This window comes from Emydura macquarii, unplaced genomic scaffold (genome assembly GCF_026122565.2).
Source record: "Emydura macquarii macquarii isolate MOO-44397 ecotype Brisbane River unplaced genomic scaffold, CSIRO-AGI_Emac_v2 contig_383, whole genome shotgun sequence".
In the NCBI taxonomy this organism is placed as follows: domain Eukaryota; kingdom Metazoa; phylum Chordata; order Testudines; family Chelidae; genus Emydura; species Emydura macquarii.
Genome location: NW_027130520.1, coordinates 15437782 through 15581960, shown reverse-complemented (window position 1 = coordinate 15581960; position 144179 = coordinate 15437782).

The window sequence follows — 144179 nt, the reverse complement described above, 5'->3', positions numbered from 1 at the left end:
CAACTATCCCCATTGTCTCCAGAATCAGCTTGCTTTTTGTCTGAATGACATCTATACATAAAAATTAAAAATAAGAACTACTGGAACTAAATAATGCTGTCAAGTGATCAGTCATACATTCATCAGTGTTTAGACCAAAGGCAAAATTTCACAGTTCAAATAATTAAATTTGTCAATGAGTAAAATATTTATTATTATTATTTATTTGTATTATCATAATGCCTCAGAGCCCCAATCATGGACCTGGACCCCACTGAGATAAACACTGTACAAACTCAGAACAAAACAACAATCACTGCTCCAAAGATCTTACAATCTCAGGCCTGGTGTACACTGCCAGCAAAATTCAGCGGCAGTCGATGGGAGTTACACAAGCTATTCACAGCAGTTTGCATAATTCCTATTGATTTTGTAACTTCCATTTAGTGCGCCATCGCCACTGCACTGACAGGAAATGCGTACCCATTGACGCAGTGCTACGCTTTTTCTGGAGGTGGTTTAAATAGATTGACTTCCGGATCAATTGAGCAGGTCTTCACTTCCACTCAATCAATCCAGATAGAGCGATCTGACGATGGCTAATTTGCTGCCATCAGTTTAGACATACCCTAAACATAAGACAACAGGTTGATATAGAGAGACCAATGGGAAAGTATAAGGAAAAAATGAGACAATATTAGTCAGCATGATAGGGTGGGGTTTTGAAGGAGGATAATGAGTTTTATGGATGTTTACGGGGAGCACCTCTTAAGTGTGAGGAGGGTAGCCTGGGAGGGAGCACAAAATTGTTTGAAAATGTAAGGATTTGGTGTTGGAGGTTGATATCATGAGCCAATCTGGGGCAACTGACCTTTCAGTATTGAATGAGGGATGATAGGGAGGGTACAGATTTAGATGATTTAGATGAGAGAGACAGTGAAGGTATGACGCTGGCAGACCAGGTGCCAGCTCTTGCTAAAGTCCCAGGACTCCCTGAACACTGACAAATGCATAGCAAGAAACCAGTCTTGTTTACCTGTGTGTTAGCATTATCAAAATAGATTTAGGGGTTAAGTTGATAAGAATGTGTTTAGACTTTATAAAATGCTTGTAGGATGCTGTGTGTATTGATCTCACAATCTCTTTAGCCATGGTATAAAGTTATAGAGTGTTTGCACTGTAAACCTCTGTAATTGTGTAACTCACCAAATAGGAAAAGGAGCACTGATTCAGATAAAATGCTTGTCCATGGCCCATTGAAGGCAAATGAAGTATTGTGTACAATGGAAGGACAGAGATTTTGTTGATCATATTCCTAACTCCCTCCAGGAAGGAGAAATCTATGCATAAACACATCCCATCACTTTGGACTCTGGTGTGGTGGGGATAAAAACCTCTCACAAGAGAAACTGAATCAATTTTATGCTGTGTGGATTCTGAGGGGCAAGGACTCCTATTCATCAGCACAGATATCCTCATGTTGCTTGGTATGGGTTAGCTCTGAAAAGACATTCGATTCTGATAGATTACTACATTGTCACCTTTTGAAACCATAAACTGAACTCACTTGTGTGCATAGGTTGCCTTCTTTAACCTGTAAATAACTCTCATTTGTTTTTCCTAATTAATAAACTTTTAGTTAATTACAGGTCTGTCTGCCAGCGTTGTCTTTGTTGTGAGGTATAAGGTACAAATTGATCTGGGGCAAATGACTGGTCTCTTGGGACTGGAAGTAACCTGAATATTTTATGATTTTTATCAATAACCCAGCTTGCCTGAGTGCAAGATAGACAGGAGTGTCTAAGGGGATGGTATGTGACCACATTGCAAGAGCATTGTGGTATTTTGGGAGTTCACATTTGTTCCTTGGTTGGTGGAAACTAATTATAGAACATACCACAATTTTGGGATCTCTGCTCTGATTTTTGACAGTCTGCCCTGAGGTTGGCACTGTGTTGTGGGCTACTCCAGAGAGTGTATCAGAAAGGATGCAGAAAAGAGGGGTGACATGGCCAAATTGACAGGCTAGGAAAAAGATCTTCGCTGTAGTATTCTGAATGGATAAAATTTATATTGCACCAAAAAGTGCCCTATGTGCTTTATAGAACAGGTAAAATGACATGATCCATGAACTGAACAGCTTGCAATCTAATTTTAAATGTGATATAGTGAGTAACAAAACTGGGATGGAGTTAGTGAAAGGTGTTCCAGGCATAGGGATAGCATAGAACGAAGCACAGAAATGAAGTAGAATAAGGAACCCAATACGGCATTGAGGCTGTTACCTGTCAAAGTAGACTGTGTGGGAGAAAGTAATTTAAGACAAAGACAGAGATGTAGGCTAGTCAGAGGGACAGAACAACCAAATTCTCCTTGCAATCCAAAAGATATGCTTATTAGTGCTGGCCAGGAACAGAGAATTAATATTACCTGATTTCAGCACTGAAGCCAGTAAAATTGACTCTGCATCTGAATAGCATCCATAAAAATAGGATTAGCAGGCTATTCATTGTATCACTGCGTCTTGGTTCATGTCCACATTTAATAATGAAAAATAACAGTTTTATTTTACCAAAGAACATGCATTGAGTCCAAGACCGCATTTCAAACAAATCCATCTGAGAAAGCATAAAACTCATACTTTATTGGCTTTCGCTAAGCACATATATAATACCAGGTTTTCCATATTTCATGTTAAATAGTTTTGGCTGCTTCTCTTAGCAACTATTATCAGTGAAAAGATTGTTTTAAAAAAAATTGGCAGACAGTGTGAAAAGTAAAACAAATCATAATTCTGTGATATGGGAATTATTGCAATGCTGACAGAATTAAATTTGTTTCATTAGTAAGGAATCATTGTAAAGGGCAAACTATACAAGGAATGTTTATTGAAATAAACTAATCAAACTACAAATTAGCTTTAGCAACAACTTTCAGTAAATTTTTGCATTTTATAGGTGGTCTGTATAAAAGGATATGAAATGGTTTAAATTAAGATGGCAAGATTTCTGCTTCATGTCCCAATACCTCAGTCAGATCCATACAGGCATATCCCTGCAGTGTTCTTAGGCCATTAAATTCAGTGGGGCTGTACGCAAGCATAAATGCCTGCACAGACTAAAAGCTCTCTTTCTGCAAAAAAATTCTCTAATTCTGCAACAACCTATGCACCTGCTTAACATGAGGTACTGAGAACAGTCCCATTGACTTTGATGGGAGCAGTCTTTGTGTGTAAAGCTTTTGCAAGATCAGAGCCCAAGTTTGTAATAAAGCAGTACAAACAGGGAAAATATGCATAGAATGACAGAATCACAGCTATGAGAGATGGGAAAGACCTATCTGATCATCCAGTTCATCACTCTGTCAGTGTGGAATTGTCCCTTTATACATTTTCTGGGTCTGTCTCCCATCTCGTTTTAATCAGCTCACACAATAAGACTTCCACCATTTCTTTTGGAAGGCTATTCCCCAGTTTATTAAATCTCATTGTCCAAGAATTTCTTCCTATAATTCAGCCTTAATTTCCCCTATTTTAATTTAATCATGTTACTCCTAATTATATTCCAGTTTGGTACCCAAAATACTCTCTTCTTCATCTTTGGGGGCAAATCCTTTTCACCATTGCTAACTCTCAGTATGCTAGCTTGTACATGGCATTAATCATAGAAATATAGAATCATAGAGTTGGAAGGGACCTCAGGAGGTCATCCAGTCCAACCCCCTGCTCAAAGCAGGACTAACCTCAGCTAAATAATCCCAGCAAGGATTTTGTCAAGCCGCAGCTGAAAAACCTCTGAAGATGGAGATTCCACTACCTCTCTAGGTAACCCATTCCAGTCCTTCACCACCCTCCTAGTGAAAAACTTTTTCCTAATGTCCAACCTAGATCTCCCCCACTGCAATTTGAGACCATTGCTTCTTGTTCTGTCATCTGCCACCACTGAGAACAGCCTAGCTCCATCCTCCCTCAGGTAGTTAAAGGCTGCTATCAAATCTCCCCTCATTCTTTTCTTCTGCAGACTAAACAAGCCTAGTTCCCTCAGTCTCTCCTCATAAGTCTTGTGTTCCAGCCCCTAATAATTTTTCTTCCCCTCCGCTGGACTCTCTCCAACTTGTCTACATCCTTTTTGTAATGGGGGGCCCAAAACTGGACACAATACTAAAAATGCGGCCTCACCAATGCCGAACAGAGGGGAATAATCACTTCCCGCGATCTGCTGGCCATGCTCCTATAAATGCAACCCAATATGCTATTAGTCTTCTTGGCAACCAGGGCACACTGCTGACTCATATCCAGCTTCCTGTCCACTGTAACCCCCAGGTCCTTTTCTGCAGAACTGCTGCCTAGCTCATCGGTCCCCAATCTGTAGCTGTGCATGGGATTCTTCCGTCCAAAGTGCAGTACTCTGCACTTGTCCTTGTTGAACCTCATCAGATTTCTTTTGGCCCAATCCTCCACTTTGTTTAGGTCCTTCTGTATCCTATCCCTACCTTCCAGGGTATCTACCACTCCCACTAGCTTAGTGTCATCTGCAAACTTGCAGAGGGTGCAATCTACCGCATCCTCTAGATCATTAATGAAGTTGTTGAACAAAACCGGCCGCAGCACCGACCCCTGGTTCTTCCCCTGTTGCTAGTTTGTTAAGTGGTAAATAACAAACAGGGGCGGGTATAATTATATGCCTCCCCTATCCATTAATATTCATTTTATAACCATTTATATAACCAAATAGGGGTTTTATGGGGCGTTGTAGATATGTGTGTATTTACATATTATTGTAGATAAAAAGTTAGAGTAATAAATTCAGGACTCACTTTGTTGGTCGCAACACAAAGGGGAACAGGCAGATTAGAAGCTGTAACTGACTAAATGCTCCTTATCACTCCACCCGGCTCAATCTCTCTCATCAACTGACCCTGCAACACTGTGATGCAAGTGTGCAGGGCCATTAATAGACTTCTGCTATGAAGGGTAGTGACTTTAGGAAACATGCAGGACATAGTGGAAGGGTTCCCAAACTGTGGGGGAGCAATTGATAGCATGCATATCCCTATCCTAGCACCTGACCACCTTCCAACAGAGTACATAAATCAGAAGGGATACTTCTCAATGGTGTTGCAGGCCTTTGTGGATCACAAGGGATATTTCACCAACATTAATGTGGGATGGTCAGGAAAGGTGCATGACGCACGCATCTTAAGGAACTCTGGTCTGTTCAGTAAAATGCAGGCAGGCATTTTCTTCCCTGACAAAAAAATAAATATTGGGGATATTGAAATGCCAATAGTGATCCTTGGGGATCCTGTGTACCCCTTTCTCCCTTGGCTAATGGAGCCCTAAAACGGGCACCTGGACAACGAGAAGGAGCATTTCAATAACATGCTTAACAAGTGAAGAACGGTGGTGGAATGTGCATTTGGGTGTTTAAAGGCCAGATGGAGCTGTCTACTCATTAGGCTTGACATCAGTAAAAAGAACATCCCATCAGTTATATCTGCATACTGTGTGCTCCATAATTTGTGTGAAACGAAGGGTGAAAATTTCCCCCAGGGTTGGTCCATGGAGGCTGATAGGGTGGCCACAAATTTTGAGCAGCCAGATTCTAGCACTACGCTCAGAGCCAACTGTGGAGCGCTTTGTCGACGGGAAGCATTGAAAAACCGGTTTTGTAATGAACTGCAGTAATGTATGTTTCTGCTGTGCCTTTCTCTTTCCAATCCCACACCTTCACACCAGTGGCCCCCTCCCCTTCTTTCCCCACCCAAGCTATGAATGAATATAGACAGATGTTTTTTAAAGCTGCAAAGTTTTCTCTGTGACCCATTTCAATCGGGGGAAAGGAGGATAAGTAAACATTGTGAAGTGTTACTGTGCAAGCAACTGTGGTTGTGTGCAGTTCTTAAAGGGACCATTGTGTCTTTCTGCTCGCCTCCACTGGTGTGGTGTGCAGCACATATTGCACCCTACTCAGCCTCCTCCTAGAGCACTTGGGGTTGGAGGCTGATAACAAAGTGGTAGGTGGTGGAGCTTTTTGGGTAGACTTCAGAGGGAGTCTTTCCTGCTGCTGCTCTTCCTGGAGCTCTACCAGATGCCTCAGCATGTTGGACTGATCCCTTATAATATACAACATCTCCTGTTGGGTATCACGCTCCTGCCCTTTGCTGATCTTCTGTGTTCCATGTGGAAGAAATAAGGCTTCCCTCCCCAGAAACCTTCTGCGAAGGACTACAGATTATCTACATGAAAAAGTTTCCTTGAGATATCCACAGAGGATTCTCAGAGCATACCTCTGCATATAAATAGTCTGTTCCGGGACTAACCCTCCACTGAAATCTGGCAATATCCAGGAAGCTCATCCCCTCAAAAACACAAACTCTTTTTCACAAGCTGGACTGGGGACATAACCGCAAAAATTAGATTTGCCACACACACTCACCAGATGTACCTTCCCTGGCATGTCGCTGAGTCATACTGTCCTGTGCGTGGCAGGGCTGCTCTGGGGTAACAAACAGGTCCTGCTCTCAGAGAGAATGGATACCCTGCTCGCCTGCACCCTTCTCTCCTCATCCACAGAATCCTCCTCATTCTTTCTGGACTGGGATTCTGCGGCGGTATCGACACTGAGTGAGGGCACAGTGGTGGGGTCACCACCGAGAATTGCATGCAGCTTCTCGTAAAAGTGGCATGTTTTGGGCGGAGAGCCAGAATGACTATTATCTTCCCTAGTTTTCTGATAAGCCTGCCTCAGCTCTTTGGTCTTAATGCAGCACTGCTATGCGTCCCTGTTGTGCCCCTTCTCCAACATGCCGTGAGATATCTTCCCGTAGACATCTACATTTATTTTGCTAGCTGGGAGCTGAGCCAGAACAGACTCTTCGCTGCACAGACCGATGAGATCCAAGACCTCTATTCGACTCCATGCTGGAGCGCATTTGGGCTGTGCAGTTGCCATGACCGGTTCAGCTATAAAGCTCTCTCCACTCTGTCCAAACCAGAAAAGGAAATTCAAAATTTCCTGGGGCTTGAGGGGAGGAGCAATTTCCTGTTTCCACATTACAGCAGAGCACAAATGTCCATAGTGGTCACAACAGTGCATTATGGGATACCTCCCAGAGGCCAATGGTGTCAATTTAAGTTGTGCTCTGCCTACACTGACACAAATGTGACCCATGGAATTCGACTTCAGAACTATGCCACTTGTGCAGGTGGTTTTATTAAGTCAACTTTTACCATGATTTAGATCGGCTGAACTTACGTGCCAGTGGAGACGCATAGTCGACATAAGTGGTGTTGCTTTGATCTCCATTGCCAGTGTAGACCAGGCCAGAGAGATACAAATGCAAAAGGTTGCAATGACCAGAATCAAGAGATTTCTTGGAGAAGGTACTTCAATAACATATGGCCATTCTACTGAGTATTTCTTAGTAATGGAAAAAATCAGTTTCAGAAAGGGTCTGGGGATATTCTTTCGTTCTCTCCACATGGAAGCTTCTTTCTCTTTTTTTCCTCACTTCTCTTGTGCCCAAACACAATTCCACCCAGTTTCTCTCTTTCTTACAGCTGTCATATGGATCGGAGTTCTTGTTTCGGAGTACTGTCTTTATTACATAGTTTTTCCATTCCTAGCACAATGGGGTCCTGATTCTGGATTAGAGTTTCTAAACCTATTATACTAGAAATGAATGATTATAAAAATCCTTAATTGGCAATGAGGTGAGTGATAGAGGCATAAGCAGATACCCTTAACTCTGTGATAATACTAATTATTTTCAATTAATAAACTTGAACCTTGTAATTTCAGCCATTTTATGATCTGAACTATTTTAGTGCTTAATTAAAATGGCAAATATTGCTGCTTTCACCACGTCCATGAGTGACACTGTAGACCATGAAGTTTTGTTGCATATGATAAAACTCAAACATGTCCACCCAAAAGAATCACTGATTGTCTTTGTGAGAAGGAAAAAGTGTCTATGAACCTTGAGTAAAATGGCTTTGTTTAAAATAAAGGAATGTGGGTATTTACCTGAAATTTTGAGTTATTCTTCTATTAAACTTGGATAAAACTGGTGAGAACTTGGCAGCTATTTAGGAAATTTCTGAAATGATCTTTTCGTTAATAAACAATAAAAATGAAAATGGCCACAAAAACTCTTTTTCCTGTGTTGCATTTTAGTTATGTGAAGGAGATGGGAAAACTGATTTTCTAAAGCCTACATTTCTTGATTTAAACAAAAGTAGTATAGTTGGTAAATTACACAATTCACTTACTGGGCAGCAGGTAGCTTTTGTCTGCTGTTATTTGAATTGTTTTGAGGTTGTTTGTCACATGGTCATTTTGGGGACAAAAATAAGATTTGCACTTGTACTGTCATCTGAGAGAAAGAACAACTTACTCCCTGATATTACAGATGTAACTGGGAAACAGGCTCAGGAAAAATATATTTCAACCCAACCTTTTATAGTTAAAGGATATTTACATTATTTTGATATCATATTCAATATAATTTCTTTAACAAAAATCCTTGCTATTGTTGTATAATCTCACATTCAATAATGTGTTATTTCTCTCTTTTTTTCTTTAATCTGTGTTCTAAAGGCCATTGATCCATATGTAAATTGCAGTGAAAGCTTATAAATAATTTTCTTATTGTCAGAGTACAATACGGCTGCTGGAAAAGAGATGGAGTCCATCTATCAAGGATTAACACTTAATAACAGTTTATAAAAAATAAAAGACAGATGTTTCGATTTTTTTAACTACCTAAAAGCAGAACTGGGTAAAAATAAATACATGCATATGGATGTACTCTGTTTAAAGGAGAAATACAAGGGATATTTTATTATCCTTTCACTTTGTGAATTAGTACACAAAATATATAAACTCGTATAGAGAATGTAGCATAACTATTAAAATATGGGAATTGTTTTCTATTTCCTCATAAAAATATTTTGTATTGAAATAAAAGAAGAATGTTGCAAAATACAACTAAGTCCAGTTTACTGAAAAATAAATCAACATATTTTTAATACAGGGATTCTCAAACTGGTGGTCATGACCCATCAGGCGGTCATGAGGCTATTATGGGGCAGGGGTCACGAGCTGTCAATCCCCAAGAATGCCAGTGATGGTGGCATGGCATGGGGAGGTCATCAGTTTTTTTTTGCGGGGAGGGGTCATCACAGCCTGGAATATTTTCAAAGAGGGTCCCAGCAAAAAAAGTTTGAGAACCCCTGTTTTAATACAAGTAAATATGTGGAATAGTGAATACAGCTTTGTCCTCTCTCATCTGTAATGATCATTGGGAGATGCTCAAAAAGTGTAATACTGCAGCCACATGAATCCCACTAAAGACAGTGGAAATTGTGCAGTTAAATTAGTGCTTAATATTATGACTATAGCATATTGTGCCAGACCTTGATCCCCCATGCTACCTGCTTTGCATTGCTATGGCATCACAAAGCCAGCCTAAGTAGACATCTGGGAATTCTCTAACAGTGAAGAATCCCAAAGTAGAATAAAATCATCATAGTCAGTTTCTGCCACCCTCCCCTTCTAACCCGGGCATATTATTATTAATCATTATTAATTATGTTTATTATGGTAGTGTCCAGATACCAGCCAAGAACAGGGTCCCATTTTACTAGCCACTGTGCAAACACAATATTTGAAAGTCCCTGCCATAAAGAGTTTGCAATCTAAAGAATAAAACTGATAAAGGGAAAGGTATGTAAGATACAAACAGAGTGATCGACTTGATGGCATCAATTGTCACATTAGTTCTATGACTTCTCTTTTTTGGGGGGAGTGGGCTTACTTGGGCAGGGATGAGCAAAATAGAAAAACAAAGGAAAGAGGGTATGTTGAAGGGAAGTCCAAGATTGGTATAGGGCAGGGAGAGGAGGAAAGAGGATTGGCAGGTGTGGAGTGAAGCTGAGATGAAGACATTGTCAGAAATGGGGTTAGAGGCAGTTAGAAGAAAGCCATCAGCACAGGAGAGAATGCCCAGTCAAAACTATAGGAAGTAAGGAGTATGTAAGTGGGGAAGAAGGAGTTACCAGCCAGCACAACGCTGCTATGAGGCTTATGTAAGTTGAGGCTGGGGCCAAAACGGCTCCTCATCATCCTTAGGATTTTAGGTAGGTGAGGATGGACAGCAGGGAAGAGTACCATAAAATGTCATGTAAAAGTTCATACTGATTAATCTGGCCCAAAATATTAGGAGCTTATTTTTTAATGCTAAAATAATGACACTACTCATGAAATATATTTACCTAATTGAGTTTTGGACTCTGGAGAAGAAGAGTAAGAGGAGGAATTGTTCAGTCTTCAAAACTGAAAATTGAGAGACTGTAGAGAGGTGAGTAATTTCAGTGCAGGTAAGAAACTGAAATTATTTGCCTTCCCTTTAATAGGTTTGAGGTTTAAATAGAGATTCATATAAATGTATGAGGTACAGGCTGTTTTATTGTTTTGAAATATAACACTGATGAGGCCCGCTGATTGGGGGTGGGAGGCAAGAAGGACAATTCCCAGGGACCCAGTGATTTAAAAGGGACTGGGCAGATGGGAGGGTAGATACGTATCCTCCTCTCCATCACATTGCGGAAGTAAATGCGTGGTTACGCAGGTGGTGTCGAAGAGAGGGCTTTGGATTCTTCGATCATGGGATGTTGTTCCAGGAAGAAGGATTACTAGGAAGAGATGGGATTCACCTAAGAGTATCTTTACAGACAGGCTGGCTAACCTAGTGAGGAGGGCTTTAAACTAGGTTCGATGGGGGACAGGGACCTAAGCCCAGAGGTAAGTGGGGAATTGGGACACCAGGAGGAAGCACAAGGAGGAGAGTGCAACAGAGGAGGCCTCCTGAATTACACTGAGAAAGTAGGGCAGTCGGCCAGTTACTTTAAGTGCCTATAAACAAATGTACGAAGCCTGGGAAACAAGCAGGAGGAATTGGAAGTCCTGGCACAATCAAGAAACTATGATATGTTTGGAATAACTGAAACTTGGTGGGGTAACTCACATGAATGGAGCACTGTCATGGATTGGTATAAACTGTTCAGGAAGGACAGGCAGGGGCAAAAGGGTGGAGGAGTTGCACAGTAAGTAAGAGAGCACTATGATTGCTCTGAGGTTCAGTATGAAACTGCAGATAAGCCAGCTGAGAGTCTCTGGGTTAAGCATAGAAGCAAGAACAATAAAGGTGATGTCGTGGTGGGTGTCTGTTATAGACCACCAGGCCAGGAGGACAAGGTAGATGAGGCTTTCTTCAGTCAACTAGGGAAAGTTTCCAGTTCACAGGCCCTGGTTCTCATGGGGGACTTCAATCACCCTGACATCTGCTGGAAGAGCAATACAGCACAGCACAGATAATCCAGGAAGTTTTTGGAGAGTGTTGTGGACAACTTCCTGGTGCAAGTGCTGGAGCAGCCAACTAGGGGCCATGCTCCTCTTGACCTGCTGCTCACAAACAGGGAATATTTGGTAGGGGAAGTAGAAGTGGGTGGCACCCTAGGCAGCAGTGACCATGAGATGGTCGAGTTCAGGATCCTGACAAAAGGAAGAAAGGAGATATGGACCATGGATATGGACCATGGACTTCAGAAAAGCAGACTTTGACTCCCTCAGGAATCTGATGGGCAGGATCCCCTGGGAGGCTAATATGAGGGGAACAGGAATCCAAGAGAGCTGGCTGTATTTTAAAGAAACCTTATTGAGGGCACAGGTACAAATCATCCCGATGTGCAGAAAGAATAGCAAATATGGTAGGCGTCCAGCTTGGCTTAACAAAGAAGTCTTTGGTGAACTTAAACACAAAAAAGAAGCTTACAAGAATTGGAAACTTGGTCAGATGAGGATTATAAAAATAATGCTCGAACATGCAGGAATGAAATCAGGAAGGCCAAAGTGCAATTGGAGTTGCAGATAGCAAGGGACGTGAAAGGGAACAGGAATGGTTTCTACAGGTATGTTACCAACAAGAAGATTAGGGAAAGTGTGGACCCCTTACAGAATGGGAGAGGATGTGGAGAAAGCTGAGGTACTCAATGCCTTTTTTGCCTCTGTCTTCACAGACAAGGTGAGGTCCCAGACTACTGCACTGGGCAGTACAGAATGGGAAGGAGGTGAACATCCCTCAGTTCTGAAGGAACAGGTTCAGGGCTATTTAGAAAGATTGGACATACACAAGTCCATGGGGTCAGATGCAATGCATTCGAGGCTGCTGAGGGAGTTGGCTGATGTGATTTCAGAGCCATTGGCTATCTTTAAAAACTCGTGGCAATTGGGGGAGGTCCCTGATGATTGGAAAGAGACAAACATAGTGCCAATCTTCAAGAAAGGGAAGACAGAAGAGCCAGGGAACTTCAGACTGGTCAACCTCACCTCAATCCCTGGAAAAATCATTGAGCAGGTCCTCAAGGAATCCATTTTAAGGCACTTGGAAGAGAGGAAGGCGATCAGGAACAGGCAGCATGGATTCACCAAGGGCAAATAATGCCTGGCCAACCTGATTGCCTCCTATGAAGAGGTGACTGGCTCTGTGGATGTGGGGAAAGCAGTGGACGTTATATACCTTGACTTTAGCAAAGCTTTTCATACGGTCTCTCACAGTATTCTTATCAGCAAATTAAAGAAGTATGGGTTGGATGAATGGACTATAAAATGGATAGAGAACTGGCTAGAGCATAGGACTCAACGGGTAGTGATCAATGGCTCCATGTCGAGCTGGCAGCTGGTCACAAGCAGAGTGCCCCAGGGGTCAGTGCTGGGGCCGGTTTTGTTCAACATCTTCATTAATGATCTGGAGGATGGGGTAGATTGTAAGTCTCAGCAAGTTTGCAGATAACACTAAGCTGGAGGGAGTGGTAGATACCCTGGAAGGTAGGGATAGGACACAGAGTGACCTAGACAAATTGGAGGATTGGGCCCAAATAAATCTGATGAGGTTCAACAAGGACAAGTGCAGAGTCCTGCACTTAGGACGGAAGAATCCCATGCACCGCTACAGACAGGGGACCTATGGGCTAGGCAGCAGTTCTGCAGAAAAGGACCTGGGGGTTACAGTGGATAAGAAGCTGGATATGAGTCAGCAGTGTGCCCTGGTTGCCAAGAAGGCTAATAGCATATTGGGTTGCATTTATAGGAGCATTGCCAGCAGATCGCGGGAAGTGATTATTCCCCTCTATTTGGCATTGGTGAGGCCGCATTTGGAGTATTGCGTCCAGTTTTGGCCCCCGCCCCCCTCCGCCCCCCCACCACTACAAAAAGGATGTGGAGAAGTTGGAGAGAGTCCAGTGGAGGGCAACAAAAATAATTAGGGGGCTGGAACACAAGACTTATGAGGAGAGGCTGAGGGAATGAGGCTTGTTTAGTCTGAAGAAGAGAAGAATGAGGGAGGATTTGACAGTAACCTTTAACTACCTGAAAGCGGGTTCCAGGGAGGATGGAGCTAGGCTGTTCTCAGTTTTAGTAGATAACAGAACAAAGAACAACGGTCTCAAGTTGCAATGGGGGAGGTCTAGGTTGGACATTAGGAAAACGTTTTTTCACTAGGAGGGTGGTGAAGGACTGGAATGGGTTACCTAGGGAGGTGGTGGAATCTCCATCTTTAGAGGTTTTTAAGCTGTGGCTTGACAAAGCCCTGGCTGGGATGATTTAGTTGTTGTTAGTCCTTCTTTGAGTAGTGGATTGGACTAGATGACCTCCTGAGGTCCCTTCCAACTCTAATATTCTATGATTCTGTGATTCTCCTCTATACCCCACACCCTGAGGTTTGCACTCTCCACCAATTCCCTGAGCTGAGCTTATTTATTATGTGCCATGCAGGTTCCTGGGCAGTCAGAGGAGGTGGTATCTGATACTCAGCTTCCCGGGTTCATCAGTAATCTCCCTGGGGAGTCAAAGGGACCTGAAACCTCCTCAGCCACCCAGGACCCTGCATGGCACATAATAAATAAGTGAAATCTTCCATTGGAAGCCTACTTGGACCTCATCCATCCCTTTCTAGAGGGGCCATTAACTGTTCTGCCTGGAATGTTGTCGGTGGGCCTAACACTGAATGTAAAATAATAGAAAACCTCTTAACAGTAGCTTGTGCTGCTCAATAAAAAACGGAGTTAAAAAAAGGTATCTGATGCCATTGCACCTTGCTAATAATCTATTCAGACTCCTAGTGTTACTGTAAGTATCGAACCCAAGTTCTTTGCCTGAATCTTAAACACTTGTTAAACAGACATTTACAGACAAAGGAAATTCACTGTGTGCTTCTGAATTACCAAGCATGATATTAATATTAAATTGGTGAGTTGCTGTATAAAAAGAAAGACATGCTAGAGGATTAAAATGCTAAATGTATGTATTCATGTACAGTAACTGCATACTAAAAGCGTTGCTCTGTCATACATTAGAAAGAAAAATTCAAGAGCCATTATAATGTAGGAGAAGTCCAAATGTCAGGTACTCAGGTTGAGTTCCTAGAATTAATTAGAATCTTAACAGAATTGGGGTGTGGGGGAAGGAAACATGTCTCTGCCCACATATATTTACAGTACTTTGCTTCATAAAATATAAAATGAATGCTCTCTCTGTCTTTCAGACTAATCAGAGTTTGAAAGGTTTTCTATTAGAGATGGGAGCTCTAGTCTGGTTAAATTAAGAGCTGATTCAAACCTTCTGCCATCTCTCATACTGATTGAACCAAATTTATTCATGTTCAAAAAGGTTCAGTTAGGAATCCCTGACCACTGTATCCAGGAAAATAGATGAAAAATGAAGGAGAACCTTACTCCATCCCACTAGCCTAATTGTGACTAATGTCTGTTTGTCTGTCTTATCTGTATTATCCATCTAATCAGCCATGTTTATCTCTCACTGTAACTACCATACATATCTATCTGGCATTTACACCACACTCAGTACTGCAGTAGTGAAATGGATTCAAATGTTACAACAGGAAAGCTTAACTCCTGGTTCTGTATCTGATGCCATCTACACCAGAAGAAGATTGTTTTTTCTATCTCTGTTGAGCAAGATTGTTCCTTTATATATAGCAGGCATGGCCAAACCGTGGCTCTTGAGCCACATGTGACTCTTTTACAGTTAAAGGGCAGCTCGTGGAGCCCCCCCAGACTTTCCCGATTCTTCAACTACCAGAAAGGGGTGGGGGGAGCTCAGGATTTGTAGGGAAGAAGGTCTTGGGGCTTTAACCTTGCAGGGGGGGTGCCAGTGCCCCTCCCCTCCACAGGGCTGAATCCCCAAGCCCCAGCGTGTCCCCCCATGGGGCTAAAGTCCCAGGACACCCCTTACCACAGGACAGAAGCTCCTAGCCCCACCACCCCACTGCAGGGCAGAAGCCCTGAGCTCCCCTCTTCCCTCTGTCTGCTAAGTGGAGAATGGGGGGTAAGGGAACTCTGGGAAATACTTGAAGGTTGTGCATGTCTTGCCTATCTCAAACTTCTGAAGATTATTATACGTGGCTTGGAGGGTCAGTAAGTTTGGCCACCCTGATATACAGCCTTGTTTATGGGGAGGCACATAGCTGCACTGCATCAGGAAAGAAATTGTCCTATCAAAGAGGCTTAATTTCTTCCCCATTATCTCGCTGCCCCAAGTGTGTAGTACTCTGCTATTGGCTCTCACCAGTGTCAGTTTATAAACTTCCAACCTCATGCTGTTTTAGTTACACTGACCCACGCACTGGGGGAAGGGGCAAAACCAAGGCTCCAACATTTCCTTATTCCTATCCATTGATTGTCTTCCCACATGCAAGAGGAAAGGAGATGTGCCAGGCATGCAGCCCCTATTTTCCCCCTTCCACCTGCAGCAGACATAAGGAGAGGCCAGGTAGAGGAGTTATTTCTCAACATGAGTAAGGGCCCTACATCAGTATGTATTTATACAGACTCAGTACAGAATGATTACGTCTGTGGCAAGCAGGCCACCGCAGATGCATGCAGTCCTTCATTTCAGATCCTCTGATTACAAATATTGGGTGTCATTTCTGCCTGCACTGATGTGCAGTGCCTTGGAGTCCATGTTTACTTGTCTTCAGCATTAATTAATTTTCTTTTTTCTCTTCTACCTTCACACTAGGTATACAAATGTTCAAAGGCTAAATAATTTCTTGAGTTAACATTGCAAAGAGTTATAAAACCTTGTTTATAACAACATGTATTTTGATTTAATGTGTGAATATGTCTTATGTTGTAGTTATTTGTAGTAAGAACTAGTAATCAGCAAGTATGAGAGGTTAAGAATTTCAAGCCAATTTTTAAAATAAACAAAAATGTTAGAAAATGTTTTATGTGACAGGACTCTTCAATGCATTCCCTTTGAAAAAGTGATGAATGGGTGAATATTTTTAGCTTATTGACATGCTGTTAGAAAAGATGACTGAATTAGAGTTGGATGGGAATTTTTTAACAACTTGTTTTTTGGGTTTTTTTATATATGGAAAATGCTGATTTCTCAAAAACAAAACATTTTGGTGAAATGTTCCAGTTTTGACAAAACTTTCATAGGGAAAGGTTCCTCACATCTAGGATGGAATTTCTGATCAAAACAAAAGAGACACCCCAGAAAAGCCTGATTGTTAGAGCATTTACCTGTGATATGTAAGGTTTAAGTCTCTGATTTGTTAGTCTCCCACATCATCCCACCTTAGTCACTCACCTTAGCTCTCAGATATTCTGGGATGGGTCTCTCTCAATCTCTGTCGCTGGAGATGTTTCACTTTACCTAAAAATTAAATATTCATTATTGCAGGGACTTCAATCTGGGTCTCTCACATGCCAATTAAGGAGTTGCTTCAGGGACTAGTTTGCCCATTATATCTAAATCACTTTAAACTTAGCATGGACCTACTCTGAAAAGTGAGTAGCCCCACCATAAATGACATTGTGGGTTTCAGTGTTTATTGTCTCATAATGATTTCCAGACCATGTCTGCTCAATTCAAAATAAGCATAGGCACAATTTCTGAGTTCTGACCGAACTGCACTCAGCATCAGTGCAACAGAGAGAGGGTGGATGAAAAGGTGGCTTTAAATCTCTTTTGCACCTCCCCAGTTCTGGGGCCAGACAGCCATTAGACCAGTCCATGGTATAAAACCCAAAGGCTGATCTATGTTATTCAGGATGCCTTTTGCCAAGCTAAAAAAAGCATGTGCACTAGGAGCCACAACAGTTGCTCTACAACACATGGGGAACGCCTACAGTGGGGAATCCTCCACTGATCAGATCCAATGGCGTTAGGCTGCTTTGTGCCAGCTAGACTACACCAGTGGATCTATCCCATGTTTTTTCTGATTCTGAGGCTTGTAAATTTATCTTGGTATAAAAAATCAAGCTGGGTTCTGTCAGGCTCATTTACTACCAACAATGAAATTAACCCAATCAGAACTTGACACTTCTGTTCATGATTATTGGGCCAGTATGGACTGCTGCTCTCTTTCCCAGGTGTATTGGATCTGCAATACCAACAGGAAAAATGTATAGTGGTACATATTTGTCACTAAGAGAAGCAGATACAACACTGAATAACAAAGAGTACCAGTTTTTTTTAATAAGATATTGCCATTTTTACTTTCCAGAGTAAACCTACATGGTTCAGTTTTTACTATATCTAAAATGAAGTTTGAAAACAAATAATTTAAAGGGTCTACATTGTATTAAATAGTTTTTAAAAAAAGTAAAGTTTTTAAGTACATTAAACTAAAGTTTCTATAGAATCATAGACGATTAGGGTTGGAAGGGACCTCAGGAGGTCGTCTAGTCCAACCCCCAACTCAAAGCATGACCAACCCCAACTAAATCATCCCAGTCAGAACTTTGTCAAGCTGTACCTTAAAAACTCTAAGGATGGAGATTTGACCACCTCTCTAGATAACCCATTCCAGTGTTTCACCATCCTCCTAGTGAAAATGTTTTTCCTAATATCCAACTTAGATCTTTCCCACTGCAATTTGAGACCATTTATTCTAGTTCTGTTATCTACTACCACAGAGAATAGCCTAGCTTCATCCTCCCTGGAACCACTTTCCAGGTAGTTAAAGGCAGCTATGAAATCCCCCCTCATACTTCTTTTCTGCAGACTAAATAGGCCTAGTTCCATCAGCCTCTCCTCATAAGTCCAGTCTCCTAATCATTCTTGTTGCCTTCCTCTGGGCTCTCTACAATTTATCCACATCCTTTCTGCAGTGAGGGGTCCAAAACTGGACATAATACTCCATATGTGTCCTCAACAGTGCCGAATAGAGGGGAATACTCACTTCCCTTGATCTGAGACCTCAGGCAGGGCGGGGCAGGCAAGCAGTTTATAGTCCCTGGCCTGCAAGCCAGGCAGGGCTGTTGAGGCAGTCAATAGCCCCCATCCCTCCAGCAGGCAGGACTGGCAAAATAGTCTGGAGTCCCCGGCCTTGCAGGCAGGTGGGGCCAGTAGAGCTCGGTATCCTCTGCTAGCCAAGCTCAGAGGATGTCAAGCCCTCCCGGGGTGGTTAGGGAAGGGGGGAGGTGGAAGAAGGCCCACCCAACTCCACTGCATCCCAGCCCAGGCCCTATCAGTGGCAAAGCAGTTTGCCATTGTGTCAGCGGGGATCCAGCCACAACACACTGATGGGTTTAGTACCTGACTCAGCCACTTGCTAGTTGGCTGTCCCTGGGCCACTTCCTCCCACTCTGTCCCCAGGTACCTGTAGGTAGTAGTCTCCCTCCAGGTTGCTGGGGTAGATGGCGAGGGGCAGTCCCACAAGTCCCTCACCGTTGACCAGTGGCAGGTCCGGGAACTCCTCCGGGTCATCAGCGGAGGGCAGCTCCTCTAGCTCCCAGGGTCCCAGGGGTTCCTCCAGTACCCCCCCGGCACAGGCAGCTCCATCGGGTCCCCAACGTCAGGCAGCTCTTCCAGGTCAGGGTTGGCCTCAGGGGGTTTTTCCCAGTCTCAGGTGGCTCTTCCCAGCTACTAGGGCTCGGTGGCCCTACCCACTCGCTAGGGCCTGGTGGCCTTCTCCAGTCACTTGGGACCGGCGGCCCTCTCCAGTCACCAGGGCCCAGCGGCCCTCTCCAGTCACCAGGGCCCAGCGGCCCGAGCAGTCCTTGGAGGCTCAGGTTGGCGGGGCAGTTGCTCCAAACAGCCACAGGGCCTGGGTCAGGCCTAGACCACAGCCTCTGAGAAGACACATCTGCCTACTAAGCTGCTAGGCTGCCTTTTTATAGTTCCCTTTCCTGCCTTGGCTCCACCCCTCTCCTTCCGGGGGGTAATACTTGTAGGGCCTTTTTCTGCCCAGCAGGGGCATCACAACCCTTCTTTGGGCCCAGGCTCCGATGAAGGCCACAGCGCCTTGCTACACATCCTAAATGCAGGACTTTGTCCTTGTTGAACCTCATCAAATTTATTTTGGCCCAGTCCTCCAATTTGTTTAGGTCACTTTATATCCTATCCTTACCCTCCAGTTTATCTACCACTCGCCCCAGATTAGTGTAATCTGCAAATTTGCTGAGGGTGCAATCCATACCATCCTGCAGATCATTAATGAAGATGCTGAACACAACTAGCCCCAGCACTGACCCATGAGGCACTCCACTTGTTACTGGCTGCCAACTAGACATTGAGTCATTGATTACTACCTGTTGAGCCCAATGATCTAGCCAGCTCTCTATCCATTTTATAGTCCATTCTTCCAACAAATACTTCTTTAACTTGCTGATAAGAATACTGATAGAATGCTGATAAAAAGCTTTGCTAAAGTCAAGGTATATCATGCTCACTGCTTTCCCCACATCCATAGAGCTAGTCATTTCATCATAGAAGGCAATCATATTTGTCAGGCATGACTTGTCCTTGGTGAATACATACTGTCTGTTTCTGAGCATCTTCCTCTCTTTCAAGTGTCTTAAAATCGATTCCTTGAGGCCCTTTTCTATGATTTTTCTGGGGATTGAGGTGAGTTTGACCGGTTCCCCAGATCCTCTTTTTTCCCTCATTCAAAAAGATTTATGAAAAAGCTTTTAAAAAGTTTGAGACAGTTGTATGGATTGGGGATGGGAGTTGTGCTTTATAGTTCAAAATAATTTGAATGGATGAAAACTGACAATTTATAACTCAGATTTAGCACCACGGAATTGTATGTCTAATCCATGACACACATCCTAAACTAGTACTGTATGGAAACATCCAACTCTATAATACAGTGAATTATATCCAGTAAGGAGTCCAGTGCAGTTGCATGCACTAATAATGCTATTATTATTGTAATACAGTAAAGAATACAGGCTGTGACTGAACAGTGGCTTTGACTTAGAGAAATTCAGCACACAGGAAGTAGGATATAGCTACTAGAGAAAAGTCTTTTATACAAACAGAATGGATGAAGTGTGTTGGTGGTGTGGAGATTTTCCCTGATCCATACTAAACACAGTTCTGATCTTTGCAATATGGCATTCAGAACTTCTGTGGGCCAGAAGCTATGGAGGCAAATTTCAAATTAATCCAGATTATTTATTTGCATGGCAGGTGTGAGGCATGTAAAATAGTTTATCATCTTATAAACTTTGCAAATGCTACAAATGGTGTGAAATTGGTGCAAAGACAATAATTAAGGAAAATTTGGATATTCTATTTTTGTCTAATTGATGTTCCGAAGCAGCACCTGTCACTAGGGTATCTGAGCAATTCATAAAACTTCAGTTTCAAAACAGATTTAGTGCTAAAAATAGAGGATTGTCTAATAGGTTTTTTTTTTTTTAAGCCTTCTGCTGTGAGTCAGAGTGCTTCAATATACTGCTCTCATTAGTTCTTAAAGGCATACTAAGGGTTAAAGTCACGCCCATGAAAAGGGTCAGGACAAGATCTGTGAAACAATTACATTCTTATTTAAACCCTCAAATTATTGCTTAACTGAGAATTTCATGGTGTATAGGCATTGTGTTGGTCTTCTGCACGACGTCTTTTGAATTTCACCCTGAGCTATCAGTGTCTGATATTACAGTAGAATCCTTTGTATCTGATCTAACTGGGACCGCAGCCAGATCAGATATTCAAATATTCAGATAATCAGGAGAAGGGCAAAGAACTTTCTATCTGTTATTTTAAGATGTGGAGTTGCTTTTAAACTAGCTGACCCTTCCTGGAAAAACATTAAAACATTCCCCCTTCTTATCTTGGGCTATTTTTCCCAGTGACTCTCCTTTTTTATTTTATTAATAATCTCTATTATAGGATCCAATGACAGTACTACATATTTTCACTTAGTAGTCGCACCCATTTTACAAAGCTTAAAAGATGTGACAGTTACAGTAGTGTTGCCATGGAGGTAACATCAATTTCCCATATTCCTGTGTGTGCACTGGTTGTCCAGTTAATATGGAAAGCGGAATAATGGAGCCTCGATAAACAGGGTTTACTTTTTTGCTAAAAGGCTAAGGGAAAAAATATCACCTTAGTTTATCTTAGGTACTTAGATGGCCTCCATTAATATTGTGTCTGATAGCATCACATTATTTAATGTATGTATTTCACAACACCCCTGTGTGATAGGGAAGTGCTATGACCCTCATTTTACAATAAGCCATCTGAGGAACAGAACAGCCAACGACCAGCTTTTTAAAGGCATTTGGGATCTAGATAGTCACCTAGCAGAATTTTCCAAACCACCTGAACAAGCTGGTACCTAACTCCAATTGATTTCAATGGGACTTCAGTGCATAACTCGTTTAGGTGCTTTAGAAAATCCCTCTAAGTACTTATCTGCATCTTTAGGCATCGAAATACTTCTGAAAATCTGGCCCTGCATGACTTGTCGAAGGTCACATAGGAAGTCTATGGAAGAGTAGGGAATTGTACCGAGGGTTCAGTTTAGCACCTGAAACATTGGACTACATTTGTTATGCTAATTAAAAACATTCTGGTAATTTAGTAGACTTGTCACTAATGAAAATAATTTCACTGGACAATGATATTTTGTCTAATGTGTTTACCTATAGGTATTTGGAATCCAGAATACTGTACAAAAATAATTCCAAGGATTTACTTATTTCCTTTAATTTTTTACTTTTGCACTGATATTTACCAAAGGAAGAGACTACAGACTAAGTAAAACTTCACTATAAATGTCTGGAATCTTTAAAAAGGTGAGTTCCAGAGGGGTAGTCTGTTTTTAGCAAAACAGTGAGAGTTCTGTGGCACTTTAAAGACTAACAAATATATTTGGGCATAAGCTTTCATGGGCAGAAACCCATTTCCTTGGATGTCCTGTGAGAGATTCCAAGATTTTGAAATTTCATTACATCTCAAATAGGAATAAAAGTCAATCTCCAAACTCTTTGCAAAATGAAATATGGTGAAAATATTTAATTTTGACCTTTTCAGAATATTTCATACATTTGTTTCAATAAGGTAAAAAGATTTCATTTCATTTTTACTGTTGTGACTATTGTATTATAAAAATATTTTATATTATAAAATTTAAAAGAATAGTTTAAATGAAATGTTGTTTAGGCTTTATCTAATGTAACATTTTGAGAATTTCCCATGGAAAATTTCATCGCACCAGAACATTTTGATTTCAGCGAATAACCATTTTCTGAGGAAAAAGTGTTCCATCAAAAAACTTACAATCAGCTCTAGTAGGTAGCTGATGGCTGACTTTGTGGGGTAGAAAATCAGTTCTTAGATTTGGACAAGACCAATGCAGCAATGCTAGTATCCACACCTATTATTTTCCCCAGATCTAGTAAGTGATCTTACAAAGAATATGAATGTACAGTTAATTCAGTAAGAAGCAAGGTTTTAAAGTGGGAATATCTGTCAAAATGCAATAGTAGAGAGTGAAGGAAAGCCATCACCTGGTAGAAGAGTATCAACTAACGAAATATACATCAGTATGATTACTGAAAAATGTGTTAGTTTTAAAATCTTAGGAATCACTTTTGCTAAGCTACTTATTCTCCATCAGCCCTGGTAGTATCTGTGTTTGTATTAAGAGGATTTGGGGGAACTGAAGCATGAAGGGGGTCACACGGTATTTATAACATTGAACTAGGGCATTCAGACATAAGTTCTCTCTTGATGTATTGATCCAGGCAATGGAACATTCTAACAAGCCCCTAAAAAAGTAGCTAAGTTTTAGGTCATATTTGTACTGTCAGCAACTGTTACCCGTACCAGTTTTTTTAAAATGGTGCAAACCCTTTTTTAAATATTCACTTGATTCAGGAGGCATGGGTGAGGAGAGAACAAAACCTAGGACTAGAATACAGAATCTATACTCACTTTAAACAAATCTTGGCTTAACCATACTTGGTCAGTCAAACCAGGCATGAAAATGAAGATTGTTGAAAAACAATTCCATCTGAGTTTAAAACTGGATTGGGTAACAGTTCTCAGACTACTTTTTATTATTCAGAATACTTATATAGCATCATAGATGTACAAGGCACTTAAAAATATAAATTCAAAGAATACAGTTACTTCCCTGAGGAAAGCATTTGCCACTGTACATTATCCACAATTCAAAAGAAGATATTGCTCCTGGATTTACACCACTGACATCTTCTGATCATAGGCAAAACGTGTTGCATTCTAATATTCTTATTCCCAGACACTCCCACAGAGAGGTTAATAGCCTGATACTGAGAGATCATGAGTACCCACAGCTTCCCTTTCCTTCAGCAGGAGCTGTGGTTGCTCTCACTATATCTAAAACCCAAACATAACAGGCAGCAGAGAAAATTAAACAAAATTTAGACAAGTTCCTACGAGAGCAGAAGTACCTCTGCAATATATTTTTGGAGAATGACAGAACATATATGCAATTTGTAGCTTCTATAAATAATCTTTACTCATGAAGATAAAGAAAATACTTCCACAAGAGTGTAGGTCATAAGGCAATAGTGTTAATCAAATGGAAGATGAGAAGCTTACTTTTGTCAGCACTGGCAAAAATTGCTGATCTCCCTTCACAACTCTTTATTTTTTGTGTGATTTTGGAACACACACTCAGAGCTGCTGGGCGCACTGTGTTGTATGTACGTTTTGTATGTATCTTTATAAAAATGCAAATGAGAAACATTCAAGTTTATACATCACCCACTTTGACTTACATCTTGGCTGAGAAAAAAAGGAACAAACAGGCAATTAAAAGATGAATTAAAAGAACTTGTTTAATATCACCATATCATGTAATTTATGAAATATAAGGGGGATTGTCACATGACCACCAAGAAATTAGTAAATTCTTGGAATGTGTTAACAGAAAAAATCTGGGTAAACTGCAGCTAAAAGGAATAAAAAATAATCACAGTCTCAAACTTGTTGCACTGAGGAGGAGTACTTTAAATAAACTCAATAAATAAAGAAAATAAAGAAAAACTTTAAATAGGTTAGATATAAAATTTATTGTTTTAATAGTATTACAAAGTTACTGGCTAAAAAAAACACAATAGGTGATGTAAATTTGTATTTAAGTAAAGTACTTGGTACAGTGTTTTACAAAATTGAAATGTGATTGGATATAAATATTTTCATATGGCTAGATAGGAAAACATAACAAATTAATAAAGTATCTGGTTGGGCGACCTTCTATGGGTCATAACATAGATTCTGTTCTTATCTTCATTAATTTTATACAAGAGAGTAAAGAAATTGTTAATGAATTCCATTAAATATGCTGAGTTTGGAAGAGTAGCAAACATCAGTGAGGACAAATAAATAATACAGAGGGACTTGGAGAGGTAACATTTTACTAACAGATACCAAACAGCTGGTATCTGAGAGACCACAGTTTTCCCTTTATGTACAATAGCAACAATCTGGCAATTTAAAGGCATATGTAGGCAAATGTTGACTTATTAATGAAAACTACTGTAGAGATATTAGAAATATGGGCAGATAAAATGAAATTCAGCTTAGCAAAATGCAAGCTAATGTGACTGGGGAAAAATAATCTGAAACACAAAGCAATTCATCTACACTGCAATCAAGAGTGCTCAAAGAGATATTGTGCCTTAGAAATTCCTCCTAAAACACCCTGGTGGGCATGCAGGAGTGTACCCCTCCAGCTTTCTTGGGTAATGTGTGTTTGGTGGGGAATTGGTTCTGCTATTTCCTTGCCCTTTTAGGGCATACTGCACCTCAGCAGTTGTTAGAAGGAAATAGTTTTTGCCCAACTATTATGCAGGAGTGAAAGAAGGAAGGAAGCTTTTTTTCACCCTCCTTTTCACACATTTGGAACAGCTGGACATGATCAAGGTCACATTTTCAACTGGAGAGAAAATCCAGGAAATCAATAAAGCTGAAAAGACCAGAAAGGGTGAAGGTGAACAGCAAATTCCACATGACTTCGCAAGGTAATATGGCAGAAAAAAGTCCAATCAATTTTGGACTGCAAATGCAGAGACAACATTTGTCAGAAGAAGGAGGTAATCATCTTTCTTTATTTGGCTTTTGAATATTGGGCCGAATTTCCACTTTCTGGTACTTTTTGTATTAATTTACAATTGTACAAAGTATATGTAAAATATGATAAGATCAACAGGACAATATTTTATTCAGATTTTGCTTAGGTACAAATAACTAACAAAGGTGCATTGTGGTGGGAGAAAAGGCTGTGTGTATCTTTGGACCACTGTTGCTTATTTCATTGACAAAATAATTGTTTAGTTTTCTAGAGAGAGTGATCTGTGAAATGCTTTGCATTCCATATAATCAAAATTATCACCTAAGTTACTACTGCTGTTTGCTTTAGAGAGGATGAGGCTGAGTTTGCAAGACTGATACTTAGAAAAAGTCATTTGTTGATGAAATTTGATAGTAACATTAATAAGGGAGCCCATAGATGCCATTTACAGTCACTCTTCTGTGTATAAACAGAAAACTTCAGAAGATGTGGGCTCTTTTCTTATCTGGTCCACGAGTGTCATAATATAGTATAGTACAGCGAGGGCAGTTATACAAGAGACTAAAAGTAGATATGGACTTGGTGTCCTAAGTAACTCTGTAGTGATTCATGAATTCACCATTGGGAAATGCACTTGCAGAATTAGTTTCCCAATGTCTAATCTGTCATTCAGGTTGAAAATATTAGAGATGATAACTCTGGCAATCAGGCCTCTCTGAGCTCACTTGGAAGAACTCACTGGCATCCATTCATCTGTTGGTCTTGCAATGAAAAACTAGTGTCAAACTCATCTATTATTTAATAATTCTGTCAAGAGATTCAGAGGGGTTTAGGAGGAAATGGGGACAACTAGGGGAATGAAGTATGCCCAGAGAAAACAATGGGCCTGATTCTCCCTTGTCTTGCATTTTATGTTGTCATTTACACTAGTGCAAAGTGATTGTAAAAATGTTGTCCATTCTGATTTGGTTCTATTCCCACTTTGCAAAGTGTAAATGGCTACAAAGGGAGTAAGGCTGGAGAATCAGTCTTGGTGTAATTAAGTTGGCACATCTCTATTTAATTTATGCTATTCTTAGGTTTTCTTGTTGAACTATTTTCTATTTTCCCTGCAGAGATCCTCTTTCAGCAACTTGAAGACCACCCCTGCTGATCCACTCCCCACACACTACCTCCTTATTCCTTCTCACATTTCCTCATTAGAATAAGCATAATGCCAGCTGAGTGGGAAGATACATTTCCTCCAGAACTGCTGAAACAGCCAAAGTGATTGCTATAGATTAGTAAGAACTATCATCATGATTCATAATTAGTTTGCCTAGACAGCAGAGGTCCAGTGTGACAATCCCCTATGGCCTCTACCAACGGCTTTGTTCCATTCGTGTCTGATGCTAGCAGATGAGCCATCACCAATTCATTGTAACCAGGTTAGCCGAGGGTGACCGGGTAATCTCTTCCAGTTTAGGGGTTGCCAATGACCAGAGCGTATTTTCAGGGTGCACATAATCACTCTGTGTGCTGAGATGGAGCTGTCCATGCGAGCCACGTGTCCAAATAGTGAAGACTGATGATGGCAAATGATGTCTTTGATGCTGGGGAATTGAGTTCTGGAGGCAACTTCATGTTTCTGACAAAATCGAACCAGTTCATGCGTAATAGTTGCCTTTGACAGTGCATGTGGAATGCCTCCAGACGTCAGATATCAACTTTAAATAGAGTCCAGGTTTCGCAGCCATACAGAAGAATGGGCATGACACACGACTGGTGAAGCTGGATTTTGGTGCCATCAGACAGTTTTTGCTGACACCAAGACTTCTGGAAGGATTGCATTGCAGAAGCCACAAGTCCTATCCTCTGCATGATGTTGGGCTGACACCGTCCACTAGAAGACTGCTTGCAGCCCAAGTAAATTAATTCTTCAACATCAACTCTGTTTCCATTTACTGTTATGCAAAACACCCATAGAACATAAATAATTGTATAATAAATTCTATAGGCTTTTTAGAATAATTTCCATAGAATTTTGTTCAATTCCCAAGGAACACTGTAGGTTTCATTCCCTATTAAATACTTTGGGACTTGATACCTACAAACATATTGACAGTGGTTAGACTGCTGCCTTTCATTCTGACCAATATCGCCTCATGGTTCCTTTATTACCAGTTCCCAGATTTTGGATCTTGGTCTTTGCCCAGGATATCTATATGCCAAGTGCTGCAGACTTTTGTTGGAAGCTTGCAAGCCATGACTGAAGGTCTGAGGTGAGTTCGTCTAACAAGGCAACGTTGTTGGCATAGTCCAAGTCCAAAAGACATCCTGCACCTATCTGCATGCCATTGTGTTGCATGACTCATTCTAAGATCCAGTCGATCGCTCAACAGAACAGTGCTGGTGCAAGCATGCATCTTGACGAACAACTGAAGTGGTGCTGAACCATTCAGTATAGCCACTTCCGATCCTTAACCTAGTTCTAGTTCCAATGTGGAGGTTCTTTATGAGGTTGAAGATAAGTGATGGAACTGCTATCCCTTTCAATGCCTTCCACAATGCATTTCAGTCAATAGAGTTGAATGTTGTCTTCAAATCCACATAAGCGACATGGAGTGGCTGATTGAACTCTCTATGCTCCCTTGGACAGTAGTCTTAATGCCAGTATTGCATCTGTTGTTGACCAACCAGATGTGAACCTGGACTGCTTAGGGCGGCATTTGGCTGAAAGCAGTGGCTGAAGTCTGCCCAGCAGCACATGAGAAAATACCTTGGCCAGTACTGACAGAAGAGTTATAGGGCGGTAACTGCTGCTCTCAGCTCATGAACCCTTGCCCTTATAGAAGGCCAGCACTATGGTGGTAAGCACTAAGATGGTAAGAACCTAATTCTGCTTAGGTTCTTACATCTTGCTTATCACCATGGTCTTCGAGAGTTACAAATACACTTTGCAATTAATATGTTGCAAATTATACTTTGCAATTAACGTATCAAGCTCCTATTCAACTACCTTCCATACTGAGTGGCACATTATAATTAACTGATGTGCTACATGCCATTGATAGTGAAGGCAAGGTTGAAGAAACATGTTTTGTGTTTGGACTGGAATGGACTGAGGTCCAAGGTGGTTCCTGTAGGAATGCGTTCCATAATCTGGGGCCAATCCTGTCTTCTGCACAAAAAAGCTTCACTCTTGTAACTGGAGGAATAAAAGCAAGGTGAAGCATTGCTTTAGGTATCTCATTCCATTTAGTGTACTGAAGCTGCAGACAGAAACCTTTAATTTCCTTTGTTTTTCTATAGAAAAATGTGGTGCCAAAAGTTACAGGGCTGTAATCAGTTTAGATATCACTGAATTTCCTTTTCTCTTGCCTTTGGGAGTGATTGGCGGCTCTCCCACCATTGAGTCAGTTTGCTTAAAAGTGCTGTACCTGTTAGAGCAAAGAACCATCCCTGTGATTGATGGACCATTCTGCACAGTGACTTTAGATCCACTGCCTTCACCAGCAGCTGTCTTTTCCAGATTTGCTGTAGTTGCTTACATGTGCAATTGACAGAGGCCTCCTAATGAATTACTGAGGATGGCATTGATATTCTGAGGCAGTCCCTTTATGAGTTGGGTAGGGTGAGTAGGTGGCAGCCTCCTGTTTCTTGTCAGTATGATTCAGCCTGGAGACTGAAATGAAGTGTTAGAGCCAATTCTGACTGTTCAGGAATGGACACAACTGAAGTGAAGCTGAAATGTGTATGGTGAATATAACAGTTCAGATTTAGGTCCATGTTACCCTATAGTGTCACAGGACATATACATCACTGTTTATGTATAGAGCAGGATTGCTGTAGGCTGCACAAAATTTGCATAAAAATGTTTTGTCATCCCTTTTATAGAATGACAAGGCACTTGCCCCTGAGCTAAGCATTAACCTGCAAACCCCAGATTTAGTCCTCTGCATGCTTGACTGCATGCTGAGTTACTACATGACTATAGGAGAAGGGAAAGAGACAATACTTATGCATTTCCACCTAACCTCAGGCTTCCAACCTGATACTCAGGGTTTTGGGGGTTTTCTCAGGCCATCCAGTCTGTTTTCCAAAATCCCAGGATTCTTGACAATTCCACAGCTGTAGGTACCAAAACTGTGGTCACTGTGACTGTTAAAGAGATAATGAATAGAAAAGGAAAATGGATCCTGCCTAGTCAGTCCGCAAAAGCAATATTGAACCCCACAGCCATTTGGATTTATTTAAATAAGTGACATGGTTACAAAGGTATTAAGAAAAATCAAAATTAATAATTTCTTCTTAAGAAATCTTCAACTTGAACCTCTCTCTAGGTCCTCATATCCAGCTATATCCAGATCTTGCGAATTTTTTTCTGAATAACATCTCTAAGATATGGCCTTTCCTATCCATACACACAGCTTAAACTCTCGTCCAACCTCAAAACATCACACATCTTGATTACTGCAACGTTCTCCCTGGCCTTTACAAATGCAATTTTGCCCCACTCTTATCCATTGAGAATGCTGCTGGAAAGATCATGTTTTATAGCCTATCATTTTGGTCCTGTCAATCAGTCCATTGGCTCCTTCCTCTCTATTAGATGAAACCCAAGCTGCTTGTATTGTTATTGAGCTATTGATGCTCATCTCCGATCAGCCCATGATGTCAGTCTCTGTTACCCACTTGTTAAAATTTCAGACAAACTCCTTTGTGCTTTTTCCCATGCTGCCCCTCACTCTTGGGTTGCGCTCTCTATAAATATCCATCTTCAGATCAGTCCTCAAAACTCCCCTTTGCCATGATGCCTACAAAAAACTTTAAAATGGTTACGTTGCTAATGTGCAGACACCATTGCCTATCATGCTGATAAATACTATCTCATTGTTATCTTACAATCCTCCCATCTATCTGTATTCACCTGTTGTCTCTCATCTTATAAGTAGATTGTAAGATCCTTGGGGCAGGAACCAACCGTGGTTCTGTACAGCACCTACCACAGAGGGTACAAGTTCATGATTAGGACTCCTATGCATATAATTTACATACATATAATTATTATTGGTATTAATAATAATACAAATATTAAAAATATCCAGATGTGAGGAGAGAGGGAGATGGCCGTGCATAAAATCTCAGGTTTTACAGTGATCTCTGAGTGGTACCAGGTGTGGACTAGTGCATGCCTTGCAGAATGCTGCAGAGAGATGAGCTAAACAACCAAAATATCACAGAAAACAGTCCTCAGACTCAAAATATAACTTTCATTTTCTAATAACATCCATGTTTTCAGATTGTTCTTGAAGGTCAGAGAATGAAAGGCAACATCCTTAAAGTATAGAAGGTATACAGATAAATCTTGGTAGTTTTCTCTTTTATGTAGGGATAAAGATAGTTTTTTTTTAAATGATGATTCAATACACAAAGACAAATATAAGCCTGTAAAACTAGAAATGTTAGAAATATTAGAAATATTAGAGAGAATAAGTAATATTTAATATACATTTATTAGTTGCATGAAACACTGTGTGTAAAAATTAACTCCAGTTATGACTGTATTGGAGACACTTTGTGATGCACCATAAGCACAAAGTAGCACTAAAGTCAGCGTAACTAACCTCTGGAAGATCACCCCATTCTAGGAAGATCCCCTAGTGGTATGCATGCAGTATAACATCTCCCATGCTGCTATCACACCCTGCAACCAGACCTGGGGGCATAGCCACAGAAAAGGGGAAATGGCCAAGGCATCCTAGTACTTCTCTCAGTGTTTCTCAACTTTTTTGATACCAGGGACCAGCTTCCTATACTATGTCAGAGAAATCTCAGGTACCAGTGCCAGTCCATGGACTTGTCATTGAGAAACATTCTAGCATTCTTTAGCTGTGTAATAATTCATGGGGGGGCTTTGGCAGCCAGAACAAGTTAAGGTCATTTTTAGATGGTATAGTTTATGCCAGAGCGTTGACCAACAGATAGCTAGCCCAGAATTAAGAAGGATTAAAGCCATGCTTTGCACCCCTGAGCTATGAGTATAGTCAAGGTTCAGGGCCACTAGGTGCAAATCAAGCTTTAGGAAAGCCAGAAATATACTATAGGTAAGATCTGTGTTTTATAGTAATGGCTTTGTTTTCTGTGAAAGCTATATTCCAAGCAGTCTGAGCATTAGCAAAATGCCTACTGTACAGCCACAGAGGCTTCAGAGGGAATGAACAGAATAGGGCAATTATTGAGTGATCCATCCCCTGTTATCTAGTCCCATCTTCTGGCAGTGAGAGACTTTGGGTCTACACGGCTGGGGCTGCATAAATCGATGCAGCAGGATTGATTGAGAGGGCTGTGGAGCCCCACTTAATCAATCCCAGAAATGCACTCTGGTCAACGCTGTTAATCCACCCTCCCAAAAGGAGTAAGGCTGCGTCAGCTGGAGGGCATGTCCTGTTGATGCAATGCAGAGGAAATGCCATGATACAACAATATAAGTAAGTCGATGGGAGATACACAAGCTACATTACGTAGCTTGTATATCTCCTGTTGACTGCCGGCAGCAGTGTAGACCATACCTTAGAAACACACAGAGCATAGGATTGCATCCCTAACCATCTTAGTTAATAGCCATCAATTGACCTATCCTCCATGTACTTATCTATTTCTTTTCTGAACCCAGTTATACTTTTGGCCTTTACAATATCCCCTGGCAATGAGTTCCACAGGTTGACTGCCTGTGAATAGCCTTCTTCCTTTTATTTGTTTTAAACCTGCTGCTATTAATTTCATCGGGTGACCACCTGGTTCTTTTGTTATGTGAAGTGGTAAATAACACTTCCTTATTCACTCTCTCCACACCATTCATGATTTTATAAATTTTGATTGTATTCTCCCTTAGTCATCTCTTGTTCAAACTGAACAGTCCTTGTTTTTTTAATCTCCCCTCATAAGGAAGTTTTTTATATACCCCTAATCATTTTTGTTGCCCTTTTCTATATTTTTTCCTATTCTAGTATATCTTTTTTGAGATTGGTGACCAGAACTGCATGCAGTATTCAAGGTAAGGGCATACCATGGATTATATTTATGCTCTGTTTCCTAATGCTTCCTCACTTTCTATCAGCTTTTTTGATCACCATTGCATATTCAGCAGTGATTTCAGAGAACTATCCACAACTGTCCAGGATCTCTTTCTTAAGTGGTGATAATTAATTTAGGTGCCATCATTTTGTATGCATGGTTGGGATTATGTTTTCAAATATGCATTACTTTTTATTTATCAACTGTGTGATATAGCAAGGGCAGAGAACAGTAGGAGAGAGATAGAAGGGAGGTATGTGAGCTCCAGAATGCTAAGGGCTCTGTTCCTGCACACTAGCCAGAGTTATTAGAGGGCAATTAGGAACATCTGAGGCCCGTTAAGGCCCATCCAGGTGCCTGATAAAAACCCTCTGCTCCAGACTGACAGGACACAAGCTGGAGTTACAGGAGTGCAGTGTTGTGTGGAGGAGCAGAGAGGAGTTTTGAGAAAGGGACCAGGAAGGAGGAAGCTTGCTCAAGCAGGACTGAGATACTCCCCAGGCACAGGGGCCTCAGTAAGGAAGCCCAGCGCAGGTGATGAGGAAGTAGGGCATGAGGAGCTGAAAGGGCAGAGAGGGGAAATTGGCCCAGGGGAAAAATATTGCAGCCATGAATACAGTACCAGCAGCACAGCTGCTATTCATAGGGCCCCTGGGCTGGGACCCAGAGTAGCAGGCAGGCCCGGGTGCCCTAGCCCTCTCCCCTTCCCATGGGGCCACGCTGGAGGGACTGTCCCCCCTTTGGGGAGATGGGGTAACTGGTTATACCCTGGTCTACTATGTTAGGCAAAAGCACGAGACCCACTAGGGCGAAGCTGGCCATTTGCCGCACAACGTTGAATGTCAATTGCCATTTTGTTGCTCAGTCACCCAATCTAGTGAGATCTCTTTATAATGCTTTGCATGCAGCTCTGGATTTAACTATCTTGAGTAATTTAGTATTCTCTGAAAATGTTGCCACCTCACTGTTTTTCCCTTTTTACAGATCATTTATGAATATGTTGAAGAGGCCAGGTGCTGGGACTGGATGACAGGGGATCACTTGATGTTTGCCCTGTTCCGTTCATTCCCTTTGAAGCATCTGGCATTGACCACTCTTGGAAGACAGGATACTGGGCTAGATGGACCATTGATCTGATCCAATAAGGCTGTTCTTATGTGAACTGCACAGGTCCCACTAGAGATCCTGGGGGGACCCCACTACTGACCTTTGTCCATTGTGAAAACTAACCATTTATTCTTACCTTCTGTCTCATATCTTTTAACCAATCACTGATCCATGAGAGGACCTTTACTCTTTTCCTCTGACTCCTTATCTTGCTTAAGAGCATTTGGCGAGGGAACTTGTCAAAGGCTTTCTGTAAGTCAGATTACACTATATCCATTGGATCACCCTCATCCACATGTTTGTTGACTTCCTCAAAGAATTCTAAAAGACTGGTGAGAAATGATTTTCCCTTTTCGAAAGCCATGTTGACTCTTCCTGAACAAATCATGTTCATCTACGTGTCTGATAATTCTGTTATTCACTATAGTTTTATCCAATTTGTCTGGCACTGAAGTTAGGTTTACTGACCTGTAATTTCCAAGATTGTCCCTGGATCCTTTTAAAAAAATCAACATTGTATTTGCTATCCTCCGGTCATCTCGTGCAGAGGATGATTTAAGCAAAAGTTTGCCACAGTTAGTAGTTCTGCAATTTCATATTTGAGTTGTTTCAGAACTTTTGGGTGCATACCATCTGGTCTTGGTGATGTATTACTGTTTAATTTATTGATTTGTTCCAAAACCTCCTCTGATGACACCTCAATCTGGAACAGTTTCTCAGATTTGTCATATAAAAAGAAAGGCTCAGATGTGGGAATCTCCCTCAAATCCTCTGCAATGAAGACCAATGCAAAGAATGTATTTTTCTGCAACAGCCTTGTCTTCCTTGAGAGATCCTTTAGAATCTGAGTTGTCCAGTGGCCCCACTGATTATTTGGCAGGCTTCCTGCTTTTAATGTAATTTTTTTTTTGCTGTTAGTTTTTCTGTCATTAGCTAGTTGTTCTTCAAATTCTTTTTGACCTGACTAAATTATACTTTTACACTTGATTTGCCAGGGTTTATATTCCTTTCCATTTATAGCCATTTTGTTCTTGCATCAGTATTGGTGCTTAACTTACATAACTCTTTCTTCCTGGTATTTATCCCTCTGAGCAATCACATCTCCCCTCAGCCTTCTTTTGGTTATGCTAAACATTTAAGATCCTTGAATTTCCTTTCATTAGATAGGTTCTCCATTCCTTTGATCATCCTATTAGTCCATCTCTGCACCTGTTCCTGTTTGAATTCATCTTTCTTAAACAAGGGAGACCAGAATTCCACACGGTGTACTAGATGAGGTCTCACCAGTGCCTTATATAATGACAATAACATTTCACTATCTCTACTGGAAATACCTCACCAGTTGCATCCTAAAACTGCATTAGCCTTTTTTTTACAGCCGCCTCACATTGGTGGCTCATAGTCATCTTTTGAATAATCAATACACCCAATACACCGTCTTTTTTCCTCCTCTGTTGTTTCTGATATTCCCCAGCTTATAGCAAAAATTCTTCTTGTTTGTCCCTACATACATAAATTTGAACTATTAAATTTCATCCCATTTTTATTATTCCAGATTTCAAGATCCTCCTGATCTTCTTGTATGATATTCCTGTCCTCCTCCATATTGGCAATACCTCCAAACTTTGTGTCAGTCACAAATTTTTTTAGCACACTCCCACTTTTTGTGCCAAAGTTGAAAATGAAAATGTTAAATAAGATTTGACTCAAGAGTGATCCCTGAGGAACTCCACTAGTAAACTTTCTCAAGTCTGACAGTTCACCTTTCAGTATGACTGGTTGTAGTTTCCCCTTCAATTAATACTCTCTTTTAATATCAGGCATGAAAATTCACCCATCTTAGTATTTAGACTTCTAGAATTTATATACCAACACTTATCATCAATATTTAGTTGTTGGCCTTATTGTGAAGTAATTGAATGGGACGTTTTTCATTTGATTGTTTCTTTTCAATTCCTACCTGTACTTCATCAACTTCTATCCTCACTTCTTTACTAGGATATAGAAAATCCTGGTTAATAGATCCTCATTGAAGGGATGCCTCTGTTCAAACTATGTGCTCATCCACTGTCAGCTTTCCCCCAGCTCTTTGTTTAAAAACTCTTCTAACACCTTTTAATTTTACATACCAGGAATATGGTCCCATTTTGTTTAAGTGGAGCCCATCTTTCCTGTATAAGCTCCTTCCTTCCTTCCCAAAAGGTTCCCCAGTTCCTAATAAAACTAAAACCCTCCTCCCTACACCATTCTCTTATCCGCACATTGATATTCTGCAGCTCTGCTTGTCTAACTGGTCCTGCGCGTGGAACTGGAAGCATTTTAGAGAATGTTACCCTGAAGATCCTGGACACTAATCTCTTACCTAGCAGCCTAAATTTGGCCTCCCAAACCACTCTTCTGCCTTTCCATATGTCATGGGTACCTAACTGTGCTATCACCACGACTGACTCCTCCCCAGCACTACATATAAGTCTGTCTAGGTGTCTCAAGAGATCTACAGCCTTCACACTCGGCAGACAATTCACCATGCAGTTCTCCTAGTCATCTCAATCCCAAATATCTGTATTTCCAATATTTGACTCCCACATTACTATTACCTGACTCTCCCTAATAAGTGGATTCCCCTCCCCAAGAGGGGTATATTCAGAGCAAAAGGGTACCATGATATCATCTGGAAGGAGAATCCGAACTATGGGAATGTTTCCCTCTGCTCCAGTTTGATGTCCTCCTTCCCCATAAAGAAGTATTGGTTGGATGAATGGACTATAAAATGGATAGAGAACTGGCTAGAGCATAGGGCTCAACGAGTAGTGATCAATGGCTCCATGTCTAGCTGGCAGCTGGTCACAAGCGGAGTGCCCCAGGAGTCGGTGCTGGGGCCGGTTTTGTTCAACATCTTCATTAATGATCTAGAGGATGGGGTAGATTGCACCCTCTGCAAGTTTGCAGATGACACTAAGCTAGGGGGAGTGGTAGATACCCTGGAAGGTAGGGATAGGATACAGAAGGACCTAAACAAATTGGAGGATTGGGCCAAAAGAAATCTGATGAGGTTCAACAAGGACAAGTGTAGAGTCCTGCACTTAGGATAGAAGAATACCATGCACAGCTACAGACTGGGGACCGACGAGCTAGGCAGCAGCTCTGCAGAAAAGGACCTGGGGGTTACAGTGGATATGAGTCAGCAGTGTGCCCTGGTTGCCAAGAAGACTAATAGCATATTGGGCTGCATTAGTACGAGCATTGCCAGCAGATCGCGGGAAGTGATCATTCCCCTCTATTCAGCATTGGTGAGGCTGCATTTGGAGTATTGTGTCCAGTTTTGGGCCCCCCACTACAAAAAGGATGTGGAGAAGTTGGAAAGAGTCCAGCGGAGGGCAACAAAAATGGTTAGGGGGCTGAAGCACAGGATTTGAGGAGAGGCTGAGGGAACTCAGCTTGTTTAGTCTGCAGAAGAGAAGAATGAGGGGAGATTTGATAGCAGCCTTTAACTACCTGAAAGCGGGTTCCAGGGAAGATGGAGCTAAGCTGTTCTCAGTGGTGGCAGATGACAGAACAAGGAGCAACAGTCTCAAATTGCAGTGGGGGAGATCTAAGTTAGACATTAGGAAAAAGTTTTTCACTAGGAGGGTGTTGAAGCACTGGAATGGGTTACCTAGAGAGGTGGTGAAATCATCTTTAGAGGTTTTTCAGCTGCAGCTTGACAAAACCTTGGCTGGGATTATTTAGCTGAGGTTAGTCCTGCTTTGAGCAGGGGGTTGGACTGGATGACCTCCTGAGGTCCCTTCCAACTCTATGATTCTATGATTTTCATCTTCCTCAAAAGCACAGAGGCTGTCAGAATGGGGTGGACTGCTCTGCTGTGTCCCAGAGGTGTACCTATGCACCTCTCTGTTTTCCTTAGCTCATCCAGTTCAGCCATTCTGGCATCAAGAGCCCAAAGTCAGTCTGTGAGGGCCATGAGCTGTTTACACCAAATGCACACGTGACACCTGGCCACCAGACAGGTAATCATATATGCTGCATTCACTGCAATAAGCTGGATAGCCCCCACTCTGCTACTGGACTTCTGACTGCATGATTATTCTCTTGCAGGTGTTGGGGGCATTGGGGTAGGGGGGTTGTTGTTATTGAGCTATGTTTAGATAATGTTTTTTCGGTGTATGTGGCTCTCTAAATTCTCTTGCAACACTTCCCTGTTTGCTGCTCCTGTTTGCTAGCTCCTCTGGTTGCTTAGGAGACAGCTTTCTAGGCCCCGTTTCCCTGAGTAGCCCTGCCCCCTCATCAAGGGACCCAAAAGGGATTAGGGATCAAAGGATGGCAGGCTAGAGCCTCACTAGATGCTCTCAGCCTTCCTAACAGGTCACTACACTCAACACACAGCCCACCAAACAGACTATAAACTTCAATCAAGCAGGCATATGGCAATCAGTAAGCACACCACAACAAGCAAACAGATAACAACTCACCCAAAGGGTCACATAGTCACTTCTCTTTCAGCTGGAGAATTCCCTCACAATCTCCTTTTGCTGTTCCTGTTTGCTAGCTCCAAATGAATTTACAGTAATTGTGAAAGATGACAGAATGACAGCCTTAGAGACTAACCCACCTTTTGTTCTACAGGACCTGGTACAGAAAAGTCAGTAGCAGTGCATGCATTTCCACAATATCCTGCCATTACACATCAATGCTGTTCCATAGGGACCATCTCTAAGTGTGTGAGAGTAGTTCAGTTGTCATGTTCAATGACTCCTTGTCCTCTTTGCTGAGAATGGCAACAAGGCCATGATCCTATCTTTGTGACATGAAAATCTTTGCACTTAGTGGAGTGCACAGGAATTTAAATTTCACAGCTTTTGGAGGGGCATGTTCTGATAGCACCACAGCCCCATGGTTGGAGGAGCTTTCTGCCTCCACCCTGGGGCTGGAGGAATTCTGTGCCACACCAGTTATTTGAGGGGGGGGGGTCTATTCCCATGCTTGCCACCACTTGTGCATGCCCCTGTGTGCACTAGGAATTGAACTAAGACCACTAACTCATTTCACAGAGAACCATGAAAAAACCATTATAATGTAATAGCTTGTTCACTACTGAGCAGATGCACATATGAACTGGTGATCTGAAGGTAAAAATGCTCCAGATCATATTTTCAAATACTTGAGCCAAAAATGTCTTCTCTGACTCTTAGTTTCTTACTTTTCTGAGAAGCCAACAGACACTAACACTTTTTCTGTAACTCCAAGAGTAAACTTTATTTAAAATTAAATGTGGTTTTCAGGAAATAGTCATATAAACTGAAGAGGAAGAGAAGACATTGCACTTCTTGTAATTCTATAACAATGCACTCAGTGCACATGGAATTCTTCAGGGCCTAGGTCTCATTGAACATCACAGGGGAAATATCTATACTGAAGTGTAAGCCCAGAGTTAGTGGAGCTCAAGTCAGCAAACCCTGGGGCAGAGAACCCAGGGCTTCAGTGTTTACACTGACTGTCAAACCTAGTTTAAGAATTTTCTAACCTGGGCTCAAACCCAGCACTCCAGCAGCCATATTGTAGTACGCTGACCTGAGTTCAACCACTCATATCCCAGACTTCCTAGTGCCCTCCCAACATGTGGCCTCTTCAGCCCTTTGTTTGTGGCACAGTGTAGGAACTCTTGACTGGTCACCCCCACACTGTAGGAAGTTTGAACAGCCTGCCAGCACATCCTGCTATGCTGTCATTTTGATCTGTGTGCTCCCAGCCACTCGAGCTAACAACATGGAGGAATGCCATTTGAAGAACGTCTCTTGCTTGCACTTTCACTCTTGTCTCAGGAAATGGACAGAGCTTAAGTGAGATGCTGGTGGACATTTTGATGGAGTTTTCTGACCCACCGACAGAGCTAATGACTGAGCAGAAGGAAGAAGAGGACTCAGACATAACAGATTTAAACTGCTGATGCTGCCCATGTCCACAAGCACAGACTGGTGGGACCACATCATCTTGAAGACCAGCAGCTGAAAGCAGAACTTTCATATGAAGAAAGCTACATTCCCAGAGATTTGTAAGCAGCTTGCCCTGACCCTCCAGCATAAAGACACATGCATGAAGGTAACTGTGCCGGTCCAGAAGTGGGTTGCTATAACAGGCTTGAAGCTGGCTACTCCAGACAGCTATAGGTTTGTTGCCAGTCAGTTTGGTGTTGGAAAGGTGACTGTGGGTAAAATGGTGGCAGAGGTTTCTGAGGCAATCAGGCAGGCGGTTTACCCCAACATGCTGGGCGTAAAAGATATTCCTGAAGTAATTGCTGGCTTTAAGAGAATGAGGTTTCCAAATGGTGTCGGGGCCATTAATGGGATTCATGCCCATAGTTTTCCCTCCTTAAGGAGCACATGAGTACACAAATCATAAAGACTACTATTCCATTGTTATGCAGGCCCTCATGGACCACAGAGACCAATTTATGAATATCAATGTGGGCTGCACAGGAAAAGTTCATGATGCCATGATTTTTGTCCATCAGGAGTCTACTTTCATGGAATGGCTGAGATACTGTTCCCTCCAAGTGATGTTGTGATAAATGGAGTTACTGACCCCACATACCCCCTTTTGCCTTGGCTTATGAAACCGTATCCCGATCTCATGGTCCCTGGTAAAGAAGGTTTTGTTACACTCTCAGCAGGTGTAAAATGGTTGTTGAATGTGTGTTTCGCGGACTGAAATCCTTCTGGTGATGTCTACAGACCCATTTGGATTCCAGTGTGGATCAAAGCTTTGTGCATAATTGTGGCTTGCTGTGCTCTTCATGATCTTTGTTAAGCCAGAGATGAGCCATTTCCCCCTGAATGGGACTATCACAGTGATGGATAGTATTAACGGCATATTTGAACTTCCCTGAGATCTGTTGGAAAACTATTGCAGCAAAACATAATATATCCAATATGTCCTGCAAATTCTTAGCATGTGTAGTGGACTGCTTTTTGATTCAGAAAGTTGAGGAAACAATTAGGGGCTTATCTATTTTGGATCTGGTTTTGACCAATAGGGATGAATTAGTTGTGAATGTGAAGGTGGTTGGGAACTTGGGAGGAAGTGATCATGATCTGATACAATTCAAGATCATATGGAAAGAAGGACATGAGAAAAACAAAACAAGGACACTGGATTTCAGAACAGTGGATTTCAACTGACTCGGAGAAATAGTAGGCAAACTCACATAGAAAGACCAAAAAGTAGTCAAAGGGAGCTTGCAGTTCTTAAAATTCTCCAACAATATATCTAAAATTTTCAGTGCTCACAGGATGTCAGTCATTGGAGGCTTAACATCAAGCTATTCTGACACAGAGGAAAGATAAGAAGAGCAACAGAGGCCAATGTGCCTGGACAAGGAGCATTTTAACCATCTAAAAACCAAAAGCAATACAAACAGGAAATGTCATCAAGGACTAATACATGGGAATAGCATGAGTGTGTAGGGACAAAATCAGGAAAGTCAAGGCAAAGAACAAGTTACAGCTGGCAAGAAAAGTTAGAGACAACAGAAAGGGGTTCTTCAAATATTTTAGACGAAAAAGAAAGATCAAGGATGGTGTGGGTCCACTGTTCAATGGAAAAGGTGAGCTGGTAACAAAAGATAATAGGAAGACAGAGCTGCTTAGCACCTACTTTGCTTCCGTCTTCTCACAAAAAATAACATGTGACCGGAAAACTAGCAAAGTTACCATACACAATAAAGGGAAAGGGATTCAGATCAGGATAAGTAAAGGATGCTTCTGACCAATTTGAATGAATTCAAATCAGTGGGGCCGGATGCTATTCATCTGAGAGTACTGAAGGAATTAGCTGAAGAAAGATTGGAGCCACTAGCAATAAAATTTACACACTCATGAATGACAGGAGAGATCCTGGAAGACTAGAGAAGGGTTAATGTAGTGCCCATCTTTAAAAAGGGGGAAAAGGAGGAGTCGGGGAACTATAGACCAGTCAGCCTGACTTTTATACCTGGGAAGCTATTAGAGCAATTTATAAAACATTCAATTTGCGAATACCTGGAGGATGAAGGAGTAATAACTAGCAGACAGCATGGATTTACTAAGAACAAATTGTGCCAAACCAGCTTGATTTCCTTCCTTGACAGGGTAACTGATTTGGTGGATAGGGGGAATGTGATGGACATTATATACCTGCACTTCAGCATAATATATCTCTACACAGTTCCCCATGACATTCTGATAAGTAAGATGTAGAAATTTGGGTTTAACAGAACTACCATTAAATGGATATATAATTGGTTAAACAACCGCAAACAAAGAGTAACTATTAATGGAATGATATTATATTGGAGGGAGTTCTCAGGTGGGGTTCCACAGTCATCAAGTGGGACTCCGGAGTTGCTTAATATCTTTATTAATGACCTGGGTGTAGGTATAGGGGGCATGCTGATCAAGTTTGCAGATGACACAAAGGTGAGGGGGTTGCCAATACTTTGGAGGATAGAGCTAAAATTCAGAGGGATCTTGATAAATTGGAGAACTGAGTTATAAAAAACACAGAATGGGGGAAACTGGCTTGGCAGCAGTACTGATGAGAAGGATCTAGGAACAGAGGTGGATCACAACCTCAGCATGAGTCAAGAATGCAATGTTGTTGTAAAAAAAGCAAATGCAATTTTAGGTTGCATTAACAGAGGTATAGCATACAAGTCAGGAAAGGTGATAGTACCACTCTACTCAGCATTGCTTAGGCCTAGGCTGGAATACTGTGTCCACTTTTGGTCATCAATGTATAGCAAGGATGTAGAGAAACTGGAGAGGATCCATAGGCGAGTGACAAAGATGATCAAAAGGATAGACTGCAAGCCATATGAGCAAAGGCTGAAGGAACTGGGTATGGTTAGTTTGGAAAAGAGGTGATTAAGGGGGAATGTGATACTGGTCTTCAGGTACTTCAAAGGCTACCATAAAAAAGATGGAAAAAAGTTGTTCTCTTTTGCCACAGGGGGCAGGACAAGAGGCAATGAGTTCAAACTACAGCATAGCAGATTTAGATCACATTTCAGGAAAAACTTCCTCACTACAAGAACAGTAGGACAATGAAACCGACTACCTCAGAAAGTTGTGAAAGCATCTTCAATGCAGGTTTACAAAAGGAGGCTCGGTCTGCCATGGATGCTTTAGACACAAAATGATTGCGAGATCAAGAATCAAACCAAGCTTTGTGTATACCTGGCCATTGTTATTCCTGCTGTCTTGTATGGTGCTGAAACCTGGGTCACATACAGAAGACATCTCAAGGTTCTTGAAAGATGCCATCAATGGTGCCTCCGCAAGATCGTCTGAATCAAGTGGGATGACCAATGCACCAACATCAGTGTTCTGTCCCAAGCCAGAACCTCCAACATTGAAGCTATGTGTGGACTCAGAGCGGCCTGGAAGGCATTAGCTTTAGGACCGTGGGTCTCTGGAAGCAGTGTGGTTGCCCCCACCAAGGGGCGGGGGCGACCGAACAAGAATACAAACAGGGCTTTAACTGAAGAAATATGGCTCATGTATTTAGTCATTAATATTAAATAAAGCACATAAATGTAAATAATACAAACATGAAATCAGAGAAAGATACAAAGGCCTAATATTTTCCTATGCATGCAATCGTTTCTCATAGTACACAATTCTACTATTGGTTATTTTATATTTACAGACAGATAGTTGCTTGCAAACTCTCAGTTATTCTAATGCTTACAGACTGATGGTCATTTGTAAAATCCTAGTTACTCTTTCACAGACAGATAAACAGACAGATGTTCGTTTGTTATCTTAAAGCAAGTGCTACTTTTATACATTACCAAAAGCGCTTCTCTCCTTAAGCCCCTTGGGCCGAGTTGACTCTGATAAGTGTTAGCCATCCCTTGGATGCTGCTGGTTCATAGAAGGGCTCAGTCCAGCTACCAAGGATCCCAGTGGGCTGCAGTCCAAAGTGCAACTGACTTTTGGGGGGTTAAATAACCTTAAACTGATCAAACTGACAAGTTTATTTGTCACTTGTCACAGCTTGCTTGTTACAGTTTACTTGTCAGGTTGCCTTGTCATGTGACATGATCAGTGAGCATTTCTGCTTTGTTATCCTGACTTGCAGGTACTTCCAGGCGCCACTCAGCCAGGTGTGGTCAACCTGGTCAGCTTTTGTTTTTATGTTTGCCCTCTATTTGTGTTGTGCTAGTGCCTGGACAGCCCTTATCAGGTCCTTCCAGCCCTTTTCCCAAGCTACATACTTTACTATTCTATCTTAAAGCACAAAACCCATTAACTATTCTTTTTATATTCTACACTATGGTCATCCACCACCAACTCCATTGGGCTGGTCATGTTCTTCGAATGCCCGAAAGTCACCTCCCAAAGCATGTCATATTTTTACAACCGAGCCATGGCCAACAGTCAAGGGGCGGAAAAATAAGAACCTCAAAGACACCCTCAAAGCCAACATGAAGAAGTGCAATACTGGCATAAACTCATGGGAAACTCAAGCCCTCGATTGACAAAAATGAAAAAGGACTTTGTGGAAAGGATACCTGTATTTTGAGAACCAGCGGAGCAACAGGAAATGAGGAAATAACATGTTGCAGCCCAATCCTCCCAGATCGTCCCCTTTCCTTTGGAAATGTCTGCCCCAACTGTAACAAGGTCTGTGGATCCTGGATAGGTCTCATTTGTCACTTGCAGATCCATCAGCGATAACCAGCTGTTATTTTATTGGAAGACAATTATCATCAAACTCCAAGTGATCACTGACAAGACACAACAAATCCTGCATCTTGTCAGGGATTAGATTAGATGACCCTTGTAGTCCCTTCTAACCCTATGATTCTAAGGACTGCTGAACCATTGTACCCAGTCAGAAAGTGCATCTACCATAGCTGGATCTCAATGCACGCAGGCAGCAGAAGTCAGGGGTGTTTTTGTTCCCACATCATGGACTTGCATGGGGTAATGTAAGAGGGAGAATAGTATCTTTATGGATATTCTTATAGGGTGGTGGGAGTGGATTGCTTGCTTGCGTGGGGTCAGTGTTATTGGGGGGAAGGATGGATTGCTAGACAATGTACTTATGCATGATCTGACTGATTATCAAATGGGGAAGAGGAAGGGTTGACTCACAGAATGAACTGATGTAAGGAACTGATTGAGGTATGGACTGATGTAGATAAATGTATTGAGAAATAGTGAGAAATTGTATTTTATACAAATTCTAAGTTGTCCCTGATCATGTGTTTACTTCTATTATTTGAAATAAATATTATATGATATGATGCATTGATAGCAATAACATTCCATAGTTCATAGAACACCTTCCATTCCAATATTAATAAACACCAAAAGGGAGCCAGAAACTTACAGGCTTCAGGATGGCTTCTGTCTTTTCTGTTTCTGCTGCTGGTTCTACAGTGGGCCATTCCGGGAGAAGGGGGGCATCAAAAAAGCTCCACCAAGAACAGCCCCAGGACGTCATATAGCTGCTCCTGTGGCACTGGCACTAGTGGCACTGGTCCTCTGGGACCAGTTTCATCATCAGAGTCACTTTGCTTATGTTATTTGGCACCTACTGCTGACTCCCATCACTTCCCATGCTGGATTCTGAGGCCAGCAGGTCACCATCCTACCTGACCAGGTCATCATGCGCCACTGGTGGATCCATGTTTGGCACAGTATCCAGCACCTGGTCAAAATCATCATAAAACAGGCATAATATTGGGCATAAAGTTGCCCAAGGTCTGGTTCTGGTCTCTGGTTTTACAGTAGTCAGTCTTGAGCTGCCTAATGCCCTCACTGCACTGGTCAGCAGTCCAGTAAATTTCCAGTGCTACCATCTTCTTCTCTATATGCTTGTTTGGGTGTTTATCCTGGTACTCTTACTAAAATCCATTGTTTTTCTGGCCTCACACAAGAGACTAACCAAAATCTGGCTATGTTTCCCACACCACGAAGCAGTGTGCTTTGTAAAGGCCTTCTGTTCAGTGTCCATTGCAAATGTAGAAGGTTCCTCAAAAGTGTGTTTGCAGCTTGGCAGTCAGAAAAAAAAGGATGGATTAAACACCAAGATACTGTACTGGAATAAGGGGGGTTGCTTCCCTTTCCCTGAAGGCAACTGGCGATTCTTGAGAGAGGGAGAGGGCAAAGAAAGTTGGCCCAAGAGGCTGTGGGATACTTGTGGCAGACTCCCAGTACCCAAGACCAGGGGGCTGTGTCTAGACCACAAAGCAATAGGTCTTTAACCCAGGATCCCAGCCTGACTTGGACTCAAACCCTTTACCCTGGCATGGTCCTCCAACCCAGGGTCTGAGCCTGAGAGATTTGTGTGTAGAAAGAAATGGGATTTAGGCTCAAGCTTGAGTCTGAGCCTATGCTTACAGTGTAGACATACTCATTGAGACTAAAACCATTTCTAGTCCTCATCACTTGTGTCTGTGGATAGAAGTGGTGGTTTTAGATAGTAATGCCTTTTCTCTGCAAACAAATTGAACTCAGGTTTTCATTTTTGGGCAGGTCTCTGACTAAATTCAAAGCAGAAGAGAAAAAGATCTGGTTAAAGTCAAAAAAGAAGTAAAAGAATGAAAAAGCACTTCCTGATCATGACAGTAAAAATAAAAGTAAGCTATTTGATTGTTACTAAAAGATCTATATATTCCAGGTATCTGTGGACTAGTATGCTGTGTCTTAAACACTGATCATATTTGTCAGAAGTACAGATAGAGAAACCCTGTCACTGCTAGCCAAACAAGATAGAGTATGGAAAATCAAGTGCAGAATTTGATAGGTTCATTCTTTTTAAAGTATTCAAAAAATAGATCCACTTAAATGTTTATAGTAAATCCATTTATTGTCCAAAAAATTCTTAAAGAATGAGTTAGGGAAGAGCTTAAAGTGAAGATTAAATTGGTTTCCTGTATGCTATAGTAACACCAGAATATCTACTGAACTGTTCCCTTTCATTGGTATCTGAAGATATCAATGATAATTGTTAGATATCAGTGTGAATATCTGGCAGATGGAGGAATTTACAGAATCATGCCTTCTGAAACACAATTGCTTTTTTACTCCATTTCTCTGGTTCAAATTAAAATAGTTTTCTTCATTAAGGTTGCTTGATTCTTATTTATGGGAGTGAAGTAATTATCTTGCCTAAAAGTATGCTGCTGATTTTCCTAACTTGCAAAAACAATACCTGACTAAAACATATTTGTGCTGAGATATAAGATTCACAGAGGATAATACAAAAAAAAAAAAAAAGAAGACGAAGAAGAATGAATGAATGAATGAATCCACAATGTACTTTTTTGCAAAATATTTACCAGGATGACAGGGTGGTAAAACATGACATCTAAAGTAAAATATGGGAAGATTATCTATGGGAGAATAAAATTAGAGGAGACCTAGGATAAAAGTTTGGAACAAGTTTACATATGTATATTGTGGGCTGATGGATCTGATCAGCCACGCCAGTTCCATTGAGAGTGCCTTTCCTCTGAGCTGTTTATTCTCCAATAAAAACAAAAGGAAATGTAGAACAATAAAAGAAGTAATAGCTCTGTTCCTGGCTGAGTTTGTCAGATCTTCTGTCCTCCAGTAACTAAAAGGTCTGGACTTCCCCAGCCTAGAGGGTCTACAAAGCTCACTTGCCCTCTTGCAGTGAGAAGCTGACTATAGCATATGGCCCTAAAGTTGTAGTTTTCAACTGTATTAACCTAACCTTAGGAAAAAACATTCTCTGTGTTTTTCCAGTCAATTAAATTTGAGTGAAACATCTTGATTTGTAAACAAATTAAAACAACAACAGTAACTCATTAGTAGGGCAGGCAGGAAATGGTTTTCTCCTTGTGAATTTTTTGAGAGCTTGAAAAATGTTCTCACCTCATATTAGGATGGGAAATCAATGTCATGAAAATTTTCATGAACAGAAAATCTGAGGAAAAAAATCATTTGGGTTGAACCAAATGTTTGGGTTGAATGTTGGGTTGAATGTTTGGGTTGAACCAAATGTTTTTTTCTTCAATAATGTTGAATTTTTTTTTAATTATAACATTTATTTAAAAAAATTAAAATTAACTAACATTGAAACAGAGTAACTCTGAACTGAAAATCAAAATGTTTCATTCTGAAATTGTTGAAATGGGGTATTTTGACATTACTGAATATTTTCCCCATTTTTTTCATAATGAACAACTCACAAAAATTAACATATTCCCACAGGAATTTTCAGTTTAAACAAATCAGCATATTATAGTTTAAAATGTTGTATCAAAAAATTCCCAACCTACTCTACTCATTCATGCTATGTAGACTCAGTATTTCAGGAGAATTCACATTAAATTGCAGCAGCCAGCGGAATAAGTGCATTATATCATCAGCAAACATGTTTAATTTCTGAATGCTTCAGTTGGTAATAGATCAAATTTGGCTTTGCACATCTTCTCTTTGGAGCAGGTGTCTGACAGTGAATAATGCTAGTACATTACATTGTGCAATAATGTAAAATGTTCAGCGTATTTTTATGCTTTTGAGGCAACTGCCCATGATATATCTTTTGACACTGATGTTCTAATATAGCTCATTCCTGTCAGATTGTTTTAATCCTATCTGCCTAGGTTGGAAAAGCATTTGAGGGTTGAAAAAAATCATCTTTATGCAGGCTCATGCTGCAATTATTAAGGAGGATGAGGAATTTTAACAATGTGCTGCTGCTGAAGCATTATGTATTAGTCATCATCTTTGATCAATGTTTTAAAGCTTCACTGCTGATAGAAAGGATGGAAAGCAATTATACAGCATTACTGTTGAGATGTTATTCAAAGTCCATCATGTTTTTCTTTTCTTTTTTTCATGATGTAAAGAAGGATATGGTTTATAACACTCTGACACAAGTGATCACATTTTACACTGTGGAAGTTGATTGCCCCTTTTCTTTCGATTAAAAGTTATCAACAAAAATGTCTTTTTCATTCAGTGTACTACATTGGTTGTGTTTATAATTTACATAAAATTGCCTTTTACTTTTAGGCTTTGCCTGAAAGACAATGAACAAACCTGTGGATCTTTATATTCTGCACAGCCATTTATAAGTTTAAATATCTGGAGATATCTTTGCTGTACGGAAGAGATCATTCACTAACTTGAATGACCTTTTATCCTTTCTGAGGCCTAAAACCAAAACATAGTTTGGGCTTTAAAAAGACTCTCGCTACCAACTAGTGAGTCAAAAACCCTAAAAGGTTTGATTCTGCTAAGCATAGAAAAATTCAAATGTATGTCTGAGGCTTATCTGAGTTTATCCAAAGTTTTTGGGTCTAATACAAGTTAAAAAACCAACTTTGTAAAGTTAGTCTCACATCAAGAGATCACTAACACTATGTAAGGGGAAACAAAGAAAGATGAATGAATTTATCAGTTTCTGAAACGCCAGTTTCATGTTTGCAGCTGAAACTGGACAAACTTGATTTAAACAAACAAACAAACAAACAAACAGAGACTGTGGAAAAGTATTCTCTGGACTTTAATGTGAACCAAGTTTATCTCCTGAATTGGAAAGACAGGGCCATGGGAACATAAGAAATTTCTGTGTGGCCATTGTGCACAAATGACACATGCTGAACAAGATTGCTGGGCACACCAGGTTATTTGCAGGAAGTGCCAGAAGAAAGGATGTATCACCATGATCTGTCGCACAGTTCATTGACTAGTAACACAGAGTAACAGTGCATCCAAGAAGACACCTATGAAGACTGGACCTAAGAAAGGACGAAGTTGGGAATTCATAAAGTGGAAAAAGATAAGAGATCAAGTGACACAATCAAGACCTAATACTACATGTTCTTGGAAGCCAGAGTAAGAGATGGCATCTGAGTCACACCCTTGATCAAAGGAGTTCCTGCAAGTTTGGAGCTTGATACTGAAGCTGCCATCTCACTGATTTCTGCTACTACCAGACATTGTCACACATTTCTCTGGAAGAAACCTCCACAGTTCTGATGTCTTATACCAGAGAAAAGTTAGTCTCAAAGGGATACTCCAGATGAAAGTTCAACTAGATGGTCAATCAGTCATATTACCTTTATATGTGTTTGGAGAGAAGTATTCACCATTATTTGCCAGGTCTTGCCTTGAGAAGATCAAGGTAAATTGGATTGGGATCAAGACAATCATAAAAGTACCTTGATATCGTCAAGAAATATTGGACAGACACTTCAAATTGTTTGAAAAAGAAGTTGGGCAGATGAGCAAAGCTCACTATTAAGTCTGACAGCCAGCCAAAATATTGCAAGCCCAGAGTTTTGCCTTATGGTTTGAAGCCTCTGGTAGAAGCTCTTTTGGACTGTTAGTGAACATCGGAGTTTTGTCACCAGTTTCAAGTAGTGAGCAGGCAATGCCTATCATACCAGTGATCAAAAAGGATGGCTCTGTCTGAATTTGTGGAGATTTCAAAGTGACACTGAAAGCAGTTTAATATGCAGACTGGTATGCACAAATTGTATTCAAGATTTGTTTTCTACTCTTAGTGAGGGACAGTGTTTCAGTAAATTGGATTTGCTCAGTGGATACCTACAAATGGAGATTGATCTGGCATCTCACAAATTTCTCACAATCAACATGCAAAAAGGCTTATTTTGTTATAATGGATTGCCTTTCAGTATCACATTGACACCTGGCATGTTCCAGAAAGCCACAGATGAGATTTTTAAGGGGCTGAATGGAGTTCAGTGCGATTTGGATGATATCCTTGTTACAGAAAAGGATCAAGAGTATCATCTTCAAAATTTGGACACTGTCTTGCAACATTTGGAAGACCATACACTGAGGGCATGTTGAGACAAATGAGAGTTTTTCAAACTTGCAGCTGTATACTGTGAATATGTAATTGATGCCACAGGCTTATGGAAAACACCAGAGAAAGAGAAGGTGGTTCTTCAACTGTTCCACCACAGAACATGGCACAGTTATGTTCATTCTTAGCACTGCTTAATTATTATTGTAAATGTCTGCCTTATCTGGCAACTGTATTGGCTCCTTTACATGAACTGTTACAAGCAAATAAAATATGAATATGCGCTAAAGAAAGTGAAGGTGCATTTAAGGAAGCAAAGAAACTGTTGACATCAGCCGAAGTTCTTACACACTTTGATGCCTCGCTACCATTGCAATTGGCTTCTGATGCTTTACCATATGAAGTGGCTGCAGTTCTTTCCCACTTTTTTCCTGATGGCATGGAGAAATCAATTGCCTTAACTTCATGAACAACCACTACACTGAAAAGAACTATGCAAAAATAGAGCAAGAAGCTCCCAGTATTATCTTCGGAATTCGGACATTCAATAACTATCTGTATGATAGATATTTTACCTTGCTGACAGATCATCGCCTGTTACTTTCAACTTTCGGACCAAAACATGGAATTCTGTCATTAGTTGCTGCTTGTTTGCAATGATTGACATTGCTACTTTCAACTCATTCCTATTCTATTCAGTTCTGGAAAGGGACTTAGCACGGCAATGCTACTGGGCTGTCATGGCTACCATGCCCAAGCTCTCGTCAACCCAAGAAACTTTGGATGAAATATTCTATCTCAATTTGGTGGATAGGTTACCCATTATTAACACAGACATCAACAAAGAAACTGCTAAGGATGGTGTGCTTTATTTTGTGAAGGGAATTGTACTACACAGTACAGTGTTAGATCAAAAGAAATCCTAATTTACACAGTTTATGTCACATCTACGTGAATTATCTATGAATCATGGTTGCATCTTATGGGGTATGTGACTGAACATTCCAAAATCACTACCATCTCAGATTTTGGAAGCTCTTCACGAAAGTCATTTTAGCATTGTATAGATGAAGGCCATAGCCTGGAATCATGTCTGTTGACTGGGGTTTGACAATGATATGGAGTGGAAGGTGAAGTGCTGTACTATGTGTCATCAAATACAGTATGATCCTGGCCCAGCTCATCTACACTCTTGGTTGTGGTCTCAGGCTCCTTGAACATGTATTCACATGGATTTTTAATGGCCAGAAGTTTTCATGTATTCACATGGATTTTTAATGGCCAGAAGTTTTCAGAATGATTTCTACAATAGCTATCAAGACCACTGGATATCTTCATACCTTGTTTAGCCAATTTGGTTTATTTTTACAGTTAGTGAGTGACAATGGACCTCAATTCTGTTCTGAAGAATTTCAGAGCTTCCTGGGTTCAAATGGAATTCAACACATATGTTCTGCTCCATACCATCCTGCAACAAACAAACTGGCAGGACACTTTGTACAAACACTTAAGCATGCCTTGAAAGCTCACAAGTCTATTTTGAGTCATCAGCAGAAGTTGGACAATTTCTTGCTTGTCTACAAGAACAAACAACATGCTACTACCTAGGAGCTTTTTTCTTTAAGTGGACATTGTGTACCCATTGGGACCAGCTAGGTCTTTGATGTTACCTCATGTGTAGCCAAATCCCAAGCTATGCAAATTGATCAACAGCGTGAGACACATCATTATTCTTTTATGGTAGGAGAGAGTGTGGACCCACAACTATGGTTCTGGGATGAAATGGGTCCCTTGAGAACTTATAAAATTCACAGGATCTGTTTTTGATGGCAAAACTATCCAATGATATTTTGTGGAAATGACATATAGACCATATATAGATCTATTGCATCTTCGACATATGATGATGTTCCAGTAGGACTTTCTGGTCCTCTGATCAAATCTCCTTCCATTACAACTCATAATATTGATGACTTGGTGGAAGACACTTTGTTACTAGATCCAGCTGATTCCTTATCACTGATTGTTTCTGTTCACGAAGATACTGCCGCACTACCATCACCTTGTTGTACCTAGAGAGTACAAAAACAGTTGTATGCTTGAATTTTTAAGTGTTTTAGTTAGTGAGATGCTATTCCAGGACAGAATAATCCCTTGCAATTTTAGAGCCTGTGGTAGTACACCCACACCACTAATCCACCCATTCCTTTTAGTTAGGTTATATAAAGTTGGATATGAATTATATAGTGTTAAACATGTAAACAATAATGTGTATATAAATATTTGGAAAGTTTATTTAAAGTAGTGTAGAAGAACTGTCCTATGCCACACTCCTGTCTGCTGACTTGGGCTCCATCCATAGGCTTGATTCCTGACTCTGACTTTGGCTCTGACCCTCAGCTTGACTCCCAATTCTGGCTCTGATTTCCAGTTCCTGCTGCCTGACTCCTGTTCTGACCACTAGGCCTGACAGCCACTTCTCAGACCACTAATCTGACTGCCTACATCCTAGTCTATGACATTATGCAAAATGTTAGCATGTGATGAAATTAATTTGTAACACATACGATTTTTCACAGAGGAAGCCACATTTCCTAAGACACCAAGCATAGAAGATGTCTGCTTTTAACCATGTATTATTCAAAGGATGTCAATAGCCCCCAGAAGGCCTGTTTCTGTTCTGTACATAATTACAGACATCCTTGAGGCTGATGAGTGTGCTAGTCATCCTTCTTGTTATTTTGATTCTAGTGTGTACAGAGGAAAAGTATTTTCTGTACATTTCTTGTAAATAAACAAGACTGCAAAGAAATACCTGACTATCCTCAATATCACCTCCTTAAAGGAAACAACCAGTGCTTAATTTGTAATGAAAGAGGTGCCAAAGCTCAAGCAATCTGGTGCCAGGGCTCAAACATTTTTTTTACTTTCATAAGTGATGTGACAAAGGTGCCAAGGCTATAAATTGCCAAGTCTAGAGGTGCCAGGGCTCAGCTCCAGCAAGCGCTGGCAGAAATTAAGCACTGGAAACGACTCACAAGACCCTAAATATTGGCTAACTATTCAGGTCAAAAGGGATAACACATGCATTTGTTAATGTGCTGTATAATACAAGTAAATTCTGAGAATGAAACCGTGTTTCTTAATCCAGGATTATATTTTAAAATCAGCAACCATTTTAGTTTGTGCCTTAGAGGAGTGTTCGCATATCTGTGTATAGTCAATTACTCCATGTTCCATTAAATTAAGAAGCACTTTGCTCTGAAGATGAAGCAATAGATATTTCTTGGAGGAATAGTCAATAGATCCCACTTTTGTGAGTTCTGGCCCACAGGCTGAGGTAGCCTGTAGTTGCCACCAGACATGCCATAAAATCAACAAGTTTTCATTCAGTGCAACAGCACCAGAACCAGGGGGGCCAGGATCTCATGCCCCCGCCCACTTTTAAAAATAGCAGTTCCATGCCACCTCACTTTTTAATATGGACATAGTTTGGGAAGACAGGGGTGTCATTGCCCTCCAAACTGCACGCCTCGGACAGGCAGAGCCGGCAGAGGCTCTGCTTCGCGTCAGTGTTGCCTCTCCAAACTGCAAGCCTCGAGGGGGCATGGAATGACACATGGCAGGGGCAGCACTTTGCAGCTGGGCAGCTGATAACGGTGATCAGCTCCCCCACAATGAAGAGCAGCCTCTGCTGGCACCGCTCCTCACCTGCCTGTGGCTTACAGTTTACGGGGGAGGAGCAATGCCATCTCCTACCCCCAAACTACACTGATGTTAAAAAGTGGGGGGCATGTCCCCTTGGGCCTCCTGGTTCCGGCACTGGTGCACCCCCACTTGTACAAAAGTTACCGCACCCTTGATTCAGTGCAGGGCCCAAGCATAATTTTTTCGGGCCCAGTAAAAACTTGTAACACGGGCCACCTCCCACACACAAGGCACAATCCCTCATCCATACATACAATCTCATGAGCCAAGAACATTTTTTTCCTCTGGTAATGGGTGTTGCAGCCTGGGCCAGGCCCTGCAGGGTCTCAAGGCCCTGGTAAAGTGTACCCTTTTTCCCATCCATGTGGGGGCCCTGATTCAGTGGACTCAATTGCTGCCAAAATACTCTCCTCTGCAATTCACAGCTGTTTTATGCCATGTCATTGCTTGAAACAAGTCATGCCAATGTTCACTTGCTGCAGACGGGTCATCTGATTTCCAATAATGATGGCAGCATGGAGTTTTTGTTTTTTTAAAGGTTTCAGGAAGATCCGAGAAATAAAAATGTCATTGCAATGATTTTGGACAAATCACATAGAGCACATAGGATTAGTTTTCAATGATCAAAGTTCTATTTACATTGTCTTCCTTCTTTCTCCACTGACAATGGAATCTAAAGAATGAGGAAAATCTGACAGATTATCTCTGTATGCACTGTTGTTGTAGCCACGTTTGTCCCAGGATATTATAGAGACAAGGTGGGTGAGGAAATATCTTTTATTGGACCAACTTCTGTTGGTGAGCGAGACAAGCTTTTGAGCCTACACAGAGCTCTTCTTCAGGTCTGGGAAACTATTTCAGAGAGTCACTGCTAATGCAAGGTGGAATAGGGTGAAGTGGCCCATTAACAACTCTCATAGGGGGAAAAGAGGAAGAAAAAGAGGTGTGGGGAAGGAAGGGGTAAATGGCTTATTGATTGTTGTAATAAACCATAAATCCAGTATCTCTGTTAAGTCCATGATTTTTAGTATCTAGCAAAGTCATGAATTTAAGTTCCCAGGCTCATCTTTTGAAGGTGGTATGCAGGACATGGTGTGCAGCACAAGGACAGCATGCTACACCATGCCTAGCCATGAGGAGTGTGTGGGTGTGTGTGTGTGTGTGTGCCAGCAGTGTATCTACTTTTCTGTGACCATAATTCTGTTATTTGGCTTCTAACCTGCTGTCAACTCATCTATCTGTTGTGTGTGTTTTCGCCAGCCAACTAAATCAGCTACTTATTTATCTGACTTACTAGTTTATGAGAAGGATATGGGTACACTGCAGGCCCAGGAAGGGGCTGTGAGAAAGTTCTGGTTCACAGGCTGAGATAGCATGGAGTTGCCACCAAGTATCCTAATTAGGCTTACCATGTCCCCTTAGCCCTTCTAGTGTCAGTATGGGTCGCCCCATCACAGGCATATTAACATTTCAGCTTCTTGGGATTATATATTAATTAATCAGTATTCTGGGAAAGCCTTAATTACAAGCAAAGCAAGAAACTGCTCTCACATCTCATACAATCTCTCCAACTCAATGGCTGTACAACCCTCTCTCTCTCTCTCTTTTTCTCTCTTTCTCACTCTCTCTACCAGTGAAGCAAAAGGGAGGGGAACCAGATCTCTGGCAGACCACCACTCAGCAGATCACATTCCAGGATGGCAAGAGAAGTTAATTCATGGCTTTATCCTCAGCTTTAGTGACATGGGGCTACATAAAAAAAAGCCAACCATGTCAGATTGTGAATCATGCCAGATATTTTTATTAATATTTCTGTTTTGCACAAATGTTCTTTAGTTGAAGGACAGGACCCCAATTTGGATATCAAAAGATTTTATGTAAACAAGCTGAACCATGCTGGAGATTAAAAGAAAATTTCATGCTGGTCAGAATCATGCCCAGTGAAAATTGAGATGCTAGAACTGAAATTATTGTGGTTATATATACATTCTCGATAAGAAAGCTAGGTTTGAAGCTGGGTCGTATGGCTTCATGTTGAGCAGGCACAATATCAAGAATGGATGTTTTTCTAAAATATATGCTCTGCAAATTAATTTGGGGAAGTTCTATACAGGAGATCAGACTAGATGGTCATAATGATCCCATTTGGTCCTTGAATCTATGAATTTGGGGTTTCTGGGTCGGCAGGAATAGTGATAATATTGGCAGTAGTGGAACCAATTTATGAATGTGGCCATTGCCAAACATGTTGGCAGGGTTGTGGATATAACTGAGGGTAGAATACCCACAAGGGTGGGGATAGGATAGCATCAAAGAGGATATTGGTATTTGAAGACCAAGCAGAAGAAAGTGTTTTACATACTGCAGTGACAGGCACCTTTAAAATACCTTAGATTATATGTGAATTTTGAAGAGGAATTTGAAAGAGAATACAATCAGTTGGTGCTTGGAGGAAGGAGACTGAAGCTGTTCTGGGTAGCAAGAGAAAAGGCATGTAAAGAATGGAAGGCGGTTACAAAGAGATCACTAAGGAGAGACAATAGTGGAGGAATCAAGCTGAAAAATAGGCAAGGAAGGACACACACTGACTTTACTATTTGCTACTTAATGCCTGTGAAGTATTAATGTAATATCTACTAGAATTAATGTAACACACACCATGTGAAGGAAATTCAAGGCTCAGTTTTCAAACTTGGTGTCTAAACGTAGGCTCTTAAATTTACATTTAGGGATTACTCATTGTTATGTGACTTCCATAAACCAACATTTAGGAATCCAAAATATGTATTAGGACACCTAAATATAGACTGAGGCAAGAATATCTAAAATTTGGACACAATAACTACAGACACTCAACTTATTGAACAGTATGAATTGAATATGACTTGGATTTTGATTGGGTTGTACTTAATGGAAAACAACACGGATTTAGTATTTGAATTAAAAGAATCACTAAGCAACACATTGGCTTAGAGCTTCATACCCTATGTAATTTTCCCCAATCTTTCTTCTTACCTTTTATCGTTGCTTCTTGTTTCTTCTTCTTTCCCTTTATCATGTTTTCCTTTCCCTTTATTATTCTTTCAGCTGCCTTGTGTGCATGCTGGATTCAGGAGAGGATGATGCACCCAAGATCAGTTACTTTGATTCAAGATATAAAAAACGCATTTGAGTCAGGAAAGAAAGTAGGTGTAGTCCTTATTGACACAACTGTCAGTTTTAGCTCTCCTTTCATTCAATATATACACATATGACTTTCCTGAAGTGTAGGCCGAGAAGTATATATATCCTGATGTTGTGTATTGCTGACACTGGGAACGATTTCCATAGATTTTAAGGGAATCTCAGCCAAGACATTGATCATTTACTTCCAGCAACAGAGACTAATTCTTAATGAAACCAAGACAGTGGCAAATACTTTCCATGGAAACAATCATCTTGCCAATAGACCCATCTTGATCCAAGTACAATGGTTTCTTCTATTCCAACCAATTGTCACATACTTGGGAGTGAAACTTGGCCATAACCTGACATAACAGCCTCACCTGGAACACCTGAAAATGAAGATCTTTTCCCATACTGCCTTGATATGAAAACTATTGGGACCTTCCTGAGGAGAAGACCCTTCCATTCTTCGTACATCTCTATTGGCCCTGACGTTTGCTCCAGCTGAATGTCCAGGGACATAGCCACCACACTCAGCTTGTCGACACGGAGCTGAATTAAGCCACTCATATTATTAGTGGCCTCTTGAATTATAGGTCTGCAAGACCTTTGACAAGATGCCATTACTGTTAAGTCTGCGTGAACACCAGTGACAGATGAAACCAAACTATTATATCTAAGGTTGTCTAATGCCCCATTCTCAAAAAAGAAACAACATGTGGCATGAGCTTGAAGGTCTGCCTGTACTCAGTGGAGAAATCTCACACCTACAGACAGGAATGACATGCTGGTTGATTTCTCAATATCCCTTTCCAATGGCAGCACACAAACTCCTGAAGAAGATCACTACTGAGCCTTGGCCATGGTCAGTGCCAATGAGCTGCAAACTACATTCTTATAGAATGGAAGCATCAGTGAAAAAGAGAATCTAATACATTATGTAAAGTCAGGAGACCATCACTGCACCTGCCTCCTTGTCCACAAGATTGTAGATCCTGGACTATACTCAGGCTCTACTTCCTAGCTTGTCCAGAGTTGCTGCAGCTATATGCTGGTTTGGCCTGGATTTCTTTCCACACTTACTTTGGGGCAGCATTGCACACAATAAGTCATGTGATGGAAGAATTCCCAGAGGAAGTTTTACAACATCTCAGCTCCCTTGATATAGAGGCTATCCTCTGTTTATGGAACCTGGACGTTGAACTCTGACATCTGCATATTAGAGAATTGTTCTTTCCAATTATCTTTAAAAAATTATTTCGAAAAATATTAATGTGAAGTCCTACTATAAATTTCAGACTCTAGTAAAGTGTTTAATCAAGCAGAATAATTTGAACTAAGTCTTATACAGTCACGATCTCACAATGATGGATTATAAAGAAGAAACCTCATAGCCATATTCAGACATGGTGGAAGTAGGTGCAATACCATTGATTTTAATGGACTTACACCTGCTTACACCATCTGTATATTGTCTTACATCTGTTGTATTAATATTTTTCTTGTAGTGAATACATTGTGTCAAGCAGATCAAATATAAAGTATACATAATATGCCTTGTTCACATCCCACCTGAATTACAGAGGGATTCCATTTAGATGACAAATAAGTTATTTCCATCCAAAGGTTTAAATTCTGAGCTGCAGCCATATGCACATATCATGACACAAAGCTCTAGAGAATGCGTCAAATCCTGCAATCAACAAGTCTTGAGAACAAAGGACTCTATAATCTCACAACTGGCATATGAAATTGCTTTCATATAATTGAATTAAAGAAAATAAGCTTGATGCTCCTCCAATACTGGTGTAAATCCAGAATAATTCAACTGAAGTCAATGAATTTACAGCAATGTTAAAACAGTGTTAGTGAGAAAATCAGGCCCAATGGGTTTGTAACTGTGGATCACTGTGCAACTGCCTCTTCTGGTTGAGTTAGAGTAACATCCAATCATGCTTTAACAATTTCAAATGATGGAGAATCCACTACATCCCTAGTTAACTTGTTGCAATGGTTAATTACCTTTGCTATTAAAATTTTGCACCTTATTTCTAGTCTGAATTAGTCTAGGTTCAGCTTCCACCCATTGCCTCTTGTTATGTTTTTGTCTGCTAAATTAAAGAGTCCTCTACTATCAGGAATCTCTACCCACAGAAATAATTATAGGCTATGACAGCATCACCTCTTCAACTTCATCTGATAAACTAAATAGATTAAGCTTCTTTAGGTTCTCACTTTAAGGCAGTTTTTCCAGATCTTGAATGATTTGCTTGGCTCTTTTCTGAACTCTTTTTCTCAGCCTCCTTTTTGTAGCGTGGATATCAGAACTGGGCACAGTACTTCCGTAATAGTCTTACTGATGCTGTAGATCAGAGGTTCACAAAAAATTTTGGTGCTCTCTGCCGCCCCCTTCCACTTTGGAGATTCAAGTCCCATGCATGTCCCTCCACACAAGGAAAGGGGGCTGGATAGTGTTAAATACAGCACTTGTGGGGGAGGGAGTGGATAATCTCCACCTGAGCAGTGAGTTCCTCGGCCCCTCCCCTGCAGAAGGAGCTCAGCCACTAGGGTAGAGGAGGAGGGCCGTGTGGGGGTGCATGGGTTTGGTTCTCGGCAAGGGGTCCTTAGTGTGAAAGCAGCTTCTCAGACCCACACAAGTTTATGGGGAAGGTCAGGACTGCTGGGTGAGGGGAATCCAGCACCTGGCTCTTCAGTGCATAGAAAAATGCAACACCTGGGACAGCACCCTGGCTGACCTCCCTCTCCCTGTTAGAGCCCCCAGACTAATCCTGTTGGCAGTAGCAGAATTTCTCTGCCTCCCCATTGGTTCCCATCTCTCCCCCGAGCAGTACTAACACCTCCCCACCCCCATACCCATATCCCAGTCCCCTAGGGCAGCTCACCCTGGCTGGCTATCTCCCCCCATTAAAGCACTCCATCTGCACCATGCTCAGACCTCCACTTCCACAGCAAAGCTCTTCCTTCACCAGCCACCCCTACGTTCACAGCTCCACAGCATATGGTCTCCATCCTAGGGGTGCTCAGGATGATCTCCTCAAGGATGGGGGGAGTGTAGTCCATGGCCCAACCCACAAAAAGAGTCTGAGTTGGTTCTTGGACAAGTAGGGTGAGAGTGCCTGGGGAGAGAGAGGGGACCAGCTTCCTTCCACCCAACCTGCCCCAGGGCATCTGAGCCCTCTTGATAACTTTATCATGCCCCTCCAAGGGGACACACCCCAAAATTTGAAGTCCTATCCTGTAAAGAGTGGTACCAGCATCTCCATACTTCTACTTGATACTCTCCTGGCTTATACATCCAAGGATCATGTTGTCAAAATCTCAGCTAATTAAGCCTGTCAGCAGCCTTGTGAAATAGTTATGTGATATACTACACTATCAGTGCCACTTTGGAGAAAGTCCTTGGTTCTCCCCTGTTTTCTCTTTCTAAATCTTGTCTGTTGGCAAACATATATAGTTTCAACTGCCATCTTTAAGTTAAGTGCTCCCAATTCTATTGCTCCATCTCTAATCTCTCACTGTCCTTCTAATCTTATACCTCTGTCATCTCTTCAACAGCACCTCTCCAATGTAAGCTAGAACGGTGAAAACCAGAGTCCTCATCTTTCTCCCTACATTTTTACTCCTTCTTTTACTCCAATCAGTGATGCCAGCTCAGTCATTCTCTCCGTCCTTCTGGTTTCAGGCTTGCAACCTGAGAATCACTTTTAAATACTTTCTACCATTTTTCCCCCACAATGACACTACCACCAAACCCTGCTGTGATTTTTTTCCCCTTATAACAAATCAAAAATCTATCCCTACCTTTCTGTTTCAGTCACCAAAATCTTTATCCAAGCCCTAATCATCTCACACCTTGACTCTTCCAACTTTCGCCTTTACATTCATTTCTTCAGTCTACCCAGAATGCTGCTTTAAAATCCATTGACTTTGCTCACTGCTCTGGCGAAATCCAGACCCTACTGAGATCACTTTACAGGTTCCCCATCATCTCCTGCAACAAATTCAAGCTCCCTGTGTGACCCTTCTGTGGCTAGGCTAGCCACCTGGAAATGTCAAGGTCAGGGCAGACTGTAAAAGGAGAGCAGATTCTCTCAACACTGATGGGTAACACTGAAGTCAGACTTCCTAACCAGACACAAACAGTGCTTCTGATTCCCCACACTGTTTATCAAGAAGCTAAAACAAAATATACACAGCCCCTTTTACTGCATTTCATTCTCTGGCTCCCAATCAGCCACTAGGTCCAGCAAAGAGACAAGTTGTTTAAAACTCTATGCTCTTTACCAGAAAGGTTCTCCTGACCTCAAAGGCTCAGCCACAGTATCAGATCAATACAAGTTTGGATCTTACCCAAAATACCACACTGCCAGCCAATCCTTTAGTAAATAAAACTAAAAGTTTAATATAAAAAGAAAGAAAGAAACCATAAGAAAAATGTTAATGGATTAAAGCAATCAGATACATACAAATGATTTGAAAGTCCATATACATCAGGTTTCTAGAAGAACTGTGTAGTTTGCAGGCTAGTATAGTCCCTCTGGTATACATCCAGTACTTGGATGGGTCTCAGTCCTTTGATTCACAGCTTCAGTTCAGTTGTAGATGATCTGATCCAGAGGTCGGTTGGTAGCTGAAGCTGAATCCCGATTGAAGAACAAAATGGATATCCTCTGACCCCTGCCATGCTGTTTGTGGAATTTTACAGGAACCAAAATGGAGTTCAGAGTCACATGACCAAGTCCTGGTGACTCATCAGGTATATCTCTGGCTTTTCCCCCTGGGCCCCTTGCATCTGTGAATGCCTCAATGGGCCATTAAGCAGGCTATTGTTCTGCTTCCACCCTGTCTAATGTGTCTCAGACAACACAATTTGAAATACAGATATATCAAATATATCCATAACTTCCATTACACATATAACACATGAACATAAGTATTATCATCTTACTTAGCATATCATAGCCTTTCTAACAGTACCTGACATGGCGTACCCCACATGAACCATCATGATTTTGACATACTGATGTCACACAATATAATAAATGCTCCCCCGCAATCCAGCCAGCGTGATACCCTGTCCTCACCTTCAAAGCACAACAAAACTTGACTCCCTTTCTACCTTTGTGACTAGTTTTTTTGCTTTCTATCTCACCACCTTCACTCTTCATAGACTTATACACTTTAAGGCCAGAAGGAACCATTGTGATCATCTAGTGTGACCTCCTGCACATTGCAGGCCATAGAACCTCACCCATCCACTCCTGAAATAGACCCCTAACCTCTGACTAAATTACTGAAGTCCTCTAATTAAGGTTTAAAGACTTCAAGTTACAGAGAATTCACCATTTAATCTAATTTAAACCCATGCGTCATGCTGCAGAGGAAGGTAAAAAACCAAATATGGCTCACTTAGACCCTGAGCATGTGGGAAAGGCCCACAAGGCAGATACCTGGGAAAAAATTCTCTGTAGTAACTCAGAGGTCTCCTAAAATGTCCTAGTCTCCTAGTTTCTTCCTAAAATGCTAAATGAAACCATACCCTTTGTCTCTCACATACTCCTCCCTGAGCATTTTCCTGTGTAATCTCTTGTCCCTGGAATCCCTTATTGACCTGAACTGCCATGTTCCCCCCTCTCCTCCATAAAATCTGTCAAATAAACTTTTTTTCACAAGGCCTAAAAAGCCTAACACCTCTCCACCCCTCCCCCCGCTCTTAGTACAGTGCATGTGGATGCACAGGTGTGCAGGTGCAGGTGCCTCTGCTTGTGAGTATGAAGGAAGGTGAAAGAAAATTAACATAAAAGAAAGAATATTTACTCTTACAATTCTTGCATCTTCATGAACAGCAATATACCTGTCACACTTGTTCTCCTCTCCCTGTGACCTGATGTTTCTCCACGTCCCTTTTGTCACTTTAGATTGTAAGGTCCTCACGGCAGAAATCTTGCGTGAGTTTCTGCGCTGCATCACTTAGCACCTCATAACTTGGGAGTTCCTACTCCTGCCAAAAAAACTTTTAGAGTTTACTCAACATAAAGGGGCCAAAGCAAGGGTGAGGATCTAAGACCTGTATTTTATTTATCTGTAAAGCACAATGCATATTATTATAGAAAAGGTCATATCTATTTTACAGATTAGTAATCTGAGGCACAGATTTATTCAGAATTATACAGTAAACAGGTAGAATTTTGAACCTATGAATCTGATTGGTGATTCCAAGTTCCTTTCTGTAACTTCACTGCATCTCCTACTGAAGATGTGTAACATAGAGTTTTCCTGTATTAACCCTTATAAAAATAACAACAAATAAGGGGGAAAATGTAGGATGAATAAAAGCCACTGCACTTGAAGCTCTGGCAAATTGATAGGTCATCTCACTCCATTGATTCATTTAGCAACTGAAGAATTAGAATCCTAAATCTGTTTGTTTGTTTGCTTGTTTGCTTGTTTGCTTGTTTAAAAGAAATAATAATGAAGTGGGTAAGCAAAAGCAGATTTTGTCATTTGGGCTTATTGTCAGGAAACAAGCACTCAGAGCTTCATGTCTTGTTGCACAACCTGTTACAGAGTGTTAAAAAGCCTCATATATTTGTTAGGTATCCAATTTTGCCTGTGGCTGTAGATATATGAGCATAATTGTTTGGGGATTCAGCTACAAAAAGCGGAAACCAATTCTTCTTTCCAATGACAGTGTAAGGTAAAGAATCAAAGAAGCATCAGAAGGCATTAACCAGCAAATAATTGAACATATGAAACAAGCAGAAATATTTTGCTCAACAGGATATGTCTTCAGAGCTGTCTAGTTGGGCAATTACACTGATTTCTGCAATATTTGTGATTATGAATGACAGTTGTTAAGTGAGGTGATACCTACTAGTGCTTTGGTGGCTCCTGCTACTGATGCAGAGTGCTGGCGTTTCAGTAACTGTCGCTGATCATCAGCAATTCTGAGCAAGTGCCACAATATGGTGCTGCAAGGCCCTGACTTGCTGAAATTGTCTTTTGGATGAGTCATAAAGTGAAAACCAATTAATAATTATAATAAATAATGTCTGAACTTTTTATTCTTCCTTTTTGGTGCAAGAAAGTCTCTCATTGTCTTTTTTTCTTTTTAAAAAAAGTTGTTTTCATCTCTTCTTACATTAAAAACATTTGGTCCTGACTTCCTTCTTTTTTGCTGGGAGACTCTTTAGAGTAGAGGAGTGGCCAGGTGACGTCATTATGCCCCAGTATGCAGCTTTCCCAGCCTTCAGTTGAGGTTAGAGCATTTGTCTCATTCTCTTGCTCTTGCCATTCTCCTTGCGTTATTTCATAATAAAGGGTATATTTTCCCTGCTGAATTAATTCAGGTGATCAGTAGCTGGGTGTGAGCACTCAGTTTGGCCTAGTTCAGATGTGAGCAGCCACACCACAAGGCTATATTCTAAGTGTTTCCACTCAACTACATCCATACCTGGTGCTGTATCAGAGAGACTACGACTTCTGGATTCATGGCCCCTGGTCCTTAGAATTCCTGTAACTGAGTTACATTATGATTCTTTCCCAGTAACTTGTAGGAGCACTTGTCTGTCACTCTTGGCACATGGGGAATAGCAAGAAAACATTGTAGAACTTAGCTCTCAAGTGGTTTAGCCAGCATTCACAATGCAAAGCTAGCAGGTTACCAGTCCAAGTGTAATCCACACTTAGGTTTTAGCCTGTACCCCTCAAGTGTAAGGGTCAGCTAACTCAAGTGTAAGGGTGAATCTACACAGCCCATGGCATCGAGTCTCTGAGCCCGGGTCAACAGACTTGGGCTTGCAACTTGGCACTAAAAACAACTGTGTAGACATTACGGCTTGTGCAGGAGCTCAGGCTCTGCCATCAACTTCTCTCCCTATATTTCAGACCCTGAATCCAAACATCTGTACAACTAGTTTTAGTGCCATGGCATGAGCCCAAGTCTGTTAACTCGGATGCTGAGACTTGTTGCTGTGGACTGCCACTTGCTGTGGAGACATACTCTGAAGCACCACCACACTCAAGTGAGAGAGTTTTGTGTGGACGGGAGCCAGGTTAAGCAAAACACCTGAGTTAACTGTACAATGAAGACAAACAGAAAAGCAATGACACACTGAAGGGGGACAACTGGTGAGAGAAAGTGGAATAGAAATAACAGAAAGCTGGAAATAAAATGAAGAAAATAGAAAGAAAAGAATAAGTATGATAAACTATTTTTATTATTAATAATATTGTTTATTATCTTCCAAATGGGAAGGACAGAGGAAGGATGAGGCTGACAGTAATAAGATGATGTCTTTCTATTATAGTTATCGTACAGTATTTGGTATTGTAACCACAGATGTTTTCATGGATTCTAAATACTGTCTCTCCTGGATATTATCACAAATTATTTTATCATTCATAAATAGAAATAAAGTTCATGAAGAAATATATTTTGTGTAGATGAAATGATATCATTGTTAACCATGGAGTTAATGTACCTGTTGGATTTTGTGAAACAAAATGGAACTTTTTCTTCATTTGCTACTACTACGGCAATAATGAAAGTTAACATGGATCCTGATCTAAAACACATTGAGTCAATAAAATATTCCCATGAGTTTTAACGGGGTTTGACTCAGGCCTATGAAACACCAAAAATTGTAAAGTATGGGACACTGGGCCAGATTTTTAGGTAAGGTAAACTGGCATATTCCCATAGAAATAATCAGGTCTATAATAAGGTTGACAAGCCTCTTCTGGGATCATTTTCTATTGCACAACGGGCAGTTAGATGCCATCTGCCATTGAAAGCCAGTAAGAGTTGGGCACGTAACTGTCATTTTTTCCTTTGAAAGCCAGCCCTTAAATAGATAAATATATTATACAAACTATGTGTTCATGTGTCTACCTGTTGTAAACCAAGTAGAAAAACAGGATAATATATATAACCTATTTCTTTTAATAATGTTTCTTCCCTTTGGAATATAATGTTTTTTGAAACACCTGGATGTGGGTCATAATAATGGGTATTGTGTTATTTGAATTGTTTATCTTAGCTTTGATAATATTTTTACTATACCTGTTCCCAAAAGTTATATTTTGAAAAAGAAATAGTAATTGCTGATAACCATTTTTTAAACTTTAAACCATAGGTTTAGTTACACTGTAATATAATTAGGTAAAAGGGGAATGGAAAGAAAAACACAGTTGTAACACAGGAGTGTATGTTAGGGGATCCTGATAGTAGTAAATGAAAACAAAAACTGTAATAAATTTATTCTACTGTACATACCCAATGTTATTACTGGAGAAGTAGTTAAGTAGTACTTGATTTAGTAATGATGTTGTAAATGTTAATAAGAAAAAATATTCTCACTAATTGGTGTAATGTTAAATGAGAACTAATTAAATTTATTGTCATGGCCTGATTTTTTTTTTTCTTACTTCTGCTATTTGACTTTCAGCATGTTATAGAAAAGGGATTTTGGTTAGAGTTGATAAGTAAGGAAATTACCAGATGGATTAATATTTTTTTAAAAGTGAAATTAATAACACTAGAAGAAATCAATTAAAAAGAAATTCTATGTCCCGAAAGCACAGATATAACTAATGTTATCTAGAATGTATATATTTTGTGAAAGAATTGTTTGAGAAATAATTTGGCTAGAGATCTTACCATCTTTGTAGAAATTATTTCTGTGACACACTGCACAAAGAAATTGATTTTAAACATAAAATACAACATTATTAGAACCAGATAAGAGGAGAAGCTTCAATAAATAGCTTTCATCGCCCTAAACAGTTAGAGGGCTTTGGGCAGGGGGAAGTGAATTATTTCATTTAAGAGGAAAATATGCAGACAGCTAGTGCCACACTGATAAATTATATCGCAATGTACCATTCCTTTAGGAGCAGATTTGGTACATGAAGGATTTTAATAGAAAAATCATTAAGATTAAGGTTTACATAATCACCAGTTGTAGCATAGCTGTCCTAAAACAAACTCCTAGAGAAAGTTCCTTTTTTTCCCAAAGTAAACCACCTTATTCTAGAGTAACTCTAGAACTCTAGTAGTTCATAGTCCACACTGACAGTTGTCATAGCTACAATAGTTTTGTTCCCCCACTTTTTCTTACAACTCAGATTTTACATTTATAATCCCCACCGAAAACCATTAAGGGCCTCTACTAAATGCCATTGAAGTCAACCCAGTCCATTTACTACAATGGGATTACTCCCATACTTCAAGTTAGGGATATGTTAAAGTATTGTGCTGAATCAGGGCCCAGGAGAACAGGTAACATCATATAAGAATACCTACTACATGTCTACATGAGATTGCAAATATAAGCAAGCAGGAAATGTGGGACATGTAAATTCTTTCCTTCCCCTGCTTCTGATTTTCTTTGTGGTTACAAAGGCCATTGCTGGTTTGAACCAAGAAGGAAAAGGAGTAATTGAAATGAAAGCACAAATCAGAGCAATAAAAGGCAGATAATGTACAAAATTGGGTAGTCAGTAGCAATCTTTATTCGTAAGAAACATGACAGCCAGTTCATCCAAACCAGCAAAATATTTTGGGGCAACAGCAAGTCCTAGTAAGTCTATTTCCTAGGGAGAACCAGATATTGGTAGGTGGAAAACACATCCGGAAAGCACATTCCTGAAGCTCAGACAGACCTTTTTGAGATCTTTGCTATGGATCATTAATACTTTTGTTATATCTTGGGATTTGCCCTTGGTATGAAGTGTCTTGAAATTTCTGACATTCAGTGTTCGGGTCTGTACACAACCCTACTGAATTACAGAAGAAAATGGTCCATACCTGAACTGAGACATGCATTGCCAATCATTTATTATTTTTTCAGCAATACATCTTTACACTAACTTTGTCATTTGATTGCAACAGCTTTACTGAAGGTTGCCTGTGATATCACCAAAGCGATGTGTGAGATCCATGCATCCTGGGTCACATCTGTAGATGGACCAAGGAGGAACAATCTGGTTCTCTGTTATACTTCTAAAGAATCAGAAGATACTAATTCTACAAATATCTGTGAAATTTATCTAAACTGTTAACTGTAGAAATTTAACAATAAGTTCTAATGAAAACAGGTAAAAAGTGTGGTTCCACACAGAAAGCATTACTATGTGGAAATGAGACACTTATCCAAGACCTGTTCCTTATCTATGGTCACATTCATGGCTGATGATGTTACTGATAAAAATAAACTTTTACTGTGTCTTACTCTGGTTGGCACTGCAGAGCCAGTCCAGATATGAGAGAGTGTGTTGGATTTCATTCCTTCTTGTGCAACAATAGAAGTGTCCATAAATTCATTCATGGATACCAAGTCCAAAATGGACCATTATGATCACCTAGTTTGATCTCCTGTACTACCCAGGCCATAGAACTTTCCCAAAATAATTTGTAGACCATACCTTTTAGAAAAACATATAATCTTCATTTAAAATGTGTCAGTGATGGAGAATCCAGCATGACTCTTGCTCAGTTTTTTCCAAAGGTTAATGACCATCACTGTCAAAAAAATTACATCCTTTCCAGTCTGAATCTGTCCAACTTTAGTTTAGACTCATAGAGTTTAAGGTCAGAAGAGACCATCATGATCATCTAGTCTGACCTCCTGTACATTGCTACAGAATCTCACCCACCCAGTCCTGTAATAGACCCCTAACCTCTGACCGAGTTACTGAAGTCCTCAAATCATGATTTAAAGACTTCAAGTTACAGAGAATCCACCATTTACACTAGTGTAAACCTGCAAGTGACCTATACCTCATGCTACAGAGGAAGACCAAAACCGCCAAGATCTATTTTCTATAAACCCATGTTGATTTGCATTAATTAAAAAACCCTCTTTTAATTCTTTATTAATCGAGTCCTAGATCAACTGCTCCATTATTGTACCAAGGATTGATGTCAGGTCAACAGGGCTATAATTCCCTGTGTCATCCCATTTACCCTTTTAAAAACTGGCAAAAGATTAGCTTTCTTCCAGTTTTCTGGAACTTCCCTGGGACTCCAGGAATTACTGAAAATCAACTTTTCTGTGAATATATCAGCCAGCTCTTTTAAAACTCTTGGATGCAAGTTATCTTGAACTGTTGATTTAAAAATGTTCTAATTTTAATAGCTTCTGCTTAACTTCCTCCAGAAATTCTAGTGGAATAAAAAGAGAGTTATCATCACTATATGATGAGACTATATATTTTTTCTTCAAATACAGAACAGAAATATTTATTAAACACTCCTGCATTATTATTGATATTTTACCATTCCAATTTAGTAATGGACCAATACTACTCTCAGGATTCTTTTTATTCCTAATATAGGTTTAAAATTATTTCTTATTGTCCTTAATTATCTGAGCCATATATTTCCTCTTGTTTCCCTTTCCTTCTATTGAGAATTGTTTTAAGGGTTATTTTAAATGCATAAATCTGGATATATTGAGATGTTGATTAGCTAACTTTTGGTCCTGCCTGTGTTTGACCTTGGTGTTATTGTGTTTATACATTGCTATGTAGAATAAGAGTGATGTTTTGTGATTAAATTGAAGGACAGCAGATATAGGAATATGTACTGACAAGAGTAGTTAGGAAAAACTGACAAAAAGTCCTTATAGAGAACATTCAGAGTAAAGGTTCAAGGGTGACCTGGCAAACTTGTACAAATATGCATAATCAGTGATAAACCAATCCAAAAAGAGAATGACAACATGAAAGTACCTTGGACAGCAAAAGTTATAGCAAAATTAAATTCACTCATGTGTAATGTATCAGTTACATAGGATGCTGAATATTCATGAAGTTTCATGGTGATTGGAAGAGAATTAATAAATATGTTATTTGGATATATAATACAATCTGATTGTTTCTATGAGGTAGTTGGATTATCATAGGAGAAATCAACCATGACCCGCCTATGCCCCAGGGAAGGTAGTTGACCAATATTTTTCTGTCTGTCTGTCATTTCTTACTTTAATAGTAATTGTAATTTCAAGGAATGCTTGCAGTTAAAATAAAGTTTGTTTTAATAAACCAGGGTTCTCTCATAGACATAGACTGTAAGGTCAGAAGGGACCAATATGTTCATCTAGTCTGACCTCCTGCACAACGCAGGCCAGAGAACCTCACCCATCTACTCCTATAATAGACCCCTGACCCATGACTGAGTTATTAAAGTCCTCAGATCATGGTTTAAAGACTTTAAGGTACAGAGAATCAACCAGCTAGTGAGCCCTGCCCCATGCTACAGAGGAGGACTAAAAACCCCCGGAGCCTTTGCCAATCTGTACTGGGTAAAAATTCGTTCCTGACCCTAAATATGGCAATCAGTTAAACCCTGAGTATGTGGGCAAGACTCACCAGACAGACACCCAAGAAAGAATTCTCTGAAATAACTCAGAACCCACCCCATCTAACATCCCTTCACAGGCCATTGGCATATCTACCACCAGTAGTCAAAGGTCAGTCAATTGCCAAATTAGGTAGTCCCATCATACCCTCCCCTCCATAAATTTATGAAGCTCATTTTTGAAGCCAGCTAGGTGTTTTCCCCCCACTGTTCTCCTTGGAAGGCTATTCCAGAACTTCACTCCTCTGATGGTTGGAAACCCGCGTCTAATTTCAAGTCTAAACTTTCTGATGGCCAGTTTATATCCATTAGTTCTTGTGTCCACATTGGCACTGAACTTAAATAATTCCTTTCCCTCTCTGGTGTTTATCCCTCTGATGTATTTATAGAGAAATGATCGTATCCTCCCCTCAACCTTCTTTTAGTTAGGCTAAATAAGCCAAGCTCTTTGATTCTCCTCTCATAAGGCAGATTTTCCATGCCTCTGATTATCCTAGTAGCCCTTCTCTTCACTTGTTCCACTTTCAGTTAATCTTTCTTAAACATGGGGGACCAGAACTGCACACAGTATTCCAGATGGGGTCTTATCAGCTCCTTGTATAATGGTACTAACACCTCCCTATCTCTACTGGAAATACCTCGTTTGAGGCATCTAAGGACAGCTTTAGCTTTTTTCACAGCCACATCACATTGGCGACTCATAGTCATCCTGTGATCAACCAATACGCCCAAGTCCTTCTCCTCCTCTGTCACTTCCAACTGATGTGTCCCCAGGTCATAGCAGAAATTCTTATTAGTCCTAAATGCATGACCTCACACTTTCTACTATTAAATTTCATCCTATTTCTATTACTCCAGTTTACAAGGTCACCCAGATCTTCCTGTATGATATTCTAATCCTTCTCTGTATTGGCAATACCTCCCAACTTTGCATCATCCACAAACTTTATTAGCACATTCCCACTTTCTATGCCAAGGTCAGTAATGAAAAGATTAAATAAGATCGGTCCCAAGACTGATCCCTGAGGAATTCCACTAGTAACCTCCCTCCAGCCTGACAGTTCACCTTTTAGTATCAGTACCCCTTTAACCAGTTCCTTATCCACCTTTCAATTTTCATATTAATCCCCATCTTTTCCAGTTTAACTAATAATTCCCTATGTGGAACCGTATCAAATGCCTTACTGAAATCTAGGTAAATTAGGTCCACTGCATTCCCTTTCTCTAGTCTAAAAAGTCTGTTATCTTCTCAGAAAAGACCCAAGTGAGTAACTTTCTTACTCAGCACTTCCCTTATCAATTTTCTATAATTCTTAACTTCTGATTTATAATCATTACTATCAACTTCCCTTTTTTTCTATTTGTTAAATTTTATATCTGCCTTCATTTCCCCTCTAGACCAGTTCAGTTTTTTAAAAAACACTACAGCTTCCTTCCTCAATTGTAGGATTGTGGCTTTTTTGGCATCTAGTAAGGGGTTCTTAAATGATTCCCAATTATCATTCACATTTTTCTTATTAAATTCTTCCTCCCAGGTGATATGGTTCATAATTGTTTTCAGCTTTGTGAAACTGACCTTATTAAAGCACCAAGAATGTATATTACGGGGCTGGACTTTACCCTGCTTGCACATTGTAAAGGTGATCAAGGCATGATCACTTGTACCTAAGCTAACATTAATGTTTAGTTCTGTAATCAGAATCTGTGATTTTATTTGTTAGGACAAGGTTTAATAAAATATTCCCCCATGTTGGCTGCAACATTTCTGGAGTTAGGAAATTGTCATCTATAATGTTTCAAAATCCCAACGATGTTTTCATACTCACAGCATGAAACCTCCAGCATACGTCACTCAAATTGTTCACGAAGTATAATCTGTTACACTTGCACAAACCCATTGAGAGTAGATTGGGGGGGAGTGTCAAAGATGTTCCTGAAGGTACAATATGAAGACAGTAGGTTGTACAGCTTTAATGAAAGGCCTTATTTGACTTGCAAATTAGTAAAATGTTTCTTCTTCATGTATCATAACCAGTAATAGAAACCCTAGCATGACTTCCAGATTGCAGCGTGAGTCTGCAGTACCTTCACTTAGAACAAATGGGGCAGATCCTTAGCTAGTGTAAATTGTCATCTCTCCATTCAAGTCAATCAAGTCATGGTAATTTGCACCAGTTGAGGATTTACCGCAATATCTTTTTATTTGTAAACTAACCACACATGGTCTGGAGTCACTGACAGACACTGAATTTGGAGTATTACAAAGCCATTCTTACTGAAGCTGGTTGAGGATTTGTCAACAAATTTTTTTTTTGTCTGTTGTTGAAAATGCAAATTCATGAAAATTGAAATATTTGGAAGGAATGTATCAGTTTCAAGGAATCTTTTTTTGAGACGGTTTCTCAGAGAACAGTATGAAATTTCTAAGCAAAGAGACCAGCATAGCCATTAAGCCAGTGGTTAGGACACTCACCTGTGTATCCTAACTACAAGTGTAGGATGGATCTCTCTCAATCGCTCCTATTTGAACTGTTCCACTTTGTTTAAATAATTACATATTAATTGGGCTAGTTAGACAGACTGACTCTACAGACCAGTGGTTAGGGAACTCCCATGTATTGTGAGAGACCCTGGCACAAGTCCCACGCAGCTCTAATTCTTACTAGGTGAGTTTTGTAGAGCAAAATGCCACTTCAACACAAAGTGTTCCACATAGATGTCTCTCAGACAATGGACTGACCTTGGTCTTTCAAAGCAAACATCACACCAACAATAGTTCTTTAATTTACACTTCTATAAAAATGTTTTAAAGTGGCCAAATTTTAGACACACTTAAAAGTCTCAGAGAGATTAATTCTGTAAATGACCAACGTTGTTTCCGAAGATTTTCAGGATATTCTGATGAGTAACCATATTAGCATTTTAATACACAGCAGTTAAGCATTGTCACGGTCCCTGCGTAGGCTGCCCTTTCTGGAACCCTTTTTCAGTTCTGAGATTACACCCTTGTCAAGTGGCAAGCCCATACTGCCATTTCCCTTTGTGAGGTTTTTCCTTTGATATAGTTAATCTACTTCCAAGAGGTGGTAGTTAGGTCATGGAAGAATCCTCCTACACAGGGTTTCAGTCGACCTAACAACAGTGTTCAGGGCACAGAAGTTTTCACAGACCTGAGTAATGTAGCTAGGTCAATCTAATTTTTAAGTGTAGTGCAAGCCTACCTCTCATTCTGTGTCAGCCTCCAGCAGCTGAGAATTTCTGTAGAGTGGATCTTTTAAGGGATAAATATCTTTTGATCTCCAGGTTTTTAACCTTGGCAAAACAGCTATGCTACCAGGGTCGGATCCGAAGAATCACTTCTTCATGGCTATAAAAGTGGCTGTTGTGTTTGAGTGTTTGCTAGTATGTTCCTTATTTAGACCTTTAAGCACTTTTGATCTAACTCTATAGCAAGTAACCCACCACACAACACACCAAGGCATGCACAATATTTATATAAAATAATGCAGATATTTCCCAGTTCTCCACAAGCAGCATATACAGTAGTAGTTGGTATGTCAAGCTCAATTTGACCTTCACTAAAATGTAAATAGCTAAAATGAATTCCACAGAACAAGGATATATTGCAAAAGCATATCAAATTTAAATCCATTAATTAAATAATAATTCAAAGCGTATCAGCCAAATTTTCCTGTCAGATCAGCCCATTCTGATCTCTGCAAAGATGGTTACATTGAAATTGGGACATCTTTAGTATAACTCTCTAGTTATTCAGCCCCAAATGTTTATAAGTGGTCTCAAATTTGGGTGCCTCGGTTTCTGGGTGTTCAACTTTAGATACCTAAGGGTTGATTTTAAGTGGTGCTGATCACCCACCCATTCATCATATTGACATCTCCTATAGACTTCAAGGCAGAGATGTCCCTGAACTCAGTGTCAATGGATGCAAAAATGGATGCAGAGCTCCATCAGAACCTGGAAACATCCCTCAATCATGTCCAGGCATCCACTGCCAGAGCTTTCTTGGCACCTAGTGGTAGAACTGCAGCAATGTGACTGGGAAGAAAGAACTCTGTCATCATCTGCAGCCAGAACTATGATCAAGTCTCACCTCTCAGAGAGGGTTCTTTTGGTGCCTGGAGGCAGAGCCATGTCAATGACTTGGTGCCTCAAGGCAGAGCTACATCAATGACTTTCAAGAAAGATCTGTTTCAAAACCGTGGCACACAATAATGCTTCAGTGTCAGAAGGCAGGGTTATGTTGATGCCTCAGTATTTAGTGGTAGAGCCATATCAATGTTTCATAATAGAAGTAAAGGCAGATAGAAAGCAGAATTTTGCCAGTGTCTTTGGGTATGTGTACACAGGAATTAGACACCAGGTCAGCTGACTTGGGCACACAAGGCTCATGCTAAGGGGCTGTAGAATTGCAATGTAGATGTTCAGGTTCAGGCTGGAGACCGAGTTCTGAGACCCTTCCACCTCACAGAGTCCCAAAGCCAGTTTTCATGGCTTTGAATCCCAGTACCCTCCACTATCTTCCTCTACCCCATAAAATGAAGGAGAATGTTCCTTATAACTTTCAGGACAGAAAATCTTGGTTATGGGGATGTGTCAGCCAGATGTAACCCAGAGAGTCCATCCAAGAGCTTTATGGTGAGGTGTGCTGGATGAGAACTCACCCTGATGACAGAGAGGGTTTAACTAGTAATCCTGATAAAAGACAGATGAAGGAAAAAAGAAATCATGAGAGAGAAACTAAAAACAGAACCATAAACAGAAAGAAAAGCAACCTGAGGCTACATGAGACATCAGCTACCAGTACCACAGCACAAAGCACCTCTTTCTAACACTTTCCTTTTAAGATGCTAGAGTTTATAACTGATTTACATGACTCTTGAAGAAAATGTTTACATAGAAACTCTGTGAGAAACTCACCCTCAAGGAGTCTTGTGGCCCCAGTTGTCCTAGTCCCATGGGGCTATCTTGCCCATAATATCTAAGAATCTTTCTAATTTATTTTCTGCTTACATTAATTCAGCAAGGCTGAGTTACACAAATTTAGTGCATTTCTAGAACATAATTTGTTAATAAGCGTATCAAGCTGGAAGCATTAACAATAAAGAACTCTTGAGATATCTTTTCTTTTAATATCAAGGTTTGTAATTTTGCCTCAGAGCAGCACTTCATAAGCAAATTTTCTCCTAATTTACTCTCTGCTAAAATTTAAATAGCCTGAATAATTTTCATTAAGTCTAGCAAATCCATAAAATAAAGTTTAAATTGTTGATAAACTCTCCAGATTGCAAATAGTTAGTTTAGGAATTCCCCAGATATTGACCTCTGAAATGAATGTTTCGCATGCTACCAAAGAAAATTCCATTGTTCCAAAGGTAGTAAATATATTAAAATTATATCTTCATTAAAACAAGGTATCTAACATTGAAGACTGAGAAGATTATCAACTATGGCAACTGCATCTAAACTAGAATCAGTAAGGACAGGGTTTGTACTTAAAAAAACTTTAGCATATTGATACTAATATCTGAGATAAGCCCAGAAATGAAAGGATTTGCTCTGAATTTACACCAGTGTCACAGCAGAATTTAATTCATTATCCCCTCTCCCGTCATGTTGTCTCACTCTTTTCTCCATCCACTGTCTTTTAGACTGAAAATTATTTGGGTAAAGGACTGCCACTTGGGGTTTTGACATCGTTGAGACCTATGGGCACTACTGCAGAGTACATGATAAATAATAATAATGATGATTATAAAGATTAGGGTCTTTTTCAGATGTGCTGGGTGGAGATGGCTAATCTCTTCACCTGATCAGAAAATCCCAGAACAAGACAATTCTAGACAATTGCTTCTGACTAGACATCTGGCTGAGGGAGTGGAGTCAGAGTTTCATGATAACTTCACCTGTATTCCCTACTCCGTGGTCCATTCCAGCAATTCCCAGTCAGATCTCCAGCTTTTCTGTACCCTTTCCAATTCTAATATATCCTTTTTGAGATGGGGCAACCAGAACTTTGTGAACCTACTCTGAATTGGTGTTTTTGACACTGCAACCTTAATGTTGCATAATACAGCTATTTTAGTACATAAATATTATTTCTTTCTCCATTTAATGACCAAGCATAATCCAATTAGCAGCATCAGTGTAGTTTGGGGGGAGGAGGAGGGGAGCATTGCCCCCCACACTGCAAGTTGCAGGTAGGCATTGCATTTTCTCCCTCCCACAGCTCTATTGGCCTGACTGGAGGTCCCCCCACACCGCCCAAAATATAGTAGTCAAACTACACTTTTGGGTGGCAGAGGCAAGATCATTTGTGCACGTAATAGTTCAGTAGTATTTTCCTTCTATGGCACCTTTCCGATTTTAGTTTTTAGCAACAAGTTTACAATGAGAAGGAAAGGGTTTTGTCTTGGGAAAGCTGAAATATCCCAAAATGCTCTTCATTAACCACCAGAACATTTGAAAGGAGGGACTTTTGGCATCACTGAGCTAGGAAACAGTCTAGATTCATCTTAACTTGTCCATGCGATACTTCAAAGAGACACTGCATATCCATAAGCTTCAATGCTCAGCAACATCCCCTTTGTGAACTGCTATGGCTGTACCAAAGGAGGCACTGCAGAAGGCAACTGAGAATCCTGGGGAGCACTGGTGCCATGCAGATCCTAGTTTATGCAATGCCTCCTTTGGTATAGCTGTGTGTGTGTTTTTAATAGCTGTTTTATTAATTAAAAAAAGTATAAACATAAAAGAACAATTCCTTGCCAGATGAAGCCTGAGCCTGGACACTGGTCAGACATTCATGCAGGATAGCACTGGCTAGCTGAGTCTTCAGAAGGGAGCCTTCTTATCTCTTTTTTAGTTGTGAGTCTTCTTTCAAGCCCTGTCGCCGCCATGAAATTCAACTGTTGCTAACAGTAGGTATCAGCCAGCAGTGCATGTGAAAGTATACTGAACACATAAGAACAAACTTCATTTTCAGCAAACAAGGGGTCCTGGATGTGTTGCTTTATTAAGATGTATACAAATGCAGTGAGGTTTCTATTATTATTATTGTACAGAGGTCTAAGTTCTGGTTTAACGACTTAGCTCTCCATTGCCATGCCATCCAATTGCATCCTTTTTGTGCAGTAGAAGAACTGCTTTACAAACGTAGAGATTTATTTGCTCCAGTTCTTCTCATCTGTAAGGAAGAGGAGACATAGAGCTTTGAGCACAAGGGGATTAAAACAGAGAAAATGAATGATGCTGAGAGCCACATTAGTGATAAGGAGGACCCTTGGGCATAAATACTGGTTCTAATAAATAAGCTGTTTTGTTAACAAATCTAAACCGTCTTTTAGCTTGATTTTTATAATATAAATATTTATATGTTAGAATCTAAATAGCTCAACATGGCAGAAGAATTTCCTGATTGTATAATCTAAAGGGTGTTATTGGACTGAAGAGCAATCAGGGCTGTGTGAGACATCAATTGATACAAGAGATTCTTTTTCTTACCTGGGTAGGTATAGGGAGGCTAGTCCAAAACAAGTAGAGAGGCTGCTACAGTGGGCCTATTAATAGTAATGAATATATTTTGTTAGCTCCATCTAGAAGAAGTCTAGAAGTCAGCAAGCATGACTTTTGGTTTAATTTGGATTTTTTAACCATGTTTGCAAATATGCTGTATGAGTATTATTGTTTGGAAAAGAAGTGCAAAATAATTTATTTCTAGAAGAATATTTCAGTGTTATGTCAGGATGAAAACTCACAAGCTTGTCTGACTTGTCCAAGGTCACACATTCAGTAAGGCAGTGAATATTTTTCATTCTTCTTGTTTACCTGGGAAGTACTATTTGCCTATAGTTTATTACTTTTATACTCACAAGCTGTGTTTAATTAATTCATTTAAAATGCATTTTAATACACTCTGCTATTGCTATTATGTTTTATATTTATTGTGTCTGTTTTTGTCTTATTTTTCTTTGCCTAAGATCTTGTGCTTCTCCAAGAAGTCCATTTGATGGATATTGAAATATGTACACAAGATAGATCTGGTTAAGGAGATATGTTTAGATATGTGAGAAGTGGATGAAGTGACTAAGAAAAAAACACCCCCTGAAAAGTATTTATGCATAGCATTCATGTACAAAACAAACACCACCATAAATAGACTGCATTTTCAAATAACCTGAATAATAAATAGAACAATTAAAAATCTATTCAATTTGCAGATGCACAAATTCCACCATTGTTTTTGCCATCTGGTGTACTGCAGAAAAGTGTCTTTCATAAAAGGAAGGTGTTGAAATGTTAACGGTACAATACTTTTGTAGCTATAAGTTGAAATATAATACACTAAAGGGAAACTGATGGAGCAGAGAATGATAGATAAAATATATGCCATCATAGTCTTGCTCTTCATTCATCTCAGTGGTATGTTTGCAGCATCTTTTAGATCCTTCTGAGGTCCAGCTACACATAACACATCTTCAGTCTAACCAAACCAAACATAAGATACTGTATTTTCTGTAGCATCAATAATGTTTCCCTCATACCACTTAAATTAAGTTGAGAGCTCCTTGCAGCAGAGATAGTCCACCTGAAATTTTTGGAAAGCAATGAGCATGTAGTGGATGATGGAATGAATGCCTTGTGCTGGTGAGCTGAATGTGGTGCTGTACACCCTGCCCTTTACCAAAGACTGTACTGCAGCTCCTGTGGCAGCAGAGCTACCCTTGGGCCCTGTGCTAGGGGACTGTATAGCGAGAGCTATACATCATGTTCCTTTTTCCGGGCTCCTTGCTATGTGGTGTTGGGTTGCTATATTGTTAGCAAACTTCCGTGCTGCTGTAGACCCAGATCCTATCACTGATCTGCCCAGTTTTGTAGGATGGGTCATGTAGCCATCATGTAGCACTGGACTGTTGTGCTGGATCCATACTTCACTATATTTGCCCTCCATTTTATCATATTGGTCTAGCTGACACTATGCACTTGCAACGTGTGAGTTTAAGTAAAGATTTATGGAACCAGTTATTGATTGTGTATTCATTACACTGCTATAACTGAGTGGTGTATACGTCTGTTCCATGAAACAGTAATACTTGTGTTACAGGTAAATGTATCTTCTCTATTCCAAACCTGCTTGAAAACTGACTCAAACTCATCTGTTAGTTGGGTTCACATTAGTTTTAGAGCTGAATGGGGGGGAGAAAGAGCAGAGAAGGGCCAGAGAAATAAAAACGTCCAGTGAATATATAGGGTGAGCACTACAAGACTCAATGTTCCAGAGCACTCTCTGGTGTTGAGACCCAGAGTTGCAACACCTCAGTGTCTCTACAATGATCTTTGGCCTACTTCCACTGTTAAGATGCCTTGCTGCAGTGAGATGGCCCTCCAGCTAAGTGTGATGATGGGTGTGTATGTATGTTGCCTTCCTACTCCCTGTTGCTGTTCCTGTTGTTTCTTGTTTTGTTCAGACTGTTGCTGACCTCACTGGTTCATGGTTATTAATTAATTAATTATTATTATTATTACATGTTTTGACGGAACACCTACCTATCCTGCTTCAATTTCCTTATGTTTTGAGATTGCAGTTCTGAGGTGCATCAGAATGTAACACTCAGTAATTAACAAAAATTCACCCCTTCTGTGGTAACCACATCCAAGACAAAGACATCCCAAAGTCTTTGCTCCAGTTTCACTGTGAGCTCAGCCCCTTCTTCCGAAGGGGTCTGTCTGCCCTCCTCTGATTCAAGCACTCTATTACCCATTATTATAAAGGACCACTCACAGCAAGATAGAGAAGTCTACTGAGAGCACTGCAGTCTGGGAACATACTGCTTTGTTTAACTGCATCACAGAGTTTCAAGGAGAGGAATTCTCACTAACTAAAATAGAAAGTAAGGGAGGTGTGGAGCATGGTTCAACCCCATAATACTCTGGTTAACTTAGTTAACAATATCATGACCACTTAACTGCACCCACCCTCTAGCTTTCACCCCATCCCAGGATCCTTTACATCTATTCCCTCAGCCCCTCCTAGGCTCCTTTTTGTTGCTCCCTCCTCTTTACTGAGCAGCCAGAACTGGATGGCCTGTGGAAGACTGAAGCTGGGAGTTGTTGCTCAGGAGGGAGCAAAGAGTAACCCAAAGGAATCTGAGAGGGGTCTAGCCTGCAGCCTGTCACCACTGCTGGGTGTCCCTCCTCCTAAGTCCAACATCCTGCAGGGGTAGCAGGCTGGAGCTAACATAACAGGGCTGACTGGCCCCAGGCCAACTGGCCCTTAAATGGGCAGGCAGCCCTTTTACATTGAACAATAAAGTAACCCCTTTTTCTCTCATCTTTATGCCCACTTCTATGTGGTTTCCTTTGACTCCCCATGACCTAGATCAACATGCCCCAGCTCCCTCCACCCTTCACATATTCCTTAGAAAGCACTTTTTAAAAAAGCCTGGGATAAGGCACTGGTTGTGGGCCACACACACATGGACCAAGACCGTATTTCAAAACTGGCTGAGTCAAATCAGAGGCAACACTTCCTATGAGAGGGATATTGCTCAGTCAGAGAGGAAGATACAGGGTCAGGAGAAAGTCCTGGTGTGCTTTTTGTAGTAGCTTGTTGAAAGGCCTGGTAGACAACACCATCAGCAATAGAAGCATTATGAGGCAAGGCTGAGGGAACTAGGTCTGTTTAGTCTGCAGAAGAGAAGAATGAAGGGGAATTTGATAGCAGCCTTTAACTACCTGAAAGGGGGTCCAGGGATGATGGAGCTAGGCTGTTCTCAGTGGTAGTAGATGACAGAACTAGAAGTAATGGTCTCAGGTTGCAGTGGGGGTGGTCTAGGTTGTATATTACAAAAAACTTTTGTACTAGGAGGGTGGTGAAGCAGTGAAATGGGTTATCTAGGGAGGTGGTGGGATCTTCATCCTTAACGGTTTTTAAGGTGTGGCTTGACAAAGCCCTATGTGGGATGATTTAGTTGGAGCTGGTCCTGCTTTGAGCAGGGGGTTGGACTAGATGACCTCCTGAGGTCCCTTCTCACCCTAATGTTCTATGTTTCTATGATTTTATGATTCATTGACAGGAAGAGGTTTTAGGAAAAGCCAAGCAGAAGGTCCTGAGTTTCAGGAAGGAACTATAGCATCTATGACAAATTTGGTTTAACTTGAATTGACCTTTAGCTGCTGTGTTGAATAAAGAAAACCCCAAAGAAAAGGGCTGCTATTTCTGCTACTGTTGCAAGCTTTATTTTACTTATTGACAGCTTACAAACCCCTTTTCTTTCATGGAGAGAAATATTCATTATGTAAGGCCCTGACTCAGCACAGCTCTGACAATAAACAACAGAAGCAAATTGTGGAACTAACAAAACTTGTACAAATATAATGAACCACTGCTACATAGTGAGAGATACCACACTCACCAGGAAGGTTGGACCTTGCTTCTCAAGCACCAGAAACTCTGATCTCTGCCAAATGAGCTTAAAGGCAAGTCTGTTAGCTTTGAGAAAGTATACTGGTGCTATAATCTCCAGAGCCAGCCACCGGAGAAATGCATAATCTCATGGTCCAGGTCAGTGCACTACACTAAATTTCATCATCTTTTCACATTTCTTCTCATTACTATCCCATTCCTTCTCCTCGTTCTCTTCTTCTTTTTCTTAAAGTATTTGATATGGGTTGCAAGATCTTTAGGGTATGGCACTTACCTTCATTCCTGGGTGCTAAGTGCCTAGCACATTGTTCACACAACAAAAATCAATTACAGACTCTACTAAAGTAGTAATTAAATAATAATACAGGTGATGGTAGCTTTGTGTTAGTACAGGGTTTCATACAGGAGACCCCCTCTCCCAGTTGCCATTACACAGGCATACAATCTCAATTCCAACACAGAAATGGTTGAAGATTTTCTGCTATTGCTCATGCACCATAAGAGAGCACTGATTAGGATGCTTGGTGATGACAAGCTCCATTACTGATATCCACTTATACGGATTGCTTGTCATAGTCTTTATGGAAGTTTAATGACAGCTAAACTATCATGAATAATATGTTTAATCTTAATTTAAAGGATGCTTGATCTCAGCTTTGCCCAAATTGCATTACATTACACTTTATTCATTTGTGTAGCTCTTTTAATACCACAGTGCTGAGAAAGACTCCATATCTTTCAAATAGTGTCCTATCCAACATCAAGCAACATTACTTCTTAGTAGATCATTCTAGCCTGAAGATGGCTAAGAACTGCTTCATTGGTGATATTTTCTTACCTAGCTATGGTTCTTTTTCTTCAGTCATTAAAAACTTTTGCAATGAGTCTCTTTCTAGGATTAAAGGAGTAAATTATTTCCATGTTAGATATTTGTATTGATGAGGAAGACCACTGTTAGTCAAGGCTGGCTATAGGTATGGACAGAGTAGGAAGCAATGTAGGGCATGACATTTTGGAAGAGAGAGGGGATGAAATGCAATTTTGTGTTGCTATTCCAGGGATTAAAGAGATTCCTAACTCACTTATCTGAAGCGTGCGATTGCTCCCTGTGACTCTAAAGTTCTTCTCCTTTATCACTTATCCTTTTAATTCTCACAGGAAGGTGCTCTCCAGAGTTTGGTATTTACCAATATTCATTGTGTGCCAGATCATAAAAACAATTATTTTGAAACATCTGCCTATAGGAAAAAGGGTAGCAAGCCTGAAATAAATAATCTGAGCTCTTTGGTAGTACAAAGTACTGGAGGGTAAGAGTAACCTCTGAAGAACCACATCTTTAGGAGGCTGTGGCCGGGGAAACAGCAATGAAAAGCGTGAGTACTTCTATTTGTGTGTTGTATCCCTTTCTCCCACCCATTTTTTTTTGTCCTGTCAGTTTAGACTCTAAACTCGTCAGGGCAGGAACTTCTCTTAATGTGCATTAGTACAGTGGTTAGGCATTATTATAATATCAGTAAATGATAGTAATTAACAACAGGCTTCTAAGAGAAGATTCCCCTCATTCTTCAGGAATCTGTCACCAGGAGTGAAGGAAGCAGGATCCCAATTGAAAAAAGACCTCTAAAATGAAAAGAGTTTATTTCCCTAATCCTAAAAAAAAAAGATTAAATGCCACAATTTTTAATGAGTGAAAAGAAAAGACTACATCTGGGTAGAAAAATATCATCAGTCAAGCAGTTTTTAGCAATCTGCAGCATAGAGTGATCTACTACGAAAAAGTTTCAGTGAATCCTTATGATAACCTTCTAACGCTATCTCCTCAAGAATGGAGGTGAGGAGAGTAAATATATATAAAGGAATTATCTGGGAAGGAGCAGACAGAGAGAGAGAGATGAAGAAACTGGGAGCAGCAGGAGGAGTGAAATGAAAGATAAAGAAACTGGGGAGTCATATGACAAGAAATGTGATGAATGGAGTAAAATTGGCACGACACCCAGAGAGTCTGTTCTATATTACCTGGTCCCAGTCACATGAAATAGGTTAGGATTAAAAAAATTCTCCTATCACATGGCAATCCAGTGGCAACTAATACAGGAGGGATGTTACGGTAGTTCGGAAGGGAGTAAAAGTCAATGTTAAGATGGAAAGACAAAGGGGTTGGGAAAGAAAATGACTTAAAAATATAAGAATTTGGAGGACAGAAATGTAAAGGAAAAACAAAGTACACACAAAACACTAAAGTTAGTGGATTTTATTTTTTCTTATTATGTTCCTATGATCTGGACCAGATTCTAAGATATTGTAAATTGTTGTAGCTCCATTTACCAGTGTATTTTAGAATGAATCTCAAGGATGTGATGTGTAGTTATGTCTGTTATTTTACATACAGATCACCTTTCTTTCTCCTAATGTCAGGAGACGTGTCATAAAAAATCAAAATCAGAGCACTTTTCTTTCTGTCCCTTCTGGAACACATCCAAAAGTATTTTAGGTGTCAGGGTAGAAAGATCTGTCCTGACTGCTAAAAGGCAAAAGATACAGAAAGTGATGGTATTAGAACAGAGTAATATAATGTAATTAGGGTAATTCTTAGTTCAAGTACTGTAGGAGAAACACAAAACCTATCCTTGATGAATCCTGAACATTGAGGTCTGGTTCAGAAAAGAAATAAACACTTTCACCTTCAGAAATAATAGCCTTTCTCCTTGATTCATACAAAATAACTGTAATGAGAAAAAGGAACAAAGCTTGTAAGATCTAGACATTTCAGTTTAAACAGAGAGGTAGACAACAATTTCCAGGGACAGCATGAATGGGGCAAGACTGATTTACAAAGCATAAACATTAGATCTCAATTAAAATGTATAATAAATTTTGCTCTACTCTGCTTGAAGCAGAGAAGCTCCATATATATTACTGTTTAAATTTAAGAATGCCATCTCTTGCCAACCAAAGTCTGAGTCCCTGATAACTCAGGTGAGATCATTTGGACTATTGAAATATCAAAGGCAAAAAAACACTGGGCTAAATTTCATAAGACCCTTGAAAAAGACCTCATGTAATGTCTCATAACCTTCAAAACTCATGAAGCTTTTCTTTCTGGAATACTGATGTAAAAATCCTTTTCTTGTACTTGCAAGGGTACTTTCATGGTAACTGAAACCCCAATTTGGATTAAATAATGCTTAGAACCTATCTTCAGAACATTTTACAGATTCACAGCACCACTGGAAGATAGGTAAACACTAGTATCACTCCTGTTTTACAGAGGGGAAACTGAGTTAGAGGGGAAAATGAAATCAGAGTGCCAAAGCACCAGTATCAGAGTTGGCATTATGATTCAGTAACTCCTGACTCCAAATCCTATGCTCAAACCAATAGATTATGTGGCTCAGTATATAAAATGGGATCCACCTGATTTATATGGATAGCATGTACACGTGTTCATTTAGGTGGATCAATGGCCATATGCATACTCCTGGCAAAACTCTGTTGCAGGAATACACACACACACACATATGGAACACATCATTTTTACACACGTTTTAGAAAATCTGGTTTTTCTTTTAGATACATATATGCAGATTATATATGTGTGTGTGTGTGTCTTTGTATGTGTAACACACAGACGAACACACCTCCCTTTTATGACATAACAGGTGTACAACACAACTCTTCTATACTCAATCAAATCTGTTAAAGTCAAGGAAGAAGCTCTACAGATCTCCTAGGAGCCATGTGACTTTCTTTTCCGTATGCATTTATTCAGTTCTTTCTTTCCAGAAGTCTTGGATAAATGAAACAGAGTTGGTGACGCCTACTGTGTTCAGATAGCTATGTCTATGTTGATCATAATATTAAGAGGATCTAAGGCTGAATTCAAGATATTAATAAATTAAGGGCTTGATCATGCAAAGAGTTATGGACAGGCGTAAGTTTACTCACATGAATCGTCCCTGTGAAATCCAAAAGGATATTTCCTAGGCAATAGCACTTACATATAATAATAGACAAATGCTTGGATTTTCTTGTATCTTTTTCTATAGCATGTATTCTGGCTACAGAAAATGGTGGGTGGAAGGTATGCTTCCAAAGATGATAGCCCACAGTTAAACAAAGCCTTTTTGAAATTATCACTAGAGGCAACAAATATGATGGTGGTGTTGGGATCCATTGTTTTATTTGTTTGTTTTTAATACAATCATGTTAACATTTTTCTTCTCTGGAAGAGAATTTTTTTCCTATATACAGCAGACATCTTTGCTGTCAGCCTACACAAAAGGAAAGAAAGGTAAGTATGATATGCTCATTATTCAAACTGTTTCTATAGTTGACCAGGGAAGAGAGGTTATGGATCAAGCTCCGTGTACTAATTACTGCCTGTACTTCAAAGATATGCCAGAGCCATCTGGATGAAGTATCTGGTCATCCTGAAGACGCAGCTGTGATAAACTATCCTATCTACAACAAAACTTATGCTGATGACTGTTCCTGAGGTGTTTGCTTTGGACTGATTTAAGAAAATGGAAGTTTAAATGTTATGAGTATCTAATGAGACTCAGTAGCCTACAGTGGAACTGGAAAAAGAATAGATTTTCCTACAAATATTGTAAAGGAGATGGACACCTGGCTTCAAGAAAGTTTTACTTACCTAACTGAAGAACATGAGGAAAGTTAGAGCTCCAAAATAATTGTTATCTCAGCTGAGTGCTAAAATCCACCTTACAGTTCCCAGGTCATAATGAAAACTACAGCTCTTGTACCCAAACACAGAAGTGGTGTCAGTTGGGATGCCAGCATAGAATAAATATGAGTTTAATTGACATAAATTGGTTTTTAAAACTGTTATGTTACCACGCTGAGATAAGCTATTCCTGCTTTTTAAATTAATTACATTGACTTTAAATGGAGGAATTAGGAAGCTCAAGAACATAAAACAACACCAGAAATAAATCAAGCTAGCACAGTGAATGGATCCTCATTTTCAAGTTACATCGAGCCACACTTCATTCCTGGGTTCAGCCTCCAACTACTACCATAATACATATGATTTTAAATTCTTCCTCAAAAGGTTTCACGTCTTCAGGATACCAGAACCACAACTATTCACCAAAGATCTTAAAGCAAAAATCTGTTTAATTTCTGCTGTTGGATAGCCACCATTCTGGTTTGCCACTAAAGAGGACTGCAGTGATCGACAATAACATACAGTCATTTGTGTGGATAATGCCAATTACATAATAACTCAAGATGGCAGCTCCCCACAGGATGGTAGCAAGCAGAGCAGCACAGATGCTGCCCACCTGCTTTAGGGAAATGCAGACAATTTTGATCACTATATGGTGTAAGGGCACCCTAAATGCTCACTGATAGGCTCTGACTAGAACTAATACATTTGCACCATGTGATCCTCTTTCCCCTGGAGATCATGCTGAGGGAAGAAGGAGCAGGGGAATGTTTGTTCAAAACAGACTCATGCCAATTGATTCCCCTAAAAGCTCCCGGCTGGCACAGTTGTAAGTGCCCTGCAAATGCCTTGGCTCCAAAAGACAAATAAGGGTGGATTCTTTTATTTTAACAGAGCCAGGGCCATCTGCTACCCCTCTCTAAGCAGTGTCTGAAAAATGTGTGCAAACAGATATTTATCCTAGATATGTTCCAACATAGAGCCAGCCCTAGACCAAATGGCGCCCCAAGTGAGGAGTGTCTTCAGCACCCCCCATCCATTTCTTAAACTTTTGAATACTTTATTTTTATTGCATTTGTAGCCCATTCCATGACTTTGATGCACGATTTGCATGCATGATTTATCATTGTCATATAAGATGCTAAGTTTGCATGCTAGGATCTGTAAATATGTCATATACAAGCAAATAAAAATGTTTCTTCTAAGCTTATAGAAACTTTTTAATTTTAAGAATAACAGAAATTTACTAACATCAAGAAATTGAACTGTGCACCAACATTAGGTGGACCAGTATTAAATAGTGTTACAGTAGACAGCAGCCTTACAATGTTAACCCTAGTCCTTTAATTCAAAAGGTCGCTTTTCTCACCTTTGCCCTTGCAAACTGCAGCACAGCTTCAGAGAGATCCAAAGACTTGCCATTGGCATTTTCAAGCAATAAAATAGCAAGTGATGTCAGTCTTTTGTTGGCCAGCCTCTAGTTAAATATGTCTTTTATTAGTCACTTCTTACACTCTTCAAGTCTTAAAACACAAGTACACATTCACAATGACACAATAATACACAATATCACAGCTCTCACTTCACTTCAGTTCGTTCTTATATTTCACTGATTGACTGATGACGTCCCCACCCCTTGTATACCCGTGAGGTCATGGCTGACAACATTCTAGGAGGTTGCAGGAAAACATAGTTTTCATAAAGTCTGCAAGGGTTCCACAAGATTCTACAAAGTTCCAGAACATTCTGGGTAGTTAGTGAAAAATAAATCCACATATGAAATATCTGAAACATTTTACTTCAAACATTCTATTTTCCCTTTTGTCACTAACAACAAAAATAGCACCCTGAGCCCAGCCCCCACCCCCACAAGCCTGGCAACCAAGGCCAGGTCACCTGGGTCACCAGCTCCTAAATCTGGCCCTCTTCCAATATGTTTGTCTGTGTGCATTTCTGGACTATGTCACAGTCATGGAGACAGATGATGAATGACAGGAATTAAATGATAGTACAGACTCTCTATTTACTATGACTTGGGTAGCAATGGAGTCAATTCAATTTCCATATAACCAAGCCTTTTATTTCCTTGTTGGAATTTCCTACGCTGTTGCATGAATTAATTGAATAACACTTATTTCCTGTAAGGATATTTGGAATTTTAACACTTTAGGCATGGTGAATATTAGTCCTGGTCTTTTTGGCTCACATGTAAAGAAACAGGAAAGCCAATGAGATTACTTAAAGCCAGAATCATATCACAGTCAGGCAAGCAAGTAGATTATGAATTGTGGTTAAGAAAGTGTCTAAACAAATGTATTCAACTGGGCTGCAGCACAGCAAGGGCTCAATGCTTCACTGGTTATTCATGTTCCATGTACCATACTCTGCACATGCAAAATGTCAAATCCAGACATGCTTGCCCATCAAACTCCCATTGAAATAAATACTTTTTTTACCTGTGTAACCTGTTATGTTTGGATACTTAGAAGTTACTTGCACTCAGAGAGAAACCAGCACTTCTCCTACTCTAAGACCAGACAGAACTGGCTGAGCTATCCCATAATAGTCTAGCTCTGTTACCTACAGCAACCTAACAGGACACAAAATACCCTCTATTCGGCATTGGTGAGGCCGCATTTAGAATATTGTGTCCAGTTTTGGGCCCCCCACTACAAAAAGGATGTGGACAAGTTGGAGAGAGTGCAGCGGAGGGCAACAAAAATGATTAGGGGGCTGGAGCAAATGCCTTATGAGGAGAGGCTGAGGGAACTGGGCTTGTTTAGTCTGCAAAAGAGAAGAATGAGGGGGGATTTGATAGCGGCCTTTAACTATCTGAAAGGGGGTTCCAGGGAGGATGGGGCTAGGCTGTTCTTGGTGGTGGCAGATGACAGAACAAGGAGCAACGGTCTCAAGTTGCAGTTGGGGAGGTCTAGGTTGGACATTAGGAAAAAGTTTTTTACTAGGAGGGTGGTGAAGCACTGGATTGGGTTACCTAGGGAGGTGGTGGAATCTCCATCCTTAGAGGTTTTTAAGCTGAGGCTTGACAAAGCCCTGGCTGGGATGATATAGCTGAGGTTAGTCCTGCTTTGAGCAGGGGGTTGGACTAGATGACCTCCTGAGGTCCCTTCCAACTCTAATATTCTATGATTCTATGATTCTACACAACATATTCCTCCCCCCTTAATGAAAACGTCCATTTAACAGAACAATAACTAAACAAAGGAATGAGGGTAGATTGTCTCATTTCCTGGCTAAACCCTGTGGATTATTCTGCCCTGTAAATGTGGGTTTGCCCTAGCTAAAGATTCAGCCATTGAGAAGGCCTTCTCTCTCTAGGTGGATTATGACGGACTTCTCATGTTCCTACACTGTAGCGTGTTATTGGTGCGGGTCTAACAATGGGCTCAGGAATCGTAGCTCAAACAGGTGAGGGTGCAGTATCTGCTGCAGAGGAGGGGAGTCAGGAGCAGGTGACTCTTGTCTCAAGGATATCTCACCTGCAATGGTGATGTCAGGCAGTTCAACTTGAGATGTGTCCTTGGGACGTGTGTGACCTGGCAACAACTGACCTACATGTCACCCCCAGGTGAGATCATTTGCAGTCTGGACAGTGTAGGAAACATTCCCTGTCTGAGTGATGACTGTAGCAGGGACCCATTTAGCTCCAGAAGCATAGTTTTGAACTATAACAGGCTGTCCAGGACTAAAGGTTCGGTCTTTTGCTCTGTGTGCACGTCTGATGATTTGGTTGTACTGTTAATGTTGCACAACTTGTTGTGCTTTGGAGGGTTTTAGCAGATCAAAGCAAGTGTGCAGCTGTTGTCCCATCATAAGACAGGCTGGAAATGCTTTGGTTGTAGGATGAGGTGAGTTTCTGTAGGATAGTAAGAAGGTATCCAGGTGCTTTTGAGTGCACATTTTAAACCTTGTTTCATTGTCTGCACAAACATTTCTGCTAATCCATTGTTGGATGGATTATACAGTGCTGAAGTGATGTAAAGTATCCCATTTGCTTTCATAAAATTTTCAAACTCCCGAGAGACGAACTGTGATCCGTTGTCGCTCAGAAGTTGTTCCGACAGACCAAAACAACTAAAGATTTCACATAGTCTATGGATAGTACTTTCAGCAATAGTGAATGTCATTACAGAGATTTCTGGCCATTTGGAGTGGGCATCAACAACAACATGCTTCCTTCAAATGAGCCAGCAAAATCAACATGAATTCGCTGACATGGATTTTCAAGCCAGTCCCATGGGTGTAGGGGCACCAACTGAGATGCGTTCCTCACACTCTGACATGAAGTACAAGTTCTTGCCTTCTCTTCAATGGCACTGTCCAGGACAGGCCACCAAAAGTAGCTTTGTGCAATTTCTTTCATACACACTATTACACAGAGACCTGAATGTAGCTATTCTAACATTTATGATCTCAGTAGTGGTGGAATAATGACGCGCATCCTCCACAACAAGCAACCAGAATGGATTGATAACTCCATCCTCGTGGACATGTAAGGACAAATGTCAGCTGAGACCTGAGAGTCCCATAGAGATGTTCCATACATTACTAGGTCCATAACTTGGGACAGTACTGGGTAAAAGTCAGTTGCCTTCTTTACTTGAGTAGCAGTAATGGGTGTATTCTCTACTTGTTCAAAGTAGAAGATTTCTTTCTGGCCAATATCTTGATGCTTAACTGGTAAAGGCAGTCCTGAGAGACCATCTGTGTTGCAGTGCAGAGTGGATCTCTGGTATTTGATCTCATAAGATCAAAAGAAATCTAATGAGGTTCAACAAAGAAAAGTGCAGAGTCCTCCACTTAGGAAGGAAGAATCCCATGCACAGCTATAGACTGGGGACCGACGAGCTGGGCAGCAGGTCTGCAGAAAAGGACCTGGGGGTAACAGTGGATAAGAAGCTGGATATGAGTCAGCAGTGTGCCCTGGTTGTCAAGAAGGCTAATAGCATATTGGGCTGCATTAGGAGGGGCATTGCCAGCAGGTCATGGGAAGTGATTATTCCGCTCTATTCGGCATTGGTGAGGCCGCATTTAGAATATTGTGTCCAGTTTTGGGCCCCCCACTACAAAAAGGATGTGGACAAGTTGGAGAGAGTGCAGCGGAGGGCAACAAAAATGATTAGGGGGCTGGAGCAAATGCCTTATGAGGAGAGGCTGAGGGAACTGGGCTTGTTTAGTCTGCAAAAGAGAAAAATGAGGGGGGATTTGATAGCGGCCTTTAACTACCTGAAAGGGGGTTCCAGGGAGGATGGGGCTAGGCTGTTCTTGGTGGTGGCAGATGACAGAACAAGGAGCAACGGTCTCAAGTTGCAGTTGGGGAGGTCTAGGTTGGACATTAGGAAAAGGTTTTTCACTAGGAGGGTGGTGAAGCACTGGAATGGGTTATCTAGGGAGGTGGTGGAATCTCCATCCTTAGAGGTTTTTAAGCTGAGGCTTGACAAAGCCCTGGCTGGGATGATATAGCTGAGGTTAGTCCTACTTTGAGCAGGGGATTGGACTAGATGACCTCCTGAGGTCCCTTCCAACTCTAATATTCTATGATTCTATGTGTGTGCGGAAATGCCCACCATTGCATACAACTACCAGCCAATAGTGGAATGCCTGTGCATGGTCTAAAAATCGATGTTAGAGGTCGATGGTTGGTGAGAAGTGTGAACTTCCATCCAAACAGGTACTGGTGACATTTCTGATTTCCAAAAACGATTCTTCGTGCTTCATGTTCAATTTGGGCATAGTTAATTTCTGCCTTGCTTAAGGTGCCTGATGCAAAAACAAAGGGGCTCTCCTCTCCAGAAGGCATAATGTGTGACATGACCGCTCCCACACCACAAGGAGAGGCATTACAGGCCAAGTGTAGATGGGTCAAAATGAGTCAGTACCTCTGAATCTAGCAATGTGCATTTAGTCTTCCAGTCTTTGCTTAGTCTTGCTTTGGCCAAGGGGTTCATGTAGTGGTTTTAGTAGGGTTGCTAACTGTGGAATAAATTTCCCATAATAGTTCATTAGACCTAAAAAAGAGCAAAATTGGCTCATATCTTTCGGAGGTGGAGCTTCCACAATAGCCTTGACTTTTGCTGGAGCCTTACAAAGGCCAGTAGCATCAGTGACATACTCCAAATATTCAACAGAGGGCTGGTAGAATTCACATTTGTCTTTGCGGACTGGTAGGCCATCCTCTTCCAGTCTTTGCAGGGCAGCATCCAAGTAATTAAGATGATCCTCTTCATTCTTGCCAGTGACCAGCATGTCATCAAGATAGCACTGGACTTCTGGCAAACCAATCAAGATCTGGTCCATATCCCTCTGGAACAAAGCTGGAGCAGACGTTATTCTGAAGGGCAAGTAACAGTATTGGGACAGCCCTTTATGCGTCACGATAGTCAACAGCTCTTGGGACTTCTCATGAATGTGCATCTTTAAATATGCCTGACGCAGATTAATCTTGCTGAACTTTTGGCCACTGGCCAAGCAAGGAAAGAGGTCATCGATGTGGGGAAGAGGGTATTGCTCTGCACACAACACCGGGTTAACAATAACCTTAAAATCCCCACAAATCCAGATGGAGCCATCTTTCTTCAAAATGGAATGATTGGTGTTGCCTATTGGCTGTGGTTAACAGGTGCTAGGACTCCATTTTTGATCAGGTGCTCCAGGTCAGCTTCAACTTTTGGCATAATGGCATATGGCACAGTTCTGGCTTTCAGACAGTTTGGCTGGCTGTCAGGCTTAATGTTCAATTTCACAGTGATTCCTTTCATACTTCCCATGTCCTCTTCAAAAACAGCAGCATGTTTCTTTAATACAGCTGCCAGACCTGTTTTTCCCTTAGCAATCATGTGCACTTCTGCCCAATTCAGCCAGATCTTATAAAGCCATGACCTTCCAGTCAAGGCAGGGTAATTGCCTCCTACCACAAACACTGGCAATTGTGCAGTCTTTCGATTAAGCTCCACTTTGACATCAGTAGTGCCCAACATGGATACAGCTTCTCCAGTGTACATCTTCAAAACAATTTTTGTCGGCTTTAGTGGGAGATGTTTTAGCTTCTCCTTATACACAGTGTCTGAGACCAGCAAAACTGCTACGCCGGTGTCCAGCTCCATGAGTACAGGTTTACCTTCCAACAGCACAGTTACCCAGTATTCATGTGAGCCAATTACCATAGACAAGGCATAGAATGGCACTTCTTCTTCTGACTGGGTGTCACTTTGATCATCCTGAGCCTGCTCTACTGTGTGCAGATTTTCCTTTTTGGTCTGCCAGACAGCAGGCTTCTTTTTCTCCTGTTTGCCTGTTCTGTTTTAATCTTCTTTCTTCTGTGTGCAGGCATGCTCAATGTGTCTCTTTTTGCCACATTGTCGACACACTAGGTCTTTACACCAACATTCCGATGCATGGTGACCAGGTTTTCCACAGCGGTAACATTCCCAGCTCCCCACTGTCTTGTTGGTAGGTTCTTGACACCTTATGCTTCTGGTTGATGCACTTAATTGTTGTGCTTCCTTTGCTGCCAGTTCCATGGAAACTACAATTTCAATGGCCTTCTGCAAGGTGAGGTGGACCTCTGTCAATAGGCTCTTTTGTATTGCTTCACTGCGCAGAACACAGACTAACCTATCATGCAGGTGTCATTTAACACATCATTAAATTCTCAGTGCTCAGCAACCTTCTTATAAACTGCTACATATTGGGCAATTGTTTCACTTTCTTCTTGATTCCTTTTGTGGAACCTAAATCTCTCTGCAATTACCAGTGGTTTTGGGAAAAAATGTGCCTCCAGGATTTTCACAATATCACTGTAAGATTTTGTGCCTGGCTCATTAGGTTGCAGTAAACGGCGTAGCAAACTAAATGTTTTAGCTCCCACAACACTTAAGAAAGTTGCCACCTTCTTATCATCTGCAATTCCATTTGCAACAACAAGAAACTCAAAACGCTCAGTGTAAGAGCTCCATTGCTCCACAGTTTCACCAAAATGTCCCAAGGTCCAGTGAGTGTAGCCATTGCTGCCTTTTTTTTTTCTTTCAATGTCTTCTATTCATGTGTTTTGGGGGTCATTCACACACAATAACTAGTAGTTTCCTTCCACTTGCACTGATTCTTTCCTCCCTCTTCCCAATCTGTCTCCTTTACTTTCAGTTTGTGCCGTGAGCAGGGACAACACAGCCACCCAGAACAGTAAAAGGTTTTACTTTTGCTTTTTCGCTGGTGGCAGTACCAGCAAAGGTCTGTTGTCCTCATCGCCACTTTGTTATGTTTGGATACTTGGAAGTTACTTGCACTCAGAGAGAAACCAGTAGATAGGAACACAGGGAGATGTAAACACATACAGACTGGGTTTATTCTCCTACTCTAAGACCAGACAGAACTGGCTGAGCTATCCTATAATAGTCTAGCTCTGTTAGCTACGGCAAGCTAGACAGGTCACAAAATACACAACATAACCAAGTGGTTAATGTGTGTTATGTGTCCTCTTCTGTGTCCAATACAGACAGGGTAATAATGTGTTACAGACCATAGCTATGGAGCCTGGCTATTTAGCTCACACTATAGAACTTACGCATTAAGCATTAGAGTAATTTGTGTATGTTGTATGTAGTTTAGTTCACTTTGGAAAATGAAAAAATTACATAATGATTTAAAAAATTATGTTGATGAAACAGCAATACACCACTAAACTATTGTGGGAAATTTTGTGAAAAACAGAAAACTTTGATGTCAAGTTTTTTTTCTGAAAAACTTTGTTTTTGAAAAAGTCTAGGGTTCTTCTTCTTCTTAATTTTATATATTTTGTGCAAAATTCTTTTGATCATCTTTAGGTTTGCATTTTTGTCAGCGATCTTCTATGTATCACAATATGTTGGATTCTCCTGTAATATTTATTAAGGGTATTTACAATTGCATATGTTATGCCTTTTCTTTGTATCAAACCTGGGAAAAATAGAATTTCTGTTAAAGAAAATATTGGAATCAACTGGAAAAGATGTGAATGCTCACAAATTAGAATATAGCAAAGGCAGCTCAAATCAGTTGTGTTCCACTACTGGAGCTTTTTCAGGTAGACTATAGCAGTAGACTAGGATATGGGAAGCCAAATGTGTTATATTATAATGTTTGCAACTATTTTATCCAAATAATATCATAGAAATTTCAATTACCCTCTAAATCAGTGGTTCTTAACCTTTCCAAACTACTGTACCCCTGAAGCCTGAGTCCCACCCCCATGGGGCTGAGGCATGTAACTTAGTTTCATGGCGCCCCTGTGGCTCCAGGCAATTGCCTTTCTTGCCACCCCCAATACCAGCTCTGCACTTGCGACCCCTCTAAAACTGTCACAACCCCCAGATTAAGAAACACTGCTCTAAATAGTAATTGTGGTAAATGTGGAGAGTAAATTCAATCACTGAACTGTGGAATACAAGGATTTCAGTTCTGCTTTTACTAAAATATTCAAAAGAACCTTAACTATGGAGTTAATGCTGATAATATGTTTCTATAATACACAAAATATTTTTCTACTTGGAAAGAATAGTTTTATGGTTATGGAGAACTATAATTATACTAAACACATGGAATATTAAAGGGAAAGGACATGATTTACAGATACATATTTACAGTAGGGATATTCAGGTAATCTTGACCCAGATTTGACTTTGGGATTACTGTTTTACCCATTGACAGAGTTTAAAGCTGAGCCAGACCTTTATATATATTTATATATATAAATTCTTGGCATTTCAACCATGTGGTTCAATCAGAGATGTGCAGAGCTACATTTGAACCTTGAGTAAACTTTACACTGTTTGTAATCATAAAACTGAAACCTACCTTTTGAATATAACCAGCACAATACAACATAAACCTTACTCTAAAACCCAGTTCTCATGTTCTAATGTTTAAAATGAAACTTAATCCTAAAAAATATATATTTTTCTATTTATACTCTATAAATAGAATTCTTATTAGAAACAGGGGAGGAAATTGCCTCTTCTTAATTTCTACCCAAGTAATTAAGGATCCATTTATCTAAATAACTACTTCTCCATAAAATTCTATCTTGGCAACTGTCCCCACTGTTGCATCCCTGCTCTCCATTTACTTCAATAAGCTTTATTAGAATGATCTGTAGAGAATCAAAGTACCGAATTGTGGCCTCTCTTAAACAAATACAATCTCACTGATGCCAAAATTAAAGTAAATGAGATTGCACAGGGACAAATCGATGTAAAATTGAAATTTTACAAATGTACATACTCTCTCTCTCACTCACTCGCTCACTCACTCTCTCTCACACCCAGAAAGATATTACGGTACAATATCTTATCCCATCAGAACAAAGTGCCACTACACTTAATGTATGATTCAATGAATCCTGTCAGAATAGAAGCAGGATGGAGAGCTATGATGCAGTAGCAGCAGACTGTTTACTTTAAAATCGTTCCAGTATTTTCATATGACCCCATAACCAGAAAATAAGGAAAAAGAACTGTCAGACTGAATCAGGTCAATAATCCCTCTAGACTAGTTCAAGATCATCTCTGACAATGACCAATATCAGATGCTTCAGAGGTATGTGCAAGAAATCCATAATGGATAATTTTGGAATAAATATCCATAAATAAAGTTTCTGCAAACCCTTAATGTTTTGATTATGCCATCGAGTATCCCTTATAAATGCATTATTTAAAATAATATATCAATTTTAATGTGTTGCCTTTTAATGTCATTGCTACCCAATATGTTTAAGTGAGCTTACAGATAACCTAAATTGGATTTTTTTTAACTTTCTTCCAGGCAAAGTATTATGAGAACTGGTTAATAGAGGCTTCCAGATTACGTTCTCTATCCTGCCCATTATTTTATATAACTCTGTCTTGTCCCCTGTCATTTTTCTCCTCTAAATGTTGTAATGTCACAGTAAGATCTGGCCCTAATGCATTCAATGGGAACATTGTGTTCCTATTAACTTCAGTAGGGCCAGATTTCACCTCCATCTTTTTAATCTCCCTTCATATAGAAGTCTTTCCATGCCTCTAATATATTTTGTAGCCTTTCTCTGAATACTCTTTCTGTAATATACTTTTAAAACTGGTAACCAAAAATGAACACACATATTCAGGGTGAGGGTCTAACATCTATGATTATGATGGCATGATATTATCACTTGGGTGCTTTGAAACTTCCCCAAATCACACATGAGCACAGAAATAAAATTCTACCTTGCAATGGCAGAATTATTGAATTTTAATGTCAAGGCACTCCATGCAGATTGGCTCTGATTTATTTGATGTGACAATAACAGAATAACTTATCTTAAGAGTGCAGGGATGATTCAGATAGAATGGGGCTGAGGTCTAAATCACTCCTTGGTTTTTCATTTACGCCTGTCTCTATTTGGAACAGAAATTGGTCAGTATCAGAATTATGTACAGGAATTCTTCGTTGGAGACATTTGTATAATAACCCCAGTTTTGGTTTTGCATGTCCAGCCTGTGTTGCAGACGCTTGTGATTTAATTTCAAGTCTCATGATGTTTGGTCATTTTCTTAAAGCCTCAGCTCCTTGAATTATGTGATTATGTAAAACTCTCATTTCCACTTAAAAATGGGTCTCTTAGCTTGATGGTTGCACAGAAACGCTGGAAAACATGAATACTAAAGCTCAAGGTGCTAGAAGGCAAATATAAAAAAATCCAAATATACTTTTTTAAAAACCTCATGATTTCTAAACCAATCTCTTGACTTTTTGGACCCTGACTGATATTCTCGAATGCTTAAAGTTGACAATACTGCAACTCCAATCTATTTATCCTCTAACTGATATTCCCACAAGAAGTAACAGTGTACAAATGCCAAATGTTACCCAGTAAAGTGTGAAGTTCCTTCTCTTTTTTTAAAAACATGAAAATAAATTAACACAATTATTTCCAGTCTGATTCTCACTCTGAAATGCCGATGGAGCAAATCAAATGTAAGCAAAGGGCAAAAACATCAGCACCGACAGAAAATGGCTTTGGAATGCAATTTTGATCAACATATCTGAATGGTCACTAGAAACAATGATGAGCAATAGACCTGATTCTTCTTCCCTTCCTCATATTATTGAGCACAGCTTCATGTGCGTAGAGTCATTGACTTCAGTGAGAACACTCATAAGTAAATTCTCACCAACCCGAGTAAGAGCTGTGCAATCAGGCCCATTGTTCCTTCTTGCAATATCCTTGCAAAAGTGCTAGATTATTTTTCTAATCATTCTTGTTAGAACCAACTGCTCCCCACACTCAAAATCCCTACATTCTGCTAACCTAATTATATTTTTGAGTGATAAGAAGACAATTAGACTATAGTGTGATCTGGAGGAAAGGATAAATGCATAACAATGGGGAAATCCTGATCCCACTGAAGTCAGTAGAAAAACTCTCATTGACTTTGATAAAATCAGGATTTCCCCTAAAACTTTTTTTTAGTGTAATCACAGCAAGCATTTTCAGATATGTTTCCTCCTGAAATTACATGTTAATGATTCTCAATAAATAAAAACTTGATTTAATAGATTGACTATATCATCATCAGTATCAGACGTGAATATTTACACTGCTCTGTTTGTATATTGTACTCAGTATAATGTGTTGGATTCCTATTGGGAGATAAATGTTCTTGAGTTTATTCCAAATATATTTTAACAAATTGTTCAGGACATCTGTTAGTAATGCAAAATTAATAGGGCTCAAGAGACTGGTGCTGTTAAGTTCTTCGCATTTTAACCTAAAATGATCAGTAGTCACACATTCAGTCTGTTTACAAGAACCTGACATACAGACTTTGCAGCGGCTGTGCCTTCTGATGTGAACTAAGGATTTTCATAGTATGTGATCAAACATCTGTCTGATGACAATCTTTTCTCTGAGCTTTAAAAAGAAAATGTGACGTGTAAGTAAAACTGAAGTTAAGTGTTTTATGTGTTCCAAACAACACACACAAATAAACCTGAGCACAATGCCATTCATCTGACAGACCCATTCTCTGGGCCTAACCATGTACAGTAAATAATGAGCATAAAAGGGTTTCAGTCATGCTGCCAAATGGTCCAAAAATTCAAATTTCATCATACTTCAATTTTTTAAACCATCCAAGAGTCTGAAAAAGAGGCTGGTTGGAAAACTAAAAGTCAGTTTTGGGAAAAATTTTGAGGTATAAAAATTTGCTTTCATTCTACATTGGAATGAAAATGAGACCTTTTGAAATTTTTCATGGACAAACATAAGACATAGAAAAAACAACACGAGCCAATAGCTTGGTGGTTAAAGCACTCTCCTGGAAGGTGAATGAGTCAAGTTTAAGACTCTACTCTGCCTGACTTAGAGCAGGCATTTGAACCTACATCCCATTCCACTGAGTTATAGAGACAGTCTCCGTCTACTGTTTCACTTGGTATAAATAATTAAAAATTAAATTAGGCTAGAGAGAGAGACTGATTCTATTGCACAGTGGTGATGGCGCTCTCTCAGAACCAGGGATTTGAACCTAGGTCTCCAATAACCCAACTGAGTGCCCTAACAACCAGGCTTTCAGCTATTCCAGGTTAGGGTCTCATGTGCCAGAAATTTCATCCTATACTTGAGAAACCTTCCTGATGAATGCTTTGTTAAAAATCAATGTTTCTGTGAACAGTTTCAGTTCTGATTAGTAAGTATTTTCCAACAAAATTGTTTCACTGAAAAATTTCCAACCAGTTCTAACTGAGAGAGAGTAATGAATATGGGAGGAGATACAGACCACAGTGTATCACAGTCTGGTAAATAGCCTTAAGAAAATGCCATATGTGAGACTGAGAAATAGTGATATTTATTATAGGCTGTAATACTATAGGTCAGGCAGAATAGAAACAAACAATGCAAAGATAAAATATCTCTGCTTTCTCAATGGGAGAGGAAAAGTTGAAAAGATAGTGTTTTTTTCTAGAAAGAAAATTGAAATAATGGATGTTGGGAAGTAGCTCATAGAGGGAATAAATTTGGAGGGCTATTGTGTACAGTATGACAGGGATGGAAGATTATTTTACCAGTTTGCTCTGTGACTTGTCGTAATACTAGAGATTTTTCCCCTTCTTCCCCTTCTCTCTCTCTCCTTTATTTTGCAGTAGGACCTGACAGAGAAGCAGAATAGGGGCAAACTTAGCCTCCAGGGCCTCTCTTAAGTGTTCCATTGCAAAGCCATTGTCAGAAAAGTCATCTGGTTGCATATAAAGCTGCCTTGCCAGGACAAGTTCTTATTTCTCCTGGTTGAGGAAGTCAGCAAAGCAAGTGGTGCTATGGGGCATTCAACAAGAAAGGCATGTCAGGATGAAGAAGGGCTCCTCTCTGCAGCCATTTGTTATAGGCATTGGGTGAAAAATATGTTATGATGTTTAAGTACTATATGCCCAGTGAATGGGAGACTCAACTGACAAACTATTTGTGCTTCTTCTCTGATGTCATCTTGAACTGCAAGACAGAGACAGAAAATTAACAAGGTTTTGTTTCTTAGTTTGTAAGGAGAAATTATGCTGGTTTCTTTAGGCAAAAGCTTTACAACATCTTATTTCTCACCATCCAAGCAACACACTGATCTCTGTTAAATGACATATATTCACAAATTTGCTACCTCTACTCATGAATCCCCACAGTGAGCACCAATCGGCTGAGTTTCTTGTGGCAGACCCTCCAGAAGAGTCCACCCAGGAACATAAACTGCAGAATGGCTTTCTTCAGCACTTTTCAAACTCTATTAAAGTCATAGACTCAAGCAAACATAAATATGATAATGCAACCAGCGGCTTTGCAATTATTATTAGGGACCATCCTGCTATACTTATTTCATTATCTCAACTGACATTTTATTCACTCAGCCACAATTACACTGTAGGAAAATTGTTACTGTGCTAACATTAGAGTGGAAAACATGGAACATCACATACTTCCACCTATTAGCAATCAAGAGTTTTGTTCACAAATGTTAAATGCAAAGTCTTCTAATTTCTAAATTGTATAATATACTTAACCTTTGCAACCTTTCACATTTGCATATTGAAAAGAATGAAAAAAAAAGAATAATGAACCATGCCTGGAATTAAGAAGAACATTTTATATACAAATCTATTTTATCTCTCTTTATTCTTTCAGGATTTAGTTTATGGGCCAAATCTTCAGGCAGTATACATTTGTGTAAATACCTTGGCTTCACTGGAAACTTTGTAGGAGCTCCCCACAACATCACAATGAAACTTCAGCCCATCATTTATCCTCACAGGACATGAGTATCTATTTTACACTCTCTGGTTGTGTTATATTATGATTTGTGTTATATTATGATTAACCCATGGGTTACTTCGATGCAAGAGTTGAGCGACATCCCGAGCTCTGGAGAGGCACCAATGGGAAAGAAGATGTGGGGAAAGTTAACTCTAATGGCATTTTTCTCAGTAAATGTGTGGAGCATGATTTGCTTATCAGAAATACCATCTTTAGACATATGGACAAATATAAGACCATTTGGGAATACACGTTCCGAACACTGACATCTTCTTGACTATGTCATCGTCAGAGCTTATGATTGTACTGATGTGCATATTACATGAGCCATGAGAGGTATAGATGACTGCTGAACAGACCACTGTTTAGTCATATCAATCATAAATATCCAGCTTGTACCACAACACTGTAAACAACTGAAAGGAATTCGGAAGAAATTTAACATCAAGGCACTTCAAAATCATGCTAGTCATGAGACTCTTCAACCAAGCCTCTTTGAGAGGTCTCTGACCTACCTGACAACATCAATGACATCCAAACACATTGGGAGGAGTTCAAGACCATTATTCACAAGACGTGCTGAATCAATTGGATATTCCACACACCACCATCAAGATTGGTTTGATGAGAACAATGTGGAAGTCCTAGCACTTATTCATCAGAAGAGAAGTGCATTTTGCACTTGGTAAGGTAAGCCTTCTAATCAGCAAAACCAAGAAACATATTGTTGGCTTAAAGCTGCAGTTCAAAGGAAGCTGCATGACTTCAAGAGACAGTAGTGACAAGTAAAGGCCAGAGATCTAATGAACATGACATAAAAAGCTTTTTTAAGCAAAGAAATTCATCTATGGGTCAAGTTCAAGGAGCATAACCCCTTTGCGATTCCAGGACAGCTCCACCCTTCTTAAGGATAATGAAGCCCTCAAGCAATGTTAGAAGGAGCATTCTGAAACTCTATTGAACTGAATTTGAAGTCTCAACTGCCACAATTGAATCCATTCCTCAGCATCTAGGAATAGACCCCCCCATTCTGAGGAAATTTGGCATGCCATCACTCAGACAAGAAACATCAAGGCACCAGGCCTAGATGGCATCCCTGCGGAGGTCTTCAAAGGTGGTGGAATAGCACTCGTGCCAAAACTTCATCAACTTCTTGTTAGAATTTAGGTTAATGAGGAAATTTCACCTGATCTAAAGAATGACAATATTGTGACCATTTTTAAGAAAGGGGATAAGTCAATGTGTGGGAATTACTGAGGTATTGCCCTCCTCTGAATTGCTGGGAACATCATTGCTCACATCCTTTTCAATCGTGTCCTCCCTCTTGCCAAAGACTTCCTTCCAGAATCCCAATGTAATTTCAGACCATCTCGGGGCACCAGCAACATGATTTTTGTTGCACGACAGATCCAAGAGAAGTGTAGAAAACAATACCAGCCACAGTTTATGGCATTTGTTGACCTAACTAGGGCCTTTGATTCCATCAGTCGAGAAGTGTTTTGGAAAGTGCTGTCTAAGTTTGGTTGTCCACTGAAGTTCATTCATGTTCTCAGGCTACTTAATGATGGAATGACTGCCACCCGTCTTTGGTAATGGGTTAGAGATGTACTCATTCATCATCCATACTAGTGTTAAGCAGGGCTGTGTTACTGCCCCAAGCCTTTTCTCTATCTATCTTGCTGTAATCTAGATTCTTATTTGTGACTGTCTTTCCTCTGGAATTGGGATCACGAATCATATGGATGGAAGGTTTTTCAATCTGCATTGACTTTATTCTAAAACTAAGTTCACCAAGTCTGTTATTACTGACCTTCACTATGCTGATGACTGTGCTATCCTCACACATACCAAGGCTGACTTGTAATCCACCCTAGATCTCTTCTCAGGTGCCTATCATAGCCTAGGACTCTCCTTCAACATTGGGAAAACAAGTTGCTCCACCAGCCTGCTCCAGCACAAGTTGCCCTCCTTCTCCCACGAATTGTCATCAGCTGTGATCATTTCCCTTACTTTGGTAGCCACCTCTCCCAAAGAGCCAATCTTGATGTGGAGATCGAACATAGGATCCATTGGGCCAGTGCATCCTTCAGAAAGTTGCTCCATCATATCTTTATTGGCAGAGATCTGCAGGTGGAAACTGAGATCCTGGTCTACAATGCAGTAATCATCCCCACTCTTCTTTAAGCGTGCGAGACATGGGTGACATATAAAAGCCATCTTAAGCATCTAGAGTGGTGCCAACAGTGCTGCCTTAAGAAAATTCTCTGTATCAGATGGGAAGACTGTCGCACCAATGCCAGTGTTTGCTCTGCAGCTAACAACACCAGTGTTGAGGCTCAGATTATGAAACATCAATTTCGCCTGGCTGGTCATTGTGTATGGATGGTTGATACTCATCTTCCTAAGCAAATCATCTTTTAGTTATAGTAAGAGGACTCACGCGGGATGGAGGAAAGGCTACAAGGACATCCTGAAAGCATACCTTATGAAGGGAGGCACTGACCCCAAGAATTGGGAAGAGCTGGCTGGCTGGCTGCAATGGCGTCACATCATACATCAAGCTTTAGCCTGTTTTGAAAAGATCAAGAGACTGAGAAATGGAAGAGGAGGAAGGAAATTGTATAGCATCCCAGCCAGCGGTTGTGCTCTCTCCACGTAACCACCTGTCACATATGTGGAAAAATCTGTAGAGCATGAATTGGACTCTCAGCCATCTTAAGTCTCATCAGTGACTTTTCCCCTGGCAGACATCATCCTCGAGGGAGAGCCAACAACCCTTCCTGCATCCAGTTTCTTCTGGATAACACTGCCCACCTTGCTTCCACAATTGTGTGTAGCATCAACCACAATCTTCCTCCTGATATATAGCTGAAAGGTCTAGTCTCTATTAAGGCTTTGAGACACACCCTATGATCATGTGAGTGTGTGTTTTCCATTTGTGCACTTTCTTTTGTGTTCAGACCATTGGGTGACTCATTCACAATCCATACAATTCATTACTGTTAAGAACAATTTTTTTTTCAAATTGGATGGCTACATTTTAGCACCAAATTCCTATTTCTGACTAAATGGCCTGATATTCAAAAGAGCTGAATACAGATAAGTCCCAGTGAAGTCAAGATTAGTTACATTTTACATTGTCTCATTCCTTCTCCAGTATGTATACATCACAAAGTTAAATTTATGATCATTAATAATATTTATAACTACACAAACTAAGATAATTATAATAAAATATTATGCCTTGGGGCATAAACTGATGATCAGCAGGAGTCAGGAAAAAAACTTCCCCCCCTCTTGTTATAACACTGAACATTAGAGCAAGTGCATTATAGTGGGTTCTGATTTTAATTGAAGCATGAAATAGAAGCAACTGCTAATGGAAGCATATGACATACTAGGTGGAATAACGGCTTTTATCGGATATTACGTCTTTTATGTTCCCATAAAATCTCACCAATTACATCCTTTATTATGGCACATAATATTGTTATTCTCATGGATACTGAGTTCATTTTTGTTTCATTTTTCCCTCACTGGAAAACATCATTCTTCTCTTTTCAGCAGGTACTTCTGGTAAGCCAAATCTTTCAGTATTTACAAAATAAATTCTTCAGATTAATGCTGCAAATTTGTCTTAAAATGGAGGGAGAGAAGTTGCTGGGGAAGATGGATGAAAGGAAGTCTGTATAAGGTCATAATTTCAAATCCATGAAAAAACTGCATGCTCCAAAGTTAAATTCAAAAGTTATTACATTCATGTTCTTCTTCTTATTACAGACTGAAGAAATGATGAGAGAAAGGACGAGGGAAAAGGGGGGAACTGCAATTAAAACAATATGAAATTTACTACAGACATTGTGACGTAATGAGAAAACAATAAATATACTATACACACCATAGCTCAGATTTTCAATGCCACGTAGGGTCTTTGGATGCCCTCTTCCAAGTGAGGTTTGGGCATTAAAGCTCTCTAGATCAATTTGAAAAATCTGAGCCCATATGTGGAGCTCGGTGAATACTGAAACAATAAATTCATAATTACATAAAAATCTGTGAGTGTTTGTTTGAATTTAGGAACAAATTTGTTTGGGCGGTGCTTGCACTTCACTTTCCACACATATTTGTGTAACCCTTCCACCAGCTGGTATCTGTGGCAACAGGGTCAGGTTCAAATACCCCAGGGTTCCTCTTAAAATTAACAAACTCCACCAGTTTGAGACCCCACCCAGAATTTCTGGGATCACTAAATACCTTTCCTGGGCACTTTTAACAGTCAATACTTCCCCATTCACAAGAACTGAGCCCGTGTAGGAGACAAGGAAAACATAATCAAGGGGTAAAGGGGATATAGCAACAAAACACAGCAACAAAGTATTTATATGAATCATAAATAAAATATTCCCCCACAGTAACTTTGGGTGTAGTCCATTTACTCGGGTCTCCATTTTCTAGCGCGTATGTTCAGTAGCCAGATTATCATATCACTTTCCCTTCTCCATTTTCTAAACCCCACTCATGCTTGATATCTGAGCAACACAAAATATTCAGTGAAGGGGCACCACTAACAGGTAAGACCCTTGTGCAGAGTCCTTGCCATCATAAGTTCATTCTTTGCCACTAAATAGGACCCCATTTCAGTTCTCTCAGTTCAGTTCCACTACTTTACCAATTCTGAGCTTATAAAGAGTGACACGCAAAGTCAGAGGGCATTCTGGATAGAAAGCGTATGCAAATACAGCTGTCTTTGTAGCCATATTCACTCTTATTCACCTTTAAATGGAGGAAAAGGGCTCCTCCCCTCTGGAGCATCTGTCCATCTGGACTTCTGTGTAAAAAGTTTATGCAAATGAATCAGTTCTGTGGCCATTCTTCCTCCTATTGACCAAATGGTGGGAGCAGAGATCTCCTTACCGTATAGAACAGTGGTTCTCAACCAGGGTTATGTGGACACTGGGGGTCCACAGACTATGTCAAAGATATCCAAAGAGGTCTGCAGTTCCATTCAATATGTTTAGGGGTCCGCAATGAAAAAAAGGTTGAAATCCACTGCTCTAGAGCTTTAGACCATTGATTGACTGAATTTTACTCACACAAATGCTCACAGAAAGCACATTTTGAGCATGCACACTCAAATATCCATTCCAAAAGTGATTGGGGAAGTGATGCTTCACCAGTCAGGAAATATGACTTCTGCAACCAGTCATAACTAATCAACAGAACTTGAGAATGGAGTATTGCATACTCATAGTGCACTGTTTGTAATCATTACAAGGAGGAAAAAAAGTTGTCACGTAATTTCAAATAATGAATCAAATTAAGATGATTAGAATTCACTCATGGACAGCAGAAAGAGAGGCTAAATTTATCAAGTTAGTTAAATTACTGAGTTCTGACTTTAACTAGAGATTCACTTTTGCACATTAGTATTGTGGATATGGATGTTCTATCCTTACTACAAAACACGGGCTTTCCTTTATCTATAAAGTATTTGTGTATGTGTACGTAAAAGAATGAACCACAAAGGGATTAAACCATGGGTTTATATTATGAATGGGCGTGAAGTAGAACCTTGGATCTGAACCTAACTGTTTGGATTTGGCACTGAATCCTGTTTGCAGTCTTTTGTTTTATAACCAGAACTGGAAACATAAACAGCTCATAGCTTTGTAAAGGCTCAGATCTCAATCTGGATCTGAAATTTGTGGCTCAGACATGCCACTAGTCTAAAACACAGCAAAGAAAAAAGTCACAGACTCAACATATAAAATACAATCCATGATGTCCATGAGGTTAGCTCATTCCTAATATATCTTTCCTTCTCCAAGTTTATGTATTTTAGGGATGCATGTGTTCTGGAACACTCCATTCAGTGTTCTCTCTCAAAACTGCATACCTCCAGTTGCCCAGGATTTTTAAAGGTCTTGTTTGACAAGCGACGTTGTTGTTTTTTATCCCATATAAATTGTATGATAAGCCTATTTATTCAAGCAAAGAGCAGCGGAGAAACATTGAAAGGTAATTGGTTAATGATATTTAATTCTTGGTCAGATATTCATTTTGGCTATTTCTAGTCTCTACATTAAGCATGGAGGGAGGGAAATTTCTTTTAATATAGAGCCCATATGTACAGAAACAATTTTGGGAACATTAGGATAAATTTTAATGCCTAAATAAGTTATTTCCTTGCATATTTGAAATGGAAAATGCTGAAACTGAGAAGGATCTGGTCTTTGGAATACATTCATTGCTTGTGAAATGCAAAAACCAGAGATCTTTCAAAAAATATCAACTACATTCTACAATGATAGGATTGATGAGGATGGATTCTTCAATAATACAAAATGTCATCAGCACATAAACTAATCTTTCCTGTTTATAGATACACTTTCAATGGTAAGTGGTTCAAGAGAGACATTAAAAAGGAGGGGCAAAAGGGATCACCCTTGTCAGGTCCCTCTTTCTAGTTGGCTGGATAACCATATATTATATTTATATTTGGTATTGATTCAAGAACGTAGAAGGTTTTCATTATTTCGGTCATTCCTGTGCGTTCTCTGAAACTCACCTGATTCTTTCTCCAGAAAGTCTAGTAACCTGAGTATCTCTCTTTCTTCTCTAAAGGTATACTTTATGCATTCATCCCTTAAATTAGCCTTTAGAGTTTCCAAAAGATGTTATCTGAGGTAACAGAGTGCTTCTTTACTTGTACGAAGTTAGAGATGACTGAATCAATTATGGATTAAGACTTTGCATCTTGTAGTAGCAGAGTGTTCTGCCTCCACCAAGAAGATTTATAATCTATGGTAAGCATAATTGGCGCATAATCTGAAATTAATATATCATCAATAGCTGCTTCTAGATATGTGGGAATCAGTTCTGAAGACCCAAGAAAAAAAGTCAATTCTGAAGTAAAGTGAATGTATTAAAGAGAAATATCTGCAGTCATGCTCCCAGGGTTTTCTGAACCCAAAGCAGTGGTAACTTAATGGTGTCAGGAATAAATCAATAGGGACACAGTTCCTCCATCTGATAAATGATTGATAAAAAATAGAGAGCTTTTACTTAAAACTACTTTTTATTAAGTATCAAGCACAGACATGGATATGCTATATCAATAGATTCAGAGCACCCTAAACATAGTTACCCAAAGACTGATATGGTTTTAAGTGATCAGCAGCTGAGCTCCCAGGGGCCCTCCTTCTATCCAGCTAATGGGGAGTTTAGATGTCAGCTCCTCATCCAAAGAAAAGCTCCTTCAGACTGCTCTGAGGTAATTACTTTTATTTAATCTTTTATAGATAAAATTACAAAACACATAACTCATAGCAACCCCTAGTGGGTTACCACAGTAACCTCTACTGGGTCACCAATTCTCTTTACTTCAACAAATTGTTCATTATTTATTATCACAAAGCATTTCGAGTATTTCTAGTTACAACAACAATAAAACTTATATGTCAGGGACACTTAGAACCAAGGTCACTATCCATTTACTCTGTTCCATTCTCATGGTCTATTAACTCTTTTCCCTTCATCCCATTCTGATTATCAAAGCTAAAATTGCAGCAATTTAGCCTTGCCTATCAGAGCCCTGATAATTACTCATAGCTATGTGGTGTTCTGCTTTTAATCAATGGTGGCTAAATACACCCAAAATGGCTGTGATCTAGTTTGGGGTTACACTTGTAGTGTGTCAGTCTCCATATATATATTTTTAAAGTAAGTTCATTCATTAATAATGAGTGCTGACCAATGGTGCTTTGAGAGCCAGGTCTCATGTAATTGGATTTGTCCAGATGTCTATCTAGCGTAATATTGCGATCATCTCCCCATATTACAGGAATGCATTTTTCATTAGAAAGAATGTCTGCAATGTCTTTGAACAATTCAGAATTACCTCCACTTGGATTGTACATACTTTCTAGAATTAACATTTCTGAGCTGAAACATTATTCAAGACCATAACTTTCTTCAGGAACAGACCATAACTGTACATATTGAAAAGTTATACTTTTGTATGGATGCGCCTCTGCTCTTAGAATTCATTGATGTATGATGCTCAACACCTAACCACATTTTCTTGATACTGTTGGCATCTATTTCTGCTAGTTGACTTTCCTGCAATAAAGATACTTGGCACTTTTATGATCTGAGGTGTCTCAGGATTTGAATTCTTTTGGAAGGTTGATTAAGTCTCCTCACTCTACACACTCTAAGAAACACACTCTAAGAAAATTCATGGAAAAGTTTTAAAAGATGTATTAAGATATATAACCTTATTCTAAAGTTACATATTTCACTGCTGATATTGTAAAACCACATCTCTAGGATATGATCTATATTTATACATATTAAATACGGATTAGTTTTAAATGAATTTATGCCTTCAGTTGAGCCTCTCAGGGTATCATGTATGCAGCAAGATATATAGTTAAATATCATGTGTTTTCCAAAGTATATTTGTAACAGAAAACAAACAAAAAATTAACAGACTTAAAACAAATCAATGTGGGCATGTTCAGATCCCTGATGACTTCAGTTCTATCTACTTCCCCCCTCCCCCCTGTATTTCCTAATAATAGTCTAAATATCTCTAAGTGCATCTTTAAGTCAAATATTACCCTGCAAATAGTATTGGATATTCTAGAATATTCAGGAATATTCTAGATATTCTTCTCTACAGAAGATTTTATGTATAGATATATACACATATGCATATGTGTGTACATGTATACAGACTCATCACATGTAAATTTACAATCAATGTGGTAAATCAGCTATAAATTAGTACAAAATCTAAATATGAAAAAATCAACAATATAAAAAAAACATATTCATAGTATGTCAAATGCCCTGCACAAATTGAATAACTAGTGCTATTCCAGGTTTAGGTTACACTTCACTTTACATGTCAGGAGTATTGACTGTTCCAAGGGACTTGTGGTTATCATCAGAGGCAGAGCTTGTGAAGATTCTGTCTAGCAGTGTAAATTTTGACAATTAGTGCAGATAATACTTCAGTCAGTAGATGGTGCTATAATCCTCAGCTTAGTGTTAGACTGTTACTCTATGCATTGCAGTGCTATACAGTTGTTGTTATTGAAATCAACAGGTTACTCTAGCTGGTTCTCTGCTAGGAGCTGAAAGATTATATTAGTGAAGATTACTATCTGTACAAGGATACATAGGAAAATAAACTGATTTTAAAACTTGTTGAAATCTTTTTATTATAATAATCCATTCTGCTATTTTTTATTAAATCTGATCTCAGTCTTCGAAGCATCTGCCAAGCTTCAGAGGGAGTTTTACAAAATCTCTTGGAACCTGCTAAATCCACAGTGAAGGTGGGCAGGTATTTCATGCTGTATCTGCCGTTGGTCTCCCTCAGGATTTGCTTTATGCCATTGAATGCAGCCTCAAGCTTCAAGAAGGCAGTTTATTCTTTAATTTCACTGGTTTCAATAGCAGGCTTTTGTACCTCTTTTTCCAAGTCAGTCATTCAGTATTTTATATGGCATACATCTTTAGAGAAGCCACGAATATCTTTTGAGATGGAATCCAGTCAGTCTGTGAGGAATTCTTTCAGTGCCGCAATATCTTGGGCTAGGTTCTACTGCGACCTAACTGTGGCCCATCATCTGCTTAGGTTATTCGGGCTTAGTCCTTTGGCTGCCTCTCATTTTTTTACTGGAATCCATATTCAACGGTTTGACAAGTATCCAGGAGATGAATTTAAACTTTTTTGGACTGAAACTTATTACCAATTTACTAGGAAAATAATTAGTAAAGATGCACTGATATGTGGTGAGTGAGGAAGTTCAGGACTAGGCAACTGTTGGGATGATACTAAATTACTATGAATCACTGTGGTTGACAGAAGCCTGGTAAAGCTTGGTAAGTCTGAGTGCTAAAGGATTCTGGGAGTGAGGCCTCTTAGCACAAGACAGATGGTATGGAAAACCACTAAGAACTTGCAGTTGGCACTGACATAAGCCAGGAATGTTTAACCAGGCCATGTGTGTGCTGATGTGACAGACCAACAGTCATGGTCAGCCACTGGCCAGTTCACCTAGCATGTACACGTGGGTGTGTGTAATTGTGAATCTGAAATTAACTAACCTGGGTCAACTGACCCTGTAGAACAGCACGACTTCAGGTGCCCGGGTGAATATTTCACAATATGTATATATCAGCCGATCCCTGTTGTCCCTCCCAAAATTAATTAGACAAACAAGTTATAAATAATCATGATATGCTAAATAAGTGCTAGAAGAGCATATTTTGGGGACATGTGACTCCTTTGGGAAAAGGCTATAAGTACTGGGGAATATCACATGAGATGTAGCCACCCCAATTAATATCTGAAGAGGGACTTTAGAACCAGAGGGTCTCAGGGTAGCCAACTCCCTACCACAAAAGACCATAAAACAGATCAAGTACTCAAGAAGAAGAAGAACCAGAGGGCCTCGGGGTGGCCAACACCCTGCTTCGAGGGACTCAGAAAACAGACCACGTACCTGGAGAGACAACAAGAAGAAAAGAAACAGTCTCCACCTAGAATTGGTAGCTATACCTGCTTTGTTTGCTAATCAAGATACTATGTGGGGCCAGCATAGTTAATGAGGATTTATGCTTGGGGAATTGAGACTTATTAAGGAGAGGCATTTTATAACCTTTGCTGTTTGTTTGTGATGCCTGCTTTCCAGTAAGTAGCTTTACACTGAAGCGATTGAATCTGAGTTTTCACTGGTACAGTTATTGAGTACCCAGCTGTGGGTATGTGAATTGATCCCATCCCAACAGCAACCATCTTCCTCACGGGTACGATATGATCCCACACAACTGCTTCTCTCATGTTCATGACGATGCTTGATGATCTGTCATTAAGACCATATTTATTACTACTGCATTTATTGTTAACGTATATTGCTGTCTGTTTGCAGTCTCGGTGAATGCTAATAAACACCCACTGTCTGGAACTCTGACAAATGCAGATATCAAATGCCTCCCTAGAAAGTTTCCTCCATTGCAAAGAAAAATGTGTGGGAGGAAGAATGCGCCAAACAGATGAGCTGCAGATCAGCTGGAAAATTCAATCACTCCTTTTGGGACTACAGCACATCTCTGTATCAGATATTCTGAGCTGGAGAAACTCTTCCTTTTACCATCCACCCAGAATGGAGATACATGTTGTGCATTGTGTCTTGAATATGAATACTGTCAGAAGAACTGAAAGCTGACTGCAAGATGGACAAAAAGTAGAGCTAAACAATATTGTATCAAAATAAGAGAAAATGTTTTATGGCTTCCTCCTGTGTTGTTACTATAACAGTGTCTTCATATCCTTACTGTTGATCTAGAAGAGGAAATAAACAGAACACTAAAAAAATGTGCAGATCTAATGTTTTGGAAACCCCACTCAAAGCATTAGAAATAAAACAAGAGGAACTAGAGTGTTAAGAAATATGGGCAAAAACAATAGCATGAAATTCAATTTGGACAAATGCAAGTTCCAGGGGAAAATAACCCAAAACTAGAGCTGGTCAAAAAAACAGAAAAACAGTTTTGTGGGAAATTTTGAACTCTTTGAGATTGTTTTCATTTCACAGATTTTGAAATAGACCAATTTTCTATTTTTTTTCAGAAGTTTTTGTAACATTTTTTATCAATTTTCAGTCAAAACTTTTATCAAAATCAAGTTCAAAATTGTCATTAGACATTTTCATCTACCACAAACAGTGTTTGGTAAACAAAAATCATGTTTCAAGCATTTTCATAACTTTTTGTTAGCTGCAGATGACCTTAGAGATGTTTCTGTCTCTAAAGGAAACCATTCTGGTTTGTCCATGTACTTCAGTAAGGGTGATGCTTGAGAGCTTGGCTAAACACCAGTGCACGTCTTAGGCCTAGTAGGCCTGAAAAGTCTGAAAAGGGTGTTTGCAGGAAAGAGGGATAAACACTGAAACCTACCCACAAGCAGATACAAGAGGTAGTGTTTAAAGGTTCCCCACCGTATCTATCACCGGTTCCTGTAATTAGTGGATGAATCAGGAAACTATGTAAAGTAAACCAAAATAAATTTATTGTAGGATAAATGAACAATAAGAGGGGTTACTCGGAGGGGTTATGATACAGTGGAGGTATACTCCAGCTTCTCCTCAAAACTCAAGTCCAGATGTAATACTTAAGATTCGTTCTTCTCCCTTCCACAGGGTGTTGGCTTCGTCCTTCCAGAATGAAGAGATGTCCTTGGCTTCAAGAATCCGGTGCTGGAACAGGAGTGTCCTTCTTGAAGGTAAATAGCTGCATCAGCATGGGGGTTGCCCTCAGTATTGTCCCAGGATCCTTCTGTCTTCTTCTGGGTCCTTGTCACAATCCGCACTGTCACTGAGATGGACAGTACGCATGCATGTATATCTGTCTCTGGGATGGACAGCCCGGAGCTGTCTGTTTCGCTTTCATTTATACCATAGTGTTCCTGGGTAGATTTCAGATGTTCCCTCTCTCTGTCTTTCCTGCCCTCTACTGGAAAAGGCAGGAAAGCCCATAAAGAAGACTTCCCAAAATGGAGTCTTCACTGTCCTTTTTAACAAACCAAGATGGTGATGGGCTTGTATTCCTAACTTTAAACCACACTGAGGGGATACAACAGTTAACAATATACCCAACAAGGGGGTTAAAGGGCTAACGAATTTTGGAGCTTGGCAAAAGTTCTTGTGTTCTAAATGCCTGAAAGGCCACTGCCATTTTTAAAACACCTAATGTGATCACCTAATGTTTATGTAGATATGGCCATACAATTAAAAAATTAAAATATAATAAATATTTGTGAGAAACTTGGTCATTGCTCTCCTTTCCCATAATAATTTCTACTTTATAGTTCCAATCTAATAACATCACATTTGGCTGAGTATATGGAGATAAAATGTGCTAAAGAAATACCTAAGGTAACCAATGCTTATACAGTTTAATTGTATGTCTTCTGAAGTGGCCAGATCTCTTAGAGGTTTATGAGTCTACTGCTGCCTTTAAGCTAACAGAAGTAGGTCTTTTTTCTCAAGCAGTGCTCATGCTCAGCTCATGCTTTTAGATCTAGAAGTCCCAGGCTTGATTCCTGATGACCCACACAGAGGTGTCATATTACAAGTGGTGGCCTACATGTGTGATGGAAGCTTGTCCTGATGGACAAATTTAGAGAATAGAAAAGAGGCTGAATCATGTGGAAAAGAAAAGACTTTTTAGAGGGGGGAGGAAGGGGAGTAAAAAGGAAGCTGAAAAATAATTGTGAATAAAGGAATGACTGCATAGAAGAGGGTAGAAATATCTAGATAATCATTTCAGGGTGAGGAGCAGACGAATACTGTATTTGTACTTATACAAAGAACAATGGAATTTATTGACTGCAGTAAGTGCATTTGGTCCTGGAAACAAGGGAACCAGTACCAGTTAGCCTTTTTCATTTCTCTGAGGTACTGTGAGCGATTGGGCAAGCATTGTGTGTGGATCTCACAGTACAATGAGCTGTTTTAACAATTTCCTCTTTATTTGCCATGTGCTCTACCTGGCTTTATATGGAAGTTTGCATTAGGGTGCTCTTTCCTCATTTTCCTATTATATTAACCAAGCCGTGGTGCCCACCTCAGCTGAGCTCTCCTAAGTATTATGGGATTTGCTTGGTTGGGGCTGATGGCTCTGCTGCCCATTTGTTTACTGCAGATGCTTAAATGATCTCCCAGGGCCTGTCTCAGATGAGCTCCACTGACCATAATGGCACTTAGTGTGAAGGGAACTCAGCTGCACATTGCCAAGTGCACTAGTTCAGGCTGAGGTGCATTGGGAGCTGGCCTCATAAGTGGCAGCCTAACACTGCTGCCACTGATATGGCAATATGATCAGGCTGGCAAGTACCTGTCTTCTGAGGACAAGAGGCCAGGCTGTTGAATGTTGTTAGGAATCTGTTGCAAGTAATGTATTGGTCACTACATTTTTTTTTTTTTTGTGCATGGGTATCCTGAATGTGTTGTGTTAGAAATAATCATCTTCTTTCTTTTCTTTTGAAGAACACAGCAAGGACTCAGGTGATCATGTTGCAGCTTCCAGGCAGTTCTATGATGAAAAAAAATGGTCTGAGCCTCAGCTTTGTTATGCAGTCATTGTAAGTTACCGGGATGTAATATACTCAAATCAGTCAGTTCTTTTTCCTTGCAGGAGGAGAATGACTCACCAGATGGGGAAAGAAGCATTTTTGTCCTGGGTTTGTAAAATGCCCAGCACATGGGTCCAGATACATGATTATCACTCCTCAGAACTACCGCTATATATATATTGATATTATTGAATATAAAAAAAATTGAATGCTTCTCAAAAAATGATTTTTTTTTTTTTTTTAAATTTTAGCCTCTATGGGAATGAAAAATAATTTAAAAAAAACAAGTTTTGGGGAGTCATTCAACTAACCTTTTCTTCAGTGACGATTGTTATATTTTAAAATAAACATTTCATTTTTTTATTATGTAAATCTTTCTTAATGAAACTCACCTATCGTACATAACATATTTTATATTCCATGCAAATGATAAATAATGAAGTAATTTTTCAGTCTTTATTCTAACATCTCTTTTTCTTCAGCGGTAGAGGCTGCTGCTGTGTTCAGTTTGAAAATTTCAGGGTTTTTTTATTATGGAGTTCAGTGTTATGAAAAGCTCTCTAATGTCCAGAGGAGCATAATTTTTATTTTGTATTCTGTAGGTATGAAAAATACTGAAAAAGCTTTTGGAGTCATGTACTGAAATTAATATCTTTTTCCTCTAAGAATCTGTAAATAATATGTCCATGCCAACAGGAACCACACTGTCTCCAGCAAGTATCAGAATTACTTTTTTAAAAAGAAACTTCTACTGAGTGGAGTACCATTGAAACATCACCTCATAGTCACTGTCTTTAATAGGCACATAGAAGAACTCCCTTTGACTTCAGTGGACTTTGGAGCAGGACCATACAGAAGCAGTAGCAGCTTTGTTTCCAATATGACCCTATAGATCGAAACAAAGATTTCTTTCCCTATATATATTTCCCCCATTATTTCATATATCCACATTTTGCCTCTGTGACGCTGGCTGGATTATGGGGGCCCTTGAGGTGTATTCAGGAGCTCTGATTACTCCTTTCTACACCAATCTCGCGTTGGGGGTGTCATGCTGACTGGATTGGGGGGGGGGGGGGGCATTTATTATATTATTTAAAATCAATATGTCAAAATCATAGTAATTCATATGAGACATGCCATGCCAGGCAGTGTTGCAAAGGCTATAATGTGCTAAGTAAGATGATAATATTTATATTCATGTGTTATATGCGTAATGGAAGTTATGGATATGTTTGATATATCTGTATTTCAAATTGTGCTGTGTCTGGGCCACACCCCAGACAGGATGGCTACAGCAATAGCCTGCTTAATGGTCCATTAAGAAATTCACAGGTACATTGGGCCCAGGGAGAGAAGCCAGGGATATACCTGATGAGTCACCAGGACTTACTCATGTGACTCTGGACTCCATTTTGGTTCCTGTAAAATTCCACAAGCAGCATGGCACAGACCAAAGGACATAAAAGGCAGCTGCCCAGGGGTCCACTTTGTCTTTAGTCTGTCTTTCAGTCATCACCTACCTCTGGATCAACTCATCTACTGAAGCTGTGAAACAAAGGACTGAGACCCATCCAGGTACTGGATCTATACCAGAGGGACTATACAAGCCTGCAAACTCCACAATTCTTCTAGAAACCTGATATATATGGACTTTCAAATCATTTGTATGTATCTGATTGCTTTAATCCTTTAAGATTTCTCTTAAAGTTTGTTTCTTTCTTTTTATAATAAACTTTTAGTTTTAGTTACTAAAGGATTGGCTGGCAGTGTGGTATTTTGGATAAGATCCAAACTTACATTGATCTGGTACTGTGGCTGACCCTTTGGGGTCAGGAGAAACCTTTTTGGTAAAGAGCATAGAGTTTAAATAACTGGTCTCTTTACTGGACCTCGTGGCTGATTGAGAGCCGGAGACTGAAATGCAGTAAAGGGGGCTGTGTGTATTTGTATATTGGCTTCTTGATAACCCGTGTGGGAAATCAGAAGCAGTTTGTGGCTGGTTGAGAAGTCTGACTTCAGTGTCACCCACCGGTGCTGGGAGAATCTGCTCTCCTTTTACAGCCTGCCCTGACCTTGGCATTTTCAGGTGGCTATGCTAGGCACGGAAGGGTCACAGCCTCCATGTCTATTTTTGTAAGTTCTGTATAATAACTATAAATTAAACCTTTGGACTTCCAAAATCCTGGAATCAATCTTGGATTGATGGATTCCATACTGGTAACAAGCCTCTAGAAATCCTTTATGTTTCAAGTATTAAGATCCTGAACTGGAGGAGCAAAGAGTAATAGAAGTTGGTACAAATAGGGGTGATTATAGTGGAACCGTTAACAGAGTAATCTCCTACTGTAGTGGAAGGTTTTGCAGTTCAGATTCTGGATGAGCACTTGGAGATCCAGGTTACAGGTTACCACAGTGGACAGTTTCCCACCACAGGGAGACTTCTCCACTGATCTTCTTCCTTTAACACTCTTGTAAAGGCAAGCCATTTCTTAGAAATAGCTGGCATGGGGAGCCTTTTAGGCCAATTTGTGCTGCTTATACAACACAAAGTGGCCTTAACATCTGTCACAAAATATTTTTAACCCTTTTATTCCCCAATCCTGCCAAGGTTTCTATATGGACACAGTGATCCATCACTGCAGAGATATTTGAAAATTCAAAGCCTTATTTTTTAATCACACGTTTGTGAATATGAAAATTAGATCTAATCTTACTCACTTGTACATTTTCATGCATAGTTGTTTAAGCAGGTTTCTAGGTTCATTTTAGCATACCACAAAGACATTTAAAAGCCCCTCACTTTTCTTTGTTGTAAGAATTAAGATACAGGACTTTGCTATTCTTGTCTGGTTGGTTATTAAAACGCATGCCTAATACACCTCACTTTCACAACAATATGAATCTTTTCTTGTGTTCTTTTTTCTTTTGGGGGGTTAAGGATGGATACCAATTTTGTGGAATCACTGCAGCAAGCTGCAAATGATGTATGAAATGAAAAATCCCAGTCTAGCGCACAGACAGAATATGGACAGTGCTAGGCAATCTCTGTTATGCTATGCTCGTTGCTATAATATTCAGTTCAAATGCAGGCAAAAAAACCCACATCAATCATAATAGACTATCAAGCCTAGACATCACAGAGAAAAAGAAAATGAGCAGAATAAACCAGAATGCTCAGGACTGATCCAAAGCTCATTGAAATCAATAAAAAAGATTCCTGTTAACTTCAGTGGACTTTCGATCAGGCCCTACGTTATTTTAGTGAGCTTTGTAAAAAGCATATTCATCTGCTTCAGTCTTCTGCCTTTGAATCTTTGAAGTTAGTTTCTTGAAATCATAAAGCCCTAGCCCCATTGCTTCCAATATCCTTAGACAAAACACTTCATGCCCCCCTTCTTACATTTTAAATCTTCAAGCCCTCCTTCTTATATTTTAATATTTACAGCATGTTTACAAAGGGGTTGTTTTGCTGGTACTATGGGAGTAGGGAAGGAAGGAATAAATCTATTTCTAAGGAATAAAAGCCCAGTTCAAAGTCCATTAGTGTTCATAGAGAGACTTTCACTGACTTCCATGTACTTTGGATAAACATTAAAATGTTAAGATTGTCTTGTGATTATAACATGTGAGTGTGATTCAGGAAATGTTGGTGCTAGCCCAGGATTTGTGAACTTGAAATGGCAATAACTCAGCTCATCTATCGAAAGGGAATGCAGTGCGGAAGCTGCATTAATCTACATTCATCAACAGCTGTAAACCAGCTGATGTACAGCTGGAAAGGATTCCTTTTATTTTGTAGTATTAAGATGTAGATGTAATATTGTATTGGCTTCAGGTATTATAAGAAGAAACTGTGATCACTTGGCAGAAGAAATGTTTTCTGCAGTTTGAAAGGCAATTCCCCCCCTCACAGCTTCACAGTGGCGGATTCAGATTGGAATTGTAAACTATTCTGTATTTTCTATCTATTCTATTATATATAATTTTTTATATCACACTCATTACCATAGTATATGAGCACCTTCCAGTAGTGCATAATGCAATGTGACTAACATCTGTCACATATTGTTTGTTCTATCATTCTCTCCCCAGGGTAGAAGCATGTGTAGTCGAGTGTCTTATTTTGGTAGGGTTTTTTTCCAGGGGAAGAGGGGGATAAATACCCTCCCTCCTCACTGGTAGATGAGATCTAATTCATTTGAACAGAGATGCTCAAAAAAAGTAAGTAAATTTTTCAAAATATTTCAAAAGAAACTAAATGTTTTCATTTTATGCAAAATATTCCATGGCATTTTTTGTTTTTTTGATGCAAAAACTTAAAAGCTTTCCAAAATGTTTTTGTTCTTTCAGTGGGTAAAAAAATACTTCCTCTGACTTTTTTTCCCAGTGGAAAAAGTTAATTAAAAAACTACGAGGCAGTGGAGGGGCTTTGAAATAAAGTTGATTTTTTTTCCAGAGACAACTATTTTTGGTCCAAATGGCATTTTCTGTCCAAAAAAAAGTGTTTGATGGAAAATTTTCTACTTGCTTTAGTTGGGAGGTGTAGTGTCATACAGGAATTTTTCTGAACATTTACAACCCATCTGTAAGTCACACTTCACTTCTATGATCAATAAACATTATTAACTCATTTAAAACCAAGTCCTATTCCCCTTATTCACACAAATATGTCTATTATGTAACTAAGGTGAGTATTTGACCTTTACCTGGAAACATGTGTCAAGGTACCTAATTATTTTGCAATAATTCAGGAACAAAGCCTTACCCCAGTACACATCCTGACTATCTGGGCTATGCACTGGGATGACCTGTAGAAGCTTGAACAAATCCTACACTCAGGTTCACAACTGCCTTCAGATGACTTTCTGACCTTGGAGGCCCTCCAATGCTTCTATACTGACAAAAGTGGAATAAGCACAAATCCCATTAATCTGTGGAACTGAGTCCTAGTAGACAGTGGGTTAGGACCAAATGGATCCATTTTGGAAATCCTGCCATTGGAAGAGATTGGAGCAGGAGGGACTGGTCCCAGATGCCCTCTATTGCTAGTGTTTGAATTTAGCACTATACCATATCATGCATCATGAAGCATGATATAAAGCATCTATAATGCACTGCACAGTATTGCAGAATTCAAACACAAGCAACAGCAAACAGTAAGAGGGCAGTATATCTGGCAGGCCAAGATTTGAGGCAACTGGGTCCACCAAAGAATCACATCAAGGAGCATCATTGCATTTTCACCACATTATATGGAAAGAGTAGAGATTAGAAGCAAACTTAGACGTTAAGCTTAGAAGCAAAAACAATAAGGGTGATATCATGGTGGGTGTCTGTTACAGACCACCAGACCAGGAGGATGACGTAGATGAGGCTTTCTTCAGTCAACTAGGGAAAGTTTCCAGTTCACAGGATCTGATTCTCACAGGGGACTTCAATCATCCTGACATCTGCTGGAAGAACAATACAGCAGAGCACAAACAATCCAGGACGTTTTTGGATAGTGTTGCAGACAACTTCTTGGTGCAAGTGCTGGAGCAACCGACTAGGGGCCGTGCTTCTCTTGACCTGCAGCTCACAAACAGGGAAGATTTGGCAGGGGTAGTAGAAGTGGGTGGCACCCTAGGCAGCAGTGACCATGAGATGGTCGAGTTCAGGACCCTGACAAAAGGAAGAAAGGAGAACAGCAGGATATGGACCATGGACTTCAGAAAAGCAGACTTTGACTCCCTCAAGGAGCTGATGGGCAGGATCCCCTGGGAGGCTAATATGAGGGGGAAAGGAATCCAAGAGAGCTGGCTGTATTTTAAAGAAACCTTATTGAGGGCACAGGAACAAACCATCCCGATGTGCAGAAAGAATAGCAAATATGGTAGGTGTCCAGCTTGGCTTAACAAAGAAGTCTTTGGTGAACTTAAACACAAAAAAGAAGCTTACAAGAAGTAGAAGCTTGGTCAGATGACTAGGGAGGAGTAAAGAAATGCTGCTCGAACATGCAGGAATGAAATCAAGAAGGCCAAAGTGCAATTGGAGTTGCAGCTAGCAAGGAACGTGAAGGGGAACAAGAAGGGTTTCTACAGGTATGTTACCAACAAGAGGAAGATTAGGGAAAGTGTGGGCCCCTTACAGAATGGGGGAGGCAACCTAGTGGAAAAAGCTGAGGTACTCAATGCCTTTTTTGCCTCTGTCTTCACAGACAAGATCCACTCCCAGACTACTACACTGGGCGGCATAGAATGGGAAAGAGGTGAACATCCCACAGTGCTGAAAGAACAGGTTCAAGTCTATTTAGAAAGATTAGACATACACAAGTCCATGGGGCCAGATGCAATGCACCCAAGGGTGCTGAGGGAGTTGGCTGATGTGATTTCAGAGCCATTGGCTATTATCTTCGAAAGCTCATGGCAATTGGGGAAGGTCCCTGATGACTGGAAAAAAGCAAATATTGTGCCCATCTTTAAGAAAAGGAGGAAAGAGTATCCAGGGAACTACAGACTGGTCAGCCTCACTGCAATCCCTGGAAAAATCATGGAGCAGGTCCTCAAGCAATCCATTTTAAAGCACATGGAAGATAGGAAGGTGATCAGGAACAGTCAACATGGATTCACCAAGGAAAAGTCATACCTGAACAACCTGATTGTTTTCTTTGAAGAGGAGACTGGCTCTGTGGATGTGGGGAAAGCGGTGGACGTGATACAACTTGACTTTAGCAAAGCTTTTGATACAGTCTCTCACAGTATTCTTATCAGCAAGTTAAAGAAGTATGGGTTGGATGAATGGACTATACAATGGATAGAGAACTGGCTAGAACATAGGGCTCAACGAATAGTGATCAATGGCTCCATGTCTAGCTGGCAGCCGGTCACAAGCAGAGTGCCCCAGGGGTTGGTGCTGGGTCCGGTTTTGTTCAACATCTTCATTAATGATCAGGAGGATGGGGTAGATTGCACCCTCTGCAAGTTTGGAGATGACACTAAGCTAGGGGGAGTGGTAGATACCCTGGAAGGAAGGAATAGGATACAGAAGGACCTAAACAAGTGGAGGATTGAGCCAAAATTAATCTGATGAGGTTCAACAAGGACAAGTGCAGAGTCCTGCACTTTGGACGGGAGAATCCCATGCACAGCTACAGACTGGGGACCGATGAGTTAGGCAGAAGTTCTGCAGAAAAGGACCTGGGGGTTACAGTGGATAAGAAGTTGGATATGAATCAGCAGTGTGCCCTGGTTGCCAAGAAGGCTAATAGCATATTGGGCTATATTAGTAGGAGCATTGCAAGCAGATCACGGGAAGTGATTATTCCCCTCTATTCAGCATTAATGAGGCTGTATTTGGAGTTTTGTGTCCAGTTTTGGGCCCCCCACTACAAAAAGGATGTGGAGAAGTTGGAGAGAGTCCAGTGGAGGGCAACAAAAATGATTGGGGGGCTGGAGCACAAGACTTATGAGGAGAGGCTGAGGGAACAAGGCTTGTTTAATCTGCAGAAGAGAAGAATGAGGGGAGATTATATAGCAGCCTTTAACTACCTGAAAGCGGGTTCCAGGGAGGATGGAGCTAGGCTGTTCTCAGTGGTGGCAGATGACAGAACAAGGAGCAACGGTCTCCAATTGCAGTGGGAGAGGACTAGGTTGGACATTAGGAAAAAGTTTTTCACTAGGAGGGTGGTGAAGCACTGGAATGGGTTACCTAGAGAGGTGGTGTAATCTCCATCTTTAGAGGTTTTTAAACTGTGGCTTGACAAAATCCTCACTGGGATGATTTAGCTGAGATTAGTCCTGCTTTGAGCAGGGGGTTGGACTAGATGACCTCCTGAGGTACCTTCCAACTCTATGATTCTATGATTAGCCTTACCCCTCAAGAATTCGGAAGAGGTGATAGTGGTGTTAGGCATGCATATCATGAGCTACTCCTAGGTGTGGTGAAAGTGAGTGACAATGGTTCAAATGGCTGTGGAAAACTGGATGGATCGTTTTACTCTTTATTTACAGATTTTTTTAATATTTCTTTCTTTAAAATTTTTTCTAAAGAAAGTTGTTATTTTTTTTACTCTGAGTCCTATCAAAACCACTTTCCATTCTTCCTTTTAAAGTTATTTTTGGTTTGAAACTGATTTCTCAACCTCTGTATGGCTGTAATTGATTCAGATTTTTAATCTGATTCTCCTCCAGGCTCTCCTCCAAGGTTTGCAGTATTTCCTCAGAACTTAATTTCTTGATTAATGTTACTTACTAAAACTTTTGAGGTTTGCATTGTTCTCAGTTTTAGTAGGAAATGACAAACAACTACCTCCCAAAATACACTCTGGGACACATACAACACATGCACATACACATACATCCCTGTGTAAGGATTTGGGAAATCTGTCTTTATAACTCTCAAATTCTGGTTGATGTTCTGAAGTTATTATGAAGCTGTTACTATGAAAATTGCTGTAACATGAGATGCCCCTAGTAAGTTCATCCTGCATAAGCTGCACGAGTGTGTCATGTCTCTGCCAGACTAAGGACAATGGTGGGTTGTTAGAACTCAGTGACTGAAGTGGAAACTTCTTGGAACAAAATGTGGCTGCTATCCAAGAAAACAAGTTTCCTCTTACCTGTCTGCAAGGGGCTGGAGATTGCAGAATGGGCAGTTACCAAATACAGAACAAAGAGTTGGTAGGGGGATATATAAAGAGACTCTCACAGCAACGTAAGAGGGCTTGGGTCAAGACATATAGGAAGGCATCAGACTGGATAAAGTCACTGGAACAGAAGGACTCTGGACAGGCTCAGAGGGCTGTGATTCCAGCCCAAAGAATGTCCTGGAGTGGTGAGGAAAGAAAGACAGGGAAATGTGTGTAGGATTTATTGGTTTTCTATAGATCTGTGCAGTTCTTATGTCATTAAGAACAAGAATGTGTTAGGTGTCTGTGCAAAGTATCCAGGTGTAATTTGCTACACCCACCATATTGCCCTTGAAGAGGTATACCTGAAGGCTCATGACTTCAATGGGATTCTGGGCGAGATTGTGTTTATGGGGGAGGGTCTGAAAATTCAACACCGGTTCCAGGGGTGGGTCGGGGACTATATGGTCACAGATCTCAGGATGGGGTACTAGATAGAAGGTGTGCACCCTGACAGAGTGACTAGGTACCCCAATGCAGAGGCAGTGACTTGAATCTGTTCAGACTCCAAAAGCTTAAAACACCTAAAGATTCAGTGGCTGAAATCCCTCAACTATATCTGTGACATCCTGGTGTACCTATTTGGAATTCAGTCAGCTCTAGTGATTTGTTATCAGAGGGTACTCCATGAATCTTGGGTGACTTCCTCTTAGATTTATTTGACTATATTGTGTATGTATTCAGCTTTTCCTAAAAGTAAGCCAGATGAATTAATTACCAAAAACCCTTCTATTAATATGACATAAGTCAAATTAAGCTTTGCTTTGATACCTTAATCAGTTGTCTCTGCACTATATTATGTTGTGGTTTTGATGTAAATGTATGGGTTTGTATAAACAACTGTGTGAAATTAAAAAGAGCACACTAGAACAATTTTTAGCTTTAAAGAACTGGAGAAAACAGTCTCCTTTTTAATTTTTTTTTTTTTCAGTTAAAGGGAGGTGAAGCTGTTTACTGTAAAGTTCGAGATAATGTCAAAAACTGTTGTAGCAAATTGATGTTGACATTAAATGGCCTTCAATGTACAGTGATTTTACTATTATAATTCTCTGATGGCTTACTAAAAATATTAAGTAACCAGCTTTAGATTGAGCCCAAAACCCATTTACATAGCATCTGATCCTGGCATCTGTGTGTTGGTTACTTACAAAGTTTTAAGATCTTGCTGTTTTCCCACTGGGCACTTCATAACCCATATATTTCAGACTTACAGTTAAGTTACACTTCTTCCAGGCTTATGTGTTCCAGGGATACCTTCTGTCTGAATGATCCAATTACAAGAGGCAAACACTGGGTGATCGAGTGATTTGTTTCAAACATGCGCTATAATTCTGGAACAAGCTACTCTTGATATTTAATAAGCTAGCACTCAAATGAAGAACTGCTTGTTTATCACATAACATATATTTTAATTCCTCTAAAATAATAATTTGTGTATTTTAAAATGTATAATGTCACCTTAAAATCTTTTCAGCACATTGTATATACAGAAGCATATCATGTACAATAAAAATGTGGTTCTGCTGTAGGTCACAAACCATCTATTCCATCATAATGGCCATATTTAAGTGTGATTTAGCATTTTTATTTGGTAAATTGAGCTCATTTGATTTGGAAATCACAGATATGCAATAAATGCCATTTTCAGAGTAGAACTACACTCTCAAGTTTAAAAATGTCAAATTACTGAGAGAACTAATTTGAGGTAGGGTAAGTAAATTTTTTTACTGGACCAACTTCTGTTGGTGGAAGGTAAAAGCTTTCAAGCTACACAAAGCTCTCTTCTTCAGTTCTGGAAGGGTAGCTTGAAAGCTTGTACTCTCCACTAGCAGAAGTCAATCCAATAAAAGATATGACCTCACCTACTCTGTGTCTTCCATATCCTTGGGACCAACATGACTGCAACACTACAATCAATTTAGTGGTACATAAAACAATTTAAAATCTTTTGAATGCTTTCATGTACAGCTTTATTATTCATTGGGCTTATAATTATTGTTTACTTTGTATACTAGAAGGGCCCACACTGTGCTAGGTCCTGTTTTCATATTAAAGAAGATACACTATCTGCCCTGGGGTTTGCAGTCTAAGAAGACAAATAACATGAAAAGGCTAGGGGAGAGAAATACAATAAAAAATCTAGATGTACAGTTTTTATGACCCCCAAAGTTATGGAAGCTGCCTGGTGATCAGCACTTCTGAAAAACAGGTCACTTATTTAGATGCCAGATAAGGACTCAGGAACCTAATTTTAGCCACCCACTTTTCAAAAATCTTGGACAATGTGTAAAAATTTGTATATATTGGTTTGATCTCACTGTTTCAGGAAGATAATATACAGTATGCCTTCTAAAATTGTTCAAAATATTTCACACAAAGCTAATTAGTTAATCTGGATCACTGAGGAGTTGGTGTCAATTTTTTCATTGTGGCTATTTTTTTTTTTTGATTTTATACACACTCAGCATGTCATCTAGCCCTGTCTCTGCTATCTAGACTACACCCCTCAAATTCCACTAATTGTGACAGGTTCATCTCTCAGAAGCTGCCATCAATTAATTACTCATGTCCCTTGAAATTTCAGTTTTCCAACAGAAGGCTCAATACTACAACCCTTACTCAAGTTAAGTAGCAATTATTAATTTGAGTATTCACACTCAAGTGCCATTGAAGTCAATGGAATACTTGTGTGACTAACAGCTACCCAGCATGAGTGTAAGAGGTGGAGAACAGAGTCCAGACTGAGCATTCAATTTGTTCTTCAGGTGGTCAGCCAACTGGCAGTTCTGACACAAAGATATCAATCATCAGCTCTGTGTAAGAGCATTAATTTCCCAGCATTATGAATGATGAAAAACACTCATAAATAACAAATAATGAAATCTGGGAAAGAAAGAAAGAAAGAAAGAAAATAAGTCAATGAATCACCTCACATAGCAGCACTAGAAATAACAAGCAGCAATAATAAGAAACAACAAAAGTAGTATTCACGTAGGGCCATAACAGGTCACTCTTACTCATTTTGAATAGTACATTACACTTCAAGTGCCTCCATTGAAATGAATGGGACCACTCCAGGAGTAGGAGTTGAGTCGGGGGGACACAATCTGGCTCCTAATAAAATTAAAACCACAAGCAGATGAAAAGCACAGACACACGGCCTGTTTCCTTTTTTCTTAATGTTTTGGTTAATTGCCTCACTGATCAGGATATGCAGGTGAATGAAAGACAGACATAAGGATGGGTTTAAAAGGCAAGCTGCAACTTTATTAAGTTAACAATGAGGAGGGGTGCTATCTTCCCACCCCTCTCACATACCAGGCATTTAATTAGGTTCAGTGCAGGGTTACAGGGCTCCCACTATATAACCAATAACTCAGGATAGACCTTCAGCAGCCTAACCCTCAGGACTTAGATTATTTGTGAATCCTCTCCTACACAAGAGGGTAGAGGGTACCCAGGAGAACCTCTGTCTGCAAAGATTTCAGGTCTCCCCTTCTTACAGGCAAAGGTCCTCCAGCCATATGCCAAGTCTCATTTACATCTGGCATCTTTACATTTACATTGCCCTTTAGCAGGACACCAGCCACAAGTTGCGATGAACTAACATTCCTATATGACCTCCTAAAGTTAAAATTCTAATTCTTATTCCTTTTAACCTGAACTGGGCCTCCACAATGCTGTGAGGAAGGCAAAAAACCTTCCAGTCCTGTGACAATGTGGCCTGATGGGAAAAAAAATTCCTTCCTGAGCCCCAAAACAGGCAATTGTCAGATACACACCGTCCTGTAAACACAGCTTGATATATACCACAAATACAGGGAGGGAGGGTAGGGACGTAATCATGATAAGATGACTTCTAGATACCTAGGAAGGCTTTATACTGATAGGAGGGGGGGATCATGGAAGCCAATTAGCTCCTCTAATCCCCCCAGCTGGCCAATGGGAGACAGAAAAGCCCCTCCCCCAGGCATGCTCCCTTCTGCAATTTGAGGATAGGCTCTAGCATGTGTGGATGATCTTTCTCATCCTTTACTTTTCCTTCTCCCCTCTCAGGTGTTAGCCATCTCCCTGCCGATCCGACAAGGTAGGTTACACACATGCATGACCCAACATAGCAAGTAAATTTTCCTTTAAATTTATTTTGTAGTAAGGACTTTTAATAAGCACAGAGGAAAGTAAAATCTGAAAAAATTGTTTAATCAAAATATAACAAGAAGACAAAGATCACTTCACTTTTTACCTTGATACAAAGACAGCAAAGCTAGTTAAATAGCAGTTAAGATAGCAACTCAAGAGAAGATGTGCCATGAAAGAGTGGAATCTTTAAACAGCATGGAAATCACAAGCTATTTCAGAAGATTATTGGAAAATAGAGATTCTTATGGGAGTTTCCATAATCTGTGATGTCACCTCCCTATGTAACCCATTTCAGGCCTTCACCACCCTCCTGGTGAAAAAGATTCTCCTAATATACAACCTAAATCTCCCCCACTGCAACTTGAGAACATTGCTCCTAGTTCTGTCATCTACTACCACTGAGAACAGCCTAGCTCTATCCTCCCTGGAACACCCTTTCAGGCACTAAAAGGCTGCTATCAAATCCTCCCTCATTCTTGTCTTCTACAGACTAAACAAGCTTAGTTCCTTCAGCCGCTCTGTATAAAACATGTGCTTCAGCTCCCTTATAATTTTTGTTGCCCTCCGCTGGACTCTTTCTAATTTGTGCACATCCTTTTTGTAGTGTAGGGCCCAGAACTAGACACAGTACTCCAAATGTGGCCTCACCAGTGCTGAATACAGGGGAATAATCATTTCCCTTGGTCTGCTGGCAATGCTCCTACTAATATAGCCCAATATGCTGTTAGGCTTCTTGGCAATAAGGGCACACTGTTGACTCATGTTTAGCTTCTTGTCCACTGTAACCCCAAGGTCCTTTTCTGCAGAACTGCTGTTAAGCCAGTTGGTCCCCAGTCTGTAGCAGTGCATGGGATTCTTCCATCCTAAGTGCAGGACTCTGCACTTATCTTTGTTGAACCTCATTAGATTTCTTTTGGCTCAACCCTCTAATTTGTCTAGGTCACTCTGTATCTTATCTCTACATTCCAGGGTATCTACCACTCCCCCTAGCTTAGTGTCATCTCCAAACTTGCTGAGGGTGCAATCCACACCATATTCCAAATCATTAATGAAGATGTTGAACAAAACTGGCCCCGGCACCGACACCTGGAGCACTTCTCTTCTTACCACCTGCCAACTAGACATGGAGACATTGATCACTACCCGTTGAGTCCAATGATTTAGCCAGCTTTCTACCCATCTTATAGTCCATTCATCCAACCCATACTTCTTTAACTTGCTGATGAGAATACTGTGGGAGACCATCCACTGTGGCAAGAGCTGTCTGCCAGCATCTATTGCTACTGGTAAGCAAAGGGAAATGACCAAATGGGCTAGGTCTCATTTTTATTTCAGCATTGTGACAGTTTGGGGCATTTTGGTTAAAATACAGTGAAGTTTTGAGTTTGGGGCAATAAAATGCTATTGGTCCTGTTGCAAAATGAAGGGAGAAGAGATCTACACCAAATGTTCTTGGCGTCACCCTGACTGTGACCACTGTCAGGCATAGTTGGGTGAAGGGAGCCTGGAGAGGGCTAAAAAAAGGAAGAGAGATTAGTGTAAGAGACTCCTCCTTCCTGCTGGAAATACATGTCTGTGGAGGGTAATGACTCTGTTAAGGGTTCTCTAAACCACTGATCCCTCTCTGAAGAGCAGAGCTGAGGCAGCCACAACACAATGGATGGTGCAGATATGCCACTGTCATAGCCAATATCTCTGAGATAGTGTGTGTTGGGGCTGTAGAGAGCAGCAGCCTACTTAAGGGACTTTGGTGCAGGCCTCCCTACCCAGCAATCAAAGGAGAAATCACATCAGTGGGGACAGGTGGTAGAGCCCTCAGAGCAGCCCAGGCAGACTTGCCAGAATCCTTGGACTCCACCAACCCAGGACAACATATTATGAGTGGGGAAGTTGTGATGGAGGGAAGTGACTAGAATACATTAGCCACTCACATTTGCCAGAGAACTGAGGTTGGGACTATTGTTAAGGCACCCTGGTGGAATGGCAGTCTTACCTAAAGTTAATTTATTAATTGCTGGCTTTCCCAAATGTATTGTGTTGTCCCTCCTTCCTCCCCTAAATAAAGTTCTTAGTGCTTGTGAGTGGAGTCGTATTGCCTACCAAGGATGCCCAGGGTAGTATATATAGTTTCCCTTGTTTCTGGATGAGGACCCAAGCCAGTGATATTGAAATTTTCAGAAAATTGAAATTGACTCCCTTTGTAGCTGACAACACCTGGCAGAATGGTTACATAAGTATAACCCCATCCCTGCAGCAAAGCTATTTTTGGCAACTCTCAATTTTTCTCACAATACCCACCCCAACCAACAATGAGGCACCAGTCCCTTTATTACCAGATGAGTGGCATTTCTCTATATTATTTGCGTAACTCCAGTCTTGTTTAGTATTAGGGAAATTTATTTTTAATAGTAGATAATCTGTTCCAATTATATTAATTAAGTGAACTCCTGTTAAAATGCCAGGTCCATTTTTTTTCAGCAATGGAACATTATGTGGTTTGGAAAGATTTGAGGTCTTTATTTCCAAAAGTGGTGGAATTAGCTGTTAGCACTTCATTCCTCATTTACCTTCCTAGGTCACATGACCTTTTTGTAATCATACCTTTGAATTGCATGGATTTTTAGACTATGTTATTGTGATCAACTATACTCAGAATGTTTTCTTATCAAGGCAAATCATTTCAGAGCTCATAGCCATTGGTTATCAAATCCATTTGTCATCTGACATTTGAGGCCACAATTTTTGTCATCAAAAGTTTAGGTGACATAGATATTTGTCATAAAACCCAGTAGCAAGGTCACATATACTCCAGGGAAACCTGGATCTAAATTATGACGCAAGAATCCATGGCACTATAATGTGGCAAACTGGAAATTCTTTAACCATTTTTGTTCAATTTAAAACTTATTTTTTAAAATTAAATATAAAAATTAATCAGCATAAAGATCTCTGTTTTATGTATTTATTTATATTAAAATCAATCCATTTTATGCTGTACCCACATATTTTACTTTTGTGCTGGAAATGCATAACTAAGCCATAAAAGATGTCAGATGAGAAGCAGGGGGTTTTGGCTTCTGGATGAGCCTGAGGGGTAGTTTGAGATTGTGGGATATATATTAAGGATGGTCAATAACATTGTCAAAACTTTTTTTATATATAAAACTGGAAAAATTTGAATTTTCCCAAAGCAAAAGATGCCTGAAAACAGAAAAATTTCACTTTGAAAATGCCACCAAGATGACTCATAGGAATTGTAGATTGGGTGATTTGGCCCCACTTTCTTCTCTGGGACAGATTCCCTGACCAGACTACATCTCCTGTAGGACTCCCATACCTTGGCAAAAAAGGAGATCATGGTGCAACACGGAAGATGTATCCTGACCTGGTGAGCCAGCATCATAGAATTCAGTGGAGACATGAGACACCTACTATAACTTCACTGCAGCAGCATTTCCATTTTGAAATTTTCAGTATTTAGTATAAAGTTTTCAGTTTTTGGGTTTTTTATTGTAAATTCAAATACATCAGTTAAATGTGTCTGATAAAATCATCAGTAATTGAAAAGATGCAATTTGAATGTACAATCCAGAAAACTGTAGTACGGGAACCTAGCAGTATTTATGCTGCATTCTTCTTTTCTTTTCTTTGTTGATGGGGGCGGGGATTGCTGTAAAGAATAAAACTTAAGCCGGAAGTTTAAAGTTCCAAGGCATTCGTCAGGATATTATACAGGTTAACGTTCACAGACTCTCTCACATGGGTCATGATCCAAGTCTTACTAAAACCAAGGTGAATGCTTTCATTACCTTTAATGGGAATTGAAGGTATCCTGCAAAAAACTGGAAACATTGAAAAAATTGCTAAGCATGAGTACAAAAGAATAGCACAAACATATAGCGATGAACTCAGAAGGGCTAAGTCACAAAATTAGTTTAATCTAATTGGGGATAGCAATAAGAAGAAACTCTATAAATACATTAGGAGCAAGAGAAAGATGAAGAAAAAATGTAGGTCCACTACGTAGCAGGGAAGGACAGTGACAAATAGATAACCCCAAAAAGGTTGAGATGTGTAATGCCTATTTTGCTTTAGTCTTCACAAAAAGCTTAATTGTGACCAGATGCTAAACACATTTAATATTAACAGCAAGCAGGAACACAAGCCAGAAGAGGGAAAGACCAGGTTAAATAATATTTAGATAAGTTAGATGTGTTCAAGATGGCAAGACGTGATGAAATTGACCTTAAGGAACTTAAGGAACTAGCTGAAGCAATTTTGGAAATGTTAGCAAATATTTTTGAGAACTCGCTAAAGATGGGTGAGGTCCAGAGGACTGGGGAGGGAAAACATAGTAACTATGTTTAAGCAGAGGAATGAAGAAGACCCAGGAAATTTAGACCAGTAAGCATAACTTTGATACCTGGAAAGATACTGGAACAAATTATTAAACAATCAATTTGTTGGTACTACAAGGATAATAGGCTGATAAGTAATAGCTAACATGGATTTCTCAAGAACAAATCATGTCAAGCCAACCTAATTTCCTACTTTGACAGGGTTACTGTCTTATTAGATAGGAGGAAAGCAGTACATCTTGATTCTTTTAAGGCTTTTGAAACAGTCCCACATGACATTCCAGATACCAGACATGTATAGACATGACACAAGAATAGATTGCCAAGGCAAGTGGTCTTTGGAGGATTTTAAGAACAGATTAGACAAACACCTATCAGGGATGAACAGGTATACTTGGTCTTGCCTCAGCAGGAGATGTGGTTGGGGGTTGGACTAGAGAACCTCACAAGGTTGCTTCCAACCTGTGACACACTGCACCCCCCATGATCACCCTAATAGTTTAAGTGTGTATTGTTTAATGCAAAGTATGTCATGTAAGATGTTTTTTGAATGCTCGTAACATACTGAACCTTATTGTTATAGTAATACGTTTGTTGTAATGTCATATGTATGGTTATGAGGCTTCGCTATGTAATGTTCCCAAAGGTGTGTTTCATAGTTTGAAGCAGATTCAGGCAAAACCTTACAAGGGCAGAGGGGCAGTTCACGCCTCACTAAGGCATGCAAAAAACAAACCAGCTCTTCCAGGAATCTGACTCAGGTATGGAGGAAGCCATACAAAGACGTTGCTTGTCACATGACCCTGAAGGGCTGTGGGGGTATCCTCAGAGACTGAAGAAGAAACATTTTTAAAAGGGGAGACATTTTGCCACTCTCTCTCTCTTCTACCTCCATCTGCAAATGCCACCAAGTAACTGAAGTGCTGATGACACCAGGAGAGGGCCTGGCTGGAGGCAAACTAGCCAGCTTGTGGTGAGAATCATCTGAATCTGTAAGGTTGCTGAACGTGTTAAGTTTAGTTTAGAATGCGTTTTGCTTCTTGTTTGGTCTTGATCAAATCTGACTTATTTTTCTCTGACTTATAATAACTTAAAATCTTTCTTAATGAATGTATTTGTTTGGTTTATCTAAAGCAGTGCATTTGGTTTAAGGTGTGTTAGAGACTCCATTTGAAGTGACAAGGCTGGTGCATATTAATTTCTTTTATAAACTGACCAACATATAAGCTTGCAGTGTGCAGTGGGCACCACTTAACATTTATTGTAATATGGTAGTTCCTAGGGTTGCATCTGGGACTGGGAATGTTGGCTGGGGTCATGCTATTGCATAATACCATCAACGGCTGATTAGAGGCACTCACTTACTGAGTTGGGAGCAATTACTTGCTGGTGGTTCTGCGTGAGCTGCCGTGGAGTGGGAGTTCACATAGGAAAGCAGAGTAAGATGGGCTCCAGGAGTGGGGAATTGGGGTGACACAGCGATTCACCAGTCCACATTACAGAGGGGAACATCATAGAGCCTATATTACTATGATTCTATGACTGGATCCAGTCAATGTAGACAGAACTCAGTTGCAGAGAATAAAATAGAGTATACAGCCAGGCTAGTTCACAACAGCATCAGTATTGTGTTTGCTTTATGACCTATTATTTGTTACTTAAATAAATAAATTATACTAAAACCTCACTGAATCCTGAAATGCTGCACTCCTGCACAAAAGAAGGAAACTGGAGGACCCAGCTCACAAATTCTGGAACTCAGACCAGTGGTCTTCTAAGATGATCCACAAGGAATTGCATTGTTATTGGCTGTGCAGCTCTGGCCCAGCTTCATGCATTGTATTACCAGGGATTCCTCAGCCAGTGACTGCCCTGGGACTCCTGTTTAATTTCCCAGCACAAAGGGGCCTGTATTAACAATTGGGCCAGGATTTGTGTGGGAAGAGAAAATGGTTCTAGTCCCCCAGATTCCCCCTTCTCCATCTGTAGTTTCCCATACCCACAGGGAACCTTTTACAGGAGTCAGGAAATGAGGAGATGGTAACTCAGAGACACCTGACTTCGTATTCGCTATGGGTACCCCATATGCAGGTTCCAAAGGCCCAGTCTCATTTTCAGTGTTATTCCAGCCAAACTCTGAATGAAACAATGAAATTTTCACCAGAGTAAAGAATGGACTAAAAACAGACAGGAATTTAGGTTTCACGCCATTTATAGGGAAGAGAAATTCAACTATTAGATGGATAAAGTGAATGAATATTAAAACAATTAAGGATTATTTACATACATTCATGGGAAGACATCAACAGGGGAGGGCATTAGACCACTAAAGGACAATAGAGGAAATTTAATGACACAGGAACTTGACACCTGAAATTAACCAACATCCCATCAGGGATCACAAGGGAAATATGTTTCTAATCAACACAGGAAAAACTTTCCTTAGAAAGTGACTGAAACAAATTACAAAGATGAATGTAAGAGACACTTAGGTTTGTATATGGAGAACGAGCAGTCGAGGATTGACATACAGGTGATAAATTAACAAAGTGGAATTATACATATTTAAAAGGAGAGCATGGTGAGTTGGATAGCCTTTTCCTAGCTTTAAAGTATCTGTTTGAATACTTTGGATGAAGATGAAGGGTATTATAATAACAAGCTGGCATTATTAACCAGTCATACAGTTCATTTTTTTAATTGAACATTTACGAGTTAGAAATGTGCCTTATTAGTCTGAACTTGATACATAAGTTTATTTCCAAAGAGTTTCTCATCTAATCAAAAAACAACTAACGTTGAGACAGAATCATCCAGTACTTAATTCAGGCTGTCCACATTTCAATGCTGGAAACATGAGATAGAGGCTATATGATGAGCTATTACCTGATCGTTGGATATCCTCTTTATAAAAATTATTAGAATTGACCAATAATGAATGGAAGACAGTTGAGCTGTTCACCTAGAATTTTCTGTTGATAAAAATCAGTTGAGGATATTGTTATGAATATATAGATTTATTGTTTGAACCTGAAAAGGTAAACACTATATTTGTGGTGCCAGGTTGTAATGATACCTTTGCCAGATTAAACCTATGTTGTATTTTCTCTCAGTGTTTTTCTTTTTAACATATCAGAACTGGATTGGAAGCCAGGGCAAAGGAGAAGTAAGATATCCCCTTCTGATCTCTTCACTGAGCAGATGGATGAGGTGAGCCTCATTTCTAGTCCACCTCTCTCCCCCTACAACTCTCTTCCCCTGCAGTGCACCAGCCAGCACAGCCGCCGTGCAGGGGATGGGATGGTGAGGGGAAGAGTGTTAATTTGCTACTGATATAGACTAGAACTAATTTCACAGATTTAATATGATAATATGATATTACTGTGATAGTTACTATAGCACTTTGCATCCTAGAAGCTTTCTTAAGCAGCCTGAACTAGCATAAGTATTCAATAAAAATATTTCTGTCAAGAGTCAGTTAACTACCAAAAAGCATGATGCTTCAAAACTGAAGGTGCCAAAGTGTCTCACGGGCATACAATTTAAACAGCTGGCTGGACTGTGATTAGTAATGTAGGAGAGTAAAGAGTTAAAAGCTGGACAAATGGCCATACCTAAATTACAGGGAATGGGGTCAAGGCAAGGGCAAACTTTGTTTCTATTACTTGGTATGAATTTTAGTTAGAGTCTGTTATATCTTTTCTTCTCCTCCCTTCCTAGCCATCTGTGCAGGGGATAAGTCTATCGCTATTTCTGTGCAAGGCCTTCTGGTGGGAAAAAAGGATTATATTCCTTCTCCTCCTGGCATGCCTTTACTTCAAAGAATGTTAGTGTAAAATTTATAGGTTTTAAGGTGATGTGCCTGACCTCTGTATGGTAATCCTGTAAACAGCAAACAGGGGCGGGTATAATTATATTCATTATGTAGTTGTTAATATTCATTTTATAGGTGTCAATGTAACCAAATAAGGGTCTATGGGGAGTTGCTGAAAATGTATACATTTCCATACTGTTATGGATAAAAGAATTGTAAAGTAACTCCCTCATTGCTCACTTGCGGTGTCGAGATGGAACGAGCAGACAATAAAGAGTTCCATCTCCCCAATCCACCCCCCGGAACAACCTGTTTGATTATTTCTAACAAGTAATATTTAATATGAATAAGAAGCAGGAAGAATTAAGAAAGTATGGTTGATATTCTTGGAAATGTAAGACTATTGAATTTTAAGCACTTTGAAATAAGGTGCTTTAAAAGTACTCTTCTGGGAATGGTGTGTATTTTTTAAAGTTGTGTTTTGGGAAAAAAAGAATTGAAAACAAAAAGTTACTTTTAAAAATATGTCTTGAACAAAGAGAAAAGGGAACAATGTTGTCAGCTACATACAATAAGAATTCATGAAACAGAAGCATTCACTCATCTGCATATATAGTTTCCATTTCCAAATATATAAATCTATCTATCTAATGTATTTATGTGAATCCCACTAATGCAATATCTAAGCCTTTCACAGTTTTTAATATATCTATCATCACAACACCCCAGTGAAGTAAGGAAGTACACTTACCCTATTTTACAGATGGGAAACTAAGGCACAAGGTCATAGCAAGTCTGTAGCAGAATAGGGACTTGAATTCTGGTTTCTCAAGGGCTAAGCTATTGCCCTAACTACTAGACCATGCTTCCTCTCTAAACATAAGACAAAGCTTTCATTCCAATTTCCTGTGATGATAAATTTGTATTGCAGTAGTGCTGCTAGGCACTGTACAAACACAAGATTTAGAATCTAATTTTAAATCAAAAAGAAGAATTTTATTTCTCACTCTCTCTCTAACAAGAGTAATTCTTAATAGAAAGGCCACAACTAACAGGTTTTGACAGGCTGCCAGAGATATTTGTCCTTGTGTAAACATGAAACACAGAATGTCTGTTTGGAGCTGGTAAATTAGAATTACAACTACAATGTGAAAAATGAAAAGAAGTGTTGTTGGATGAAGTGAAGTGATATGTTGAGAAGACAGACTTCTTAAATTATACACCAGCCTCCTATCACATATCTGACAAAATAAGAACATATCAACAAAGTTATAGCTGAGAATGTCAATGATTTAGAAGTACTACCCTTGGTGAAGTTTGCCAGGTCATCATGAAAATCTATACAGGATCATCCAGGTTCATTTACCACTGAATAGCCATAAAAAAATTTAAAAAAAGATGTGAAAGAACACTGTGGAAACCAAGATAACTGCTAAATATCAAATAATCTGCCCTAGCATCTTCATGGGGAACTATAACAACTTTGCAAGCAAGAAGAAAAGAGACAAAGAAACTATAGGGTGAACAGTAAGGAATGAGAGAGGAGACAGAATAGGGTTTTGATAATAATCATAGATTTAAGAGCATGGGAGGAAAACCACATTCCAACATAAAGAATCAAAGAAAGAAGAGGAGCACTTCAAATGCTGAAATAAGCAAAGTTTGTATTTGCCATATGTCACTGTGTTAACTTGGCTTACTTAAAAGAATGGCATTACTTGTAAATTACAAGAATGGCAGTGACTAGAAATGGTCCCATGCAACAAAATTTGTATTCAGTTCCAGATTTTGAAATCTTCTGCCTCCTAATTATCAGAAGTGTTCAGATTTAAGGTTTCAGTGTTAGTTCATGATACGGAAAGGGCCGAGCTAGAAAATTCAGATCTTGGTACAGACGCTGAGTTCCATCAAAGTTCGTAGACTTGAATTCATTTGGATCCAGGCATATTAGTGAGGCTTTCACAGCTGCTTGACTGTTGAGTAGATAAACAAAAGACTTTTTTCCAGAACTGTCTATCTGGCACCTATCATGAAAGCTAAAATTCACTATAGAAAACACAACCCACATAATTAAACCCTAAACAAGCATTACTCCAACATATATTGTTTCAGTAAAATAGTTCACTGGTCATGTGTGTCATATCATTACAGTTGTGCCTTTGGAAGCAGACAATCTTACCATAATATTCATGATAACGCCAGATCACGATATGCCTTGCACCTTATGAGCTAGCTAATAAAATATTTAATATATACTGTCACACTGGCTGGATTGGGGGGGCAGAGCATTTATTATATTATGTGACATCAGTGTGTCAAAATCATAATAATTCATGTAAGATATGCCATGTCAGGTACTGTTAGAAAGGCTATGATATGCTAAGTAAGATGATAATACTTATGTTCATGTGTTATATGTGTAATGAAAGTTATGGATATATTTGATATATATGTATTTCAAATTGTGCTATCTGAGACACACCCTAAACAGAGTGGCGGCAGGACAATAGCCTGCTTAATAGCCCATTGAGACATCCACAGATGCAAGGGTCCGAGGGGGAGAAGCCAGGGATATACCTGATAAGTTACCAGGACTTGCTCATGTGACTCTGGACTCCATTTGGGTTCCTGTGAAATTCCACAAGCAGCATGAAAAGGACCAGAGGGTATATAAGGCAAAGACTGGAATCCATTTTGTGGTTATTCCTGTTCAGCCTTCAGCACCTATCTACCTCTGGCTCAAGCCATACGCAACTGAAGCTGTGCAACAAAGGACTGAGACCTATCCAATTATTGGATGCATTCCAGAGGGACTATACAAGCCTGCAAACTCCACAATTTTTCTAGAAACTTGATGTATATGGACATTCAAATAATTTGTATGTATCTGATTGCTCTAATCCTTTAACATTTCTCTTATGGCTTGTTTCTTTCTTTATATAATAAACCTTTAGTTTTAGTTACTAAAGGATTGGCTGGCAGAGTGGTATTTTGGGTAAGATCTAAATTTATATTTGATCTGGTACTGTGGCTGACTCTTTGGGGTCAGAGGGAACCTTTTTAGTAAAAAGCATAGAGTTTAAATAACTGGTCTCTTTACTGGACCTAGTGGCTGATTGGGAGCCGGAGACTGGAATGCAGTAAAGGGGGCTGTGTATATTTGTATATTGGCTTCTTGATAACCAGTGTGGTAAATCAAAAGCACAGTTTGTGGCTGGTTGGGAAGTCTGGCTTCAGTGCCACCCACCAGTGCTGGAAGAATCTGCTCTCCTTTTACAGCCTGCCCTGACCTTGGCATTCTCAGGTGCCTGCCCTAGGCATGCTTTCCCTAGGCATGGAAGGGCACATATACTTTTTATTATTATACTTTTTATTATTTATAATCATGTTAATTATGGTAGTGCCTAAGCATCAACCACAAATGAGCCCCATTGAGCCAGACACTAGACAAACACAGAATAGCAAATTGTCCCAGTCCCAAAGAGTTTATAATCTAAATAGAAAGAAAGTCACAGGGTAAGGAAAAGGAATAGAGCACACAAGTCAAAGCAATACCATAAGTGCTCTGGTAATATTAGTTACTTGCAATGACATTTTAAACAACTGTCACTTTGAAAAGATCATATTTTTTATATTTGCAATAAGTAAATTTTGTTTCTGACTTCTAACACTGCTGGCATCAACTGGGAGCTCTTTGTAAGGGTAATCCAGGTGCTTAATTTATTGTCCCCACTAGAATTCTGGTTTTATTTTCACATTGTTAGCTGTGGTCATTCCATATCCAAATTTGCCTTTTCCTGACTCCGGCATTTTTTGTATGTAATATCTACATCTGAAGGTAGACTAATCCAATTTAGTGTCTTGACCTCTTATCAGCTGTTGCACTAGTGTCACGGGTGTTTATATTTCTCCTCCTTTGCTACACTACACAGCCCTCTATGATACAGCCACTGGCTCCTCCACTGCTAAAAAAAAATTGAAAAAACAATTTTTTTGGACTTCTCCAAAATAATTTGCTGATGATGTTTTGCAATATGATGGTAAATGTGACAAAACCAGCTGAGAATAATGCCTTCAGAAAGAAGCCAATATGAATGTAGGTTGCATATAATTCAATACAAAACATACAGGGTATGAAATGGGGTATATTCAGACTTTGTGACTTGAACCACTAAGTTCAGCTGGCAGCCCACAGGGGTGAGAAAGAATTGTGGTACCACACCTAACCACTCAGAGGCACTCAAAAAATGAGTGTCCATTTACAGTGCAGCTGTACTGAGATGGATGCCCTACCTAGGACTTGTTAAAAAGTCTCTCCTCCACAGAAAGGGTGTGTCTTGAGTTGTGGGAGTGAGGTGAGCTACCAGAGTGTTTGAGCAGGCAAGATGCTATCAAGTGCCAGGAGGGCTTTGGAGAAGAAGCAGAACACTGGCAGCAGAGAATCCGACAGGTACAAAGACTGGGGGAGGGAAAACCCTGCCTGAAGAGGGCAAAGGAACTTTCCCAGGCCTGGAGGCCTGAGGGAAGCGACCCCGCCAGAAGGGGAAGTTTGAACTGGACGTTTATCAGAAGTCAAAAGCCTCTCCTGGCAAAGATGGCCAGGAAGGGCCCTTGTCCGAGCAGGGTATGGACATTGGGTCAAGGAGAGTGGGGAAGTAACTCAGAGAAGCTAGCAGCTTTCCTGAAGCCACAGCGTGAGGCTGTTTCTTGTAGGGTCCCTGGGTTGGGGCCTGGAGTCAAGGGTAAGACTGGGTCCCCCTACCCCTCATCAGCCATGTACTGGAGGGGAAAGAGCCCCATCAAAGAGGCAAGGGCCTACGAGAGCCAAAGACAGGACTGGGAGCCAGCAGGGAGCAGCCATGTTAGAGAGGCTGTATTACCCTCACCCACCACTAGAGGGTAGAAGAACACTAAGGGATGAAGTCATTTCCTGACCTACCGCTAGACAAAAGTGCTGGATCCACCGAGGTAGAGGATGAGCTTTGTCACAACATATATGACTGATATGGATGACTGCCAAAAACTGAAGCAAACAAATGCTAGTGGATTTTATGACATACTTTTTTAAAAGTATAAGAAAGTCATTTGTACTTAGCAGTTAAATTACACTTAGAACTCCTCATAAATTACTGCCATTGGAAGTATCTCTATGGGGATTCTTTGTACTGTATACAAGGTTATTTCTACTTTTAAGCAAGGCATTTTAAATACCATTGGGAGTAATATGTATTGCTTAGAAATGACAGTTCTCTAAAACAGAATCTTATTCTCTTGCAATGGCATCATTGTTACACTGTAGCTTAAGTATCACAGATATCAACAGGGTTGCAAGCAATCATTATAGACAAGGTAAAATAGAAAAAAAGATAGTAAGTGGGGTTAAATCTTAAAATGAAAGGATAAAAATCTGATGATTAGACCCATCAGATTTGAACATGTCAATAAGGACAAAGTCTTCTATTTGTTAACTTTGAAGTGGCTGTATAAAAATACTATGACAGCAGGATAGTTAATTAGCTAGTATTTCCATATATCCTTCTGTGGGTGCAAACATTTAACCTGTTTCAATATACACAAGTTTTTGCCCTTGAAGTTGTATACAAAACTCCTCTTGATGTCAGTGAGTGATCGACATGCAGTGTGAAATTCATTCCAGTGCAGAGGGCCAGCACAAGGTCCACACCCTACTGAAGTCATATGTTAAAAGCTGAAGTGGTGATTAAGTGGCTTGTAGGGCTTTACATGGGCTCTCTGCACCAGTGTATATACTTTGCCCACTGAGCACTTAAGGGTTAGGATGTGCAAGCTGGATGGAATATTTATGTTTACAAAGAGAATTATTTAAATGTATTAGGACATAACTGTGTCCTAATATTGTAATGATAGGAATATGAGAGCAGGATCTTTTACCTCAGCACATGTTTGAACTTTGAGAAATAGTTATATCATAGAAAATACATATATTGTACCCCAGGCAATCAAATTATATTTAAAGAATATTAAGTTGGCAAAGTGACTCAAAATCAGAAAACGGTGACATTAAAGTTACCCATACAGCTTTAAATCTCTACCCCATTGATTATACACACTACAATACAGGGTCAGAACCTAAAGAGGTGTACGCTGGCATATCTCCCCTGAAGTCAATCCTGAGCCTTTAATTTTCAATGGTAACACCATGTAAGCTTTTAATGGTATCTTTGCTTAATTAACTTTCACTTGAGATGACTGATCAATTTAAATATTTGGCCATATGGTTGGCTCTCTAGCTTAATTTTAAAAATCAATATAGAAAAAGGTCATGAGTAGATATGGGATAATTTATCATAAAAAGGAACTGTATGTCCCTTTAGAAAAGTAAATTTCCAGATTTTGCTTCCAATATTGGCTATATCAACAGTGTTTAGTCTACTGCTGCTTGATGTTATCTCAGAAAATTTGACACAGTTTGTATTTTCCTCTGAAGATGTGGCTGCAATGTACATATCCTGGTAATTTGTCTGGTGAAATGGGTTGATTTCTCCCAATTTGGAAGACCAAGGGGCTAGATCCACAAAGATACTTAGGCGCCTAAATGTAACATCAGGCACCACTGACCTTCTCAAAAGCACTGTTAAGTGACTGTCTAACCCTGTGGCCTGGTCTACACTGCCACGTTGGGTCGACAGGAGATACACATTCTACAGTACGTAGCTTGCGTATCTCTTGTCGACTTTCTTATGCTCCCTTACCTCGGCATCTTCACTGTGCGAAACCAATGGGAAATGCCTTCCGGTCAATGCAGTGTTATTCTTTTCTGAGGGGCGGAGTTACTGTGTCAAATGGAGAGCACTTCCAGGATCCGTGGACCCGACACAGCGGAATCAGTGTAGACATACCCTATAGGTGTCTAATTCCCTGCCATGCCAGAGGCCTAAGCTTTGACACTGCCCTACAGCTAACGAGCTGCTCAGAGACCTCACTGAAGCCAAAGCCCTAGCAGCTCTGAAGTAGGATTCTCAAGCTAGGTATTCGCCAGCCCATCCCATATT